Here is a 121,896-nt window from a genome sequence, read left to right on the forward strand (position 1 = left end):
GAAGAACTCACACCAAACCCCGGGTTCTTGTTGTCTTTGTGCTCCAGGTTGTGCTGCATTTCTTTGCTGTTTTCACACTGAATGGGGCCGATAACTCAGAAAGACACAGTGGGAAAATAAATACACTTCACAGGCGCGACAGTGCCTCATGTAGAAAATAGAAGGTGGGATATCAGCGTGTTTGGCAGGTAATTTAGCACTTTTATACAGCGTCAAACTTCAGCGTGACTGTTGCTCAGACATCAGTGTTGTTGGACTTTTTTTATTGCAGTTCATGTTTTATTAACTTCAACGCTGCAGCTTTGGGTCCTTTTTTTGTCTTTCAGACCAAGCCCTCATGATCAGAGCAGCTACATTCATCCATTAGACTCATAATGATCACTCTGTGCTACAAATCCTGCCGACTCAGCGAAAAGATCATTCAGAAGTCTCAGATTAATGTTTCACAGTACAAATGTAATTTCTCCTTTTCCGTGCTACATATCAGCTAAATTATCCACAAAAGCTTGTATTAATCAAAGGTCCACTGAGCGCTAATGCTAATGGGGAGTTTAATTAAGCCCCACTGTGATAAGTGGGTGGAACTGCTCGTTAATCAAAACTGACAGAGGGTCTTATACGGCCCGTGGAAATAATGGGTGGTACAAGTTGGCACGTAATGTTGAATTAATGCGAAATGTTTCCTGGTTAACTAAGATCACATGTGTCTGGAATACGCTTTAAAAGCTGCACATAGCAAAATAATAATCATTAATGGAACCTGAAACATTTTCATGAATCATAAACTTGCGGATGACTGTCATTTGTTAGATTTTCTATCTAAAGTAATTATCACAGAGTAGCTGTAGACTTATTAGCATTAATAATTAGCACAATTAGCATTAGATTGTGGTAATCTTAAATGCAAGTGGCAGTAGAATGATTAAGGAGTAGAAAATGAACAGGTCATACAGTCTAGTCTGATTTCTACAACAGTGGCACATGAACTTGAAGACTTTCTTAACTTAGGTTTGTCAAAAATAGGTAATATGTTGACACTTTTTAAATCCACAGGTTTTTAAAACTACAATTTATGGTTTTTAAGTCTTTTATAATATCAAAAGGTACCACAGATTAAAAAACTCAGATCTTCAGTCATTTTTTATGAGTGAAAGAAAGAGACAGTGTGGTTGGGTTTGGGTCTTTTCCCCCATGCCAGTGTTACATCGAGGGGTGCATATTATTATTATTATTATATTCCAATACCTTTGCCTAAACAGTGACTGAATCGATACTTTTAGGAGAAAAAAACAATAATGGTCAATGACACTATAATAATTGCAAAGGCATTCACAATATAAAATCCACTCTGAACAAATTCATACAATAAATTTTAATAAAACCTCACCCAACTATGAAAGAAATGTAGTATTTACTAACAACTTCACCATCTAATCACATAATAAAACAAGCGGTGGAGAGCTGCCACTGCCAAACTCTTTGTGATACACCAGGGGTGTTCAAACTCTGGCTTGGAGTCCAAATGCAGCCCTTGGCCAATTTCTATTTGGCCCACAGCAAATTTTATAACATAAGTGAAAAATGGCCCACATTGATCATAAAGCTCATACAGTGCTTAACAAATTTGTTAGACCAACCTAACCCTAACCAAAGTAAGGTTTATGCCACAGCTGCCCTAAATCAACAGCATTGGTAACTAGAATGGCCGTCTCAGGCAGCAGACCCACGCCCAAGCAGTGCCACCGAGGAACTGAAGCTCCCATTGATTACGATGGTGTTCAAAATTTCGAAGTCCGAGGAAAAACGAATGGGAGCACGGATCATCACCAGTATCTAATCGATTTTTCCTTGTCACTATCCCAACATTCCCTGAAAGTTTGGTGAAGATCCAACTTTCCATTCTGGAGTTATCTTGTACACATACAAACAAACAAACGAACAAAGAAAGAAAGAAAAATAGAAAGATACAGAACCCTTTACATAACGCCCTGCCGATTTCATCGGCGTGGGGAATAATAATTACCAAAATCATTTTTTATGTCACTGCAATGGTGAATACACCAATATGTAGAAGCTCTTTAACCCAAATGATATTTTTAATGCTAAAATATAGTTATTATTTTTATTCATAAATTTTCAAATTTACTGTTTTACAAAGAAACTGAAAAAATAGTAAAACACATCAATATTTACTTGCATTCCTGAACAGAAAAATGAGTTTTAGTGGTTGAATGTTATGCTTGATTCATTTCTGACTTCTCAGAGAAGCCCAGTGAGCCGGCTCAAATTTGGGTGTAAAAAGGTGAATTCAGTTTGAAATTCCTCATTCCTGTTCAAAATGGTAAAAAAAAAAATTTTTAGTTTTAGTTTTTAGTTTTAAACAAGTTTTTGAAAGATTTCTAAAATATTTATGTATTCTCATTTTTATGACAGGTGGTCTAATAAATTTGTTAAGCACTGTACTTGACTGTAGGTTATACTTTATCTATTTACTTATTGACACGAGTATAGTTCTGTGTTACCTTGGGGGCTTGTCTGTGACGGTAACACAATACTGAACTCATCTGTCAATAAGACAACACAGAAAAATTATAGTTTGTGTTCTGAGTCAAATATAGCTAAAATAATTTGCTAGTCTGCACAAATTTTGAAAGCCATGTATAATTTTCCTCCCACTTTACAATTATGTGCCACTTTATGTTGATCTATCACGCAAAATCCCAATAAGATATTTTTACGCTTGTGGTTGTAATGTAAAGACGTGGTAAAGTTAAAGAGGTATGAATACTTTTGCAAGCTACTGTAATTGTTCCTTCCATGTCCACTCTTTGGTCTCCACTTTTTCTCCTTTTAAAATTTCCATCCTTTAATATTATTTTTGTCAATGCTTCTAAATCTTGTATTATTTTTGTAGATATATGAAGTTTAGGGGACGCTCACTCAGCCACCACCTGACCCTGTGGAGGGAGCTGGCTGATATTTAGATTATTTATCAAAGCATATTTCTTTTCATCTAAGAATAATTCTATAATTAAAGCCTCTTTTTTCTATGGGAAAGGGCAGAGCCTTTGAAAAAAACAAAAAACTGAACAGTCTCAAAATGTCACAGCTTTACAGGCCAATCAGAGCAGCATGTGACATCGCCGCCAGTGAGCTGTGCCCCTACCAAAGAAGTAAAATCTATGTAGAACTGTGTAACGCGAACCATGGCGACTTTGGTCATTTTTCAAAAGAAAACAACTCAGCGCTGTTCTTTGTTCTTCTTTTAACGAAGAAATGTCGACAAGTTCTGATAAAACTGGCGCTTTAGCAGCATCCACGCTCATGTCTTCCACCATAACTGCACCGGCCTCTTGTTGCTGCTTGCTTATGTCACGACTCTGCCGCGCCTGAAAGTACTGCCCCTCGTCACTGATTGGTCCTGTCACTTTCTAACCAGGCCCAAACGGTTCAGATGGGAGCTTTGCAAAATGGATTCGCCAGTGAGAAACACGGAAACGGGCAATTCATCAGCTTTGCAAGGTTAATTTCTCCTGCTATGACAGTGAATTAATCATGTGACCATAACAATCTTATATGACAACATCGTGGAATTTTGGGAACACTGATCTCAATTTTTCAATATTTTCTGATAGAAAAAAACGACCAAATAATTTCCTGATTAATCAGGAAATATAGCCCTTTTGGTCAGACTTGCAGCCCTACATTAATGTTTTCACGGATACATGCAATCTCTCAAGGATCATGCTCTGATTTTGGGGTCCGAGCAGTAGAAAAAAATCACTTGATGCCACCAGACTGTGGGAGACATGCTTCCTGTTTTTACATGAGTTAAATTAACTCTGCAAAAAGGCAAAAGCTGGAAATCAGCTGTGCCCCTTTGAGCTAAACCAGCAAATTTCCTTTATTTCAGCAGTCATAATAAAATTGTTGCAGCTTTACAGTCTTCTTCATTTCATTGTAATAATGTTTTTTTTGTCCTAATCAGCAGTTTAATTGTTCCATGTTCTTCATTTGTGCTCATTATCCTCAGCTTCTGATTTGTCATCAGCCTCCATTTGTTCACTAGTTTAATATTCCAGCACAGATGCGTGATATTGTGTGACAAGCTGTCTCAGCTTTAGCCAGCCGTCTGAAATAACAGTTTTTATTATTGTGTTTAGATTTATCACTATCAGGTTCTGACTGTAATGTGTGTTTTCCACCTGAGGTAAAATCTATTCTATCATAGAGGAGTTAAAATGCAGACTAGCTTTATTTTTTATTCCTATTTTTCATTATCTCAGTAATAAAATGTAATAAAGTGTTGATCCAACGTGTCGGCAGCACAACAATGTAATAAAAAAGAAACACAAAGGAAATCTATACTTGTTTGTTTGATGTGACAGTATATAAGCCGAAAGGTAACACAGATTTTAGATGAGACTCAAACAAGCCGAACCTCTTAATAACCAAAAGAGAGCTGCTGAATATTCACATTTCAGCGTTTGAGCTGCAGGCTGAGCAGAAGTGGACTTCATAGAGCAGAGCAGGCACCGCCGGCACGGTTAGTACGTGTTTCATTTGACACACTTTCAACAGGGTGAAACCAGAGTCAGTGCCTCGTACACAAAATGATCAGAAATCCCACCAAATATTTGTTGTTATCTCCATTATTGTGCAAACAATCACAGCGTAGTGTTGAATTTGACATCCTCAAAGGTTGATCTGGAACAGTGTGAGTCACACGGTGTCACTGCAAACAGCACTCAGGATAAATTAGCATCTGATAATGCATGAAGGCAGATAGTGGATAACAACATCATCAACAACAGTATGTTAGAGTGGTTGAAGCCTCAGCTGCTAAACTGCTCAGCACTGTGGTTTGACATTTTTTATTGTAACTGCAGAGGTAGGAATGAGATGTTCTACTCAGAGTACGGATCATTCATCTCTTCTCTTTGAAGAACCGCTCTTCTGTGCTGTTTTAGTGCTCCCACAAAGGACATGAAGGGTCCCGGTCAACCCAGCATTTTAGGTTCTGGGATGATGGTAGGACATTGTAAGAAGCCCCTAGCACCCTGATCATCAAATGGAGGCCCAAGGGCCAAATCAGGCCCCCCAAAGCTTCCTGTCTGGCCCCCAGAAGATCATTAAATTCAGAAAAGGAGGGAAAGAAGATGTATCTTTTGGCTTTAACTGTCTGTAGCTGTTAAATTCACCCCCCAAAAAATTAGTATTGAAATAGTTTTAAAATGACTTAACATTTGCTCTGTTTTAACAGAAATTCACTTGTCAGCCATTATCAGTAAATATTAAAAAAATGTGAAAGACTGACAGAAATGATGCAAAAATGGCCAGATTTAGTGATGAAAAGGGGTTAGAGAGTGGCAAAAACAGGTGATAAGTGTCAAAATGGCTCGTGTAGTGGTACAAAGGAACACAAATTTGCAGGAGAAGTGGTAAAAAGAGGTTAGAATGTGGCAAAAATTAGTAAAATAGGAGAAAAGATGCAAAGACACAAAAAGTATCAAAAATGGGTTAAAAGTGGTGAAAAAAGGTGCAAATACAGTGATGTAAAGGGGTTAAATAATGGCAAAAATAAAAGAAAAGTGGCAAAAAGGGATACAAGAGTGACACTAAGGGGATAAAACATGCTGCAAAAGTTGTTTAACACCTATCGAGGGACTTTGAGAGGCATTGGCAAACACAGTGTGAAATAATACACTAATCATGAAAGAATATAGTGATGTTGCACATCAGAAAACAGCAGAACCTGGGCTACAAGCATATATAATCCTTTTTTACATGCCCCAAACACAACTCAAATAACAACTAAATGAATTACGCCATATCAAACTCTGTCCAGCTCCACTGTGTCAACCCACTCGCCATATTTCCGGCTCTACCACTATGACACTTCATGCAGAACACACAATCAAGACCTCAAACAAAAGCACAGACTCCACAGATTCTGATGATATATGCCAAAGCAGTCTACACCAAAGTAACAGAGAGATAGAGGCCAAAGAATCACAAAAACAGAAATCATTTTCCCAAACTATAGTTGTAAAATTTTCTAAAAAAAAATTTAAAAAAAAATTCTCCTTTACTATGACACTGACATTGGGTTTGAAGGGCAAAAAGTATCAAAAGTGGGTTAAAACTGGTAAAAGTGTAGCAAAAATAGCCTGGCAAGTAGTAAAAAGAGGTTAAAGAGTAGTTAAATGGGCAGAAATGGCTGAATGAAGTAGTTACACCGTGACTAAATCAAATCAGGATGGGCCCATTCTCTGGGATTTTCAGGGGTTCAGCCAATGCTGTAGGCATGTCTGTCTCTTTGTGGCCTACTGCATTATACATATTAGGGATAGAGCTCACTGGTAAAGCCTAAAAATTGACTGCATTTTGGAAGGAAATACAACTACTACTACAATAATGTGTTAATAGGACCAAATTATTTACTGAATTTTTGTTTATTTGAAAGTCCGGCCCCCAGAGTCTCTGTCAAGTCTAAACCTGGCCCTTGTGCAAATGTACTTGATGACCTCTGCCCTGGCAGACATCTGCCCTCCATACTCCATAGGTCCCTCCAACTCGGCTTCCTCTTCTCTACACTCATCCACTGTCCCTGCCTAGCCTGAGCCACAGCCTTCGTGCACCTTACTATTTCTTCCTGTCTAGGTACCTGCTCCACCACCAGTGTCTTTCTATCTTTAGGACCTGCGTTGTTCCACGCCAGTTTGTCTGAGCAAAACCCCGGGCCTCCCCGGCCTATCTGGATATTGCCTGATAATAATAAATAATGAAATGCACTGGTTGATTTAATGGACTAAAAGTTGAGAACTACTTTCAGCTCACAAAATAAAACCTTTTATGAAGGTACTGAATATTAAATGCATTTATTCACTTTATCAGGAATAGTTAACTTCTTGGTGAAGGACATAAGGTTAAAGTTTCCCCTTTATCAATGAAAAGACATTCTTTAATGATTCACACAGAAAAATGTAAGAATGGTGATTTCATGTGATGATATACAGAATTATGTTAATGACAGAATCAGACAGGTGTTTGTATGGCAGGTATGTGTGCCTTTGACCACAGAGTGCTGGAAGCAAATCTTAGAATAGTAAAGTAGCATTCTTTAGATAACGTTTGGTGGTTATTCTTTAAAATTTTCAGTCCAGGTAACATCTGTTGGATGGATGTGACAAAAATGCCCCATATGAAACGGCTACTGGCAGTATGACACCCCGGCTCTTCAGCCATTGAGGGTCATCTATCGTCAGTCCAGAGGGTGGAGAGTTTCATGAAGGGTGCAGACAGAAGACTGCACTGTTGGTTATTCCACATCAAACATGACCATAAATAAAAGTAGTAAAGTGCCCGTGTGTGAGAGAGTGAGTGTGTGTGTGACCTGCTGTCTGTGCACCACCAATTACCCTTTAAAAATAAAAAAACAAAGCAAAGTGATTACCTCTGAGGTCCAGCGTTTGAACTGCATTAGGGAAAGAGAGACCCTCTACAGAGGCTTTTAGAAAAGCTTTCCGCTGTGGTCTCAGCTTTGATAAGGAGCCGTAACTAAGTGCACATATTGTTAAGAGGAAATCAAATGTTAGGGAGGCTTTCTCTATGTGACAACTACCAGATGTTAGTGTACAGAAAAGTATTCACCCCCTCCTGATTTCTTATTTTTACACTTAAATGTTCCAGATCACCAAACTAATTTTAATAACACAAAGACAACAGCACCGCTGTAGTGAAGAGGGAGCTGAGGCGAAAGGCAAAGCTGGTCAATCTACACCGAGTTCCAAATTATTACACAAATGACATTTTTGTCTGATTTTCTCAAATAGTCGATGCAAATGACTCAAGTCATTAACTGTTAGAGCATGACTTAAATTTTATTGAACAAACCACCCAATGATAACCATTATTTTTCAAAATTAAAAAACTCAAAATGCCCTGTTCCAAATTATTATGCACAACAGAGTTTCAAAACATTTTATATGTTGTAAAGAATTGAAAATGGTCATTTGTTGAGTTTGCAGCATTAGGAGGACATATTTACTGAAATCAAAGATATTTCAACCAAAAAGATCGTAACAGGCCAAGTTACATGTTAACATAGGAGTCCTTCTTTGATATCACATTCACTATTCTTGCTGCTGTTTTCATGTGAACTGCCTCTCACCCTCATAGATCTTTAGCTTAAGGATGCTTGAAAGGTTCTCAACAGGGTTGAGGGCCAGGGGAGGATGGGGGCCACACCATGAGTTTCTCTCCTTTTATGCCCATAGCAGCCAATGACATAGAGGTATTCTCTGCAGCATGAGATGGTGCATTGTCATACACGAAGATCATTTTGCTACGGAAAGCACAGTTCTTCTTTTTGTACCATGGAAGAAAATGGTCGGTCAGAAACTCTATATGCTTTGCAGAGGTCATTTTCACACCTTCAGGGACCCCAAAGGGACCTACCAGCTCTTCCCTCATGAATCCGGCCCAGAACATGACACGGCCACCTCCTTGCTTACATCTCAGCCTTGTTGGGACATGGTGGCCATCCACCAATCATCCACTACTCCATGCATCTGGACTATCCAGGGTTGCATGGCCACTGTACTGCACTCTGCACACAGCACTCATCAGTAAAAAAACAGTTTGAAAATGAGTCTTCATGCATTTCTGGGCCCACTGCAACCGCTTCTGCTTGTGAGCATTGGTCAGGGGTGGCTGCATAGTAGGTTTATGCACGACTGCAATCCTCTGGAGGATCCTACACCTTGAGGTTGGTGGGATTCCAGAGGCACCAGCAGCTTCAAATACCTGTTTGCTGCTTTGTAATGGCATTTTAGCAGCTGATCTCTTAATCCAATAAACATGTCTGGCAGAACCCTTCCTCGTTATGCCTTAATCTGCATGAACCCATATGTGCTCTAAATCAGCCACAAATTTCTTCACAGTACGATGATCACGCTTAGGTTTTTCATTAAATATCTCGTGTTTTCATCCCACATCCAAGGTTGATTTAATTATTACAAAACACCATGCATATGTAGTGCAATAACTCTCAGGCCCTTTTTTTAGAACCCTTTCTTCGGAGCTGGCCCTTATTTATAACTAATTGAACAGCCCTGACGTAGTGGTTAGGTCGCTCCTCATGTGCACGTGTGTCCCAGGCTCTAGTCCGGCCTGGGTCTCCTTTCCTGCATGTCTCACCCCCAATCTCTGGTCCCTGTTTCTATCCACTGTCCTCTAATATAAAGGCATAAAAAGCCCCAAATATATCTATAAAATTATAGATTAATGGATAAAAAAATAATTAAGCACAGCCTTAAATTATACAGATGCATATCAGTTTGTTTGTTCCTCCTTTCTGATTTTAATTTAATCTCTTTTCTATGTTTATGTAACTGTGAATCTGTTAGCATTCTGAAATATTGATCTGATTGATAAGATATTTGGTGGCCTCATTCTGACTGGAGGAAATACACTAACTAATCACATAATTAATCAATGAACTGATGATCAGTTTAATCATGTTGTAGCCCCAAATAAATCCACAATAAAAGGACTAGTAGAGGATTTCTTGCCATTATTCTGGCATTCAAAAGCATTAGTTTAACCCCGCTCTACTCCTTATGTAAGTATTCAGAATATATTTAGTATAGATCCTGTAGGGGCCCCTTTGGCAAGTCATAAAACAATAGCTGTTGTGCTAAGATACCTGCATGGTGCTCCTGTGAAATCTATGAATAGTTTCAGCCGCTGAGATGTCTGCTTCACAACACTCAGCGTTGAAGAGAGAGTCACAATATTATCATTTTAAGTGTTCTATCTAAAACACTGTGGCCACATTCATGCTTCATTTAATGACGTTTTTATGTTGTGAAATCACATTGTAAGAGGCAGACAGGTAGACAGAGAGCATGTGTGCTCAGTGGAGCTCTAAGTCTCCGATTACTCAGTATGCGGCTGAACAAGACGAGACGAGATTTTTAAAGAGTGAAGTCAGGCGCTCTCAAAGTCTCATGAATTCGTCTCTCCCCCTCCTCTGCTCTTCACTCTTCCTTGATATTGTATCTGTGCTGGCAGTTGCCATAGAAACATAACTTTATTATCCAACTACACTTTACTACCTTGTGGGAAATATCTTTGTCCACTTACATTCTAATTATGTTTGTGTGAATACTAAGCTGGCTCTTCATCTATAAGCTGTCAGACAGTAATATCACAACTCCTCATAAAAACACTAAAAAGTAATATACAGTCTATGTTTAATATGTAGAGAGACACCTACACCTCTTCACATCACATCTTCCATAGTGAGTTTCCTAGAATTAAATTACAATGTTGTACATTTTTTGTGCAATGTGATAGAGCTCCTTTTTCCCCCACAGAAGAGTGTGCTTGTTATTGGTGCTGCTGTCTCGGTGTTTAATGGCAGCCCTCTGAAACCACTACACAGCTGTAGCTTTAAATAAACATTAAGATCAACCGCACAAAATGAGCAGGAGTCGTGTCTTTTCTGTCTCATTTTTATCCTCGGCACGGACAGCAGAGAGAGGTTATTATCAGGGACGTCATTGGGCCATTTTTGGGGGGCTGAAGCCTCCCTAAAATGTTCCTCAGAATAATTACAGTAAAAACAGTGATGAAATTAATGAAGGAGTGCACCACAGCATTAAGTCACTTTCTAGGGGTGTACGTGTATTCATACCATACAGATTCGGTACGGGCCTCTCAGTATGGTACAGACATGTATCAAATGAAAACATGTGGAACGAAGCTCACATAGAAAGACAGAAAACCAGAGCGCAACTTGCTGTCACACTGTCCTGGCAACCACACAACCACAGAAAACGACAACAACAGCCTGAATATTCCTAGATAGAAGTGTCCTGTTTAGGAACACTTTGTTTTCCAGTAAAATACAACGGTGGACAAAGACAACAACAGTAGCGCTGACATTATTCAGCAGCTGTGTCGCTGACAGCACGTCATCCAGCGGACCAATCGAAGCATTTGAAAAGGCTCCACTCAAGCATGAATGTCTCTGTAATGAAGAGGAACAACAAAAACTCTCACCAGATCGTTTATGATTGTTTTTATTATAACAGTGGTGCTCTGGCTCTGTCAATCACATTAATTCTACCTTCAACCGCGTGAAAAAAGTAATCCAGTGCTTAAGTCCGTGTTGAAATCAGCAGGATAGATGCTAATTTGCATACTTAACAAGCTAACGCACAGTTGTATGATGATGCATTCAGGTTGACTGGGAAATTTTAGTGTTTAAAGAATGGGTATAAATATGTCAATATATCAATGAAAATAACCTAGTTATTCAAAAATGTATTTATTTATTAATATTTTTAATCACTGAAGAACTTTTGGAAGGATGTTGCTGCATTATGAAAATTTTAAATGTAATTTAATCAGACTATTTATTTGAATACAATTTAATAAAAAAATAAAAATAAAAACTTATTCGCTTCAATTACCATACCTAAACGGTGACTTCAAAACGGAGGTATGTACCAAACTGAAATTTTTCTGTACCATTACACCCCTGTTATTTTCTGCTGAATGTACAAAGCAGAGATACTCAGCCCATGGCTCTCCAGTCGCTTGTGGCTCTTTAGTGCCCCATTTAAATGCAAACTATAATTTCCTTTTAATCTGTGTTTTATTATCGTTGGGTGCGGGCGACGGAGTAACGTGCATAAGAGAGCGAAGAGGATGTCCGCTGGTGCTGCGTCTCTTCAGAACTCATTCATTGAGGTGTGCTGCCTTGTGTTTAAACCAAGGTTATTATAGTTAAAAAAAAAAAAAAAAACTAACTTAATAACTAAAACTAAAATTCAGAAATCATTTTAGTTAACTGAAACTAAATAAAAACTAAGCTTTACAAAAAAAAAAAAAAAAAAAAAAACGAAAACTAACTAAAACTGTATGGTGCACTTACAAAACTAAGTAAAATAAAATAAAAATAGAGACAAAATATCCTTAGTTTCAGTTTTTGACACAACCATACTGACCGGCACCTTCTCCCAAGTCTGGGGAGTGCAGAATTTCCTGATCTGATTGGTTAAGACTTCACATAGTGGTAATTTATGTCTGGAGTTGTACTCAAACATAATCTTTAAATGAATAAAATGATAAGTGAAGAGAAACCTGTTTTAATATGTTTTTAAAAATGTATGAAGTTTGCTCAGCCCCGATATCTATCCATAAAAAACTAAAACTAACACTAAAAGTAATGAAAACTAAACTAAAACAAAGCATTTTTGCAAAATAAAAACTAAACTTAACTAACAAACCAGCAGTCAAAACTAATACAAACTAAACTAAAATCGAACACAGAAAGTGAAAACGAAATAAAAATAAAAACTAATGAAAAATCCAAAACTGTCATAACCCTGGTTCAAACTGAAGCTTCTTCTGCCCTCGTTTTAACAAGTTTCTTCAGCCCTTCCTGTCCATGCTCTTTCACACTCATATTTTAAGTTGATCATTGCGATACGTGTTGTCAGTCATCAGCGACCCTCACACACACGGGTCACATGTTGAGATAACATAATATCTAGTGAAACTTGTCCAAATGTGGGTGTTTTACTTGATCTTCAATGTACTGCTGATAATAAAAACTGTCAAAAGAGTTTAAACAGGAAACCAAAGCTACAGAATGAGGCTGGGTGGAAGGATGTGTCTACGAGAACTGTAGGTGTGACATCAAGAGCCCACATATTTGCCCAAATTAATCCCAGCCAGGAAAGGGGTGAAAAACTTCTAACAGTCTAAATCCAAAATTCAGTCACATGTAGAGCTCAGTGTTTTCACATGTTTACTGCAACCATATTCCAACATATCTAGGGTGTTAAGACACACATTTTGGATTTCACTTTACAGGATCTTTAAAGGTTTTAGCGAAGTCCTCTGGTGTAAGGCCGGCCTAGGTAAACCCACTTCCTCACATGTGGCCTCTGACCTGTGTACCTGCCACATGCTCCTCTAAATGCTCCTCTTCTCTGCTCTGAGTGGAGATTGATCTCAGGTGTGCTGCAGGTAGAAGAAGAGAGAGGACAGACTGTAGAGCAGGCCACACATACCAGGCCTCTGTGGACAAAACAAGTACAGTGATGAAAGCACAAACAGAAAGAAAAGTTGAATTTGGAGATCCTGTTGATACACAGAAGAGAAAAAAACAAACAGAAAAAACTGGAATCATGGCAGAGAAGTGATTGACTCCAGTCAAGTTCAGTAAACCTGAAGGATAAACATAGTTCAGCTAAGAAACACTGAGAACAAGTAAACATGACTGTATTTGTCTGGTAGAAAGCTCCTCAGAGAAGCTTTAACTTAGGATTCATGACCTGTTTTTAAAGATGGGAGCAAAAGGGCAACAAAGCGGGTGAAACATGGTTAAACTCTGCTGGTAAACGCCGCGTTTCCATTATACTGCTCACGCAAAACAGAAAGGTCAACAGCACAAGTGTGTAAATAAAATATATCACTTCTTTCTCATTTTCCAGCTAAGTTTTCTATAGTATGGTGGCCCCCGAGGACAAAACACATACAGCACTGAAAGCACAAAAAGTAACAGAAATGCAGTCAGATAGAGAGAGTTGCAAAATATCACATAGAAAACACAAGAAAACTGAAGAAAATTCTAGAAAGTTGCTTGGTGGTCCTGGTAAGAGCGAGAGCAGATAAAAACTTTTCTTGTTAAGCTTCACTGGCAGAGAGAGAAGACCAAGAGAGAGGGGCGAGAGGTGCACAGACGTCCCAAGAGGGCAGCAGAAGGCAAAACTTCAGAAAATTCGACATCTGCTGCCATGTTCTCTGCAGGCGGCTCTTCTCTCTGCTGCTCAAATATTAAACCGCTTAATCACCACAATGATGGGATTGTGATAGCAGGATAAGCGCCGTATTATGACTGGACTGACCCCTCTTTGAGCATTGCTCACTGGAATAAGAGGGAGATCTCCGGGCCACATTGAAGGCAGGTGTGCTGCAGCCCATTGGAAATTGACGGCCCAGTGAGAGACAGGCCAGCTTCTGATCAAAGTGCTGCAACTGACATCTCAACATATGCTGGATGAATTATTGAAAATACAAGTGACCCCTTGTGAAGAAATAAATTGGTGCTCCTCCTGAATCGGCATATATGCAGTATGTCAGCTCCGGAGGCAAAGTGGAGGTTATTTTTTATTAGCTTAAATCAGACTGGCAGCCTGTCACTCCAAACAGATGTGTCACGGCCGGCTGCAGCTCAGATATATGTCTGTGAAGGCGTCCAGGCTAGGGAAGCGCTCCAGCAGAGATCATTAGTGTTGGATTGAATGATCAAACACATTTATATTAAAGAGGGAACGCACTAAATTAAATCATTTACATGGAGTTAAATAAATTAGGTCGACGCTTAAATTGATCAATTTTCTTGTGAATGAAATGATGAGGCTGATGGAAATATAATTGGAAGTATAAATGTGCTCCTTAGTTTGGCTTTGTTTTAATAAAGTCACAAAAGGAGATGATTTAAGCAGGCATGAAAGGAAATCAAAAGTCTGCATTATTCCACATTCATCCAGCAGGTTTGTACTCAGAAAAAAATCCATCCATCACAATAAATCCATCAAACACACTTTTTTTTTTTTACTTAATCTCATGTCATGAACCGACCTTTAAACATTTATCATCCATTTATTACAGTAGAGGTGTTCCTATTCCGATGCCAGTTTCGGAAATCTGCCAGATTCTGCTTCAAATGCAGGTATGAGTTTATGCACCGATCCGATACTGTTTGGTTTAACTTCATATTTTGCTTCGTTTAGCCATGATAAATGTTAGCGCTCTTCTTCGCTGCATTAAAATACTGCATGCACGAGCTACCGTTTTTAGTGCAGTGAAGATGAATCAAGGACCCGCTACAGCAGCATGACAAGAAGTGAAACAGTTTATGAAAAAGTTATCCATAAATCGCCTCTTACTTGTTTTTTCCTCTTGGATGCTAGCTATTGTGCCTCCCCATTGATGCTATTGATACTTTTGAATCCCGTACGGCAGCATTGGAACTTGTGTGACTTTTCGAGGCTTTAATGGTTAAATCCACACCAGTAAACCCAATACTGAACGTCTTTTTATCAATTTTAATCCAACTACGATCACTTATTACTGCGTGAATGCTAACCACTAGAGGTGTAACGTACAGAAAAATATCTGTTCGGTACGTACCTCAGTTTTGAAGTCACGGCTCAGTACGTTTTCAGTACGGAAAAGAAGCGGATAAACAAAATTTCACTTTAATTTTTTAAATAAATTGTATTAAAATAAATTAGCTGAATAAATTATACTTAAATTATAAATAATGCTAGGACCTCCCTCCAAAAGTTCTTCAATGATTAAAGGAAAGGAAAGGAAATACATTTTTGAATAACTAGGTTATATATATATATATATATATATATATATATATATATATATATATATATAGACATTGTATACCCATTCTTTAAACACTAAAGTTTCCCAGCTAGATTGAACGCATCATCACACAACCACAAGTTTGCTTAAGTATGCAAAATAACGTCTTTTTTTTTGCCGATTTCAACACGAACTTCAGCACTGGACTACTTTTTTAACCAATGGGACTGACTACAAAGTTTGAAAGAACTTTTCACAGCCCATCTTGGAGGATAAAGAGGTTAAAGCCGTGTGAAATCTGAGGATAACTTTACCAGTGACACAGCTGCAGAGTCCCTCTCTCACTCCTCCGAGGCTGATAGTTGAAGGTAAAGTTAATCTGATTCACAGAGCCAGAGCACCATTGCTATACGGGTGATTTAAATGAAGCTGGCAGCTCTTCTCACTTCAATCCAGGTGGCGGCAATAACCCCGAATTTCCATATACAGCGTGCGCGCCATGGAACGCCGGTGAATCGAACTGCGGAGCACTTCGCTCCCTCTATAGTCTAACTAGCGCTCTAGACCGGCAGCGGCACGTGCCTGGAGCGGCACTCCACTCCGCTTTGTTTCAGATACGCTGCATGTCTATTTCAGCGCAGGCCGCTGCCAAACCTCGTAAATTCACTGTCGTTCAGAAAGCACCAACCATGAAAGTCAGAAGCATAGAACATCAGGTTCTATCAAAATAAAACACAATGCACGGACTCCCGAGCATAAATCATCACTTTATCAACATTATGTCTCATCCTGCAGCAAGAGCAAAGGGTCAGTAGGTCACAGAGCTACAACGGCACCATTGAGAAGGAAAAGTTAACTTTTGGGGATATTTAGCCAAAGAATTTAGCATAAAACCACAGATCCTTTAGGCAAACATTAACCTTTTAACTTCCTAATGTGCTCACTTAATGGTGAAAGCAATAATATCATGGACTTATACTGGACAGGATGATAAATTAACTCCAAAAGGTAAACTAATCAGTTGTTGACATACTATTCCTGCTTGAACTCGCAGTTCTCCCGTGATCTCTTCCTGCTGATCAGGGCTTGCGTACCACAGCACAGCGCTCTAAACTTGCTTCCAGTGGGCGAGGTCACTTGCCTTTCTGTCAGAGCAAACCCGTGGTGTTTCGGTGCACGGCGCGCATGCTTTATATGGAAATTCAGGGTGAGCCTAAAAGCTGCCAGCAACCGTCATTACAGAAGAAGGAGCAGATACAAAAACAAATGAAGAAGAGTGATGGCGCATGTGGAGTTAGAACCATAGGTCAGAACTCGACCTTTTTTTAATACTCACTTAGACGCATTCGTCATATTACTGAGTGCACCGAACCGTGGCGACTGTACCGTGATGGTACGGGGCGAATACAAATACTGTTACAGCCCTACTAACCACCATATTGTTTGCCCTTTATGAGGGTCTGTCAGCCAGTGGCAGGCTGTTCTGTAATCATGTGCTCCCTTAGTAGAGCATAATAGAAAGAGAGATAGAGAGAGCCTGTGATGTACCCCCCTGTATTATTCTTGTTTTAATATTTAGCAGTAAAACTCAATAATCAGCAGAAAAACAACGTTAGGGTCACAGAGATGCTGTACATTATGATTTTATTTGTTGAACCATGTTTTGAGTCAAATATAGGTCTAAAATAATTTGCTGGACTGCACAGTCAGTCCAGAAAGTCCCCCCGGTATCAGATCAGTACTCGGTATCAGCCAGTACACACCTTGATACTGTAACACCTCTATTTTATAGCAACAACTTAAGCTGAGTTTTAAGACTGTTTTAAAGCTGACGACAAGATCTGTTGTTAGCTTTATAAACTCTGTTTGACAAATTTCCGTGATGACAAAAAGTCTAAACTCACAATAAAATTCCTCCTCCAGGGGGCAAAAAAACAACACAATACAACAAGTACCAGTGCTGTTCAGCTCTGCTGTTTGCTTCTTCTTTTGGATCGAGGAATAAGGGTCAGTCCCATTTCTAACCCTTAGCCCTTTTCTCAGCTCTTCCCCTTGGTTTTGCATGTTCACGTCAGGTGGGTGTCCCAATTCTCTTTTGAATCGAGGGCTTGTACTAAGGGCCAGTGACTACATAGCCCTTAAAATGAAGATTTTTCAGGACCACACTTGAAACCAAAGGGTTTGATGAGTTTCCCACCATGCACTGCATTCTTTTGCAAAATGGCACAACGAGCAACGTAGGAGGCCTGTAAATGTAAATATTTATAAATGATTATCGAAAAACAGTTGAGGTTTTCTCAAATATTCAATCTTTAGCTACCAGGGTTGGGAGTTTATTGTGTTTTCAGTATGTACACATGTGATCCAGAACTAGTAACTGTATAAATAAATGGAGAAGATCAACAGAGATCCACAGTACAAACAAGATGGTCGAAGCTTTATTGTCACCTCTGATGACGCACCTGTTTATCGGCAATGTGTGATGATGGGGGGCTAAGGGGTAGAAATGGGATTGGCCCTTAAAACGGCACCTAATAAGTAGGGATGGGGACCTGGTTCTGTATTTTCCAAATGCCTGAAAATCACAAACATTATCAATACTGCTATCGAGTCTTACAGGTTCTGTGATGTAATGTTAGTAGTTTTATGAAATCAATGGTGTAATAATAATAATAATATGTATTTATAGAGCAAAACAGAGTTGCAAAGTGCTTCACAGCAAAAGAGATTGCAACGTGAATAAAATGCCAGTAAAATCAGGCAGCAAAGTGGGTAAAGGTAAAAATGATCCAAACATGTTAATCTGAAATAAAATCAAGTAAATAAGAGCAGTTAAAACTCAAGTCAAATCAAGAAAGTCTCGTGAGAAGAGATTTAAAAGAAGTCTCTGACTCAGCCAATCGGATTTCCTCAGGCAGGCTGCTCTTCATGTGGCCCTAATACTCCGTCATACTATCAAGCATGATTTTAAGGCGGGACATCCTTTCCTGACACTAGGGAGCACATATTGTAAGAAGAAGGTACAAACATTTCCCCTTGTAATTGTAATCATATTTAAAATTTTAAAAACAGTAAATGAAAAATACATGTGCATGTATGAAGTTGTAGAGAAGTTTCTGTCAGGTTTTCTGATTTTTTTTTAATTTTTATTTTGCATGTTCAGAAATTGAGTTTTTCTTTTCTTGTGCGATATGGGGAACTTCTCGAGCAAGACTTTGCTAAGTGTGTTGGAAGTAATCATCTATTATTTCATGTGTTTGTGCAGAAAAAACTAGCTGGAAATGCAATTGTATTTTTATTCCTAATAAATTTTACTTCTTTTAACACATTTTTACAGAAAAATGGGTATAAGATTGTTCTATGGGAGGGTAAGGGTTGGGAAAACAGCACAAAAATGAAGCTCAGCATTAGTTCATGCAGCACATAGTCATACGCCCAGCTGTGATCAGCTGATTCTAATTATCACCTCCCAGCTCCGACAGCCAACCACAGCTCTTTCTTTAAACACAGCGGCGTATTTAAGTATTATGTACTTTTCACTAATCCCTGCTTGCATTAATGCTGATGCACCATGCTGCTGCAGCTTGCAGAACTTCATTTCCTCCACCCCAGCCTCCTCCTTCATAGCATAAAGCTTGCTGTAGCCTCATATTCAAATTCACGCTACTTTGGATTAATTGCTTTTGAACTAATTTTATTGTGTTTAATATGCATTGTCATAAATGCATCTATCTATATGGGGGTTTCTAGTCCTTGGAAAGTCAAAGCATGCTGCTTGCCTAACCCATCTTGAGAGTACATTGCACCTGTACCTGCAGGGTTCAGTTGCTGGTTTTTGCTCATTTTTCTTCCTCCTCATCACTACGGCTCACATCAATCTGTCCTTCATCATCTCCAAAAGAGACTCTGGCCTCAACATCTGAATAGCAGTATTAATTATCATTGACTGAGTTGAACTGAGATGTTTAGGCTTGTTGTGATGCATGTTTTGAAAACCAGATTCTACCTCATCTTCAGGGTATCGCTACTGAAATAAAAGAATATGTTGAAACAAAACTTTAACCTTTATTTTAACCTACTTTGTATGCTTTAAAATATTAATCAAATGTTCTATAAAAATTTCAGCAGTTGTCGAGTGAGCTGTGGTTTAGAATCAGGGCAGCTTTTCACTGAGGTCTGCATACCTGCAGCGTAGAAAAAGCAGAAATTAGCTAACATTTCCTATCCTAATTATTCAGCAGTAGTGGGTAGCCACAGCTCATCAGCAGGGGAGCAGTTCCTGTTCTTAGGCCAGTGTCTTGGCAGGAGGATTCCTTATACCCAGTATGCTTGTCTTCTAGGGCGAGAGAATACACACACAACACACAGCCTGTCTCAGGATATTCTTGCTCTGAGGGGACGGTGAGCCATCACGCTGCCCAAACTGTGTCTGCTTATTTATACCCCGGCCCTGTGAGTGTGACTTCATGTGGAGTGACACTCTGCGCTGAGGCTGGAGCAGAGGGGGGTTTGGAGACGGGCCAGAGACGGAGTCAGAAAAAGAAACACAGAGGAGGAGACTGGGAGAGAGGGAGGCTTAGCAAATTTCACAGTGATCACTTAAATGATCTCACAATCAGAGCTTTAATTCTGGAGAGGAAATGTGTGCGCACTGCTGATTGCCTTTCCCTCAGAATATTCTAGCATGCCTCCCAGTTAGCTGGTGAGTCCTCACAAGTCTTTTAGAAGAAGACGAACATTTTGACAGTGCGTCTCCATAAATGACATACACGATAAGGACAAAAGTATTTGGACACCTGAGCATTACACCAAGAGACTGTATTGATATTCTATTAAAATACATGTACTCTTAATATGGAGTTGGCCCCTCCGCCACTCTTATTGGAAGACTCCAAAAGATTTTTGGAGTGTTTCTGTGGGAATTTTCGCACATCCATTCTGTAGAGCATTTATGACATTAGGCACTGATGTTGGACCAGAAGGCCTGGCTCTCAATCTCTGCTCTAGTTCATCCCAAAGGGGCTCAGTGGGGTTGAGGTCAGGGCTCTGTGCAGCCCAGTAAAGTTCTAAATCAAACCATGTCATTATAGTCCTTCTTTGTGCACTGGGGCATAGTCATGCTGGAATAGAAAAGGACCTTCCCCAAACTGCTGCCACACAGTTAGAAGCATAGCATTGCCCAAAATGTCCGTCCGTTGTGCCCTTCTAATGACGCTATCCACGCCTTTTGTAGCTCTTGCAGAATGTTTTCAAGCCAGCCTGAAATTTGGCTGACTTTCCAGAGCCATTTAAGATTAAATCCACACCAGTCACTTTGGTATTAAATGCCTTTTTATCCATTTGTAATCCATTTTAAATCATTCCTTCAGTTAGCGGCTAATGCAGTTGCCACATTGTCTGTTAGTATCCCAGAATGCTTTGTGAGGAGCTGTGACAACCAACGGCAGGCTGTTCGGTTGTCACGTCATGCTTTGCCTAACAGCACATGTGCAAACACCTAGAAACTGGAGATTTTATGTAAATACATGAACATTTTGAAGGTGTTGTCACAGAGAGACCTTTTTTTACATTTTAGTCCCAAAGAGATGGGACAAGAAATATGTGCCAAAAAAAAAAACCCTCACTGATATTTACTGTGAAATGTACATACAAAATGAGTTTTTTCCATTCCACATAGTTTTTTTATGTCCTCATGTCTTTTTAGTCCAATAACTTGTTTTTTTTTAATTCCAGTGACACTGCTGCAGCTCACATGCTCTTAAAGCCCAGGTTGTCCTGAAGAAAAGGATGTTTGAGCTTCACTGTCCACCACAGTGTTGATGTTTTACAAGTTTTTTAATACAAAAAGTCCAGGCGTGACACAATGGTTAAAAAAATAGACATGGAAAGGCTCTTCTAAGAAGAGATTTAACCACTAACTAGCCATGTGAACACACTCAGTCACTAAGAGTATCTTAACCTACTTAGACTGGAATTAACAACTTTAATATCCTCAGGGTATGGTATATGAAACTGGCCCCACCATTTCCTTATATGTCTGTATGTGGCCCTCAGTGGAAAAAGTTTGGACACCCCTGCTTTAAACCAATAGGCCACCTGTGCTCCTGCACCCCTTTTTGCCTTTAAATGTCAGAGTAAATTTTCATGATTGCGGTTGCCTCACACTGACATTTAAGAACTTGCAGATTTGGGACAAGTCTTTTTTTAATGAACTCATACTTTCTAAAATGATTAATTTAAATGATATTTGTCCATTTTAAAGATTCCAAGCTTAAAATCATGCCTCAGTATTCTGATTTGTATTTCTTTTAACTAAAATGTCATTTTTAAAGGTGTAAATAGTCGGCTGATTTGCTTGGACAGTTGCACCAACTGAAATTTGGAGAGGGACCTGGATGCAGCCAAGGACCTCCACTTCATACCGGAAATCGGATGAGCACCACCATATCTCATCTTCTAATACTGGAAGTCACTAGAACCGAACATCTTCTTCGTTGTTTTCTTTGTGCATCACCGCCATATTAGTGTAGGCAAGTCCACCACGTAAGGAAATACAAGTAGAAAAAAATACTTGAGTTTTCAGACTAACAAGCACAGCGATTACATAGCATTAATTTGAATTAAATCATTATATGATTTAAATTCCAGTATCACGTTGCACAGACATAAAATACGACGGGAGAATGGCTGACTGGATGCCGATGTCGCCGCCATGTTGCCAGAGGCAAGTCCGCTATGTCATTTAATACAGTAGACAAGGATTGTGCAAGTTTTCAGAATAAAACGCTCAATCAGATTAATATATAACTTCAAAATAAAAAATATCCATACATATCTGAAACTGTATTATACATTAAATATTTTATTTTAAATCATGGAGTACATCTTTTCTTTTAACTGAGAAAATACAAGAAAGTGGATTCGGCTTTTATGTTTCACTATCAGCTAGTATTTTAACAAATGATCCATTAAAATCCATTTAATCTCATTGTTTGAGCATTTTATTCTGAAAACTTGCACAATCCTTGTCTGCTGTATTGAATGATGTAGCGGAGATGCCTCTGGCTACATGGCGGCAACATCAATGTCCGGCCAGGAAGCCAATCTACCGTCGTATATTACGTCTGTGCTCATTGATTAGTAAATTTGGATCATAAATCAATTCGTTAAAATTAATGGAATGTTACTGCTTTGCTTGTTAACCCGAAAACTCGAGTATTTTTTTGTCTACTTGTATATCCTTAGGTGGCAGACTTGCCTCTAGTAATATGGTGGCGACACACAGAGAAAACAACAAAGAAGACGTTCAGTTCAAGTGACTTCCGGTATTAGAAGACGAGCTATGGCGATGATTTTCTGACTTCCGGTGTGAAGTGGAGGTCCTTGACTGCATCCAGGTACTCTTGGAAATTTTCAGGGCTTGAGATGCCAAAATGTGAAATTAATATTATTTCAATATTTGCTGAATCAGAGTAAGCTCTGTAGAACAAATAACTGAATGAAATCAATGGACTAATTTTTTTCAGAAGGAAATAATGGATCTGGACATGTACAGCCCTAACACAGATTCACAACCTTATATTTACATGTCCACTTCAGTTGCATAGGTTCAACATTGCTCTTCTTCAAGGCTGCAAAATAACACACTTCGAGTGCCCTCTGCTTATACATGAGAGGCTTTGACCTAGTAGTAACTCAGGCCTTGGATGGATCCTTATGTCGATCAAGGCTAAACTTTAAAATGCCACCTTTGCCTTTTTTCTGAGCTTCTGAAACCTGATGTTGAGCATTAATGCAGTGTGACAGCACATGCAGGAGACCTCCAGCACAGGCAGAGAAGTGTACTAGACTTTAATTTATGCTAAGTGAAAAAAATTACCATATGTCTACCATGAGACCAGCGGTGAATCCTGAGCTTGCTCACAGAGGGAATTGATTGGCCTTCTGTTGTTGATCAGCAGTTGTTTTAGGGGTTGTGTCAGATGGCACAGATTCTGGCTTCCTGCTGGATAAAATATGGCGGTGTGCATATAAAGATGGCCTCTTAATCCAAACCAAGTGAACCGAGCAAGTAGATCAAAGGAAGCAGCTGGTTTAGGCAATGCAGGATCACCCACTCCTTTTCTCTCTCTGGCTGCTTTCGAGGGGGGCGGACCTGCTAAAAGATGCCTGACAATACTTCAGAGAGAGCTGCCAGGAGCACACCTGTCTCGGCAGAGTCGGGCAGACAGTAGGCCAACCAAGATATGGGTGTAAGTGGGTGCAATTTGTAGCCCTGACTGCCATTAGTCTGGAATGCATCTGAAGCCTCCATCAGAAACGATCCAGCTAGGCTCATCAAATCAGCTCCCTGGGATGTGAGAACCTGGTGCGAGAATTGTTCACTTTTGCGATTCCTCTCCGGGGCCTCCGTGGGAGGGGAAGGCACTTCAACAAATAGACGTGCCATAAATTGTGAGGAGAAAAGGTCTGACAGATGAACAGATGGGTTCAGTATATTACTCTCACTGCCCGTCCACCTTCGGCTGATGAAGTGAGGTGAGGAGCAGGAGAAGAGGTGGAGGGAAATGATCTGTGTCAATGCATTAGAACCAAATTGCTCCTTCACCTGAACATACAAATGAGGCCCGGTGGCATGAGCAATGTCAGAGCAATTAGAAATACCGTGTTTAGAGGTTAGATCTCTTCCTGCATCTGATCTCTCCTGAGTGCACACTTCAAGCAGCGCTAGCGTCGACACAAGGCAATCTTTAGTGTAATTGATATTAGCAGGTCTATAAAAGCAAAGGCTGAAAATAAACAACTACCTTTCCACAGTCCGGAATACAAATTATTGTTTTAAACTCAAGTGCAAATAATTTGCCCTCTGTTTCATGAAGAGTAAATTGTTTGAGAGGAAATAGCAGCTGTTCTATTATTACCTTACTCTCCAGCCTGAGCTGTTGTGCCTTTGAATTTAAAGAACTTTAATATTAAAGCATGCAAGTTGTGTTTTAGTGAATGCAGAGTCTTTTATTCACATCACTGGGTTATTTCTTTTGTGCACAAGTTCTTCAGCACCAACACTCTGCTCCTCCACACCCTCAACACATGGTAGCTCTTTTTAAATGGTTCCTCTGTCAGACCACTGCTGTTAAGCATTTCCTAAAACCACTGACCTGCATACACACTCCCGAGGATTAAAACCAACCAGGCGATCAAATATCCATAAAAATATCCCCTGCTGGGCTGAAAATTAGAACAGTTTTCCCAGTATCCACAAGGCCAATTATTCATGACGCCCCACTCTGCTGGGGTACTATTCATACTCGCATAAAAATAGATATCCACAGTGTTAAAAATCCATCAACTCTGGGGTTCTCAATTCTTACTTTAACTATGCTGGGTTTTAACTGGTTTTAAAAAATTCGTATCCCTCATTTGGACCTATAAAAGCAAAACAAAGCTCAAATTTTCAACACACCTCGATTCTGAAAGACTGATACCCAGCAGTCTGACACAAAGCTTTTACACATAGTTCAGAGAAAGCAGATTAAAGATGTGAGACATGGTGATGCAGTGACATGATTTTTCTTTTACAGTAATCTTTTTCAACTACACCTGTGACACCAGGGGGGTCCAAACTTTTTCCACTGAGGGCCACATACAGAAATGCATAAGGGGCAACTTTATACCCACAAGACAAGGTATATGGCATTGACTGTCAGAAGAAGAATAAAAGAGGAGCTGGGGTGGAGGAGGGTTGCAAGAGCAGCTTACTGAGTGTGGCCAGGTAAGAGCAGTTTGAATAAGACCCTGTCCAAACGAAGACGAAAACGATATATTGCCGTTTCGTTTTGAAAAAGTTTTCCGTAAAGATGGGATCATTTCAGGAAATATCCAGGTAAGCATGGAACCACTGAAAATGACTGAAAACGCTGTAGTGCATATGCCAAGCCTGTACATGGCGCTGTATTGCTGCCACGGAAATGCACCAAAAGAGAAGAAGAAGATCATAGAAAACTGACACAAACTTTCTTCTAGTTGCCCTTCTGGTTATTCTTCGCGTTGGATTTAAGAATATGTAGTGTACGTGTTTCACGGTGGAGGTAAAAGAGTGTCTGATTTTGGTGTAAAAGCCATAATAAGCTCAGTAGTTTCTGCAGCATGAACACAACCCTGTAATCAGCCATTACTGTTTTGGTCAGACGGATAGCCGTCCACATGGAGATGTAACAGTAGTTGTTTACGGATTTATGCACTGTGGGACCCGTTTTCAAAAAGTATTGTTTACAGTCACCCAAAACACCATTTCTGTGTGGATTAACCGCCTATAAGGTAGCAATATACTCCTGAATTCGTCTCTGTGTGGACGGGGCCTATGGCAGCAAGAGAATGATTGGCCGACGGCATGCTTAGAGCAAATCAGCTGGCCGTCAGCTGATGAGGGCTTGTGTGGGATCAGCTGACAGGGGCAGAGCTCAACTCTAGCTGTTTCTCAAAGCCGTTTTTGAAGGATACTATATCATCGGCTGCCGTCAGAGGACGGTCCCAATCTCGAGGATCCTTGATATTTTTCCAAGGACTGAGTCCTTCAAACAGAGAATTTCCAAGGATGCATATGTGTATCCTCTGCTCACAGGAATTCCCCACAATCGAATGTGCATTGTTTTCCTTCTCTTAAAAAAAAATAAATGGCGCGCCAGTGGTCGAGTGGTTGGGACGCGCTGTGTACGCGGCGACCCGGGTTCGAATCCAGCCCATGGCACTATTTCCTGCATGTCTCTCCCCGCTCTCTTTCCTGTTTCCGACTCTATCTACTGTCCTATCTAATAAAGGCAAGAAGGCCAAAAATAAATCTTTAAATAAATAAATATCATAATATCAGGAGAAAGCCAGGTGCCATTGCGCTCAAAACACTTTTAAATGTCCTGTTTCCACTTTTAATATGTTGTCATTATTATTTCATATCATCAGAGCAAAGCTGGACGGGTAAAAGTAGCGCCATATAATATGTATATAATATGGAATTATATAATCAATATGATTATACGATCATTGATTATATAATGATGTGATAGCTTATCAGACAGCGCAGGGCAAAACTTGTGAAAGTTGTTGTTAGTAACCCTCATATTTTGATTTCTGCCGCCGCCGCGTATATTGGCGTGACCCTTCATATGACGGAATCACGCACACTCGCTAGCCTGTTCCAAACGTGTGTTCAAGAATTGCCAGGGAGGACTCTGGCCTCGCCTCCAAGGGTCCAGACTCAGGAGGATCCTTCTTACAGAGGAAGGATCCTGGACTTTGAGAAACGGCTTCTGTGGCCTGCCTGAACTAACACTTAATGCTCGGTCTAATGGCTGACAAGGCAAATAGGAAATCATTTCCAGGTTCTGGGGACACCAATCAGAATTCAGGGGGGGGCCTGTTTGGCCCTAGCAGCCACTGCCTCCGCCCCTGGAATATTATTGGTACTGCTGTTTGCAGCTGAAACTCACTGGGAGTTAGAAAACAATTATTATTTTGATTGCCAATGTTTTTACCATGTACAGTACTGTCTCAGTTTAGTAAAAAAAAACTACATTAATAAATTCTTCCTTCTGAGATGTTTGTTTAAAAAATAGCACAGTAGCACTGTTTTGTGTTGAAACTATGAAGTCAGGCACAAGCCTCATGTTCAAATCTGGGCTGCATTTCATTTAATTTCTAGATTTCTAGAATCATCAGACCATTATTTAGTGTGTGGCCAGCCTTACTGCATGTCCTCTCTCTCCTCTACCTGCAGGCAGCAGCACACCTGAGTGTGATCAGCACTCAGAGTGGAGGAGGGGCAGAGAGAGCAGCATGAGGCTGGACAATGGACAAGGTGGTATGTTCATTTTTCCCTTACCTTCTCATTTAGTTGAGTGTTTAATATTACTACTGTGCATCTTTTCCTCAAGGTTCATTGTCCATGCATGTTTGGATTGCTCAGTTTTGTTGTAGTAGTGTGGGTTTTAGTTTGCCAGTAGTCCTATTTTCTTGGGTGCATTACTTGTGTGATGGCTAGTCCTAACCCTGGTCCAGTGGCCCAGGGTTAGGACTAAGTGTTATTTTTACTTTCATAAAAGAAGAAAGAAAGAAGAAAGAAAGAAAGAAAGAAAGAAAGGGGGGGGGGGGGGGTAGAAAGAGCGCTGCTCTGCTTGGATCAATTGAAGTTTGGGTTTGGGTCAAGTCATTTTCAATTGGTTATAATCAACCTGAAGATGAGTCAATCTGGCTCCAGTTTGGATCTCAGCATGTTTCTCTTTGAGGTCTTTTAGCCCACTTCTCTTTGTCAGACGGGTTTATTTTAAAGACCCTGTAAGGTGAAATCCAAACTTTGTGTCTTAACACTAGATATGTTGGAATATGGTTAATGTAAGCATGTAAAAAAAACTGAGATCTACATGTGACTGAATTTTGGATTTAGACCAGTGATACTCATGTGGCTCTTTGAAATATGATTCCCCCAGAAAACCTTAAAAAATGGTAAACTTTGACCTCAGAAACTGTCCATTGCGAGTCATTTTAATCAGTTTGTTACCCACACATATACAGTAGGCTTTAATTGTCAAACTTTTTTGCCCCTTAATTTCCCTTTTTTTTTTTTTGCCACTTTCAATCAATGTTTGCCCTATTTTGCCACTTTTATCCTGCTTTTTGCCATTTTTTGCTTGTTTTTTGCCCCCTTTTCCCATTTTTGCCACTCCTAATCCAATTTTGCTGCTTTTGGCCCAATTATGCCACTTTTTTTTGGTCACTTTTCACCCATTTTTGCCACTTTCATTTCATTTTTGCCACTTTTTGCCACTTTTTTGTCCCCTTTTCCCATTTTTTGTGGCTTTAGAATCATTTTTAATGGCTTTAGCCCATTTTTGCCACTTCTTTTTATAATTTTTCACCAATTTTGGCCACTTTTATCTGATTTTTACCACTTATTTGCCCCTTTTTGCCCACTTTTGACACTTTAATCCTGCTTTTTGCCATTTTTTGCCACTTTTCCCCATTTAATCTGCCTTGTGCCATCAAATTTCACTTTTTTCCCACTTTGCCACATTTTTAAATTGGTTTTTGACCATTTTTTCCCACCTTTTACTCACTTTTGTCACTTCTCACCCATTTTTCCACTTTCTGCCCTTTTTTGCCAATTTCTCTCATAAGGTCAACAAAAGGTCAAGGGGTGGGTTAATAGTGTGTTTGCTTTCCTTCAGTCAGATTATAGAATTTCTTAAATCTGAGAGGATCATATTGATTCTTAGTGGGCGTGGCTTCAGCTCATTCGACAGACATGCCCACACCATCCTGGAGCAGATTTTACTGCCTCATTTTTCAGGATTTTGAAGTTTAATTTTATAAATTTAGAGGTGTTTTATTTGACTGTAATTTGACCTGGGGGTTCATAACACAGTGACCTGTCATACAGCAAAAACCTAAATGCAGATTTATTTCAACTTTACAGGGGTTTTAAGGGATTTCTGGACTCAACAGGACTGGCAGAAATCAACTTTCCAAAAACAGTGGTTAATCAGAGTTAGAGATGGGCGATACCAGTTTTTTTTAATTCGATACCTGTACTTTTCAATGTAATTTTATAGATACTGATACCGATACTTTTGACAGTGTCAGGGGGGATCTTCAGTTTTTCGGTGGGGAAGGTCTTCAGTGTTGTTTCGGGTTCGGATGATGATCCGTCAGCGGGCTCGGGTATACCAGGGAATATGAGATTGTCACGCATGGAGCGGGCTTGTAAGTCTAGGACAGTCTCTTTCAACTGTTTATTGTCTTTGGTGGCAGCGGTAAGTTCGTCCCTGAGGGTTTGGATGGAGGATTTTAACTGTTTATTTTCCGTGGTGAGTGTGAGGATCTGATCCTGTGTGAATTCTAGACTCTGTTTTAAACCTCGAAATTCTTTATGCAACAGTTCAATGAGAGCGATCCGTGCGCCCAGGGCATGTAGTTTATTGTCAGTGGAGAGGAGTGTGTCATTAACCTCTGAGTAGTTGAGCGGAGATTTGGTCTGGGTGGGTGAGTCATTGAATGAGTCCGGGGACCGAGCCTGCTTGGCGGAGGGAGAGGAGATGGTGGAGTTGTTTTTTCCTTTCTTTTCTCCCATCATGCAGTAAAGTTGATGAGTGTCATTGATATAACTTTCCAAATTATCCAGTTTGTCAGCGGTGGATGGTGTAACAGGAGTTTAAAGTAGTAGGCTTAACTTTGAAGATGAGCTATTGAGAAGTTTTCAGTAGCGGTGGCCGGACACCGTCATGTTGGTTCACACCGGGATCTCACAAGAGTCAGGAGTCACAGCGTCATCTGTCCGCTCACAGCCTCTATCCTATCAGTCTGTCATAGGATCCTCGATACCGATACTTTTAAAGAAACAAAGTATTGAACTTGCAAACTTTCAAAAGGTACAAACTTCAGGCAAATAAAAGACATGCATATCATTCAGAAATTCATTAAGGGAGAAACTTCAGTTAAAACTAAATATTTGTGCAAGCAGGTAAAAAAAAATAAATCAAGCATATCATATCACAAACGTGATATAACATTGAAATATCAACAACATAAAAATGCCCAGTTTCATTTGGGTTTACTTCAGATAGAAGACCTATACTAGCCCCCTATAGCCACTAATTTTAAGCAAAAATGTAAGAAATACAAGTCATCCATGATTTTTATAGAAATATTTATCTTTTTATGTTTCTACAACTCGGTCTTTATACATTTTATGGTATTGGCATGTGGTCTCAGTAGGGGACCACATTGAGTGAGAAAAACCGCCAGGTCCACATCACAGACTGTAAAATGAATTCATATGCAAGTGAGTGAAGTTGCTGAAATCTTCTACTCATTTATGATTGGTCCCCAAAGTCACATGGTACAGCAGGATTGGTGTCTGATTGGTCTCTGAATTCATATGACATGGACAAGCAGTAAAGCCAAAACAGTCTTGAGGAGAGAGAGACAGGGAGGCACTTGGAGGAGAAGCGGTGGCGAGACATGTTTTATAGTACTCATTTGGTATTAACACTTTGCAAGAGGGATCAATACCAAAAGAGTGTTCTTTAAATATCAACCACTAATCTGAGTTAATTCATGATTTAACAAAAGGGGCAGTTACTTTTTGCATCATTGTTTTGTATCTTCTAATATGAAAATGTTGTTTAATGATCTGAAACATTTAAGTGTGACAAATATGCAAAAAAAGAGGTCAGTAAACGCCTATTTATGCTCAACATCAAATACGAATCCTGATACGGACGGAGCCTTCTGTCCGTGCGCCGCGTTAATTTCACCCGGATACCTGCACGTTTCCATAAAGCTTATGAATACGGGCCAAACAGAGCAGTACCACCGGAAACCATGGGGGCAGTGTTGCTGTCACTACCAGACACATAGCTCTAGTGAGACACGAAGAAGAAATAATGATGGCGGAACTTTTTGAGGAAAAATTGTGCGAGTTGGTTAGAAACGTTGCCTCTGTTTTTGTCTTTTATGCAAAGGTATATTATCATTGCCTCCTCCACAGTCGCCATGTTTGTTTTTGAGTTTGTTGTTGTCATAAACTTTTGACCTTGGGCTGCCCCCCCCCGTGGATGTATTGGTTAACATCCATTCCAACGTAAAGGACGCATGGAAGTATGCGAGCAGTGACGGTAACATAGTTTGAAAAGGACGTATACATTTCCGTACGTAAAGGTAGTATAAATGGGCCTTAAGGGGAAAACGCTTTTTTTCCAGCACTGTAAGTGTTTGAACCAATAACCTTCCAATTATGGGTCCGTTTTCTGAGCTTTAGGCGACATCTGGCATGAGAAACCTCCGTGCAATTATCGGGTCATGAAGATGCGTCTCTGAATTCTTAACAGGAAAATATGCACTGTTTTCTATTTTAAGAGATCACTGGAGGAGACTATCATGCAGTGAATTTAATCTGCTTGTCACAGGAAGCAGTTGTGTTGATAGCTTTTGACGGGGAGAATGGCTTATCTGTCACCATGGAAAAGGGTCATCATGGGTTTTAATGGATCGTTACAAGCAGGAGGTGTTGAAGTGACGTCTGATCTGGAAAACATTGTTTCTGACGGGTTAAAGACAGAGACAGAGACTTTAAACATCAGCTACTAAACGTCTCAAACTTTGAGAAAACTTTCAGGCTTGTGGATGTTTTCCACCGAAACTTCTTTATAAACTCAACTCATAAAAGATATAAGTCTGTGGTTCAAGGTGCATTTTTCTTTCCTCCATCCGTTATGTAAACAAGATAAAGCCCCAGGAGTCAGCATTTCACTCACTTACAAAGCGAGGTCCCTTCTCAAACAAAACTCCATCTATTTAGCGGTGAAAGCGCGCTTGTGAGTGATGTAGGTGGTTAAGTGAAAATGAAACGGTAAGTGTAAATGTCAAGTGTAAACAAAGAAGGGTAAACAAATGAAGGTGTCCACAACAACATTGTGTGTCATCGCCCGGCGCTCGGTTATGACTGATTCCTGGCTGAGCGATAAGGGGGGAAATGGAGAGTGGCGGTGCAGGATCCCACATGCAGCTCGCTTTGTGTTTTTCCACTCTATCAGCAAGCATGTCACTTCTCCTCGCCACTTATCGCAGCACCTTGACAGTGAATTAGAAGCTGGTTTGCAGAATTTACCTTTCAATTGGAGCGGAGGAGATTTTCACAGCGTTTTGTAATTTCTACACCTCAACTAACAAGGTCAACAAGTACGATAACGTTTGGCATTGGATAAGGAGACAAAAAAATCTGTGGGCCGGTTTGTCACGGCGCCATGATACAAGCTAAAGTATTTAATTTTAATCATCTTGTATAATTATACTGTAAGATCCTTGCAAACACTAAAAACACAAATGATGTTCCTGCTGAGCCTTTGCACTCCCTGAATTATTTCTCCTTCATTACCATAGCAGATTGATACGATCACATGCTCTTGTTAATATTCCGTTTACTGCCTTATATATCTGCATGTCACTGGGTAATGTAATGAGAGTCCTTGGGATTCACTTAGCTGTGTGGATAACTCAATATTGTAGCTTAATATTGTCCCACTCACAGCAGGGTCTCATCAAAGATTCTCACACATTTACACACTTTCTGCAAGATCATGCATAATGAGCACAATATTACATTAGTTAGTTTAATGGCTGAATGAGGCGGTGACGTAGTACGTCTGAATTCACATGTGGCACACATCATGGTAATTGCTAAATTATCCCCCCATATTGCCACCACTGAACGCAAGATTTCCAGTGCCAAAGATCATCTATTGGCATTTCTTTGTGGCTTTGTTAAGTTCAGGAATCTTGCTTGATCTAACTGCTGCATGTCACTGAGCAGTAATGAATAACAGTCTTTAGTTGTGAAATCAAATCTCAGGGATTGTTTATTCCTTTGGGTGACATTTACCTAAATGCCACGTATCTGTGCTGCGTCTTCCAGGAGACGTGGAGTATGTAAATGTAATTTCCATATCACTGTACAATTGTCTGGAAAATATCACTAAACCGCTCAATTTTCCCTGGCCATTGTGGGGCTGACCCTAAGAAAGCATTGTGTTTGTAATCATAGCCATCCTTCTGACAAGAATTCATTATTTTATTAAATATTATATCAGTAGCTTCCAATGGTTTTGCCTGTGACCCTTTGTTACAGCTTTGTATTTAGTCAACTTTTGACCCACCATTGGTGGTTTCATTTCAGAGGTACTCCGTGTGGTTAAACAGCAGTGCTCTTAAATGACTAATTATCATCTTTTTTTTTTTTTTTTTTTTTTTTTTTTTTTTTTTTTTTATCAGTTAAGGCCCAAAATTCTGGTCAAATGCTTTGTCTAAACCAGGGATGTAAAACTCAAGGCCTGGGGGCCAAATCTGGCCCTGAAGAAATCTCATATTTCTGTTATAGCTGGCCAATCAGTATGAGGTCTGCAGATTTCCCCAAGTATAAAAATGTAAACTTCTCCTTGATGATTTAAGATATCCTTGTTAAGTCATAAAATCTGAAAAAATAAGGAGTAAAAATATTTAGATAAAAGTCAGGAATGTGGGAAAAGATATTAATTTCTGTTTTAATTTCACACTTTCAATTTTGCATCTCACTAGCAGGACTCAAACTTAGGATTTTGACTTTTTATATCATACTTTGAGCATTTCAACTCATAAATTTGGCTTCACATATAATATTTTGAGCTTAAAGATTCATAATTCTGATTTTATTAATTCATATTTTGACCTTTTTAGCCAATTATTTTGTATTTTATCTCATATTATCAACTCCAGACTTTGACTTCATAATCCCATAGTTTGACCTTTAAGACTTGCAATTTAAAATTCTGAATCACATTTTGACTTTTAATTTCATGATTACAAATTTTACTTCATATTTTGACCTTTTAAACTCATGATTTTTACTTTCTTTCTAATAAATTTGCCTTTAAAAACAGTATTTTCCGTTTTCATGTTTTGACCTTTTTGAACTAATAAATGTACTTTTCTTAGATTGTGATCCTTTAAACTTATCTTTTTAACTTTTAAATGTCAAAATCATTCAGCATCAGTGCTAAGTTTTTATTTCATATTTAATTACTGGTTGGTTAATTACAAGGTTGACATTTCCTGGTTAAAAAGGTGACACTGTTAGGTCCTCAGGTTAGACCTGAATCCAGAATCTGGCCCCTGCTGTCATTGAGTTTGACACCCCTGGTCTAAACTGTAACACAGCCGCCTGTCAACAGCAGCCATTGTAGTTGTTCTTAATGACTACTGCCTTGCTGCCGTGGTTCAGTTGTTAGAGTCGGTGGGTTCGAGCCCCAGCTCCAGAAGTCACATGTCAGTGTGTCCTTGGGCAAGACACTTGGATAGATGGATGGCTGTTCATCCCGCTGAAGAGGGAGTGGGCACTCGCGAGAAAGATGAACGGATAGCATAGAAGGATGAACAGACGGATGGTTTATTGTCACTGCATGGTAAAAATACGACGAAATTTAGTTTAGCTTTTGTAATTAAGTTTCATCATATGTTGTCAAATTAGTTGTGTAACACTACAATTCCAAGATATATGTCAAGAGTGCATCTGTCTTGCTACCAACCTTCACACCTGTCTTCTGGAGGTTGTTGCTGATGTCACTAACAGTAGATGGTGATACCTTCACTCCTGTCCTCTGGAGGTTGTTGATGATGTCACCAACAGTAGATGGTGATACCTTCACTCCTGTCCTCTGGAGGTTGTTGATGATGTCACCAACAGTAGATGGTGATACCTTCACTCCTGCCCTGTGGAGGTTGTTGATGATGTCACCAACAGTAGATGGTGATACCTTCACTCCTGCCCTGTGGAGGTTGTTGATGATGTCACCAACAGTAGATGGTGATACCTTCACTCCTGCCCTGTGGAGGTTGTTGATGATGTCACCAACAGTAGATGGTGATACCTTCACTCCTGTCCTCTGGAGGTTGTTGCTGATGTCACTAACAGTAGATGGTGATACCTTCACTCCTGCCCTGTGGAGGTTGTTGATGATGTCACCAACAGTAGATGGTGATACCTTCACTCCTGCCCTGTGGAGGTTGTTGATGATGTCACCAACAGTAGATGGTGATACCTTCACTCCTGTCCTCTGGAGGTTGTTGATGATGTCACTAACAGTAGATGGTGATACCTTCACTCCTGCCCTGTGGAGGTTGTTGATGATGTCACCAACAGTAGATGGTGATACCTTCACTCCTGCCCTGTGGAGGTTGTTGATGATGTCACCAACAGTAGATGGTGATACCTTCACTCCTGTCCTCTGGAGGTTGTTGCTGATGTCACTAACAGTAGATGGTGATACCTTCACTCCTGTCCTCTGGAGGTTGTTGCTGATGTCACTAACAGTAGATGGTGATACCTTCACTCCTGTCTTCTGGAGGTTGTTGCTGATGTCATTAATGGTTGTTTCAGAGTCTTTTTTAACAGCTTGTACAATGTTTTTGTCATCAACTGCTGCTGTTTTCCTCGTTCTGCTTGTTGGATGTCTGTTCCTTAGTACACCAGTGGTCTCTTTACTTGCCTCTAGACTAGTAGGCTTAAGAAAATGACATCTTACATCTAATAAGATGGGAAATAATTAGGAAAGTATTATTTTTAGGAATACCCCAGTCAGGATTAAATAAAACCAATGCATGAATCCTTTTTTGTAAGCAATACAACAAGGTGTTTTTTTTAAACAACTATGCTCCTGTCCCTGATTTCTCTATGTAAATTATAGAGACCTTAATATGCATCCACAGAATCCATTCTTATGCCGTCTCTGTGCTATTATCCTTTTTCAAACTTGTATAAACTCCTAGTTCAGAAATAAATAGATAAACAGTATAAACTAAATAGACAACCACCTGACTACTTCACCTTTCTTCGTAAAAAGAGAAAATCAACAACAAAAATCACTCAACGTACCAAAAAGATTTACCGTCTGATGTGTGTTGTAAATTTCTTTGGAATTTATGACTTTTTTTTTTTTTTTCAATTCAACTGTTTTTTAACAAAACCGTCACATTTGAAGCAATCCCACTCCACAGGCTCAGCTGTGCTCTGCTGTGCTTTACCACCCAATGGCCTAATAAATTTTTATTTTGCCCCAACCCCTAGCCAACCGAATAATGCGTGGTTAAATGAAGTAATCATTTTTACTGAGACATCACTCACAGGAAGATAGCAGGTAGGTATATCACTTCCCACCATATGGTCATGGCTGTCAAGCGCCGGCCAATCAGAGAGCAGCAATTTGCCACACAGTTCCATGTTGTGATTAAATAGTTCCAAGGACGGCTCCGGCACACAGGAAGGCTCTTTGACCAGACTGATACTCATCTCCGGCTACAGATTGGAAGTGGTGGTGGCGCAGCTATGTGGCTCTCTCTGTCTGGATTTGTTATGTTATTCTCTCCCATTTTCCCCCACAGGCTCACTCTGCAATAGCCTGTTATTTTGGTCTCATGAATATAGAAATTTTCATCTGGACTCTCAACTCTGTTCAAATCATAAAAAGTACAGAAAGAAGCGAGGTATGAATATATTTCCAAGATGGTAAATCACAGGGAAGTGGGCTGTGAATAATGAAGTCCCAGAAAATATAGGCTATTAAACAAGCACTGGATACAGCTCTTTGGTGTTATAATAATAATAATAGATCAGATATAAGTATATCATATTTCTGAAGTTCCCTGTAAAAATCAGGTTTATTCAGAATTGCATGTTTTGATCACAAACGATGCCATAAAATAAGTGGATTTTAAATCCAGCCCATGCAGATATCAGATTGGCTCTTCTTCTTCCTGTTGCATCAGAAGAAGAGAGGATGAGACACGAATCACTTCAGATCACAGTTTCTTATTCGGTTCAATCTATTGAAGGAATAAATTAAAGTTTAAAGGCAGCAATGTTTAAAAAGCTCTGTGAGTGCATCTGGACATTTAGCCTTATAACCTCATGGCGATGAAGAACACAGGTGGGCCTTATGCCTTTCAGGCAGTTCTTTTAAGTGTTTAAACTTTTTAACAGGCACAAAAACGCTCATATACGCCCTTTTTATATATATTTTTCAGAACTCTATCAAAAGATTAAACTTTCTGATGTAACTTCCCCTGTGCTCCATATACACAAGCCAGCCTTCAAGGCCATCAGTAAAGGCTTTTAAATACTCATGAATCAGTCACTATAGAACAGCTTCGATCTAAAACAAAGATGAAAGTACTGAAAGCCAAAGCAGACTCTGTTAAGGTCTTTTGGTTCATGGGTAGTTTTACCATGAGGTAGACAGAGAAGAAATAGTTACATGATAATCGTGATAAAATTCTCCCATGGTTATCATCCGTCCATCTTCTTCCACTTTTCCGGGGCCGGGTCGCTGTGGCAGCAGGCTTAGCAAGTCAACCCAGACATCTCTCTCCTCCAGCTCCTCCTGGAGGATTCCAAGGCGTTCCCAGGCCAGATGAGATATATAATCCCTCCAGCAAGTTCTGGATCTACCCCGGGGTTTCCTTCCATTTGAAAGTGCCCGGAAATATGTGGAGAGATTTGTCTCAAAATTATACACAAAGATTTATCCACGATTTACACTTTTTTTTTAGATCCACAAATATAGCCACAATTTACACGTGTTTTCATGTGTCCATAAAACACTAGCTTAACACGTCTGTTTTCTTTTTAATTAATTGCATTCATTTAAATAGACTTGAGCAAATTTACCTAAAACACTATCTAACATTAACATAACACTCTATTGCAGAACGCATCGGCTACGACTAACAGTAGCGAGACCACCAACAACAGTTACAGGACATGCAAAGAGCAGTAAGCTAGCTACACATGAACTTGAAAAATTAGTTAAACACTGTAATAATAAGCTGGGTTTTGTATCTTGCTGACAGATGAGGAAGGCGATTTCTTTTTATTTTACTTAGTAATAACGGGAGCCCGTCAGTGGCCGGTCCTCCACCTTGTTCAGCCATGGTCAGTTGAAATTTCAGCGGGGTCAGACCAGTCTATGGGTCGGACTTCCAGTGAAATGAAATGCAGTCATCAAGGGAGACAGCAACACTGGCGCCCGGCGGATGGAGGGGCAGCGCTTTCCACATGCAAATATGCGCCACTTGTGTGTGCGAATCTCTTCAAAACTGCGTGACTTTTGTCTCAAAAAAAAAAAAAATGCACGTGCCAGTTGATCCACAAACACACTTTCAACAATTCATGAACTGAATTGAAGATTTACAAATCCAAGTTATGATAAATACACACACAAAATTAAAAACACGTGTAAATCATGGATATATTTGTGAATCTGAAAAACACGTGTAAATCGTGGATATATTTGTGAATCTGAAAAACACGTGTAAATCGTGGATATATTTGTGGATCAGAAAAATGTGTAAATCATGGATATATATATTTGCATAATTGTGAGACAAATCCCTTCCCATACGGAAAACCACCACAGGGAGGCAGCCAGGAGGCTTCCTAATCAGATGCTCAACCCACCTCAACTGGCTCCTTTTGACGCGAAGAAGCAGCAGCTCTGCTTTAAAATCCTTCCGCATGTCAGAGCTCCTCACTCTATCTCTAAGGCTGAGCCCAATTATTTGGCTAAATATCCCCAAAGGTTAACTTTTCCTCGTCAGTGGCTTTGTCGTAGCTCTGTGACCCGCTGACCTCTCGGTGACCCTTTGGTCTCGCTGCAGGATGAGACCAAGCAGCAACCTCCGGTCCTGAAAAATGAAGCCAATGCGGAAGTGCAAAAAATTGTAAAACCACTTGAGGCTGGTTGCAGGAACACCAGAAGTCTCATCTGGACACCTGTTAAACAGCCAGTTTTTACAATAGAAGTAAACTGGTTTACAGAGACGTAATCTTGATATAGTGACGATTTACAAGTCCATGCATTGTGTTGTATTTTGAAAGAACCGGATATTCTACCCTTGTGACTTCCTCTTCTGGAGCTTTCTGATCGACGGGTATCGACGCGGTTTGGCACAGCCGGGGCTAAAAAATAGACTCGCAGCGTATCTTGAACGAACCGGAGTGAAGTGGCGCCCCAGGCACGCACCGCTGCTGGACTGGAGCACTGGCTGTGGAATTGCTCTGATAGACTAGAGAGATAGCAATTTGCTCCGCAGTACAATTCGCCAGTGGTTCGGGGCGCGTTGGCTGTATGTGGAAATTGGAGGTTGTAGTCTACATACGATGCAATCATGATGCAAAGTGTAAAATTTTCTAAAATGTTGCAAAATAACCCTATTTTCTTTATTTTGGTATGTTTTTCTATTAGAAATGAAAATGCCATAAAAGTGATTGTTCCCTTCAACACAACAGCTCATATGACTTTTTAATATCAAAATCATTCAGCCCCATTTTGAATGATTTTTTTTACTGCTGATTGTTGAAAATACACTAAAAATAATTGTAATTAAATCCCAATCACAATATTTATCTTGCCTAAATTGCTCAGTAGTGTGCACTCACTGGCTTCAGATGCTCCTCATTTGCTTAAAAAGTCCACGAAACTTTGGAGCAGCTCCTGATAGTGAGGAATAATAAATTTTTAAATCTACATTGAAATCACTAGAATATAAGTTAATAATTGAAATCATCTGAATTTTGTATGTTCTAAGGTTATATTTGTAAAATATTAAATTTGATGATTTGAAACATTTAAGTGTGACAAACATGCAATAAAATAAGAAATCAGGAAGGGGGAAAAGAAACTTTTTCACAGCGCTGTACATTTTAAATAAAGTTCAAAATCATTTTTATACTGAAATTAAAAAATGTGCAGCTGTGCCTTTATCCCGTTTTTGATACTGTCTATGGAGGGGAGCCGTGAATAAAAGCTCCATTCTTAGATAATGAAAGAAAAAAACGTAAATATATTTGGGTGATTAAACACTAATTTAGACAGAGCGACTTTTATTGTTTCATTTTGCTGAAGTTTGTCACTAGGCCACTAGGCTAAATGTTACACACCGCACCTTTAACGTTTTAAAATACCTGGACCTGGATGGCTCTGAATCTGAATGAGAACAAGAATATGAAAAATAAAATAATGAAGTGGGCCCTACTTGAATAAATTTCTCTATCTGCTTTTTAATACTTGACACCTTGGATCCTCAACTCCTACACCTATGTTTTATGTATTTTGTAAGGCTAATTATGATCCACATATTTTCTCTCTTTTTTTCAGTAGCAGATAATGATTGTCTATATGCAAATGTTTTCTTATTTGCAAAGCACGCTGCTCATTATTTTAAATGGCTGCACTTATTTGTTTTGTTATTTAATGGCATCAGCATGGCACTGTTGTGACATTGATTAATGTTGGACATCCAGCGACATTTTGTCAGCGCAGATAAAGAAGCTTCATGTCGACAAGTAATACGTCTCTCCCTGCTGTCTCCACGCTTTCAGCCACCCACTGTTAATAATCTTGGTTTGTATGTTTAGCATCTTTCATGGTTGCATCCAAAAATCCCAGCCATACACAACATACCTTACACTTGTGGTTTTCAACCTTTTTCTGCCCCAAGGCACACCTAAGGTTAAGCCAAAATCTCAAGGCACCATATTCATATCTAAACAAAATAGATTCTTTAAATAATGTTAGAGTCAAGGCCGCCCATAAGGGGGGATGAAGACAGAGCTTTCTGAGGCCCAGCCAACTGGCAGCTGGAGGATCATGGAGGTCAGTAAAACCATGGTCCGTTGTTGAGTTAAGCTGTGATAACCAAAATATTTAATCTGAATTATAAACACCCTTACCACAGCAACAAAAAAATAGGTTTCTTTATTCATGCGCAAGTGCAATATAGCCTTCTTAAAAATATAATCCCCTTGAAATAGAATTACCTTTTTATTGGTAATGGTAACAATATGGATGGGCACACTGACCTAAATGATTAGGAAAGTAGTGTCAACTTCATATTAAGGCCATAAAGCACAGAAACATCAGGATGCCTGAAAATTAAGAAGAAGAAGTGAGACAACAGTAATTCAGAAAAACTGACTAATTGTGGAAAGAGACAATGAATGAGTGACAAGGTGCAAAAATTAGTTTCCGTGAAAAAAATGGGTGAAAAGTGGCTAAAATGGTTAATAGCTTTTTAAAAAGTGGCAAAGTTGGACAAAAAGTAGCCAAACAATGGCAAAAATTGGTAAAAACAAAAAAAAAGAAAAGGGGGGGGGCAAAAAACAGTACAATGTGATACCAAAAAATGAGGCAAAAATGGGCAAAAAGTGGCAAAAAATGCACAAAACAAGCAATAATGGGTGAAAAGTGTAAAAAATAGTAAAAAGGGATTTTAAAGGTCGAGCAAAATAGAGCAAAAAGTCGCCGAACAATGACAAAATGGATGAAAAAGTGGCAAAAAAAAAAAGTGATACATAAAAAATGTGGCAAAATTTTGAAAAAGGCAGGAAATTGGTTTAAAAGAGGCAAATTAGGGTTTTTAAAAAAAACAAAAGAAAAGTGGGTGAAAAGTTGCACAGAAAAAAAATCAAAATGGGTGAAAATCGGTAAGAAGTGGTGAAAAGTGACAAAAAGGGTTGTTTGTTGCAAAAAAGTTCCAAAAAAAGTGTTGAAATAGGTTAAAAGTGATAAAAATATTTGGCAAACTGGGCAAAAAAGTAGCAAAACAATGGTCAAAATTGGTCAAAAAAAGGGAGGGGGGGGCAAAAATCAGTAAAATGTGATACAGAAAATGAGGCAAAACTGGGCAAAAAGTGGCAAAAATTGGACAAAAATACGTTAAACGTAGCAAAAAGAGTTAAAGTGATAAAAAAAAGTTGCAAAATTTGGCGAGGATGCGCCAAACAAAAAATAATGTTGCAATATTGGGCAAAAGTGGCCAAACAATGGCAACCATTGGTGAAAAGGTGACAACACAAATGGCAAAATGGGTTAAAAGTGATAAGTATATATATATATATATTTGGCAAACTGGGCAAAAAAAGTCAAATAATGGCAACAACTGGTAAAAAGGAGGGGGAAAAAAAGAAAAAGGGGCAAAAATCGTTAAAACATTATATCAAAAAATTAGGCAAAAATGGGCAAATGGTTGCCAAAAATGGGTGAAAAGTGGCAAAAAAGATTAAAAGTGATTTTAAAGAGTTGCAAAATTTGGCAGAGTGGCGAAACAATACCAAGACTGGGCGAAATCTGGCAAAAATAGTAAAAATGGATTTTATAAAAGGAACAAAATTGTGTAAAAAGTGGCCAAACCATTGCAAAATGGATGAAAACGTTGGAAATTGTGCAAAAAGTAGCAAATTGGTTTAAAGAGGCAAAATTGGGTTTCAATTAAAAAAAAAAACACTAGAAAAATGGGTTAAAAGTTGCAAAGGAAAGAGTCAAAAATGGGTGAGAATTGGGGGAAAAGTGTGGAAAGGTAACAACTAAGCGTTATTTGTCACAAAAAGTTACAAAAAAGTGTCAAAATGGGTTAAAAGTAGCAAAAACAAGTGGCAAATATTGAAAAAAAAGCAGTAAAAGGGTTTAAAGGTGTAAAAACTGGGTAGGAAAAGTGATAAAATTGGTTAAAAGTTGCATGAATGAATCATTTCAACATCTGAACCCAGTAACAGCCTGACACACTTTTCAGCTCCAAAATGAAGTAACTGTTAGCCAGGATGCTAGCACCAGTGCTACTAATGAAGCACACATGCTGATATCATCAATAAATCTGAACTGGAGAGGGCCCGTTCTCTGGGTTTTTCAGGGGCCAGGCCAAATCTGTGGGCAGGCCTGGTCACCACTGCCTTACACTGCAGAGGATCATGGCAGTCCCGATACTGTACTTTAAACAGTCCTCTGGCTGAATTTCTATTTGTTCTGAGTGTATTTTCCTTGAGATTATTTTCCGTGTAGGTTTTTCTTGCCTAAAGACTCTGGTGAGGCTCCACCGTGCCTTAAGAGACTGAAAAACATGAATTCATATTCTTAATGACTGAGTCACCTTAGAAAATGTGATGCTTGGATTGTGATTGTACAAGAATCCGCCTCATAGGTGCTTCGTCTTGAGTGGCAGCGCAGGTGCTTTATTTCAAATTTAAAAAATGTAAATTATGTCTGCGTTTCCCAGCAGCTGCTTTATGTGAACACGTAAATGAAGTGAGGTCAGCCACAAGAACAATTTAGTGCGATGGTATGCACAGTAAATGGTAATCATTGACTTAGTGGCAGATTTACAGTATAAGAGCACATAAAATATGACAGAATGAAAAACACTGTCTGCTGTTATTATTCTGTAAAATCCAGAGATTTTGAGAGAAAAGATAAACTGCATCCAAAATGTGTCCGCCCCCCCTCCACAATCCATCTACTGGATTTGTAGATAAAGGAGGACACCGCCTCTGACACCAAGGGAAATTATTAAAGCCTTCAATGGGCGAGTCTGTGAGAATTTAACCTTTGAAAAGACCTTGCTTAATGTTTCAGACCAGATAAGTAGCATTAGCCGAGACAGCTTAAGAGTTCAGACCCATGCATGTTATTGGAAATCAGTTTCAAGATAGGAGCTGAGAGGGAATACAGGGATACTGAATATATATCTCCTCTTTGAACTTAGCTGTTAAATAGGCTGCCTATAGGATTATCGCTAGCCTCAGCAGATGTTCAAAACACATGTCAAAGCTTAAGCCTAGTGTAAACATTACCACTGGACAGAGTTTATCAGTTTTGGAGCAGGCTTCATATTTGCAGCCCCTGAGCAGTAAAACAGAATCAGTCTGCAGCACAGGCCTCTGCAGCGACTGCCACACCACCTTGGCATGGCTGTGCATGAGCGAGGGCATGCTTCATGAGCTCTATTTCTGCATTTGAGGAAACAAACACGGTTCAAGCCGCTGATTTTTAAGCTAATTATAATGATTAAAGAATGGGAATATATATATCTTAGGGATGTTGCAGCCAGAATCATCCTTTGTGTTAATGTCTGTGTGTGTACACGCCAGAAATAAGCAACCCCTTTTTTTACACTTGAGCTAAAAATGCCGAACACAGCTGCTGCATTTCAGAGATTGCAAAGACTCCGTTTCACTTATTTTTACCCCATGAGCCACCTCTGTCTCATTAAAACTCAGTGTTGTGTCTAAAATAATCTATTTGTGATTCAGGAAAGCAGCCTTATTTTTGTTTTAGAGCACAGACATTCTGCCTCAACACAAAAAGCCAAATGTTAGAGGGAATGTACAACAAGCCCTCATGCTAGAGCTCCAAGGTCACAGTCATGTCTCAGCATTGTTTTAACGGTCTAAACCAGGGAGTCCGAACTTTTCTTACTGAGGTTAGAAAAATTATAAAAATCCCTCCCCTTTAGTGTTTGAACCTCCTGAGACTTGAGCTTTTGTTTGGAAGGCAGTTTTAGTTTCTCTCACTTATTTGGGGGTTTGATCTGAATGATTGGGAAAATAATGTCAGCTACATAGCTAGACACATCAGGATGCCAGAAAATAAAGGAGAATAAATGACACAACTTAAATTGAGATTAACTGATAAGAGACTACCAATGGGTGAAAAGTGGCAAAAAAAAATTGTGAAAAGTGATTTTAAAAAGTGGGAAATTGGGCAAAAAGTGGCCAAACAATGGTAAAAACAGCAAAAAATGATTAAAAGAGTTTTTATGGGACAAAATGGGGCAAAAAAAGTTGCAAAATTGGGTAAAAGTGATACAAAATCTTGAAATTTTAGGGAAAAAGTGGCCAAACAATGGAAGAATTGGGTGAAAAAATACAACTGGCAAGAATGGGTTAAATGTGAAACAAATAATTTGGCAAACAAGGGAAAAAAGAGAGGCCAAACAATGGCAAAAATTGGTAAAAAAAAAAAAAAAAAAAAAAGGTAGCAAAACAGGTTATTAGTAAAACAATAAAATAGGGCAAAACAGGGACAAAACTGGCCAAAGAATGGCAAAAGTGGGCGTAAAGTGGCAAAAATGGTTGAAAGTGATAAAAACAGGTAGCGAAATTGGCAAAATTATTAACAATGTCAGTAGGCATACTGAACTAAATGATTAGGAAAGTAATGTCAGCTTCATAGCTAGGCCATAATGTACAGACACATCAGGATGCCAGAAAATAAAGAAAAAATAATGAGACAGCTTTCATTAAGATTAACTGAAAACTGTGGAGACAACCAATGGGTGAAAAGTGGCAAAAAGGTGTAAAGAGTCTTTTTTAAAAAGTGGCAAAATTGGGCTAAAAGTGGCCAATGGTAAAACGAAAAAAAAGTGGCAAAAAGTGGTTAAAAGTGATTTTAAAATGGGGCAAAATTGGGCAAAAAAAAAGTGAAAAATTGGATTAAAAGTGATACAGAATAAAAGAATGTGGCAATTTTGGGCAAAAAGTGGCCAAGCAATGGCAGAAATTGGTGAAAAATACAAATGGCAAAAATCGGTTAAAAGGGATACAAATAATGTGGCAAATTGGGCAAAAAAAGAGGCCAAACAATGGCAAAATAAGGGTAAGGGAAAAAGTGGCAAAAATTGGTCAAAAGTGGCACAAAAAGTAAGGCAAAACAATGAAAAAAGTGGCCAAGCAACGGCGGAAATTGATTTTAAAAAGTGGCAAAAATAGGTTATAAGTAAAACAAAAAAAATGAGGCAAAACCGGGACAAAATTGGCCGAAGAATGGCAAAAATATGTGTAAGGTGGCAAAAACAACAACAACAACAAAAAAAACGGTTTAAAGTGATGAAAAACAAGTAGCCAAATTGTGGAAAGAGTGGCCAAACAATGGTAGAAATTGATTAAAGTTGCAAAAAAGTGGCAAAAAATGCCATTTGGCAGAAATGGGGTGAAAATGTAGCAATACAAGTGGCAAAAATGGGTTAAAAGTGATACAAAAAAATTCCCAACCTGTTCATGAAAATTTCAAATTACACCCCCTACCCCCAAATTCATGATCCAATTCCCCAAAATGTTCAAATGAATTCTGTAAATTTCCCCACGATGATGCCAAAATAGTCCAAAACAAATCCCCCCAGAACTCCAAAATGTGCAAAAATATCCCTGAAATTTCCTTGAAAATATTTGATAATTTCCAAGCAAATGTCCCAAAATATCCAAACAGAAAATTATCCCAACATTTTGAGCAAACTACGTAAACCTCATTGGACATCCTGAACATTTAATCTCATAAATCCTAATAACAGAAATTATTACCACGTTGTTGGAAAGCTAGAATGTAAAGTCTTCATATGTGCATGCCGGGTCTTAATAGGTTGAAGTTGATCAAACCAGTCTGATGTTTGAGCTTAATTGAATATGCTTGAAGAAAACAGCCACAAGCAGCGTTTCCATTATGGTTAGAAATGCGCAAAATCTAAATAACACAATTAAAAAACTGGTAATGGAAACAACTGAACATTGAAAAACCTCAAATATCGCTACAAGGTTTTACGCTCTCATGAGGAGGTTTATAAGATGTCAGAAAAGTCTTTGAGATGGCTTTGTGGCTTTCTTGATCTTCGGAGATCTCTTTTTTGTGAGGCATGGTTCACATCAGCAGATGCTTCTTGTGAGGAGAAAACTCCAAAAGTGTGAGTGTTTTTATATGTCACAGTAGTCACAGTCTACACCTGCGTCTCATCTTGTTTAACTGATTGGACTTCAGGTGAGCTAATTCCTGACTCCAGTTGGCTCTTTTTGGAGTCATTAGCCTGAGGATTTACTTACTTTTTCCAGGAGCAGTGTGAATTTCTAATGGCTTTAAAGACTTTAAATATCATAATTATTTGTGTGGTATTAAGTTAAGCACATTGTGCTCATTTATACCTATGACTGAGCTGCAGATCGGATCACATTTGATGACCAATTAATGCAGAAAACTAGATCATTTCAGAGGGTTGGCATACTTTTTCCAAAGCAGGTCGAGGATGTTCTTTGAATTCTTGTTGAACTGAATGGTTCTAATGTATACACATAATCAGTATTCTATAGTGCAGTAAAACAGCGACTACAGCTATTATATGCTCTCAGTCACATTGATTTCAGTCATTTAAAGGCCTGTGAATTCCACCAGTAAGGTAAACAAACTAGCTTTTTGCTGCATAGTCTTAGCATGTCTGCCCTTGCTCTTTCTTTGAGAGATAGATGAACCGACTGACTCAGAGATCAGTCGTCTCCTGATAAAAACATGTTGTATTGTAGGGTGATTCACCTGCAAGTGTCTCCCAGTTATTCTTTTTTTTATCACCTGTTGTGTGACAGTTATACTGAGGTATTCAATGAACCGTCTGAGTCAAGAAGCTGAAAAATGAAATTAATAATGGCACAAAAACTGTAAAACAAAGCAAAGGCATATGTTATCTTTACATGTGGAGACATTGATAAAGATTACATATGGCTTGTACATTTTCAATATATTTAATTCAAATTGGATAACAGTTACTGATTCAGCTTAGTGTGCAATTTGTTACTATAAATGCTAAAAAACAAACTGCAATTTTTGCTTCTCAGATGTTTATAGACCATGTTCCTTTCTCCTGATAGAACTGAAGGCAGAGTGGATGATGCCAATTACTGCAGACTGCCTGTTCCAGCTTAGGATGTTGATGATTGTTGGGCGTTGCGCTGCCACAGACGAGGGATGCCGAGGATGATGAAGAGTGTGAAGATGGGTCTTTCTGAAAGAGCCACATCAGCACAGTAAGTGAGCATCTTCCGCTGAAATGTCTGATCTACTTCTGTAATGTTTCTCAGGGTAATGTTGGAAATGGGAGTGGAAGGTAGCAGCTTGTTAGCTGGAGTACTGTGCTGCTGTGTCAAAGTTTCATAAGAGGAATCTGCATGTCTCATACCTGCCTCTTCAGCTGTCTCTTCTGCTCTTAGCTAAAACATTTAGTTGGTTTGACATCAGTATTGGCTGATATTGGCAGTGCTTACAAACACTGGCCTAATGATGTTGCAGGAGTAGTTACCAGAATTTATCCAGTGAATTTCACGCTGGTGTCTGGTATAGCTAGCTACTGAACCAATCAAGATTATTTTATTGGACAGAAAAGTGACCTGTTAGACAAACTCTGATCTCAGAAAAAAATCTATGAGGATGTTGCTTCTTAAAGCCCAGTATACACCAAATACTTCTCATGAGATGTTTTTAAGTTGTAACTGCTGACCAAATCACGCTGCAGCTACTAGAAAAGACCATGCATCGATTCCATGCATGTCCTCCCTTATGGGTGTCCTTGTCCACAGACAAGTTTAGCTCTTAGCTCTTCCCCCAGATCATTTTCAATGAAGTAGATGCCATTTCCTGTATTCTAGTGCATTTTAACACCATATTAGTACCAGATAATCCAAACTGGTTTTGTGAGAAATAGTTCTGGCTCAATATAGATCAAAAAAGGGAGCAACATGAAAGTCATTGCAACAGTAATGTTTCATAGTATTTCTTGGTCCTAATGGTCTTCTGGAGTTTAGTGTGTTTTTTCCAACCAAGAGGGCAGTTTAGTGTGTGTTGCCAACCAGGAGGGCACTTTAGCACATGTTTTGGCTCCTAAGAGGGCACTTTAGCGTGCATTTTCAACAATTGTGCCACGAGGGGGGGGCGACCCAACCCCACCCCCACCCCCCACCCCCTGTGCACACCACTGGCTTACTGGCTGAAGTTTCTGTGTGAAAAGTTTAAAAAAAAAAAAAAAAATGTGATCATTACCAAAACTCAACAGCATAAATATGAATATTCTACTTTGAGCAAATATTTGTTGCCATTAATAACCTATCAAAATCCATTTTTCATTTCCAATTTCACATTTATCTTCTTGTGACATCCTGTAAGCAGCTGTCTGAGACTTGATGGACTGAACACAGTAAATTTAGCTGAGTAAATTCAACTCAAATTAAATGAAATTTTACTCTAAAAAATCTAACATTTGGTCCCAGTCTATTTGATATTAAAATCACTCTGCTTGCAGAGTAGTGTTTTCAGTTATTTTTACACTAAAAACTGTTTTTGTATTACTTTGAATGATGATTATGTACTCTGATAAACTAAATAATAACCCCACAGTAACTGTACTCAGTGGAGAGTAATACAGAACATGAACCTGAGCATCATAGCGATAGCTTTGCAGCTAACAACTAACATGAAAGAAGCCTGCTGAAGCTACCGCTGATTTTTACTCATGTAACCATAATTACAGAGTCAATACTTGGTTTTTTGTACGAACAGGTGCCAATGAAGTGTCGTTAAGAATGACGGCTTCTGTAATACGATTAAAAAAACACTGGCCTGTTACGTCATGTCTTCCTCACAACACAGTCCACCAGTCCTTAGAGTCCTTAGACATGAGGATCAGTCTTCCTCCACAAGCACCTTGTCTTTAAGACACACAAGCTGATGTACCATGAAATATAAAAGATTTTAGTACATTTACTCTATATTGATTCATTTTTCCACTTTTCTTTTAAAAATCCTGAAAGCATTTTAATTCATGACAACAAATGGGAAAAATCATCATCTTCATATTTCACAAAAAAAAGTTAAAACTCTGGATGATGCAGGACCATATATTTCAGAATACACTATATATTTTATATTCATACACTATACATGTAATTTTAATGCATTTTTATTAATAACTTAATTCTGTTATGTTATATTCTAAATTAACTTATATACATAACATAACATATATACATACTATATATATATATATATATGTATATATATGTTAATTTACATCAATATTACAATATATCGATATCAGCACCCCTGTATCGGGATACGTATCGTATCGCCAGATTCTTGCCAATACACATCCCTAGTCACAACCGTATTCAATCATTGGCCCTTTACAGTATAACATTTTTATTATTGTCCATGTCGGAATTCTTTTTTTTTTTGTTTGTTTTTTTTTTCTCCAAAGCTACCGCCAGGTATATGAAAGAAATTGACAGCTAGACTGTCAGACTGATAAGTTATATAGACAGGAAATATCTTTGTAGAGTGATTCAGGCACCCATTGGGAGATATGCGTCAGGTCAATTTCACTTCATAGATCCTGAGAAAAAATTGTGAGGAACTTAAGTTGTCAAGGCTGCTGTGATATGATCCCTGTTGACATTTAGAAGATTGAAAAACTCAATAATAGCAGTATCGTCATGTAAGTGAAATACTTTCAAATAGAGTTCTCAACACCAGATTTCTGCTCTGACATAACACCCAGTGAAGAGCAGTGAGTCATTCACCCTTCATATGGCGTAACATACTGTAATCTCTTCTTTAGTCTTTATCAATGAATCTGTTTGTATAGTGCCAGTTCATATCAAGTGTTATCGCAAGACAAAAAAAGGGCAGTTCTATAACATTTTCTTCTGTTTTAATGCATAGCACCAATAAACATTTAGCAAAGCCACAGTGGTCAAGAAAATGCCTTTTACCAGGCAGAAACTTTGAGGTTGGACAGCTGAGAGAGACAGAAAGATATAAATAAACGGGGTAACAATAATGAACTAGATAAATGTATCTGGCAACAATGCCAGTTATAATGGCAACAACATGTGTACTAGGCTGGAAAACTGTCAAAACTGAACACATTTTTAACAGACATCAGATTTTTCAGCTAATCAGTCAGTATCATCTGTCAGATGATATTGAGCCTTTTGACAAACATTTGTAAATAATGTGGCATTAAACAATTTCAGTTACCAGTGTTAATTTGTGTGTCCAAGCAATTTTATGCTGGACACATTTAATGCTGAGGATCCAGTTAGAAAAACTCTGTTTTCATGGTCAAACATAAAAGAAAATGTTGGCAGGAGTCTTACACCAGAAGAAATTTTGAAAAAAAAAAAAAATTTGGCATAAGCACTGGTGAAATTTTAACATTAGACTTCAGTACTGGTGTTGGCCCCCATCACTCTATGTGTTTATGTACATATGCAGCAGTGTTAATTTCTTCAACTAAAGCTATGACTAAAAATGTTCGTCGACAGTCTTTTTTCCTTAACAAAAACTAGACTAAGATTAAAAAAAAATAGATCTGTGATGACTAAAACGGACAAAAATGAAGTTTAGTTTTCGCCAAGATGACTAAAACTAGAGTAAAATGTAGTTTAGTTTTTGTTGGACATTCAAAATCCATGATATTTCTCCACTGTGGGTAAATCTGTCAAAAACAAAGTAGCTGCAGCTATTCTGCCTCTCAGCTGTAGGAAACAGGGACCCCAGGTTTAGCAGGGTGCAGAGAACACACTACCATGATTTGGTACCAGATTTAGGCAAGAAAATAAATGTTTGGACTAAAAGTAAAAGTAGTGAACTAAAAAGGATTGAAATCACTAAAACATGGCTAAAACTAAAACTTATTTAATTTAAAGGCTAAAACTAAGACTAAAATAAAAAATAGCTGCCAAATGTAACACCAATATGCAGATGATATACTGCTTTCCCTTTGTAAATTTGTACATACCCTATACTACAGTGGTTCCCAACCTTTTTCCTTTGAGCCCTGTATCATAGAGGACCTGAGACCCCCCAGGACCCCCATGAAAAAGGAGATACACAGATACAGTTTTTATAGTTCAGATCTAAACAAAACAACTCCACACGAAGGTTTTCTTAGCTAGAGGCCTGTTGATGAGCTATTGAAAAGTGATGAGTGAACTGATGATTTTAGCTCGTATGAGCAAATCTCATTTTGACAACCTTAAAGCCGATGAAGCCTCATGCCCCCCAAGGGGCGTCCCGCACCCCCAGGTTTAGATAACATCTTAAAGAGCTACAAAGCAGGACAGAGCAATACCTCATCTCTCAACTTCTTTGTGAACTTGATGATATCCTTAGACATCAGTGAACCCATGCTGCCCTTATTTTTCAAAGATTTACTTCAATTAAACCCACTGTTATGAAGACCGCCAAAGGTTATATTAATAAAAGGCTGACTATCCTTTGGTGTCTGCAGAGGAGAGTGAAATATTTAGAGTGCGCCACCATTCTCTTTTAAAGATTTCTGTGGCCTCTTTGTTAATGGCTGCTGCTAAAGTATAAATTAAACACCAACCTAACTGCCATCCAAAAAGGTCTAAGCACAAAAACAAGTCTCAGGCTGCAGTTTAGTTTCCTCCTGCAGCAGTGTGGTTGTTTTTGATTTTCCTTGGTCTTTTTAGCCCTTATTACTGCGGATAGTAGGGATGCTTCATTATAGCAAATATCATAATCACAACTATGTGGATTGGTACTGAGACCACAGTAATGAAACATACACATCTGCTTCATGTGCATTAATACAACATGTGGCACAGTGATTGTTTTATCATGGTTGTCATGTTTTTATAATCGTAGGAAGCCAATATCATGGTTTAATTAAAAACTTGATTAATCGCCCAGCCATAGTGGATAGAATAGTAAACCTGGGGAGAGAGTGGGGAATGACATGCAGAAAAGAAGCCACAGGCTGACCACTTGGAGTCTTTTAGCTTCCGTCAGAGAGTGGGACTCCAGTCTGCAACTTGGGCTCGAGTCGCACTTAAGTCCAAGAGTACCTTGCTGCAGACAAGATGGCCGACATACATCCGATCCATACCAGAAGTCTCAACCGGAGGTCCGTACGTCTAAGGTTAGGCTTAGGCATTAAAACCCGAGAGGTTAGGTTCAGGGTAAGGCAGTGGGGAAGGTCATATATTTGACATCCAGCACCAAGGGTTAGGCTTAGGCACGAAAAAGACTGACAAACACTGGCAGCTGAGTCCAACATGAAGAAGAAACTTCCGCTTGGGACTTCCGGCATGGATTGGATGTATAGCGACGCCAATGTCGGCCGTCTTGACTGCAGTTGGGTCCCTCTCCTTAAGTCGGACAAGTCGATGACTTGAGACTTGACTCGGACTCATTATTTGGGACTTGTGCACAATCTTCAGTTTTTAATCTTTCCATCATAATCTCCTGTGCCCCTTTCCCCTGTCAGCATATGTAAGCGTACGCATATAAATGCAACAATGATGGCTGCCCCACCTGTCCCTGCGGTGCCTTTAGTGATTAAGTTTGGCTACAGAAACTACAGCCAAGAGGCAGATCATAGAGTTGCCTACTGCAGAATCAAAGATGCAGGATCAACCATGTCTAATTTTATCTGACACCTCATTGGTCAGTCACTCAGCAGTGGGAAAAATTACCATAAGCACCTGTGAACTGTTAGCAAACTTAAAGACATTAGCTTGTTAACATGTTTGCAAACAAACAGAGGCTAACTTGAAAATCTTCAGAAGGTGAATTAGTAACTATATGCTTGACACTCTTGTTCACCATTGTCATAGAGTGCTGATCCTTACCCTGAAAATAAAAACCTATGGGTAACTTAATTACCCAGCTAACGCTAAAGGAGATGAAGCCCGTGTGCATTATTAATGTCAGCTACTTAAGCTACATCATGCACATTTCTTTTTCACCAGATTTACTGTTGACAAGAAGCGTTGCAGGCTAATTGGGCAACCTGAATATTAAATAATAAGTTGGGAACCTGTACTTGTTTGTAACATGTCGCATTTAGTTCCTGCTAAGTGTGAGATATGTTAAAGGGATACTTCAACATTTTGGCAAATTTGCCCATTGGCAAAAAATACCGTCTGTCTCCATAGCGTTAGCTGTGCAGCTGGTTTATCGGTCCCCCCAGATCTAGAAACAGCTTGCACCAACAACTAAAGGAAATTAACCTTTTACTAAGACTATAGGAATTATGGCAATGGGCGAATTTGCCAAAATGTCGAAGTATCCCTTTAACATGCTATGTTAATACTGGATGTAATATGTTAAGACTGGATGGAATACCAGTGACGGAGTACTCTGGAGGTCCCTTGTCAACGGCCTATACCCCAGTAGGGGTGTGAGGTGAAAGTAAGTAAGTAGACTGGTTGATAGAAGGAGAAGAATCCCTCAATATGACAGTATCTTTTCAGTCAACATCTTGGCTGAGGGTTAGGGCTGGATGATTTGGGAAAAATCTTCTTGCTTTTTTTTTCAATATTGCGAGATAATATGTATTTATTTTTGAAGTTTCTTGTCTTATGTATTTTTCACCTGATACAAGCAATACATAATTCAATATTATAACAGCACAATATTAGATAGATTAACTAGAGCTGAACCATGTAAAAAAAAAGTTGCAATTGCCTCCAGATAGACTAATTTGATATCTTAACTCATATGTGCTTTAACTCAGATTGACAGCAATTTCTTTTAAGAACTGCTGTAATTTTTCCACTTCTACTGCTTTGCCAGAATATGAAAATTTCCATTAGAGATTCTCTCTACAGGCATGTCCATCTAATGCACAAGCCTTATAACTTGAATGGCAAATACTCACTTGATACACAAACTCTGCATGAAAATGGAAATCAAATTTAGTAATAAAGTCTTTTAGATGTGTTAATATAGATATACACAGTGAGATTGTGAAGGCTGTCCAGTTATTACCCTAATCAGGCTCTCTGAAATAGTCGGCAATCTTGTCGACCCATCCTGGGTCTGTGGCAGTTGTGACTTTCTATTACTCTTATTATTGGATTGAAGGAAGAAGAGATTCTTTTGGTGCTGAGATTATTTCAATAAATGATCCTTTCTTTTCCATTTTTCAGTTTCTGCTTGCCGGGGCAAAAAGCTGAAGTAATGTGTTCATTTACTGTTAAGTGCCTCTTACCTTGGGCAACCTCCCAGCCAAAACAGTGATACTAATGAACTTGGAGAAGCTCTGACCCATCCTGCTTTGCAATTCATTTATGGCTGTAAAGCCATCTCATTTTGAGAGCAGTCGACCTACCTTTGATGGGATTTAATATACAGTAAGCTGGGGCTGCAGATGGTGCAAAGCGTGGAAGATGTAATTTAGTGATTCATGCTATAAGCTTGACATAAATGTAAATGACTCAATTTGAATCCCCTCACATCAGAATATGTCTGTCCAGAATCATATGCTGTATGTTAATGCATGTTGATGAGGTGATTTCATTAATGGTTATAATATATTTTATTTATAACAGTTGGGAAAAGCTAAGTTTTGATTTCAACATGGACAGATTGTTACAGTCTCAGGTGTTTTATATGTAAAGGTCAGAAAGGAGGAAGGAAACTGTGAAGGGTAGGAAACATTAAAAAGTCATCATGAATTTCAGTGTAAACTAAATAAAAGGCAGGGATACAGCAAGTAAAAAGTATGAGAATAACCTAATCATGGCATCTTATCAAAAACTTTACAGACAAAACCAAAGCAACCAAGCTGCAGCTTATCCCCAGTTCTTAAACAGTTGCAATCATTTCAAATCAGGTTTACTTTAAAAATGTACAGACCGTCAGCTGTTTGCAATGAACAAATCAAACAAAAGCAATTGAAATAGCTTAACACAACAAATGCTTCAAGTAGTTTCCCCAAAATTCCACTGAAAATGTAATTTATACTGAAGAAACGTCATGCAATCTGTGAGGAAACTGAAGCTTGGGTGTCATTGGACCTTGCAACAGGACAATTATCCCAAGCATACTTCAGATTCCACCAAGGCTTGGTTGCAGAAGAAGTCCTGAAAGATTCTACCATGGCCATCACAGTCGCCTGACGTGAACCCCATAGAACAGTGTTGCTCAACCCTGCTCTACCAAAGAGCCAAATTGTTGAAAAATACCATTGCAAGAGCCGCAATCTAAGTGGTGAAAAGTGGCAAGAATGGCTTGAGGAGGCAAGAAAAATAAGACAGAGTTGGCAAAAATGGTCAAAAAGCAGCAAAAATGGATGAAAAGGAGTGAAAATAGGGAGGAAAGTGGAAAGAGTCATAAAGTAGCAGAAAATGGGTGAAAAGTTTCAAAAAAATGAGTTACAGGTGGTAAAAAATGGTCAAAAAAGGGCCAAAAAAAGGCAAAAAAAAAAGAGTGAATAGTGACTGAAATGGGCAAACAGCAGTCAAGAGTGGCAAAAACGGGCAAAAAAATAAGAAACAAGTGGTATGTAATGGCAAAAGGATGCTTAAACGGGCGAAATATGATGAAAGGGGCAAAAGTGGGATAAAAGTGGCTAAAATAAGTGGCAAAAATGGGCAAAAAAATAGGAAACCAGTAGTAATGGCAAGAGGCAGCTTATATGGGCGAAAGGTGGCAAAAAAAAATGGTGAAAAGGGCAAAAATGGCAATAAAATGGCCAAAAAAAGGGCAAAAAATTGGGAAAAAAGAAACAAGTGGTATTAAATGGCAAAAGGAAGCTTATATGGGGAAAAGGTGGCAAAAAGAAGTGGCAAAGATGGGCAAAAAGTAGGAAAAAGGTGGTATTTAATGACAAAAGTTAGCTTAAATCGGTGAAAAGTGGTTAAAAAATGGGAAAAAGGGGCAAAAAAAAGTTTCCCTTTTCAAGGATTTCTGGGGGAATAATATTTAAAATTAAGACATCAACGAGCCACAAATGGTCACAAAGAGCCACATGTGATTCTTGAGCCACATGTTGAGTATCACTGCCATAGAAAATCTCAGGTTGGATTTGAAGAAGATGGTTGCAGCATGCTGAGAAAAAATATTACTGAACTGGAGGCCATTGCACTTGAGGAATGGGTTAAGATTCTTCAGGAACGCTGCCAGAAGATGGAGTCTGGATATGCATCTTGTTTGCAGCAGGGTATCGAAGCAGAAGGGTGCTCTGCTAAGTACTAAAGATGTTCGCCATGAAGGGGTTGGATAATTCTGAGACTGGAGAAGTCATGACAAACTGCATTTTCAGTTGAAGCATTCATTTTGTTGAGCTATTCCAATTACTTTTGTTTGATTTGATCATTGCAAAAAGCAGAAAGTCTGTAAAATTTCATAATAAACCTGATTTGCAATTGGAGTTGAATAATCTTGATTGCAACTGTTTTTACAGTTATCAAAAGAGCTTTTCCTCTCTGCTAGGACAACAGTAGGTTATGGATTATACTTCCACACATCAGTAACACAGAGTGGCATTCAGCTTAGAGTTTAGGCAACAATATACAACATTTTCACTTTGAAATTGTTATATGTCTAATAGAAAATTGACTTTCAAAATAATGCCCCTGTTGCATGCTTTCAGCAGTGTGTAACTTTGGAGGCCATGTGTTTTCTTGCAAGTGTACTTCCTAATCTTGCCCATGACAAATGAAGCTAAGTAGAGAAAACAAATGTAACCATGCAAGAAGCAAGATCAGAGTAAATGTTTCAGGGGCTTTAGCACACCAGTGAGAGCTTTGGAGCTGACTATGTTGCTGTTGAACAGGCTGGTTTATCATGTGATCCAGGAAGTCTGCTGGTGGCCAGACAGTGGGGGACAGCCATTAGGAATAAATGACAATGGAGGAAAGTTTGTACTAACTGCTCTAAATGGACTTCTCTGCACTCATCAACTGAAAAATTTTACATACATTGAACAGACTTTACAAAAAATGTGTTTTACTACAGTTTAACAGATTTACCTGACATGGAGGTGATCAGCATCACAAATACTCAGTCCTGCAGACCTCCTAGCTAGCACCATCTAATCAGAGGAAGGATGACAAGAGTCTAGAGGAGTCTTGTACTGAGCTAAGAGGCTAGCTGAGCCCCTTTAAAATATGAAAATCCACATTTTATCACCAACATGCTTTTAATCCGTGCTTTAAATGTAAATTAGCTGTATGACTCCGCCCCTCTCCGGAAATGGATGTGGCTCTCCTGATCCTCCTCTATCAGGAGAGGAGGGCAGAACTGTCTTCCAAGCGGGGAGGGCCCAACCGAACCTGGGGGTATTGTGGACACATATTTTTGTCAGAAAAGCCTGAAAAAGTGTATTTGCTTATATGTGACCCTTAATAATTGCAAAGGCATTTGCAATTTTAAATCCACTTTGAACAAATTCCTAACTACTTAATAAAACCTTACCCAGTCTGATAAACTTACATAGGATCATGTTTTAAGATGCATCATTCATGATCATGTTGGGCATTTTCTATCATTTCACTTTGCTTTTCTTGAGGTAATAGTCTCTGAAGTGAAGAGGACTTTTCTCAAAGTGAAGGAATGATAAAGGCAGGCTTTTCTTTTTAATATCAACACCTACTCAAAGCCAATCAGCCAGTATAGCTGGATGATTACTCAGGTCTACACAAGTGTGGAAAAGGAAAAGTTGGAGTGACTTTTTATTTGTGTCAGTGCATCTTATAGCGTCACACTTGAATTGAACTACTCTAGGCTAATTGTGTAACAACCTTAGAGTGCCTGCACCCAAGAGTTAAGCAGAGAATTGAATGTTATATGGACAAAGACACATAATGACAGCAAATTCCAAAGTGAAAAAGAAACCCCGAGCTGCTTTCAGATTCAAATCAAAGTGAGCTCTTGAGAAAGGCTGAGAACAGAACTGCATTAGTAAATGAAAACTCCTTCATCAAGACCTATTGTTTGTAAAATATGACCTTGCATTTTCAAACTAATTCCACCTTAAGTTCCCTAGGAACAGAGGGAGAAAGACACAGCATTGGATCTATAATAACATATATTACCTTTCACATTGATGTAACAATGACTTACAAAAGACCTCAGTGCTAAGTTTTCAAGAGAAATCTCCCTGAAGTAAAAAGAAAAGGGAATGACTGATGTATGTTCCGAAGTAGAGGTAATTTTAAGAAGAACCTAAGTACATGAAAGAAAAGTTAATTTACTGTATAACTGTGAAACTTAACCTGCCACTCAAGTCTCATAATATTAGAATATTTTGGAAAAATCCAGTTTCTTGCCAGTGATTTCTGTCCTGAAAAGAGCTCTTATAAGTAGGGCTGTCAATAGATAAAAATTTTTAATCCTGATCAATCTCACAAATTCCATAATTAACTCACGATTAATCACAAATTAATCTCACTTTTTTGTCTGTTCTAAATAAACCTTACACTACTATTTCTCAAGATTTAAATACCCTTATTAACACAAGTGAACAAAAATGCTTTCTTTATGCAAATGTTTGTTCATGTCAACAACCCAAAACAACAGATAAAGTCCAGAAAATTCTCTAGTCTGAGCTCAAAGATACTGAACGCTGCAAAAATATGCTGAGAGCATAACATGGTAAACTCAAGCCCAACAAGCCACAACAGATGGAGATACTGACCTTAATGTGACATTACTGAATAATACCACAATGTAGAGTCAAACTTTAGACTTCTAGAAGTTAACTCCTCTGTTCTCAGCAGCTGAACACCAAACAACAGATCTCATCATCACACATGGACATAAAGAAGTCAAGTCTCCTCTGAGAGCTCAGCAGTAAGGCACAGACACATCTAATGGTGTTTCACTGTTCTGATGTGAGTAAGGTGGACACATCTGCCCTGCTCAAGAGAAAAAGCAAGACATTACTTAAAAAATGTCTGCTATTGTTTATCATATTTTTACTTTCAAAGTAAAAAATGTAGTCCAAATGTAAAATAAATGCTGACAGTAAGAAATGACTGTCATCAGTCCAGTAGATTTACTGGAATGATGTCAATAAACACACATGTGAAGCCTCTTTTCAAAACTCATGAACACACAAAGTAAAAGAAGTCTCAGTGGAGACCTTTTAAGGTGTACTAAGAGGACTTAACTATCTCTTCATTCTTCAGATCATAGAAGAGCTACAGATGTAGAGCTCATTCACTAACCTCTGCTCTCCTGTCACACACCAGCCTCTGCTGCTCTGTCTCCTCCTCCTCCTCAAGCAGGAGCTGCGTGGGGATGGGAGCGGGGGGTAAACAGACCTTCAGGAGACGTGATCGGACCAGTCAACAGTCAATATAAATAGTCAGCGCAGCTGTGGTGCCGGTTCATGGCAGATATAATAGCCTAAATAAATGAATAAATCATACTGGCCCAAAAGTGCGTCGGCACACTGGGAAATGCCCGGTATGCCGGATAGCGAGTCCATCCCTGCAGAGTTGCCTGAGTGTCTCCATTGTAAACAAATCCAGCATGGCGAGGGGGGCGGCTTTTTGCATTAGTGTGCATGGCCAGCGAGTGGTGCGGGTTCGTATAAGTCTATAAACTCCTTGTAACTCAGTTCATGTCAACAGTAGGAGAAAATAATTTCAGTCTTATCTGACATGATCTGAAAGCTGAACCTGTCATTCAAAAGTCTCTGTCCTTTATCCATTTCTGCTTGCTCGTACAGCATCACGATGGCGCCACTTCCTGGTCTGGCAAACTACGGGATGGGTCGAGGGTCATACAGAGCATGCATGCATTAATCGTGAGCCAAAAAAATTAGCGGCGTTAAAAGTAATTTGAGTTAACGCGATATTAATGCGTCATGATCTCAAAACACCTGCAAAGGTTTCCTGAGCCTTACTGTCCCGCTCTAACTCAGTACACACAACCACTATCATGGGGAAGACTGCTCACTTGACTGTCGTCCAGAGCAGGGGTTCTCAACCTTTTCAGTCTGTGACCCCCCCCCAAAAAAAAGGTGCCAGAAACCAGGGACCCCCACTGAACCTGAAGGTGGTCGAACACAGCCATGAGCAATCAAGATCCCAAAAGGAGGATTAAAGGGGAGAACTTTCCTGGACTGCAAACCGGAGGCCCATGGAGTCAATGTGAAGTTAAGCTGTGATATCCATATTTTATATTTAACCTTAATAATAAGCACTCTAAATAAAATAACAAAGATCTTTTTTTAGTCATTTGTTAGCCATCTTAAAATTATGAATAGATTTTCTTAAATGGGGTAAAATGTAAAAAAGGTCGTGAAATGGGAGTTCTAAAGTAGCAGAAATAGGGCAAAAGTGGCAAAAAAAAAAGACAAAAATGTGGTAAAAGAGGATTAAAAAGTGGCAGAAATAGGGTAAAAGTGGTAAAAATGTGGGGAAAGTTCTGGGAAATTGTATTTAAAAGTTTGAAAAAGTGGTTTAAACAGGCAAAAAGGGTTACCTCAGGCAGAAAAAAGGGAGGAATTGATAGAAATAGGTATAACTGGCAAAAATGGGCATAAAAACTAGTGAATTGTGGTTAAAATGGGCAAAAATGTGTATAAAAAGTGGTAAAAGGGGTTCATAGTCCCAAGAATGGCTCAACAGAGGCAGAAAGTGGCAAGAATTGGTTTAGAAGTGGCATAAACAGGCAGAAAGAAAGGGGTGGAAAGAGTTTAATATTGTGGGTTAATAAAACAATTAAAATGTGTTAAATTTGGCAAAAATTGGTGGTAAAAGGTAATAAAAATGGGCTAAAATTTTGCAAAATTGGTGTAAAGTGACAAAAAGTGGGTAATAAAAGGTAAAATGGGTCCAAATTGTGCAGAAATTGATGAAAAGTGGCAAATAATCGGAACAAAATTGGGTGGGGAAAAATCCTTTTGTTAGTTTCCTTTGTTTTTTACAACGGCATCTGGCAACCCCCTCTAAGTGTCTCGCGACTCCCACATTGAGAACCACTGGTCCAGAGGACAACCATTGACATCCTTCACCAGCGGGGTAAGCCACAGAAGGTCTCTGGTGAAAGGGCAGGCTGTGTCTAAGCATATTCATGGAGAGTTGACTGGAGGGGACGACGTGGTAGAAAAGGAGCACAAGTAACAGGGATGAGCTCAGCCTTCAAAGGATTGTCAAACAAAGCAGACTTAAGAAATTCACGAGGAGTGGGCTGAGACTGGAGTCAGAGGATCAAGAGCCACGACGCAGACGGGTCAGGATATGGGCTACAGGTGCTCCCAGTATCGAGCCACTCATGAAAGACGACAGAAGTTTTACCTGAGACTGAGACTGTGGCTCAGTGGTCCAAAGTCCTGTTTTTAGATGAAAGCAAACTGAGCATTTCATTTGGAAATCAAGGTCCCAGAGTCTGGAGGAAGTTCAGAGAGGCACAGAATCCAAGATGTTTGAAGTTTAGTGTTTCCAGTCTCCACAGTTGGTGATGGTTTGGGGTGCCATGTCCTCTGCTGCTGTTTGTCCACGGTGCTTTATCAAGTCCAGAGTCAACGCCGTCAGCCCTCTTCCGGGAGATTTTAGAGCCCTTCATGCTTCCTTCTGCTGAGGAGTTTTATGGAGATACTGATTTCCTTTTCACCTGCCCAAAGCAGAGCCAGAACTTCTAGAAACTGGTTTACTGATCATGGTGTTACTGTCTCTGATTGGTCATCCACCTGGTCTGACCTGAACCCCATAGAGAGTCTCGAAGGTGTTGTCAAGAGGAAGATGAGACACTCCAGACTGAACAATACAGACCAGCTAGAGCAGTGCTACTCAATCAGGGGCTCTCGAGCCACATGTGCCTCTTTTATGTCTAAATTTGAAATATGATTCCCCCAGAAAACCTTACAAACAGGGAACTTTGACCCTAGAAATGATCCATTACAAGTAATTTTAATCAGTTTGTTTTCAGCACTTATACAGTAGGATTTAATTGTAAACCTTTATTTTTTTGTCTGTATATTTCCATTGCCCTTCTTTGCAGTTTTATTTTGCATAATTTATCAATTTTTACTGCTTTTAGCACATTTTTTTCACTTATTTTTTGTCACTTTTATCCTGCTTTTGCCGTTTTTTGCCACTCTCTGCCCATTTAAGCTACTTTTGCCATTACATTTCATTTTGTCCTATTTTGCCAATCTTTGCTGGGTTTTTATAGCCAATATTTCCACCTTTTGGCTGATTTTTACCCGTTTCAATCATCGGTGACTCATTTTTTTGTCACATCTCACCCATTTTTGCCACTTGTCGCCATTTTTTCTCCCCTCTTTTGCAACTTTTCACCGAGGTTTTGCCATATTATGCCCATATTGCCCCTTTTCACCTATTTTTGCCACTTTTTTGCTGTCTTGGGATCAATTTTGCCACTATAAACTTATTAACACATATTTTCCACTTCCCACTACTTAGATTATGGCTCTTGCAGATGTATTTTTCAGAAATGTGTCTCTTTGGTTGAGTAGGGTTGGGTAACACTGAGCTAGAGGCTGCTATCAGATCAACCTGGGCTCCATAACACCTCAGATGTAATACAGACTTAATGGCTCCATGCCACATTGCATTATTTAGTAATTCGTGCAAAAGGAGCTCTGACCAAGTACTGAGAACTTGTGCAGAATTAATTTAATTTCCCAGAGGATCAACATTTCTGTATTCAGTGTTTTGTGATATTCTAGTGGATTTTTTGTGAGCTGTTAGCTGTAATCATCAAGATTAAGACAAATTTTTCGTTTTTTGAATAAAATTACAGGTGAAAATGAACTTTTGTCATAATATTCTGATTTTTAAAATGCACCTGCTCTTCGGTTTGCCATGCAGCTCCAATTCATTGTCCTGCATTTCTACAGTGATGAAAAAGGACTTTATGCTAATTTCTGCTTTTTATTTATAATGTTTCCACAGATTGGTTGTACTATATAATTGCATCTTCCTAAAGTTAATGCGGTACAGGTACTATGACTTCACCTGTGGGTATTTTTCTTGCACACAAGTCAATTCTAGCAGCATATGTGCCTGTCAAAGGGAGCGCAGTCATATCTAATCATTGACTGGCATTTCTATAGAGTGATATTATATTTGCCTTCTGTTCTCAGCCAGTATATTATTAAGGCACATCTCCCAGAAGACCACTCCAGCCACAAGGTTTCTATGGTTACCACCATTGTACCAATACGTTCTTATTAGCTCTGTGGATATCGCCTTTTAATTACTTTGAACAGACAAATCCTTACATCATATATATCCACGCCTATTTCTATTTATTATGGGGGATGAGAAGTGTAAGACCTGTCAGCTGTGGGCTGTAAGTACCACCAAGAACAGAGATCAGGAGTGATGTAACTATTAAGAAACTTTCCAGGGTAACAAGTGTTTGACTTTAAAGTTGGTACTCCATATTGCATGAAGGGGCACAGCAGTGATGCAGCAGAGATGATGTGTGTCCAGTAACCTCATGAAGCAGAGGCCAGAGTCTGCTCCGCATCAGTTTATAGAGCTTCTCCTGTAAAAGCTCAGCTGCACTTGGAGGGAGGGAAAATATTTCCTCATCCCAGTCACACCCAGCATGACCCAGAAAACCAAATGGAAGGCCAAGATTGATTTCACCTGCACCTGTTCCACATTTAAATCCATAGCTTATATACAAGCCGCTGTATTATGACACCTGAGCTGATAATTGGGGCATTTATGGCTTCCATTTTTCATAGTAATAAAACCTCATTTATTAAGAACTTCTGCCCAGGTCCTGGTGGTAAATGAGAAGTCTGGATGCCCTCTGCATAACTGTGTAAACTGATTACATAAAAAGATGTAAATGCTCTCTCATCTTCCCATAATGTCTGCAAATCTAGTGTCTAATCTGTGGCAAAACATTAACGCACAGTTAATTGAAATTTAATTGCGATCGCATTCTTGGCCGACCCACAATCAAAGAAACCTCGTTAAGAGTTATTTCTTATGTTTCCACCTTTAGAAAACTCTCTGTCCATCTGTTGAAAATACTGAAACAAAGACACAATACCCTGTTAAAAATGATTTGATTATATGTCATGACCTCAGCATACAGCATATTCTCTTATCTTTATGTTTGTTCTCAAACACTGGGCGGAATGACACAGTGCAGCAGCCATGTCTGGAGTGTAGTTCCAGCTTTGCATTTAGCTTTAAAACATCTCCATCTCGTTATGTTCCATGATTATTTCATAGCGTGGTGAATGTACAGGTCACATCTTGTCCACGAGAGTGTTTTGGAGTTGTTGGATTGTGTATTGGATGAGTTTAATAAGGGAAAGCCAAAATACTGTAGGACTTCATAGAGATGGCACAGCAGCTCCCAACCTGGCAGCACCAATCTAAGAACAGCTTGCACAGACAACTAAAGGTAACGAACCCATTACTAAGACTATAGGAATTATGGCAATGGGTGAATTTGCCAAAATGTTAAAGTATCCCTTTAAGCTGTTCTGCTACAGTTCTTCTCTCTGCACACACGCATGCTGCACCCCTTGCAGCTGTTCTTGCTTCTTCCATCCCGTCACCTGTCAAAAAAGCTGTATTGAACTGGTATTTTTGCACCTAATTGCTGTGATTGAATCTAACTTTTGATCAATTACTCAGCCTTAGTTTTGAGATTGAAAACTGTTCTAGCATGTTAAGCAAGGTTTGTTTTATTTTGCTCATATGTAACCTGCAGAGAGTGAGAGAGAGAGAGAGAGTGTGATGTTGGTGTTAAAAGTGGAATCTGGTGTAGGCGTTATAGCTGTATGACTGCGTGTGAAACGGGAGCTGATAGCGCATCTGGTTATGTTACATTTTCCCTGAGAGCAGTGATATACCACCCAACCCCATCCCTTAAGAAGCACATGTATATTGGAGGTGGTGTCTCTTATTTGGCCTCCTCAAAAACGTTCCCCATGCCTCACTAGAGCTGCTGGATCATGGCAACAATCATATCACAAATTTTGAGACTGATGTTGGATCCATGACTAGGTGAATTAAGAAGTTGCTACAGTTTTGTGACAAAATGTTAAAATTTCTTTGTACACTGTTTATCAAAAATATGAGCATTTAGCACATTCACACACAACCCTGCGAGCAAAAACTGTGCTTTGGACGGAGGCTGCTGCACTCCTTATACATAAACCACATGCATTATGGCATGTGGTACAGTAGCTGTTTACCTTAGGTTATCTTGTTTTTTATGATAGTGGACAGCTAAAATCATAATTAAAATTGAAACTCAGTTAATCTGCCAGGATTTAGGATTGTTTTGTGTCACAGTGGGTGTGATGGGGGCTACTGCTGTCATTTTTTATTGATCATTACCCCCATATTCCATATACTCCACCTGCATTGTGATCTGGGTGCAGACGGCTTTGCTTCAACCAATGGGGAGCGAGCTTACACACTGGACATGTTTCTGGAGCTCTGCAGAACGCCACAGCCATGAGCAGCTGCAGACGTCAGATCACAGGAAACATACAACTTTAAGCAGGAGGAGTATGTAAACAACAGATTATTTTTCTTTCTAGGGTTGAATTGTTATTCATTTACACATTATTTCTTGATTTTTTTTGCTTCTGTCATGGGTGAGTACATAACGAAGTTGAACCGTTTATGCTGTCCACTAAGGATGTATGGTTTAATGTAAACATTTTTGGCTTTCCTCCTCACAAGTTAACTATTCTTCATCAGTGGTGCTGTAGCAGCTCTGTGACTTACTGAGAGACCCCTGATGTAGCTTGTGCCACAGGATGAGATGCAACTTTGGCAGTGATGATTTACTACCAGGTGTCCATGCCTTGTGTTATATTTCAAAGATGACCGGATGCTTTGCAGGATTTTGTGGCTGTTTGGATCAATCCTCTCTACGTAGATTGATGCGTTTTTGCAGGAAATCATGCTGAAAATAAACCTGTTGCTTATCTCAAGTGAAGTGATAAGCGCCTCAAGGAGACAGACCAGAGCTTGTGCAGTGGAAAGATTGACTCAAGGCAGGGCGAGGGAGCGATGCTCTTTGCACTTGGATTGCGGAGTATGTGGAAATTGGAGGTCAGGGAATGTTGTGGCTCAAAATGCCACTACTAGCAATAGATGAGTAGCAGAATATGTTTTGAATATTAACTATAAACAAAAAAAGTCCCTTTAATTAGAAATAACCACGAATATTTACTTGATTGGTTGATTGATTTACAGGATTTTGGTGAAAACCATGCAACCCTAGTAAACCATTGACTTTAGTATGCAAAACTAAAAAGAGAGTTGAACAAAATCCAATATCAAATCAAGTCATATGATCATGCCAGCTGTATTCTTCCAGAGCCTAGAGGCTCAAATGGATGAAATTTTAACCTCAGATCTTCTAGGTCCAGACTATCCGGCTTATATTTTCACTTATAAAGTGTTGTAAGTTGCATGCAGGTCAGCAGGGTCACAACTTTCTACATTTTAATGTCAGCATGGGAAGCAAATGGTTAACCTCTGAGTACGAGGCTGTCAGCAGACACTGAGCTACAAAGTTCTGCAGAAATCTGCTGACTGTGCTGAACTATAATGACTATTTTGTAGGGCTTCTGAGTGTGAGGGCTGTACGGCGGCTCGTCCCATCAGTGGAAGTCTGGATTTCAACTGTGCACAAAAAATAAAAAATAAGCTTCATGGACCGAGAGTCTGCTCTGCCTTAATGCAGGTTTCAGGCCACATACACGGAGCTGTCAATCTCCCCATCAAAGCAAATTTTCAATTAGGAATCTCATAACAGTGCAGCAGTTGTTCTGGGTGGTGTTAAACCATGCTTTCCTTTAGTCATCAGTTCCTCCAGAATGTGAGGAAATCAGCAAACAGCATCTTTTAATTAACAGCTCCAAATTGGTGTGAACTGTTGACATGTGCAGGTGTTTACATGTTTATTTACTGTGACACTCATAAGTTATCAACGTAAAGTTTGAAATTAAACTTAGACGGAGGCTGACGATGGAGTGATATATTCCCATCCCTCCTCCAGCAGGTGTTGACGTACGCTGCAGCTGTCTGTGCAGCTGGGCCCTGGTGGTTGTAATGAGCGATGACAACACTCTCACAGCATCTCCCAATGTTCCTATCATGCAGGAAGTCAATCACAAACCATCATAGCCACTTAGACTTTCTAAATACAACACGGGGAGAATTAGAAAGAAGGCATGAATATATGGCTGCAGAGCACGGCATGATAACTCAAGTATATAGGAGACAGGTGGATTATTTGGCAGGAATTATCTGATAAATTAGGATAATGTTTCTTTCTCCTCATCTGTCAGCGCTCAGATTTCAGATGTCGTCTTAACCTCTACAACGCTGATCATCAACTGGCAGCCCGGGGGCCATATCAGGCCCTTCAAAGCTTCCTGTCCGGCCCCTGAAAGATTATTCAATTTAGAGAAGGAGGGAAAGAAGATATTGTGGTTTTAAGAGTATCCTTTGGCTCTAAATGTCTGCAGCTGTTAAATAAATCCCACGAACAATTAATATTGAAATAGTTGTAGAATGACTTAACATTTGTTCTGTTTTTACATAAATTGACCGTCATAATTAGATATTTTAAAAAAGGGTTAAGGATGGCAGAAGTGCTGCAAATATGACCAGATAAAGTATTGAAAAGGGGTTAGACAGTAGCAAAAATGGGTGATAAGTGGAAAAATGGGTTGTGGAGTGGCACAAAGGGACAAAAAAATGGCAGAAATAGCAGTGAAAAGAGTTTAAAATGTGGCAGAAATTGGTAATAGAGGAAAAAAAGGGCAAAAAGTATCACAAATTTGTTAAAAACGACAAAAAATAGTGCAAAAAAGTAATGAAAAGAGGTAAAATGTGGCAAAAATTGATAAGAGTTGCAGAGAAAGGTTAGGAAGAAGCAAAAATGGGGGAGAAGTGACAAAAAAAAGAGTTACAGGTGGCAAAAAAATGAGTGAAAAGTGACTAAAATAGGCAAAAAGAAGTCAAGAATGGCAGAAATGGGCAAAAAATAGGAAACAAGTGCTATTTAGTGGCAATAGGTAGCTTAAATGGGTTAAGGTGATGAAAAAACACAAAAATGGGCAAAAAAGCGGAAACGAGTGGTACCTAATGGCAAAAGGTTTCTTAAATCTAGGTATTTAGTGGCAATAGGTAGCTAAAATGGGCAAAAAATGGTAAACAAGGGCAAAAATGGGATAAAAGTGGCGAAAAGAAGTGGCTAAAAAGGGAAAAACAAGGGGAAAAAGTGTTTTTTAATAACAAAATGTATCTTAACTTGGTGAAAATGAAGGGGAAAATGGTGAAAAAGGGCAAAAAATGGGCAAAAAGTGGTATTTAATTGCAAAAGGTAGCTTAAATGGGAAAAATGGGATAAAGGTGGCAAAACAGTAGGAAAAAGGGGTATTTAATGGCAAAAAAGTGTCCCTTTTCTAAGGTTTCTGGGGGAATAATATTTAAAATTAAGACATAAAAGAGCCACAAATAAAAACAAAAGTCACATGCAGCTCCAGAGCCACACACGAGTATCACGGCTTTAAATGATCCATAGACCACTGTGGCTGATAGATTTGGCAAATTTACCTCACAATGAACAGAAAAACAACATTTAACTGACTGTTAACGTTCAGTGAAGGCAGTGACATCAGCTAACAACAGACTGGACTGAGATGAACTGCTCTGTGATTTTATATTGTAGTGTTAGAGGGGCGGGGTCATTTCCCACTGTGGACATCATGAGCCCACATATCGGCCCTGCCCACATGAAACCAAACCAGGGAAGAGGTAAAAACTTTCTAACAGTCTAAATCCAAAATTCAGTCACATGTAGATCTCAGTGTTTCACATGTTCACAGCAACCATATTCCAACATATCAAGAGTGTTTAGACACATGTTTTGAATTTCCCTTACAGGGCCTTTAAAGATAAATGTGTGTTTGTTTAGCCTGATCAGACAATAGCAGCTCTTATTTCAGTCCCTGAGTACCTGCCAGCAGTAACGTAATCACATGTTGTATTCAATACAAATGAAAACTGTCACTTCAGAGGAAGCAGGCAATAATGAGCCACAATCAGATGCAATCAAACAAATTGTTCAAGTGTCATTTATTTTGAATTTTGATAATTTAATGAAATGATTGGCTGAGTTTTTGATTGCAGATGCTAAACAATGTAAAATCCAGTCTCAAGTATAACTCTGTGCACAGCTGATTAAAACAACTAGTTAGAAAAGCCACAGTTATTTGTTTTTCTCTTTATAAATTAAATGTCAAGCAGAAAAACATGTTCCTCATCCCTTTCTGTTATAATCTGACTTTATCTTTTAATGTAGGGCTGCCAGCATAAAAAACCCTTACAAAAAGAGATAATAGGATTATTTAATGCAGAATTGACAACAAAGAAGAACATGAAAAATGAATATAAAAGTTGTCATTATTTAACTCTCTGGTGTTGGAGGAGCGTGGGTGTATGTGTGCAAGCTGCTGAGAACAAAAGTAATGAGAAATATTTCAAATTATTTTTATGATGTGAGGGCTCCCCCCTTAGGGAATGATAAATAGTCCATGTAGACAGGTTCGACCGGCTACCTGGATTTTTTAAGAGCCTGGTCCATCTGCATGCGCAAGTGGACACTTATAACTGGCATATAATTATGGACCAAGGATATGGCAACCTTGCCTGGGAGTGTGTGTGCGCGGATGATGCGAGACTTGTGAAAGTCAAACAGCTACTTATGAGTTGAAGGTGCATGCCAGCTGACATGAAAAATCTGGTTTGTTGGCCTAAGGGCAGCGAAGAAATGTTGATGGGGGAAGCTGGAGGCTCGTGATTACTCCCTGAAGCATGCAGCGCTCTGCATGACGGGCCTCCTCCACATGACTCGGACATCCGCAGTGACCTCCAGACAATGGTCATACATTAGGACGGCTCCTGTGAAGCTAGGAGACGGAGAGGAGGAGGGAGAAGTGTTGTAACAAGGAGATCAGTCAGAAATGTAGATGTGCTCCATCCACCCCTGTGCAGCCAATCAATTACCTTAATTCGTTCCTGCTGTACCCAAGAGAGTAAACACAGAGGGAGGAGTATAGCAGCTAATGATGGAACCTCCAGGAATATGAATGATTTTCCACTACTCAATACTTCTCTAAATTTTCATCATTATTTTTTTGGCCAGGGCATTAACACATGACCCGAGCCAAAACGATGCATTTCTTGAGAGAAAAACATGTAGGCTTGTGTAAAGTTATCGACTGCAACTCAAATTCAAATTTCTGTTGACTCTCCACCCTGCCTAAATGTCAAATGCTAAGTGAAGCCTATCTACATGCAGTGTTTATTCTTTCCTCCCTTAACTATGTATTTCAGATTCCTTAAACCAAACCAGCATCTCTGCAGATCTCAGTCAATCAGCATCATCATCAGATGGTGAATTTGTGCCTTTTGGCTCAGAAATTCTGATCAGTGTTTTATATCAAAAACACCCTCTGGATTCTTTGTTTCGCGCCTGTGTGGGCGGTTCATGATTGGGAGAACTTTTCGTCTTCAGTGTTGTCCAGCGTGATGGCTTACTCGTGCTCACAGAGGAAATAACTCAGACCAGTAGTGCAGGGATACAGGTTGGAAATTGGGTCTCAGGAGAGTGTTTTAGATGTATTGTGGAAGCATCGAGGGTCACGGGATAAGTCGGTCTAGATCTAGACTTTCTGACAAGGTGATGCATGAAAGTGGTGTTTCCAGCAGGCACTGAAAGCTTATGAAGTTAGTGCTAGACAGGTAAAACAGTTTTGTCAACATGTATTCTTTAAGGCTGAAGCTCCCATGGCATTAAGGTAGATGGCCTAAAATTGATATCCTGATATATTTTTGCTTTATCCTGATACACGATATATAGCGTGGTATATTGACATGTCCTCCCAGCAGCTGTGTAATGTTAAATTCAGCCCTAAATGACAACTGTTTAGTGATTAAAATAGACTTTTCTATTGGATTTTTAATGAAATTGTTTGCAGAAAGGGTAAAAATCAATATAAAGTCAAATTTAGCAGTTTTGTTTTGAAAAGGACTTCATTCAATCTTTTACTAATAAATCAAAAATGCATAAATCATGAAATACTCGGTCTTTTACAGTGTATGGAAAATCCTGAAATGTTTTCTGTTATGTTTACTATTGTTGATTATAAAATAATTATTTTCCTCATTAAGGGTGAAGCAAACCTGCACAGAACTCATCAATCCTGCATGCAGCCAGAGGCCAAAACCCTGCAGTCTAGTCTACATCTAATAATTGTGGTACAATTTCAGTAAAATTTTCTTCAATGTAAATTTGCAAAGACTTTGATTATCCCACCATCTACCGTCCATAATATCATCAAACAATTCGGAGAATCTGGAGAATTCTCTGTGAGCAAGGGACAAGGCTGATAGTCAGTACTGGATGCTAGTGATCTTTGGGCCCTCGGGGGCCACTGCATTAAAAACAGGCATATTCTGGGCTGGAAACCACTGCATGGGCTCAGGAATACTTATCGTCATATGTGAACACGATCCAGAAATGCTGCCGTCTTCTCTGGACTGAAGCTGATTTAAAACAGCCTGAGGCAAAATGGAAAACTGTTCTGTGGTCAGATGAACTAAAATGTGAAATTCTTTTTTGGCAACAAGGGATGCACTTTTCACCCATTTTTGCCTCTCTAACCCAACTTTTTGCCATTCTTTAGCCCCTTTAAACCACTTTTCTTGCCTGTCTTATCCCTCCTTTTTCCATTTTTGCCCCTTTTTGTCTATTTTTGCCAGTTTTCATTACTTTTGTCACCATTTCTGCCACTTTTCACCCATTTTTGATGTACTGACGAAAAAACGGGACTGTTGAGCTGCTAGAAAGCAGAAGCTTGTCTGCATCAGAAAAGAATGGGACAAAATTCCTCTCCCAAAACTCCAGCTACTGGTCTCCCTCACTTCCAGACGTTTACAGACTGTTGCTAAAAGAAGAGGGAATGCTACACCGTAAATGCAATTTTAGAAATTTCGAAAATGTGACAAAAATGGGATATTTTTCACTGCTCACCACAGAAATTCTGAGATCAGAATTTGAATTGTTTGACAGCACTAAAATGAATACATTAAACCTTTTTGGGGCATTATATTTGGTTGCCGTTAGCTGTTGTGATTCAAGTTAATTTTTTCGACTAAAAGTAAGTAAAAATGTTTGTTGACTACCTTTTGTCCATGAGGAAGAGGAGAATAAAACTAGCAAAGAATAGATATTTTAGAATAAGAAATCTGAAAATATGTCAAGGAGATTGAAACAAGACTGAAATATTGGTACTGGACTGTCTGATGTTCAAATGTCATGATATTTCTGCACTGAGTGCATAAAAACTCAAGCAGAGATGAGCTGAGAGAGCTTTTGAGTGTGACAGTTTATCCTTCAGTATACTTTACAGAAATTAAAGCACTGCCAGTGCCTTAGTATGAGTGTTTTACATTTTGAGATAAGGTTTTGTACTCAGTTTTGCCCTTGAAACGTCTTTTAGAAGCAAACAAAAAAAGTCAGACTGAAAAGTGTGCCAGCACAAAAACAGAAAGCATTCTGACCTTTCAGTTTACTTCAGATCAGGTGTTTCTGGTCTGCTTGAACAAACTGCTGTGTTTTCTTTATGCAGCGATAAAATATCAGAGAAAATTATGAAAAAATCAGAGCTCCATACTGACAATGTCTTCCTAATCATGGTCTAATTACATCACACAGTAATTATAGCTCCTATTATTTCTGAATGAGCACATTTAAAAGCGAGGATATGTGTGAGTTGATTAAAATTACACATTAGGTGATTCAGTGAGGAGATGCCACAAAGTGAATGACTTTTTCCCTTTGCATAAAAACAGTTTAATCAGTTTAGTTCCATTTGATTCAATTCTCTGATAAATTAGTAGCATGTTCTTTCCTCCATGTTCCCACTCTGTCTTTTATATCCCTGCAGCACGCCTGAAAGGAATTAAGCACTTGAGCAGCGAGTAGCGGCACAAGCAGAACCCGCAAGGTTTTTCAGACGCCTGCCATACATTTTCATTCAGTTTCTGTAAGCAGAAATGCCTCGGGTTGGAAATGTGATGTGTACGGGTTTTTACTAAGGCTGTCAGCATTAATGCATCAATCTGAAATAATGAAGTCACTGCATTCATTTTTTAAAATCCCATTTATCTCCTGCTTTATTGTCCTTTTGGTTCATCGAGGTCTCTCTGCAGCCATGGTGTCAAACAAGTCCACCACTGCTCCTTAATGTCTCAGTTCAGATTAAAAAACCTGCAGACAGCTCAGTGGACAAGTCAGAAGTCATCTGCACCTTGTGACCTTTTTTACCTTCAATTTTTTTCTTTGTTCAATCCACAACAAGTTCCTTTTCCTGTGACTTTAACTGCAATTCACCACAAAACTTTGATGGAAATTTGTATTGTTTGACGGCCCTATTCTTCTCATTTCCTTTGAACAGTCAGCGGGCCATCAGGTGATATAGTTATAGGAGGGGACGTATGCGTCAGATACCTTGTTAAAGATCAAAGAACACAGTAGGAGCATTTTTGCAGTTGGAAAATTAGTCGTCAATGACGGAGAAAGGTGAGTCTCACAGTAACTACGCTTTCTTTATGTCAGAACCTGCTGATTATAGAAAGAAACCGACTGATTCATTTCCTCATTTCAGTACAGCCAGAACCTTAATGTAGCTGTCATACATGTTAAATAAATGTCGAATAGCAAAAACAGATATAGCATGATACATTTCACCTTTAATCTGCATATCATCACTTATATGTAAATCTTATACAAGAAGCAAAACTTATTAAGCAGAAAAAAATGTCGAACATGGTTTCTCAGCTTCACCGTATTAAATAACCTTTACCATCATGCCAACCAAACCAAGTGACAAAGACTTTATTACTCATTTTTTAACACTGAGTTTGAGTTCCAATCATAATTTAATTTGTTCATTCATTCATGTAAACCAGGAGTGTCAAACTCAATCACAGCAGGGGGCAGATTCTGGATTCAGGTCTAACCTGAGGGCCTAACAGGGTCACCTTTTTAACCATAAACTGTCAACCTCATTTCACTAGTAATAATTTGGACCGATGAGAAATGATTTTGAGGTAAAAAAAAAAAAAAAAAGAAAAGTTTAAAGGTTCATAATCTGAGAAAAGTAAATGTATTAGTTCAAAAAGGTCAAAACATGAAATTGAAAGTGAAAAATAATGTTTTTAAGGCAAATATATTCAAAAGAAATTCAAAATTATGAGGTTAAAAGATCAAAATATGAAATAATATTTGTAATCATGAAATAAATAGTCAAAATATGATCCAAAATTTTAAATTGTGAGTCTAAAAGGTAATACTATGGGATTATGAAGTCAAAGTAAGGAGTTGAAATATAAGACAAATATAAAATAATTAGTTGAAAAGGTCAAAACATGACTTAAAATTTTAAATGATGAATCTATAAGCTCAAAATTAAAATTATGAGTTGAAATGCTCCAAGCACAAAATAGAAAGTCAAAATCCCAATTTTGAGTCCTTATTGTGAAATGAAAATTTGAAAATATGAAAATAAACACAAATCAATTTATTTTCCCACATTCCTGACTTTTTATCTAATTTTTACTCCATACTTCCCTAACCCTAACAAGGGTATCTTAAATCATCAAGGATACGTTTACGTTTTTTATACTTGAGGAAATCTGCATACTGATGGGCCAGTTATAACAGAAATATCATATGATCTTGGGGGCCAGATTTAACTGTTCCACGGGCCGAATTAGGCCCCCAGGCCTTGAGTTTGACACCCCTGATGTAAACCATTATTCAATCTCGGAACTACACTAAAGTGTCTCTCATTTCCATTGCCGTCAAGATTACGAGCACATTAAACCAGCTACATGCATACCATCACCTGCTGTACCAGACTGAGCACAGATGGAAGTGAGCCCAGGCACGGATCGATGTTGCTAGTGCGAAAGTACGCCAGCAGGGGGAAGAGGGAGGAATCGCACCGCGGTGTGGTTCGAAACAATCAGGCCTGATGTGAAAGCACCCTTACTTACATTTAAGAGATGTTTACGATTAAGGTGGCTTTCACAATAGAGGCTTAGTCCCAGATCCGAGTGCACTTGAACCCAGAGTCCAGTTTGGTTTGGTCAGTGTGAATGCAAACAAAATGCGCTCAGGCACCGGGCCTACTTGGGAGGTAGTCTTGGGCATGCTTCGAATGGACAAAGGTACGAAGAGCAGCATAGCTGCATTATCATCTGTTCATTTTATGCTTCTTATTTGAAAAAATACCACCTAATCTATTTGCTATAATATCAATTTAAAAATACTTGACTAATATGGTTTACATTAAAGATAAAGTTAGGAAATGATTGAACTCAGAGATCAGGTACTTCAGATGAGGGGAAAAAAACAAAATAAGATAAAGTATGCGTTTTATTTCTTAATATCATCATCAGTTTTAGATAATATGTTCTGAGTGTTTAAAGGTGACATGCTATGCAAAATACACTTTTTCAGGCTTTTCTAATAAAAATATGTGCTCCTGGCCTGTCCACAAACTCCCCAAGAAACCCCCCCTCCCCACAACAAACTTCGCAGACATGTTTTGGGGAGCTCTGAGACCAATATAAACTTGTCTTAAAGGGGAAAAATATGTGACCTTTAATTTCCACAAATGCATGTCTGCAGAAGCTGTAAAATCAGTGAGTAATTGTGTTAATAATCATGAGTAATTGTATCAGTTGAAATAGTTGTGATTATGATTTTTGTCATAATCCAGCAGCACTACTGCCATTATGATATTAAATGAAAGCAACAATGGGGATCTCACTACCTCCACAGTTTTGCCTGGAGGCTTCCATAACAGCACAGCAGCAGCCTATCTATGGCAGAGCAGATATTTTTGGGCAGCTTCAAGTTTAATTCAGAAATGAGCTTTTTATTTTATGAACCTGATGTAAAACCATCACAGTATGCACCAGTACAGTTTCAGAGTGAAGCAGAGTGTCGGATGTCTTTCTAATGTCCACTAAACTGTAAAACTAGTCCATCAAAATCCACGCCTTTAATAGAAAATGAGCTTTCCAATGGATGACCAATGTGTGAAGAGGGTGAACATGAAAAAATGACAATTATTACATTTAATAGGATGAAATATGAAGAACATTTGGCGCTCGTGTGAGGAACATTTGGTGTTGTGCTTGAAATTGCTAAGATGATTTGTCAGTTATCAAAATGGAGAATCTGCCAAAATAAAGTATTTTTTAAAATACATTATTGAACATATTTCCCCTGCAATTAAAGTTTTCATAACTCTCTGTAATAACTGTCATTCTGACACATTTAAGTCTTGTTATTCCTTTATTTCTATGAAGATTGAAGTCAACTGTAACCCGAATGTGAAATATCTATCAGTCTTTATTCATTTCCACATCAATACAGTAAGAATTTGTTTGTTTATAGACATTAAATCACTTTGCATTGTTAAGATAAGCTAAGTCATACTTTATTAATCCCTGAAGGGAAATTCACAGTTTACACTCTATTATTATACATGCTGCACAAACATAGGCTGAATTACATGCAAATACACACGCACAAACAGGATTACCATGGACATACACTAATGGAGAGATGTCAGAGTGATGGCCTTGCTGCCCTCGATGGAGCGCTGCTGTGAGCTGTTGAGGGTTCAGTGCCTTGCTCAAGGGCACTTCGGCAGTGCTCAGGAAGTGACCTGGCACCTCTCCAGCTACCAGGCCAAAGTCCAGATGTGGTCTGACCGGGACTTGAACCGGTGACCCTCTGATTCCCTGTGTATCCTTTGCTGATATTCAACATGCAAATGTTTACATATTCATTTCAGTAAAAAGTGATAGAAATACCAAGATCTAAATGTACTCAAGATCTAAAACTTATGTCCTTTAAATATTCTTTAAAGTTTAATGAAGGAGGGTAAACAAAGAAAAACACCTAAGTTGAACATAGTACATAAGGCCATTTTTTTTTACAGCCAATATATGTACAGTGCTTAACAAATTTATTAGACCACCTGTCATATTTGTCTCAGAGACCATCCAGCATCATGAAGTGCTTTAATGCGGACTCTTTTATTTTCAGTCAGCTCTCCACGTTTTACCATTTTGATCAGGAATGAGGAATTTCAAACTGAATTCACCCAAATTTGAGCCGGCTCACTGGGCTTCTCTGAGAAGTCAGAAATGAATCAAGCATAACATTCAACCACTAAAACTAATTTTTCTCTTCAGGAATGCAAGTAAATAACTATAATTTGACATATTCATCAAGAAATATTAACGTGCCTTTCTATTTTTTCAGTATTTTTGTAAATCAGTAAATTTGATAATTCATGGATAACAATAATAATTATATTTGAGCATTAAAAATACCATTTTGGTTAAAGAGCTTCTACATATTGATGTATTAACCATTGCAGAAACATAAAAAATGATTTTGGTAATTACCAATGCTGTTAATTTAGGGCAGCTGTGGCATAAACCTTACTTTGGTTAGCAAAAGCCAGAGTAAAGCATTAAAAAATACAACTTACAATCTAGGTACCTTTTCATACTACTTTTTATTGAGCTCTAGTTTGATACTACAGGTTCAAATGAAAAACCTGCAGCTAAGACCTTTAGTAAGCTGTTAGATCAGATTTCTTCCTTTACTCCTTTTATTAGTGTCAACCTCAAGAGCAATCCCAAACCTTGTGAAAGTAGCAGAGCATAAATACAAGAAGAGCCATTATTTAATTCCAAGTGATGAATTTAAAGAGATGAGGTGAATTATTCCTCTCCAGCAAATTAAAATATAGCCGTGTGCCGTCCATGGCTTCTTCTGGTGAAAGGACGAGAAAAATGACTGCATTAAAATAATTTAGAGCCCTTCTTTGAATTAGGGTTCTTAGAAAATAGAGGTCCACTGAATAGACTGTGGCCGCTGAAATGCCTCGTCTGTAGCGGCAAATCATGATAATTAATACGTGATAAATAGGTGCTGCTCATCAGCACAGAGATAATGAAGGTCCATCGTCTACTTCTCCTGTTTCCTTCATGGGTTTCAAAGCTGCATGGCCTGTATTAGAATAATAATATAACAAGTTTATGAATGTTTTTCATAATGTAGCTTTAATAAGAGTGAACATAGCCATTACACTGTAAGGTCCAGTGTTGTCAAACATTTCCATTTCTATTCGGTCATAATTCACATAAAATAGTGTCCTTTTATTTTATTTGGCTGAAAATGTGAAGATGAATTTTAAGCTCTTTGACCACACAAGGTACTGAAGAAAGAAGTGTACCTATAAAACACCAACTGAGCTTACCTAGGCCATACATTTGTGTTGAAAGTCAGGCATACAAAACTCTGAATGGTGTTAAGAGCTGCAGCAGAGGCTGTTATCAAAAGGAAAGACTTCTGCCACAAGGATTCATACAGCAAAATATCAAAGGTACAAAAGTGCAGGCCACTCGTGAGGCCAAAGCAGGAAGGTAAAAAGAAGGAATGTATTAACAAATGTCGAGGCAAATGAAAAAGTTTTTTTTTTTCCAGTAAATTTAATGTGAAGTTGAATTTGCTGATTTTTTTATCCCAGTTTCTTGAACTGGCTGTGTAGAATATGTGGGACTGTGCAGAGTCAGTTATCACTCAGCCAGAAGGTTGAGGGTTTGTTCCTGAAGTCCCGGGTGTCCTTGGGCAAAACACTTCATCACAAATTGCTCAAACTGCCGCTTCAGTGGCGTGTGAATGCGTATGAATGCATACCAGTGGAATTAGTTGGTACTGAGCACTCATCAGTAGCTGCGTTTTCATCATGGTTTTTGCAAAATCAAAGCCATATTTCTTAAATTTTGCCTAATTGGGATTTGAATGCGTTTCCATTGAAGGGAGTTTTGGGTATTACCTTGCATTTCTCGTAAAATCTCATCTCCCTGGACTCCACTGCAAAGAAGCTGGATGCTCAAAACCCTGTTGCATGTTGGTACGGTTGTGATTACATCTGCAGTGATTGCCGTGACACTTTTGAACAAAAAGACGAAGGCAACGGGTGACAGGTCAGAGGCAAAGTCTGTATGTAAGGCAAAGGCCAAGGAGAAGCTTATAAGTGTGATGTTAAGAAAAGTCTCGTCCCCTCTTATGTCTTATGTTGTCTCAGAGTGAACTGGTCATGTGACACCGTACTTCATGTCCTGTGGCGTGTAAATGCAGAAAAATTGTTTCTGATATATTTTTGCAATATTTTTCTATATCGAAACGTCTGAAAAACCTCCTCATGAGAGCGTAAGAAGTTTTTAGTGATATTTGAGAGGTTTTTGGAAATTCAGGTATTTCCATAACCAGTTTTCTATTGCACTATTTGGATTTTGCACATTTCTAAGGCCGGACACACATTACAGGATTTTAAGCCCCATTTGGGGCAAGATTTGCCTCCCCGACGATCGTGGGGGCGTATCCCGAGAGGAGCCTTGTCGCAAATGACTGTTTGTCTGAGTAGTCTGCATGTGTGTGGTGTCAGCACGATTGTCTTACTGCTCCAAATCGCGTCGCGGCCTCCAAAATCCCGAATCGTAAATATCAAACAGATTTGATATTTACGATATCAAATATCAAACAGATTTGATATTTACGATTCTAGGTCGTAGTGCCGCTGACGGAGTACCCACAACTACCAATGAGAGCGAGCAGACTGGGTAGCGTCACAGCTAGATCATACGTACTTTCACCACTCACAACCAAGAACACAACTTTGACTCAATTTCAGCCATGATTTCATCCTGAGTCTTTCCCTTGTTTTATGATTGCCTGTTGTGGAGAGACAGCAAGACGGTATCGATAGACATCCGTGTTTTGTATTTTTTGCTGAAGTCACGTGATCACGCAAGGTCATAGGCAGGTCAGCAGGTGTGTGGTCTCCAGTGATCTGACAGTCTGGCTGAATCGTCTAGTGTGTGCGTTCAGAGGATTAAAGATGAAAAATCTTTGGAAATTGTCCTGAAGTCTGTGGTCTCCCACAGTTTAAAAATCGTTCCAGATTAAAAGAATCGTCTAGTGTGTTGCCGGCCTAAGGGTAATGAAAACACAGCTAGAGCGTGAATGTGGAGTGAATTGGTGTGAATGAGTAAATCGAACCCAAAACAGATTAGAAGAAGACACAGGAGACTCAGAGGAGACCAGTCTCAAGACCAAGACCATTCTTGAGTACTACAACAACACTGAACACCATTTGATTTAGACTTTAGGAGTTAAATCAACTTCACACTGAGAAATCAACACTCCAGTTTTGACTGTGTACCATGTTTTTTAATTTAAACAAAAACAGCTTTGTATACATTAGCAGTTTCTCACTCTAACATGTTGCATGTTTCAAAGGCTGACAAACGTGTTAAAGGTATTTTCTTAAGCATCTGTTGATGAATGTTTGGAGACTTTTCTCTCTGCTTTCTTCCCCTTTGTTGGATCTTTCTTGGCATAAAGCTGCTACCATCTATAGACTAATCAAGCAGTGTGAAACAGTGATTAAAGCCAAGTTTATGCTTGCTCTAGTGAACATTTGTTCATGTGTGTTTTGGTTGATGTGCATTTGGAACTAAAATACCCGACTCTGGCTGCTGTGTGTCACAGTATACATCATTGATTTCTCTATAGCACAGGTGTCAAACTCAAGGCCCGGGGGCCAAATCCAGCCCGTGGAACAATTAAATCTGGCCCGCAAGATGATCTCATATTTCTGTTATAGCTGGCCCATCAGTCTGAGGTCTGTATAAAAATGTGAACTTATCCTTGATGATTTAGAGATATCCTTGTTAAGCCACAAAATCTGAAGAAGTAAGGAGTAAAAATAATTATATGACATGTCAGGAATGTGGGAAAAGAAATCAGTGTTTTAATTTCACATTTTCAATTTAGCATGTCACAATTAGGACTTAAACTTGGAATTTTGACTTTTTATTTCATACTTTAGGCATTTCAACTCATAATTTTGACTTCTAATATAATATTTTGAGCTTTAAAATTCATAATTCTATTTTTTAAGTGATATTTTGACATTTTTAACCAATTATTTTGTATTTTACCTCATATTTTCAACCCCGAACTCTGACTTCATAATCCCATAGTTTGAACTTTTAGACTCACAATTTACCATTTGAAACATATTTTGACTTTTAATTTCATAATTACAAATTTTATTTCATATTTTCACCTTTTAAACTCATGATTTTGACTTTCTTTACAATATATTTGCCATTTTATTTTTTTTATTTTTTTTCGATTTCATGTTCTGACCTTTTATAAACTAATAAATGTACTTTTCTCAGACTGTAAGCCTTTACACTTATCTTTTCATTTTTTAAAATGTCAAAATCATTTATTATCAATGCAAAGTTTTTTTTGTTTGTTTGTTTGTTTGTTTGTTTTTTTCACATTTTATTACGGGTGAAACAAGCTTGACAGTTTATGGTTTAAAAGGTGACCCTGTTAGGCCCTCAGGTTAGTCCTGAATCCAGAATCCGGCCCCTGCTGTGATTGAGTTTGCCCCCCCTGCTCTACAGATTTGAAAATTCAGTTTTCAATGGCATACTTTAATGATAACAGTTTTGAAGATGAGGAATGTGAAAACTACATTACATTTTAGTTTAGTTTGATTCATCTTGGTGAAAATTTTACTTACTTTTTTGTCAGTTTTAGTCATCACAGATCTATTTTTGTTAGTGTTAGTCAAGTTTTTGTCATGGAAAAAAGGCTACAGACATTATTATTATTCATTATTAGTCATAGTTTTAGTGGACGAAATTAACACTGCTCAATAAGGACTCTGATTTATGAGGAGTATCAATATCTGTATCAATACCAACTAACAGTCTCCATCCCTCGCCAGCCTGTTTTTTCACACAGTAGAAATAGCCTTCTCTGTCGACCCACAGACTGCATGCACAGTGGTCGTCTCTCTGGCAGCTGATGGTAATATCAGAAAGATTTTTTAGTCACAAAATGAAGAAAACTTCGAGTTTTGGTTTCCATTCGCCAAGACAGAAGTGGGAGCATGATGATCTTCAGGTCATGTGACTAACATGGCGCATTTTGCATCGTGACTAGTACACATGTTAAGCCCTACTGTAGTTAATTTACTGATCTGGTCTGTCAAACTCTGACACAGCTCTGACCATCGGGTTAATGTGCATGTGAGTGTGTAGTCTTTCTCTCTGTAGCAGAGACAGAGGACAGATCAGGCAGAAGGTCAAATAAGGTATGCTCTAAGTGTAGTTGTTTGTCCCCCCGTTTACCCTTGAATTCTGCAGTAGAAGAAGACACAGCTTCATCAACAGAACCAACATTGTTAATCCATCTCTGCCACGGCTGTTTACTTTTCTGCTTTGTCTTGCTTACATCACTCTACCTTAAGAGACCCTGATGCAACACTAAACTTAAAGCTTACTTGAAAAAGACGGACCCATTTACAAGATTCAGCCATACGTTGTTTTGCTTTTGAAGGCTGTCGTTTTCCAGCAAGTAGTTTCTATCCTTCTAGCCTGGGAAATTATTCTTCACCTGCAGAATGACAGATGCAGTCATGGACAAAAGTATTGGCACCCCTGGAATTTTTCTAGAAAATAGAACATTTCTCCCAGAAATTGTTGCAATGACAAATGTTTTTGGTATACACATGTTTATTTCCTGTATGTGCATTGGAACAACACAAAAAGCAGAAGAAAAAAGCAAGTTTACATAGTTTTACACAAAAATCAAAACTACTGGCACTCTTTTAAAACTGTGGGTAAATCATTTTATATCAAGCATGTGACGCTCATTTAAACTCAGCTGTGGCATTAACAGGTGCTGGCAATCTAAAAATCACACCTGAAGCCAGTTAGAAAGGATGAAAGTTGACTCAGCCTTTGTGTTGTGTGCCTGTGTGTGTCACACCAAGAATGGAGAAGAGAAAGAAGAGCCCAGAATTGTCTGAGGACTTAACAAGCAAAATTGTGGAAAAATATGAACAATCTCAAGGTTACAAGACCATCTCCAGAGATCTTGAAATTCCTTTGTCCACTGTGTGTAATATAATCAAGAAGTTTATAACCCATGGAGCTGTGGCTAATCTCCCTGGACGTGGACAGAAGAGAAAAAATGACAAAAGAATGCAACACAGGATAGTTAGAATGGTGGATAAACACCCTCAGTCAACTTCCACACAAATTCAGGCTGTCCTGCAGACTCAGGGTGCAAAAGTGTCAGCATGGACCATACGTCGTCGTCTGAATGAGATGAAGCGCTATGGCAGGAGACCGAGGAGAACCCCACTGCTGACAAAGAGACATAAAAAAGCCAGACTGGAGTTTACAAAAATGTACCTCAGTAAGCCTCAATCCTTCTGGGAGAACATTTTGTGGACAGATGAGACTAAGGTAGAGCTTTTTGGAAAAGCACGTCATTCTACTGTTTACAGAAAACAGAATGAGGCCTACAAAGAAAAGAACACAGTACCTACAGTCAAACATGGTGGAGGTTCAAAGATGTTTTGGGGTTATTTTGCTGCCTCTGGCACTGGGTGCCTTGACTGTGTGCAAGGAATCATGAAATCTGGAGACTATCAAAAGATTTTGGGCCGCAATGTAGGGCCTAGTGTCAGAAAGCTGGGTCTGCGACAGAGGTCATGGGTGCTCCAGCAGGACAGTGACCCCAAACATACCTCAAAAAGCACCAAGAAATAGTTGGAGACAAAGCGCTGGAGAGTTCTGAAGTGGCCACCAATGAGTCCAGATCTAAATCCCATTGAACACCTATGAAGAGACCTCAAAACTGCTGTTGCAAGAAGCCCCCCTTCAAATCTGAGAGACCTGCAGTTTGCAAAAGAAGAGTGGTCCAGAATTCCAGTTGAGAGGTGTAAGAAGCTTGTTGATGGTTATAGGAAGAGATTGGTTTCAGTTATTTTTTTCCAAGGGTGTGCAACCAAATATTAAATTGAGGGTGCTAACAATTTTGTCCAGCCCATTTTTTGAGTTTTGTGTAAAATTATGTCAATTTTGTTTTTTTTCTTTGGATTTTTTGTGTTGTTAAATTGCACTTAAAGGAAATAAACGTGTATACCAAAAACATTTGTAATTGCAACAATTTCTGGGAGAAAGGGTGTATTTTCTGGAAAAATTCTAGGGGTGCCAATACTTTTGTCCATGACTGTATTAGAGCCATTGTACAGGAAGTTTGAGGAGGAATTGAGCTGAAGATGTCCTTGTGTCATCAGCCTTCTTCCTTCTACCATCATACTTTTAAACAGTCATTCTTTCTAATGGGATGACAAACCTGTTGTCATTCTGCAAAGCCCCATTTATTTGATGATCAGCATTGTTTTCCTCACTTGAGATCCAGATGTGTCTTCTGAAAGGGATTAAGATTACAGACAGAGATAGCTCTATGTTATAATCCAATTAATGCATGTTGTAGGATCATCTCTGTACCCCTTGCTGCCTGCATGATTGCACCATGGGCCCTTTTGTTCTACCCATTGATGACAGATTGGCTACAGATTGCTTACATAGCCTTTTTATCACGTTAGAGTTCAGATAAATCACATTATCCAGATATTTCTGCACTGCCTGAATACTAGATGGGAGATTTTGCATGCTTGTTGTCCTAGCCTAACAGGTGTAATGGTGATATCACAGCAAAAGATGTTTTCACACATTGTTGAATCCCAATTTACTGTAGTAGCTCAGTGTTCACTTTCTCACAGTGTGCCAGCTGTGTCACATTGGTTTATGCTTCAAGAAGATCCCACTGACTGAGTCTCACACATCATTACAGGTGAGAATTTAAACGGATAAAAATGATGCAACGAGTCTTTGTAGCTTCTAAAGTTGACGTGTTTGAGGCTCGACTGTTACTTGTTAAAATGAGAACAGTATATTCCAACTTCTTAGTGAGAGATAAGAGGGACTGCACTGTGTGCTTAATGAGAAAAATACTACTCAGGGTTAATTACGGCTGAAATGATTGCTCTTTTGTGATCTTTTTGACTGCTAAATTGAAGAGGGAACAAACTGTAAAGACAACAATGGCTTGTTTTGACAGGTTTTGTACACCCAGTACTAGACTAGAAAGAAAATTAGGCCCAGGCATTTTTTTTGGCTCAAACCAGCCTCTAATTACAGGTCAGACAGCATTTCTACATTTTCCCCCCTCAGTAGTTCTACCAGATTATTCCCTCAAACCAGGCATCACCTAACCTGACACGCCAGATGGATGTGTTTCACACATCCATCTGGGAAACTGCTCATAGACAGCATTTGAGAAATGGCAGAGCCTTTGAAAAAAACTCAGAGGGTGATTGGATGAATGTTCTGTCTCTCACATCTTTACGGGCCAATCAGTGCAACAAAACATGTGACGCTGAAGCCACTACCGAGGAGTAAACTCCAAAAAAAGCTGCATAACACGAACCATGGCGACTATACACGTACACGTCTTTTGTCGTTTTTTTTTTGAAAGAAAACAGCTCTGCTGTTCTTTGTTCCTCTTTTAACGAAGAAATGCGGTCAGTTTCTTACAAAAATGGCGCTTTACAGCATCCACGATAATCTCTTCTGCCATAATTGCACCAGCCTCTTGTTGCTGCTGTACATCACGACTCTGCCGCACCCGAAAGTTCTGCCCCTCGCCGCCGATTGGTTCTGGGCCCAAAGGGTTCAGACAAGAGCTTTGCAAGATGGATTCGCCAGTGAGAAACACAGCAACAGGCGTATCCATTTAATTTGCAAGGTTAGGCATCACCATGCTAGGGTTCGAATCCAGGCCCAGTTGCCGTCTTGTCAGGACCCAGGTTGATTTCCATGTGTTGTCTTAAAATCAACAGTACTGTTTTTATCTGATTTTCAGTGGTCTATTCTTAAGAGTGCAACTTTTTCTGCCTATATAATAGCCAGACGTGATGCTACTCAGCCAGTCAGACCATCCAGGCACTGTAAGTGAAGGCCTGTCATCAAAACATCAGTGCGGCAGTTTGGGATGCAATGAATAGTCAGTGTTGACAACATTTTTTGGATTTCACTGTTGCTGATTCATTGGATGTTTTTTCCATGCTGACTGGGTTTATTGCATTTTTTTCCATCAGGGAGATTGATCAAGAGTGAGCCATCTCACCTCCGTACACTCTTTGTTTGGAATTGCGTGCAATGCTGCAAACAGATGTGTTTAACTTCTGCTGCAGAGTTCTGATAAAAGCCAAAAACCACAGCAGAGACTTTTGTTGCAGTACCTAAGCTAACCTCAGGGCTAACCCCCCTGTTTTTACTCATTAACGACTAGCCAGCAGATATGGCAGCCCGGTTCGAGTCTCCCATGCTGCATTTGTAAAGAACTTAGCTCTAAGACATAGTTAGAAATAAAGGCTTCATGTGGCCTCTTAAAGAGTCTGGGTTGTGCTGTTTAATCTCCGCTCATCAGTGCATTTCAGGAACTGCAAGGCCAGATGTAAAGCAAAAGAAATTCATGCAAATGGAGGTGGGCTGAAAGAAATTTGAGACCAGCATTTTATTGTTGAATCAAAAACAACAGCAGGAGACTTCAGAGAGTTAAAGAGTTGAACATTATTGCATATGCATGCATTGATAGCTCAGCGAATACAAATGTAATATTTCAGTTTACTTTTTTGATCACTGAGGACATAAAATCGAGTTTTCAAAGAGTAAAACTTTTGCTGTTAATCAGCTGCATGAAAGAACAGCTGCTGTAGTGAACTGACTATCTTATAGGATACACACTTGTACATTTTGAATGTTTCTCTCATGTATCTATGGATTAAATCCTGAATGCATCCCATCATGCTTAGCTGATCAGTGCTGAGCTTCAAAACAGACAGACAGGAGACGTATGTCACCTAGGCCGGCATTGGACCCCTGTAAGAAGGCTGCTTTTAGGACACATATGACCTGCCGACCTTTTGATGTCCACTAGAAGTTTTTAGGACCCAAGCTGATGATGTAACACATGCTTTATAGTCTTTGCTGAACTCTGATGAGAGAGGACTTTTATTTCAGGTTTTCGTTTATGTCAGTGTATCTCAGCATCCACCTTGGGATAAGATAGACAATTTATAGTTGGACTATGATGAGAGAATTTATCAAGTTCATATAAAACATTATCCTATCACTGTTCATACTTATCTTGTATTGTATAATGTTATCATATCATGGCGTCTGTATCAAGGTACATGGTGTATCATGAGCCTGTTTTAACAGCCAGCCCTAAAAGACGGTGGATGTGATAATACAGAAACACACAGAGGAGAATGGCAGATAGGAAAGTTTCAGAAACATGAGCTGGAGAAAGGAAGAGATGACTGGCCTCTGAATTAGAAAAGATGACCGTGACACTGAGTGACACGTGAGAAAAGAGCTTTTAATCAAGAAAGGAAGGACTCGTTTGTGTTCATTTCCCCCCACAGGCAGTTCAACACCAGAGTGTCTTGTATGTTTCAATGCCATCGCCATCATTAGAGGCTTTAATGTCAAACAAGACTATAAGATAACGTACACATCTTTGAGCAGTCGTACTGACCCTGGCCCACATTTGTTCTGCAGACACAGAAAACTAATGTAGAGAGAGCCCAATATGATCAATACACTAGGCTTAGCATTACAGCACACAAACAATGTTCCTTTAACATGTGTTTGGTTTTAGTCAACTGAGAATTCTTTTAACTGACACAGAAGTCGCCTGTCTCAGTTTCAGCTCAGATATCAAATCTGGAAGGTTGAGCTGAAGTTTGTAAAAAGCGACAGTGTTGGAGCTGTTCAGTTTAAAATCACTTATTTATCATAAGTTTTTTGAAAAATAATACCTTAAAAACAAAAAAAGGGGAGACTCAGAAACCCCACCATAGTCTAGGTCAGCCTTTCTCAACCAGGGTGCCGTGGCACCCTGGGGTGCCTTCTGGCATCATCAGGGGTGCCTTCAAAATGTTTTCAATTCATCCAAGAATTACCTTGAACCCTGGATATGCAGATTATCAGCCTTCCTGGCATAAACAACAAAACTGTTTCATATGCCCTTTCCTTGAAATCAGCTGTGGAGTCAGTGAGTGATGTGTCAGTACGCTGGGAGAGCGGCAGGTGTGAGGCAGGTCCGGTTTTTGGGCAAGACCAGTATGAGGCCCCTCCCCCTTGAGCTAAAAGCATCAATAATGGGGAAAAAATAGAAAGCATGTCTTTTAAGTTAAACAGAGCCACAGATCTGCTGTAAAAGTCCAAATGTCAGATATACATTCACAAACAGCCAACCATAATTAATACGCTCTTTTAGAAGCAAATCATATCAAACTAATATTTTAACAATTCTTTAGACCAGGTGAAACTTACATAAATAAAAGATATATGTTCATTACCAGTGACAAATTCTTTCTTCTGACACTATATATTCTATTTTATGTGGCCTATTTCATTCAATCTGACCACAAAATAATCCAACAATTCATGATTTCAATTCATTTCAACTATGGATCAATTGATCTATTTATCTACCTTCGTCTGGATTATGGTTTTATTATTTTTTAAGACAATATGGCTCCTGGGTAGAATAAGGTTGAGTACCACTGGTAAAGACATTCTTCAGACACAGAGAAATATCAGTGACAGGCAGAAATAAACCAGTTTTATTTGGAAAGCATGGACAGTCTGAAAGAAGAAGTAGAGGAGTTATGAAACTATATGTTTTTAGATATTATACACCACATTTACAGTGCTTAACAAATTTATCAGACCACCACCCAAACTAAGGTTTATGCCACAGCTGCCCTAAATTAACAGCATTGGTAATTACCAAAACCATTTTTTATGTTTCTGCAATGGTTAATACACCAATATGTAGAAGCTCTTCAACCCAAATAAAATTTTTAAGGCTAAAATATAATTATTACTGTTATCCATGAATTTTCAAATTCACTGATTTACAAAAAACCCTGAAAAAATAGTAAAGCACATTGTTATTTCTTGATTAATATGTCAAATTATAGTTATTTACTTGCATTCCTGAAGAGAAAAATGAGTTTTAGTGGTTGAATGTTATGCTTGATTCATTTCTGACTTCTCAGAGAAGCCCAGTGAGCCGGCTCAAATTTGGGTGAATTCAGTTTGAAATTCCTCATTCCTGTTCAAAATGGTAAAACGTGGAGAGCTGACTGAAAATAAAAGAGTCCGCATTAAAGCACTTCATGATGCTGGATGGTCTCTGAGACAACTATGACAGGTGGTCTAATAAATTTGTTAAGCACTGTATATCTTTCTAAATGCATTAATGGATGTTTTCCAAAATCTTTTCCGTGAGCTCACCCTTACATATAGACTTTTAAATACCAACTCATAAGCTCAGACTTCATTTAATAAATAAATAAATAAAGGAAATCCTACTGAAGGCTAAGGAAAGGATAGGCTTAGGGTCTCCTAAAGAAAAGATAGTGAGCCAGATAATAGGTCCTGATAAATGCTGTACAACAGTGCTACTCAACCAAAGAGCCAAATTGTTGAAAAATACCTTTGCAAGAGCCACAATGTAAGTGGTGAAACGTGGCAAAAAGGGATGGAGTGGCAATACAAAAAAGTTAAAGGTGGCAAAAAAAATGGCTAAAAAGCAGCAGAAAAATGGCAAAACTGGGTGAAAAGTGACAAAAATGTGCAAAAGTGTCAAAAACGTAGCAATAAATCCATTAGTGAAAAGTGACTAAAATGAGAGTGGTAAAAATTGGAAGAAATTGACATTTAATGGCAAATAGCAAAAGCAGGATAAAACTGGCAAAATGAGCTTATAGTGGCAAAAATTTGCAAAAACTGGCAAAAATGAGCAAAAAAATGGCAAAAACGGAGCAGAAAAAATCACCAAATTGGCTAAAATGGGCAAAAGCAACAATAAAAGAGGGGAAAATGGGCTAAAAGTGTGAGAAACAAACTTATTAATGTGACTTGCAATGGATATTTTCTGAGGTCAAAGTTTCCCTTTTCAAAGGTTTCCTGGAAGGAATATTATTTCAAATTAAGACATAAAAGAGCCACAAACCATCACAAAAGAGCCACATGTGGCTCAAGAGCCAAACGTTGAGTATCACTGCTCTACAACTAATATTAAACTTTTTTGTTGCGTTTATTCTATGCATTACCTAAAACTCTTGTGTTACTGTTTAGCTACCAAAATATTGAATGAAGATCAGTGAAGATGAGCTGAAGTCTCCTTTCCCTTTTTTTATAACATAACATTGTATCTGTTAGATTAAATATTAGTGTAGAAATGTTGGCTGATGTTCTCTTAAACTCGTACATCCTGTACCTGAAGGCAGCACTGCCACACGTCATCCCAGCGTTCACCACATATATTATAAATATACCCTTTCAATGGATTCTGTGACGCATTTCACAAAGATATTCTGGGTGTTGAACACAGTAATGAATAGTTCAGTTGTAATAATTCCATATTGATGGTGGCTGAAGGGGTTCATTCTGTTTCTTTTTTTTCTGCATTTGAATCAGCATGATTCATATTTAATGGATCTGTGCAATGAATTAATCATTATACCTCTATTGATAGTAATTAATTTTATTAATGTTTAATGACTGCCAAAAAAAAGCTCTCTCACGGCCTAGACCAAGCAAAAGGAGGGAAAATGTCAAAACAGCTTTAAGATAATAACTCCAGAAAGCAAAGGAGGTAAAATGTCTGACTGTTTAGATGAATTAGCCCTTTGTTTCCACAACACATCAGGTGCAAACAATTAACTTTCTGATTTATTATTGAAAATATGATCAATATTTCCAAATGTAATTACTTTAGGTAGGATTTCATTACATGGGCGCGGAGCGTTTGTACAACATTTCATCATTCTGGACGATTTTTTATCAGCCAGGTGTTTGTAATTAGGCTCCTGCCTCTCAATAGTTGAACACCCTGTTGTAAATGAATGTTTGTTTTTTTAAACAGAGTTTTAAAGGTCAGTTTGAGTTAGTGAACAAGGAAAATGAGAGTTTGGGTTTGATACTTTCTTTATTTTATGGCTTACTGAGGCACAGGTTGCCATTTCTTCTTTAACATTACCAAGAAAACCTTGTTCTGTTTACAGAGGAGCCATATATATAAACTGGTTACTGGTTTTAATGATCGCAGTGATAAAATTACCCCATGGTTAGTAAAACCACTGAAATTTTAAAGGTCATTAAAATAAATTCACAACAGTCGTGCTACAGTATCACGGTGAAGCAGCTACGTAGGTTTGTTTACAGAAATGTATTCAAAAAAGCATCCAAAGGTAGACCTGAACGTCTCAGGAAACCTCGCTATTTCACAGACAGACCAGGCCTAAGGAGCAATTTAGTAGTACAGTGATGAATTTATAAGCTCAAAGCACATCAGAACTACAAATCAGACCAAAATGCAGGATCTTAGGCCAGCCACACACCAGATGATTTTTTTAAAATCTGGAACGATCTTTAAACTGTGGGAGACCACAGACTTCAGGACAATTTCCAAAGATTTTCATCTTTAATCCTCTGAACGCACACACTAGACGACTCAGCCAGACTGACAGATCACTGGAGACCACACACCTGCAGACCTGCCTGTGACCTCGCGTGATCACGTGACTTCAATAAAAAAGAAAAAAACACGAATGTCAGTCGATATCATCTTGTTGTCTCTCCACAACAGGCTGTCCTGGCATGCACTACAGGTGAAGCTAAAATCATAATACAAGGGAAAGACTCAGGATGAAATCCTGGCTGAAATTAAATTAAACTTGTGTTCATGGTTGTGAGTGGGGAAAGTATGTATGATCTGGCTGTGACGCTACCCGGTCTGCTCGCTCTCATTGGTTGTTGTGGGTACTCTGTCAGCGGCACGACCTAGAATCATAAATATCAAATGTGTTTGATGTTTACGATTGGGGATTTTGGAGGCCACGACGCAAATTGGAGCAGTAAAACAATCGTGTCGACACCACACACATGCAGACTACTCAGACAAACAGTCGTTTGCGACGAGGCTCCTCTCGGGATACGCCCCCACGATCGTCGGGGGAGGCAAATCTTGCCCCAAATCGGGCTTAAAATCCTGTAGTGTGTGGCCGGCTGAAACTGTGGGAGCAGCATGCACTCACTGGCTTCGGCAGCTCCTCCTCTACTCAGATCAACGTGAAACGCATTCACAATCTTTGGAGCAAGCACCTTTAGTTAAAAATTTTAATTGGCAAAAGAAATGTTAAATAGCAGACTTGCTAACAGACGGGTTCGTTATGATGTGAGAACTATCAGACGATTGTAAATAGAATGTCATGATGTGTTTCCATTAGAGATGCAACAATATTAAAACATTATATCATGATTATCATGACCTAAAATATCAGTGTTATCATATTGGTATAATTAGCTAAAATGTACTGATTTATCATTTCACTATATGAGTTTGTTTATTTAAAGCCGTCCCGGGTTTTGGGAGTTCTTTTCGCAGACTTTCTGAGCAGATAAGGAGCAGCTAAAGCCAATGAAGGCCAACAGTCAAAGGTAGGGCACTGCGTTTTGGTTTGATTACCCTGATGTGTTTGAGCTTATGAACTGCATAGACATGGTTAATAAACCCATGTCCTTAGCATGAACATTTCCTCTTAATTCCTCTGCGGACCAACTAAACAGTCTCTGTTTGAATCTTCAGTCTCTCAGTCTGCTCTCTCATGCTTCCCCCTCTTCTTCTGATACATACTTGGCATGCACAGAGGAGAGTTTACTGGATGGGGGGGGGGTGTTGTCTGCTGAGGCCGTGGGAGAGGAAAAACTCCTGAGAAAATTGCATGCAGATGCCTTAAAGCTTCCACATAATTTATACTTGACTGTCGCGATACATCGAGAATACTCAAATATTGCCCACCCCTAGCTGCCATTTCTACTGGTTTCATCTCTAGCTCAATGCCAGCTCTATAAATGATTATTAGGAGATGTAAATAAAATGTCATGCTGTGTTCACATTTAAAATCAGGAAAACAAAGATTCTGTTTTTGATAAAACATTTAAATAATCACAGCTGTGAAGATGAGGAATGTTTTTTTAATCTTAGCAATATAAAACAGATATAACAGATGGAATCACAACCTTTTAAACTCGAGCTCTACTCAGCTTTTACCACTTCTGTTAAACATTTAATGTTTTCTTGTCTTTCCACCAAACAACAGAAAAGTATCAGAGACTTTTAGATTAGATGACTGATGTAAGCACTCAGATCCATAAGGAGCTTTGGATTGAAAATATGAATGTTTCTCTGTTTCTCTTTGGAAACTTTGGTTCTTTTCTGTCCCATCAAATATAATAAAATATTGTGTTGTTTAAAGTACACCGTACCATAATATTTTACAAGTACAGAAACATTTGACAACCATATTAACAAAGTACCTTTGTGATGCACATTTGTTGAGACTCATGTTCATGTTCATCTTCATGTTTTCTTTTTATATTTGAATATTTTAATTTTTAATCAATCTGTAAGTGTGCTAAGTTGATTCAAGTTTTTATTTAAGATATATTTTTTGGCTTTTTATGCCTTTATTCAGAGAAAAGGACGGTGGATAGAGTTGGAAACAGGGATGAGAGAGAGGGAGAGAGACATGCAGAGACGTAGCCACATTGTATGATTTTATACCATTGTATCATTACGGGGGCGGGGCAACTCCCCACTGTGGGCCGGTGACATCACGAGCCCACATATTTGCCCCGCCCAAATTAAACCCAACCAGGAAAGAGGTGAAAAACTTTCTAACGGTCTCAATCCAAAATTCAGTCACATGTAGATCTCAGTGTTTTCATGTTTACGGCAACCATATTCCAACATATCAAACTTGTTAAGACACAATTTTTGTCACTTTGCAGGGTCTTTAATAATATTTTTAACTTGAATAATAACCACTCAAATCAAAGCAACAGATATTTTGTTAGGTTTATTTATCCCATAGTGTAAAGCCTTCTTTAAAATGCAAATGTTTTTCTTAAAACAGAATAAAAATGAGTTGAAAGTGGCAGAAATGTGTTAACAGAGTAAAAATAAAAATAGGCAGAAAGTGCCAAAAAAGGGTTGAAAGTGGCATTAGTAGGCAAAAAATTGGTGAAAAGGGGCTATAAATGGGCTTTAAGTTGGGAAAAATGGGCATTACAAACAGTGAGGTGCTGTTAAAATTGGCGAAAAATTGGGTATACATATCTGGAAATAAGGGTTGCTAGTGGCAAAAATTGCTTAACAGAGGCAACAGTACATAACCTGACACGCCACGTCATCTGGAAAACCTTCATCTTTATGGGCCAATCAGAGCAACAAAACGTGACAGAGCCACGACCGAGGCACGCTTGCACTGCTACCGAGGAATAACACGAACCATGGCGTCTGTAGACATGTCAGTACTAGAGGTGTAACGATTCATCGATCTGGATCGATATATCGATTGTTTAAGCAATGATTCAGTCAAATCAATTGAAAGTATAAACATCGATATTAATCACCATTTTTACCTTGCGCTTTTATTTTGAAAGTCCCCCCACGTGCTTGGTTATGACAGTTTCCGCCTATCTACGAGTCAACACCGCAGATAGCAGGTAATGGCTAGCAGCCAATAGAGTATCAATATTGTGTTTTTTTCCTTTATGTGAAAAGTAACAGATTGTGGTAAATTCATTCACAATATCATCTGATATTGATGGTAGGCCTCTAAATCAAATCGAATCAAAATTGAATCGTGGCAGACTTTGTGATATTGGCGAATATCGAGTCGTTTTTCTGAGAATCAATATTGTATCGTATTGTGATAAAACTGGTGATTTACACCCCTAGTCAGTACACGACTTGTCATTTTTGAAAAGAAAACAACTCACTGCTGTTCTTTATTCTTTTAATGTAGAAATGTCGTCAAGTTCTGATAAAACTGGCGCTTTAGCAGCATCCACGCTATTGTCCTCCTCCATAACTACACCAACCTCTTGTCGCTTGCTTACGTCACAACTCCGCCGCGCCTGAAAGTTCTTCCCCTCTTCACTGATTGGTCCTGTCACTTTCTAACCGGGCCTAAACAATTCAGATGGGAGCTTTGATGGATGGATTCGCCAGTGAGAAACAAGGAAATGGGCGTATCCATCTGCTTTGCAAGGTTAAACAGTAGGCAGAATGAGGCAAAAATGGGTTAAAGTGGCAAAAACAGGCATATAAAGTCTTGGACAGAGTTTAAAAAAGTAGCAAAATGGTAAAATGGGTAGAAAGGATGGTGAAATAGATTTTAAAAGCAGCAAAAATTGGTTGAATGGGGCAAAAGTGGGCAGAAGAAATGGTGAAAGGTTTTTGAATAGAGGAAAAGTGGGTTAAAAGTGGCAAAAATTTACAAAAAGTGTGCAAAAATTGATGAACAATGGCAAAAAAAAAAATATGAACGTTGGGTGGGAAAGAGGTTAAAGGGGTTTAAAAAGCTACACAAAAAAACAATTTCAACATCCGAACCCATCAATGGTTTGACATAAGTTTCAGCTCCAAAGTGAAGTAATCGCTAGAAGAAACACGCTTACACTGATAATAACAATAAATCAAACAAATAAGGGCCCGGCCCGGTCACTACAGTCATGTGACTTCTCTAGTAGATGGTAATGAACACGATAAAGTCCAATTAGGAAAAACATTGCTCTTGAATTCAAACATTACAGAGTTTATCCCACATGTAACAAGTTATTAGCACGTGATCCAGTTATATTTAACATGAATCTGATGGTTGCACATGATGCTGAACATAAGTTGACCCAGTTCTGAAAAGCTGTCCTCTACATTGTGTGAAATAATGAAAACTCTGTGATGTGAAAGTTATTCTCCAGACACTACAGCCTATCTCGTATTTGTATGTGTTAGACTGCATGTGCTCTGCCAGCCAACCATGACAGCAAAGTTTTCAGAACAGAACTGAATTGCCTCCATAATAATTCCACACAATAATAAGAGCGTAATAAGTGAAGCATATCTTCTGCCCTGTACAGAGAATTTCTTCCCCTGTGCACCAAACAAAGCTTCAGAGGCCTGCGGCTAATCGCTGCCCTTTACCTGTTGTCATTCATCTCCAGGAGTCAATTGGTCTGCTTCTGCAGGCTGCAGAGGTAATTACGATTTGGCTACAACTTGCGTTCGGCTCTATTGTCTGGCTGGTGGCACACAAGCTGGGATATCGAGGACACGAAGCTCAAAGCTCATTCTGGAGAGTTCCACTTTGAGTGCACCGCTCGATGTTCCCCCCGAGAGCTCTGCTGCTAACTAAACAGAGCTCTGCCGTGATGAGTCAGGATCACAACAGTCATAAAAAAAAACACCTGCACCTATTTTTATACCCTACTCACAGGGCTTTATTTGTAATAATACCATTTTAAAGCATCCTAGGATGAAAAATATTTTCTCTTTCACAGCTTCTGCTCCATTCACAGTTGATTGAAAAAGTTTCAAAGCAAGAAGAGCAATTTCACAATACTGCTGTCTAGATATTTCTCACTGATCTGCCTCTCCTCAAACCTGGGATTGTATTAATATTTAATCGCATTAGAAATTGGATGAGGAATACAATTATGTAGGTAAATACACCTGTCCCATCAAGCAAGAAATTGAGAAAATCCCTCAGCAAGTAGCTGAAGGTGAGATTTGGGAAATGAATGTATGAACTAGGGGGAGATTTGCAGCGCTGCAAGCTGCGTTTCTTTTCATGTAGTTTCTTTGTATGTGAAGAAACCATTTAGAGGAGTACAGTTAACTATCCCACTACTGCTGATAGTTTTCAACTTGAACAATCATGGACAAATGGAATGGAGATTTAAGAGATAATAACCCCGTATGAATAAATAAAATATCACATTTTCTTAAATTATTTCATATTAAAATTAAAAGTCTGGATTTGTTCATGGGTCAATGAGTGCAGCTCCCTAATCAGAGTAATATCACACCTGGGCCCAGTGTTTACAGGTTATTTAAGCTCCTCCAGTCACACTCATTCTCTCTCTGACCTGGCCTCTACACAGGTAGACTACGTTTTTGTTTAGCTATGTTAGTGTTAGGAATCAGACTCAGGAACAGCAAAGTTAAAGAGGCCTGGTTTTGTAGTTTTGGAGGGAATTGTTCAGACAAAGAGTCATCCCAGGATCCTTTGCAGCACCTGCTCTCATTGTAAGGCTAATTTGTGATGCCACAAAACTTTTCACTTGCTGGAACTGTGGAAGGAACATTATTGGACTTACCGCTGGTTATGTCCATTTATCCAGTGCAGTGCTTTCCCCTTCACTAAGATTAGTGTTACTGATGTTTAGTCATAATCCTGCCACTGAGATTCTGTGTGGGGAAGTCCTCACACTGTAGACTCGTTAGCCGGAGCTTTATTTAAAATTTAACGTTCAACATCGTTAAAGTCGTATGTGGGAAACCACATGTGACTCAGCTATTTTAAAACCATCAGCCATCTTGTTTCTCTCTCTCTCTGAAACATATTCCACACTTTGCTTTGCTTGTAAATAATTTAGTTAATTTTGTTTTAGTTGAGTGGTTATAATAGTTATTTGTTGAATTAAGCGTCATTGATAGCAGTTGATGCTGCTTTGTTTGAAAAAATTACATTATAGATTTAAAGAGTTGTCTGTGATTATTGTGCAAAAATAGTGTAACATCTGCTGGATGAGAGGGTCAGTCACAATTTCCACTTTCTGTTTATTTAGATACCAATATTTATTAAATAACAATATTATATAAATATCAATTCTGAGATGGATTTTTGCTCCTTTTTGGTTATTGTTCCCTGTTTCCAGGGTGGTGGTAAATCATTTATCTTGTTCAATAATTTTATTAACCATAATTCTTAATAATAAATAATAACCAAGTCATGGCATGAAAACCCCAAAATTAGATTAGGCCAGTGGTTCCCAAAGTGGCCCATGGGACCCCCCAGGGGGGTGCGGGGTCGTAACAGGGGGGTGCAACAAGGCCAGGCTAAGCAGCATCAGCTGATGACTTCGGCCCTGTAGAGGAGAGAACTTTATGGAAGTCTCCTTAGATTCAACAACATTATTGTAGTTCAAGTCCCACAGATTGAAAGCATTTTAGATTGGAGTTGAAAAAGAGTGGTAGTAGCCAGGCACAAGAGCCTTTGCCACACTTTTCCTTTTGCATCATCCTACCTGCACGAGGATGCTGCAACAGACTGTTGCATCTACAATACAAAATCAGATCATTATCATCAGATCAGCTGGATATTGAAAATGAACTGAGAGTCTCACAGCTGCACCCAAGATGCAAAAAGATCTGTAGCACTAAAGAAGCCCAAAGATTTAGTGAATTTATTTGCAGAATTGGGTGTATAAATCTTAAAGATGTTCATTAAGTTTGAACTGTTCATCTTTATAGAGTCAGATTTTTGAAACCCGAACTTTTTAGGTTTATGTTGTGGTAAATTCTAAAAAAAATAAATCTGTGTGCAAAAGTTGCACATATTGGTGTGTTTGTCATACATTTACATGCTTTTCCATGTGGGTATATACGGTGAGGGGTAGCAGGGCCTGAAAATATTTTCATCTACCTAAGGGGGACCCGATAGAAAAAGTTTGATAACCACTGGATTAGGCTTAGCTTTAGTTATGTTTACATCTCACAACATTTACACACACATTGTCTCCACTCATGCACACCTTACACTACAGACTTTCCTGACCTACTTCATGGTGCAAATATTCAATTTGATGTGATCTGATTCTTGATTTGGATTTGATTTTTGACCACCTGAAGCAGGTGTAGATGTATGACAAGCAGCTGGTTTTTGGACGTCCTAAGCAGAAAAAAGTGAAATGGAAAATAGAACTCTCTCTCTATAAACACCAGCTAATATTTATTTAAAGTAGAATATTTCAAAAGACTAAAATCATGCTGCGAATTCTGGAAATGGCTTAATCCTGTTTTAATTTTCCACATAGAAGCTATAGCTTGATAAAAACTCCTGTCCCCTCCATCACCTGTGCATGTCAGCACAGCACTGTTGGTGCCAGCTCATTAGAAATTAACAGCTGTAGGAGCTAAAATTTTCCATGGATGATAAATTATTCTTAGCAGATATATATAGTTTTAACATGACTAAGTCAGCAAAGCATTTCCATGTTCATACATGCTGTGAAATTATGCTGACATGCTATGATGGTGATGAAAAAGCCTAATGTTACATGTTATCAAGATGATAAAGATACAGAAAAGCGTAGGCATGTGCAGTGTTGTCCTTCTGTAGTAACTTGACTGTGAGACTGCTGTTGAAATGTTGCGTTGTTTCCTCTCGTTGCAGCGGTTCGAACTCTCAGGCTTTTAAAATGTTGCAGTGTCCCATCACAAGCAGCTGTAAATCTTTGGACTGAACTGGACTCAAGGAATTACAAGTTTTATCGTCCAAGAGAGGCTTAAATGATGGGCCAGACTGGTAGTATTTTAAATCAAGCCACCTTTTTGCTGGCACGCTGAGTGAGATGACATTTTTTTCAATAAACAATCAGAATTACTGAGTTAAACTAAAAAAAAGTGTTAATCCATCCATTACCTGAACTGCTTGTCAGGGTCCCAGAGGGCTGGAGCCCATCTCAGGTATTATATAGGGCAAGAGGTGGGGTACACACCTACTGACACTTAAGTCCTCAGTTAACCTAAAGAGCATGTCTTTGCTAAGTAAGAGAATAGCTAGAGTACATTTGCACAAGGGCCAGATTTAGTCTTGACAGAGGGGGCCAGACTTTTATGCCCCATCCACACAGAGACGAATTCAGGTGTATACGCAAAAGTTTTTTGTCGTATCGGCGTTTCACCCACAGAGAAACGGCATTTTGGGTGACTGTAAATGGTACTTTTTGAAAACGGGTCCCAGAGTGCATAAATCCGTAAACGACTATCATTTCGTCTCCGTGTGGAGACGTGTGGGCCACTCTTTAACCCCTTTTTTGCTACTTTCCTACCAATTATTTCCCCCTACTTTGCCAGGCTATTTTTTCTATATTTTTACCACTTTTAACAAATTTTTAATACTTTTTGCCCCTTTTTGTCTCTCTAACCCAGTTCTTGTCATTATTTTACCCCTATTTACCCCTTTCCTTTAGTGCTTCATCACCTTTTGCCACTCTTCTATCAATTTTTCCTACTTTTTAATTCATTTTTTATTACTTTTTGTCCACTACTTTTGCTATTTTACCATTTTAACCTCTTTTCACAACATTTCCTGCCAATTTGTGTCCCTATGTGCCACTCTCTAACCTTTTTTCCCCACTTTATCTGGACATTTTTGCAACATTTCCGCCGGTCTTAACCCATTTTTTAAAAGTATATCTAATAATATAATATAATATAATATAGTATATTTTCTAATAATGGCTGACAAATGAATTTTTGGTAAAACAGATCAAATATTCTTAACTGTTTCAATATTAATAGTTTTTGGTAGATTTGAAAGCAAAAGATACTCTTAAAACCACAACATCTTCTTTTCCTCTTTTTCTGAATTCAGTGATCTTAAGCGGGAGAATAGGAAGCCCTGGGGGGCCTGATGTGGCCCTCGGGCCACCAGTTGATGATCAGTGCTATAGAGAATGCATGCATGCAGGGGGGAGCATGCAAACTCCACACAGAAAGGCCCTGTCTGACCAGGATTTGAACTTTTTGCTGTCAGGCGTCAGTGCAAACCACCAGGCCAGGGCTCAAAAATGTATGTGGCAGAATATCATCACATGCTCCTTCCTACATCCGTTATGCTGCAGTTATTAATAAAAATGCCGACAGGTTGCATCAGACACTAACCTGCATGATCAGAAAAAACAAATATGGCAGAGAAAGTCTATCCGCTGCCAGCTGGACTGATAGCAAAGATACCGGAGCATTCCGGGTTTCTTCAAACACCTAGAAGGCTGGAAATAAGAAACAAGCTGAGAAAAAACAAGGTAATAAGACAGCAAACCTCCATCTACACAGGACAAGACACCACTCTAATGAGCAGTTAGCAGCGACAGCTAGCCTCGCTAAGCCTGTCCAGTGTGTGCTGTGACGCCCCAGAATGACGGTGTAAAGCCAAAATTTCCCTCAACCTCTGAACAGGATCAGAGGATCACAAGCAGCACTTTATGCTTGATTTGTAAAGACTTGAGTCATACAGGGTAGCTGATAGCGAAGGCATCAGGCAGCTGCATAAGGACTGTGAGTCACACTGTTTAATCACAGCTCATTAGTTCATCACAGAAGCTGTGCTTCCTATGTGAAATGTAGATGAAAAATAAAAAGACTTACGTCAGATAAAAGTGGACTAGAAAGTAGAACTAGAATATTATTGTTGTATAAAAAAATAAAAGCAAGAGAGAGACAACAAGGTCTAAATATTATTATATTTGCATGTATTATTAGATCAGGGATAAACAGAATATTTTAAGATAATCCTTGGATCTCTAAGGGCCTGAATTTATTTTTTTAAGTTCTTAAAACTTTGTTTGCTGCTATTCTCTATATTCTCTATAAAGAACAGCTGCTGTGTGGATTTCTGTGTCGAGTTTGTTTACTGTTTTCAAAACCAAAAATAAAAAAGTGTGTCCTGACAGGTATTATATCGTAGACTCTGTATCCCAATACATGTCCTGCCATGAAGCTTTAGGAGATACCCAGCATAAAACGGCGAATAGATTACAAATGTGTCAATTTCAGTCAGCAGTGCCATGGTAACAGACTGACATTTAGAAAACAAACAGCAGTGAACAGTCCTGTAATAGTCAAGTAGTCCAGTGCCCCCCCCCCCCCCCGTACTTAAGAAAAGCGTACCCCCCCAGGGACACATGCCATCACAAACTAACATGGATTTTAATTGTTTCAATGATAAAACCCTAAAAATGGCCTATGCATGCATTTTTATCAGAAGACGTGAATAAACAACTTACTAACTGCTTTATCATGGTTTTAATCAATATTGAAATCAAATTTTAAACGATAGCTTCAGAGCAGAGAAAGCCTTGCACCCCTCCTAATATCTAGATAATAAGTTTGGTGTTATTTAAAAGTATTCAGAATGACAGTTGACAGCAGTATGGCAAGTAAGAAATGTTATTATTTTTCCTGCTGGATATTCTACAGTCGACCGTAAGTGATATTGTTGGAATGTGGAAGCGTTTAGGAACATCAGCAACTCAGCCATGAAGCTGAAGACCATGTAAAATCACAGGGTGGGGTCAACGACTGCTAAGGTGCATGGTGGGTAAAAGTGGGCAACACTCTACAGATTCCATAGCTGAGGAGTTCTGATCTTCCTCTGGCATTAATGTAAGCACTGTGCAAAAACTGTGCAGCGGGAGCTTGGGTTGGGAATGGGTTTCCATGGCAGAGCAGCTGCATGCAAGCCTCACATCAAGTCCAATGCCAAGTGTTGGATGGAGTGATGTAAAGACACTGGACTGTGGAGCTGTGGAAATGTGTTTTGTGGAACGTTAAATCTTGCTTCCCTGTTTTTGATGACACTAGGAGAGTGTCACCTGCCTAACTACACTGTGCCAACTGTGACATTTGATGGAGGAGGGATAAATGTATGTGGCTGTTGTATATCAGGACATTTTGGACAATGCTATGCTTCCAACTTTGTTGCAAAAGTTTGGGAAAGGACCTTTTCTATGCCAACATGAGTGTGCACAAAGGTGAGTTTGGTGTGTGAGAGCTTGACTGGGCTGCAGAGCCCTGACCTCAATGCCATTGAGTACCTATGGAGCAGAGATTGTGAGCCAGCCCTTCTTGTCCAACATGTGCCTGACCTCATAAATGCTCTACTGAATGAATGGGCACCAATTCCCCCCAGAAACCCTCCAAAAATTTGTGGAAAGCTGTCCAAGAAAAGTGGAGGCTGTTACAGCTGCAAAAGGGGGCCAACTCCATATTAAAGCACATATATTTGAAAAGAATGTCATTGCAGTCCCCTGGGGTTTAATGTAATTTAATACATGTTTTAAAATCATCTTGTCTGACTTAAACAACCAGTCAGGATAGGCCTTTCTTAACAACTTTGTTCAAACCTGTATTATTGAGCTTCTCTATCAGCAGTTCTCTCTCAGGTGGCACACACCTGTCTCTACTTTGTAACTTTTTTTTGGATGTATATTGATCGGCTGTCAGCGTGTCTGTCCTCTGGGTCTGACATAACCAGCAGAGTGGAACAGACAGAATGCAGTGGCGACGGTTGGTGTGCATGTTTGTGTCTTATTTGTTGTGTCGGGTTTAGCGGGGTGATACGAGGTGGCAGAAGAGGCTGAAGGTGTTATCCACTGAAAGTCTTATGTTGCTTGGTAGTTTGTAGTATCTATTGTGATTTATTAGTCACATGACTGATAAACTCACAGTCAAATGGAAACGTTAAGGTATCAATAGAAAGCCTTCTGTTTCATGTTAACTAATGCAGTGGTTCTCAATATGGGAGTCACGAGACACTGATACAGGGTCTCCAGATACCTTAGAAAAGTAGGATTTTTTTTAAATATACATTTACCACTTCACACCAATTTTGCCAAATTTTAAAACATTTTGCCATTCAAACCCCATTTTCTAAAATTTTAATACACCACTTTTTCAGTTATTGCCACTATTAACCGCTTTTTACCACTTTTTAATTCCCATTTTTGCCAGTTTAACCCATATCTGCCCATTTTTGCCTGTTTTTCTGCCTGAGTTGTCCCATTTTTGCCAGTTTAAACTAATTTTTCATCCCATTTCACCAAATTTTCCATGCATTTTTGCCACTTTTAACACTAGAACTGCTGTGGCTCTCTTTATATCTAAAACAGCCAACAGGTCAAATTTACCTGTCATTAAAGTGCCTTGATTTTCATAAATAGCACTGATCATGGACTGTTAATTAACCACTGACATTGGACAGCTTATTAACCACAGAGCATGAACTAGATCACTGTTGAAAGATGATCCATCACACAGAAAATTGGGCTGATTGCTAATCCCAGAACTTCCTCATCACTTTTCATTAAAAGCACTGAGATTATTTTTTGACATTTAACAATGGTAAATGTCTTTTTTTCCCTGTTGTATCCATGTTGAAGGTTGATCTATCAACTTATGATCAGGCATTGCTGCAATAGAGAGAAGTTATTTCTATTATGCCATATATTTATTGCTGGTGTGAGATAAAACAGTGAGAAAATCAAGGCTTTCTTATGGGGTAAATCTGACCTGCATGGTGGATCAAGATATAAAGATTAGGCAACGATTTTTTTTTCTATGACACCAGGGGCCACAAAACAAAGTTTTAGGAAAAATCTAAGACTGACAGTGTATAAGATTGTATACATCTCAAGTAAGGTACATTTAAGGAACAGCCTAGTTCTAGTTTTCCCCTTTTACCACTTTGGTGCCAGTTTTTGCCACTTTAACCCATTTTTACCATTTTTTTGCTTACTTTAAGCCACTTTTAACCCATTTCAGCTACCTGCAACATCACATTTTTTAAAACTTTTTTTTTGTTTTTAACCCATTTTACTTCTGTTTTTAAGAAAAGGGATTTCCGTTTTTTAGGAGGCTATTTACTACGGCACAAAAGAATTTAAAAAAAAATGTTTGTTTGATAAAAGTTGTTATTAATCAGGTTAAATATAAAAGATTGGATATCACAGCTTAACTTTACAGTTGATAATGGTTTTGGTGACCTCAGTTCGTCTGGGCCCTAGAAAGCCCTCCCATTAATCCCCCCTGGGCAGCCTTGTCTGCACATGACTATTGTTGATTGTGCGCGGCTGTGTTCAGTTTTCAAAGGCAGGGGCGAAAAGAAAAAAAAAAAGGGCACATACAGCACGTTCTCGCCACTCAAGAGGGCACTAAGTTTCGCGTGTTTTCGAGGGCACTTCAGACATGTTTATATGTTATACAAATGGCACATTATATCGCCTTAAACTAGACAGACTACTCAAGTTAGTTTGTAGTTAAGATCAGCATCCACAAGAACTGTGTAGATTCAACACTGGACTGTGAAGAACACACAAAAATAAATAAATGAGTCCCTAGGGGGTCTGGGGTCTTCCCCCAGGACATTTTCAATGAAGTAGATGCCATTTCCTGTATTCTAATGCATTTTAACACCATATTAGCACCAGATAATCCAAACTGGTTCTGTGAGATATAGTTCTGGCTCAATATAGATCAAAAAAGGGCCCAACCTAAAAGTCATTGCAACAGTAATGTTTCGTAGTATCTCTTGGTCCTAATGGTCTTCTGGAGTTCAGTGTGTTTTCTTCACCCAAGAGGGCAGTTTAGTGTGTTTTGCCAACAAGGAGGGTACTTAAACATGCCTTTTTGCCACCCAAGTGGGCAATTTATCATATTTTAACCAGCCAAGGGGGCAGCTTAGTGCATTTATTTCCACTCAAGAGGGCAGTTTAATGTGCTTTGCCAACCGGGAGGGCACTTTAGCACGTGTTTTGGCTCCCAAGAGGGCACTTTAACACACATTTTGGCTCCCAAGAGGGCACTTTAGCACGTGTTTTGGCTCCCAAGAGGGCACTTTAATGTGTGTTTTGGCTCCCAAGAGGGCACTTTAACACACATTTTGGCTCCCAAGAGGGCACTTTAACACACATTTTGGCTCCCAAGAGGGCACTTAAGTGCGAATTTTTTAACAATTGGGCCACGAGGGGGAACGACCGCCCCTCTGCCACTGCCTTGTGCACACCACTGGACCCCGGATCTGGCACCTTTATTTTTGGGGTCACAGGCTGGAAAGGTTGAGATCCCCTGAACTAATGAAGCATTGCATGCAGTAAAGGAGCTGTAAATGTGTTTGGGAGCAGATTAAAAGGATTTCATGTGGAGATGCTTGCAGACATTTCTGACAGGCAGCGTGGAAACTTCAGCTGTGAATGTTGTTGTTTTTCGAGGCTCCACTGTGTGCCTGGCACTTAGGAATTTGCAGCGGTATATATCACTGAATGTGTCAGGCCTTTACTTAACTCTGCTGAATAGCCGTACGACTCCTCAGAGACAGAGCGCTGTGTTAACTTCCTGTGCAGAGGTACGCTTCCTTCCTGCCGTCAGTGAAGCGTGAGGAGGATCCTGAGAGATGACGGATGGAGGCTCTCAGATCTATGGTCTAGACCAAGTCGGGATGCGTGACTGCCTCTTCATGATGAGACCCGATTCTCCTCCCCTCTGTAATGAAAGACTGAGGTGGTGAAGCTGTGTCGAGCCAGGAGGCGTATAATCAAATCACACAGGATTATGTGTCACATTTGACCTGTGTGGACCCTTTTACTGTAGTCAAAGGAGATTCAATCCACAAAGGAGATTCCTGTGTGAGAGAGAAATAGAGCAACAAAGGGATAAACCCTCTGCTCCTCTCTTGAACATACTCTTTCTGTATCTTTTTCTTTCATTTTAGCGCTGAGCGTCTCTCTTTATGTGGGAAGGGACTGTTAATGAATGCAGTGGGGCACGTGGGAAACGTGTGGGTTTCCACCACAGCTTTTATTGTGACTGACAGAAGCTCGACGAGGCTTTAGAGGCCGTCTTTAGTTTAAAAAAACAGCAAACGGGGAACAGCTTTTTTCCAGATGGCCACTGCAGAACAGAGCAGAATATACTCAGAGTTCGTGGAGGCAGAGTCATTTCGAGGAGAACTACTGTTGTCTGATGGGAGATTTATATTAATATGTTAAAGGAGGGGTTTGTAATGGGCTCCGCTGTTGGTCACAGAGCTCAATCTGTGTTTGTGACGACAAATTCCTGTCAAGCTGTCAGAGCTGAAGCATGAAGAGGAGAGAGCAAATGTTTATTCTGTGATTCTCCTGGTTTGCTCCCATCAACCTCTGCTCTAATCTCTGAGTATCTCGTATGCACTCCAAACTAAATTGGTGTTTATTCTTTTCTGCATGTGTCAAAGCCCCAGTCTGCCGCTGAATGCTATCAGGGGAATGAGGGTCCCAGGAGGCTGAACTCTGCTGCTGACACGACACTTTTCCTGAAAGAGCCGCCACTTGATTTAGCCAAAGCAAAATGTCACGGTAATTGTGAAGATTTATATCAATAGGAAAGAGCTGACGAGGTCCCACACCACAGCTATCAGATCTGACAGACTTAATGTGTGCTCAAATGTTGCCCCCGCCACACTAAAGGCTTGCACGTTCACCAATTTCTACCCGGAATGTTCCACCTCAGACGGTATTGACCGGGCCGCTGGGTTTTCAACGCCGCAAATCGAGTGTGAAGTGGAACTTTGAGGTGGTGAAATTGTATTTCAAATAAACTGGAATCACTTCAAAACATTTTACTGCGCTGGTTTCTGGCTTTTCGCTTTGTGTGGCATCTCAGGTGATATGAAAACAAACTGACAGGTGGTTTCTATAAAGAGTCTCAACACAGCTGTGCAGAGATACTGTACCTTCACTCCCTGTCACCAGACATGTTAAGATCAAATTAGATGTGCATTGTGTGTGTTTCCCCCTGTGGAACAGGTGGTAGGATGTTCATAAAGCTGGCAGCTTTGCAGAGCGGTCTGTCAGGTGCGATATGACAATAAAGCAGGCACGATAGGAAATGCTTAAGATAAGGCGCAAGAAACATGGAGTAGGTTCTAAGAATAAGAACGGATCAGACAGAAGCGAGTCAGTAATGAGCAGACCTGAATGACTTTATCAGACATTATAGATTATTAATATCACTGATTGAAGTGACTGAGAGCAAGTTTGAGTGAGGAATGCACTTATGCATGACTAGGAATGGGAATCTCAGTGTAACCAGGGGTAGAAAGTAGCATATTACATTTACTCTAATTACTGTAATTGTGTGGTGTACTTTTTTGAGTATATCTAACATCAGTTCTACTTAAATTAAATTTAACCAGAGTAACTGTACTTTTACCTGAGTACTATACTCTTTCATTTTTTACACCTCTGTTGACTAGAGAGGTTCTGATACCATTTTCTCCATCCCGGTAAAATTCCAATGCCAAGGTGTTGGGTATCGGCAGATAAAGAGTACTGATTCGATACCAGCATGAACTTTCTGGACTGACTGTGCAGACTAGCAAATTATTTTAGACCTATATTTGACTCAGAACATGGCTCAACCAATACAATCATAATGTACAGCAAGGGTGTCAAACTCAAACACAGCAGGGGCCAGATTCTGGATTCAGGTCTAACCTGAGGGCCTAACAGGGTCAACATTTTAACCATAAACTGTCAACCTCATTTCACCAGTAATAAAATATGAAAAAAAATGCATTGATGATGAATGATTTTGAGGTTAAAAAGTAAAAAAGGTAAGTTTAAAGGCTCATAATCTGAGAGAAGTAAATGTATTAGTTCAAAAAGGTCAAAACATGAAATTGAAATTGAAAAATGTTTTTTAAAGGCAAATATATTAGAAAGAAATTCTAAATTACAAGCTTTAAAGGTCAAAATATGAAATAAAATTTGTAATCATGAAATTAAAAGTCAAAATATGATTCAAAATTTCAAATTGTTAGTCTTAAAGGTCAAACTATGGGATAATGAAGTCAAAGTAAGAAGTTGAAAATATGAGATAAAATGCAAAATATTTAGTTAAAAAGGTCAAAACATGACTTAAAATTTTAAATTATGAATCTTTAAGTATAAAATATTATAGAAGAAGTCAAAGTTATGAGTTGAATTGCTGAAAGTACAAAATAAAGAGTCAAAATCTCAATTTTGAGTCATAATTGTGAGATGCAAAATTGAAAATGTGAAATTAAAACACAAATCAATTTATTTCCCTCATTTCTGACTTTATATCAAATCATTTTTACTCCTTACTTTTTCAGATTTTATAACTCAACAAGGATATCTTATATCATCAAGGATACGTTTACATTTTTAAACTTGAGGAAATCTGCATACTGACGGGCCAGTTATAACAGAAATATCATATGATCTTGTGGGCCGGCTGTAACTGTTCCATGGGCCGGATTTGGCCCCCAGGCCTTGAGTTTGACACCCCTGATGTACAGCATCTCTGTGACCCTAAAGTTGTTTGAGTTTTACTCTTAAATATTAAAATAGGAATAACACAGGTGGCTGCATCACAGACTCTCTGTCTTTCTTCATTGTGCTCTATTCAGCATGACGGGATTATGGAACAGCCTGCCATTGGCTGACAGACCCTCACGAAGGTAAACAATATGGCGGTTAGCATTCGCGTTAGCATTCCAGCTGGCAGTAATATATGATCATAATTTGGTTTTATTCTTATCTTTTAGAGCGAACCTTTGTGGTCACCATGGGTAATCACTCCTCCTCTACCCTGTTCTTACCTGTGGTGTACCACAAGGTTTGGTTTTAGGTCCGATTTTATTCTCTATTTATACGTTACCCCCTCTCCTTTCACTGCTATGCAGACGACACACAGTTAAACCTGCCCCTGAGACCTGAGAACCCTAGAAGCCTAGCTGCTGTAAAAAACTGTCTAAATGATAAAACCTGCTGGATGGCTCAGAATTTTCTTCAGCTCAATAACTCAAAATCAGAAATAATACTTTTTAACATTCAAAACTCCACCCAGCCATACAGTCCAATCTCAGTACCCTCTCAGAAAACATCAGACCCACAGCCAGAAATCTAGGAGTTATATTTGATTCAGATCTCACCTTCGCCACCCATACCAATAAAGTTGTCCTGTCATGTTTTTTTCCACATCAGAACTATCACCAACATAAAATCAATACTCAGCCAGTCAGACCTTGAAAAAATCATCCATGCCTTCATCTTCTCCAGACTCGATTATTGTAACTCCCTCCTCCCTGGTATCACTCAAAAATCCCTCTCTCGCCTACAGTTAGTTCAGAATGCAGCAGCTAGGTTTCTAACTGGTTTTAACATTACCCCCATTATAACATCCCTAAAGTTTTAGAAATGATTTTAATACTTTACTTATCACTTTTAAAGCACTGAAGGGCCTGGCTCCAAACTACCTAACAGAGCTTTTAACCCCCTACAAGCCAGGCCGCAGCCTTAGATCCTCCAGGGGCCTCCTGGTCGTTCCAAGGTCGAGGCTCAAAATTAAAGGTAGGGCACCTCGACTTTGGAACGACCTGCCTGAGGAGATAAGGCATGCTGAATCAGTGACATCTTTTAAATCACTTTTCAAAACTCTTTTTTATTAATTTTTATCTCTTAGTTCTTCTACTTCTACTTCTACTAACCTTAAAGCCTCTATGTCTGCTCTTCTCGGCTTTGTATTTTATGGTTATTGATTCTTATGTGATATCTCCACTTCTCTTACTTGTTTTTTTAGAGCCTCCCCCCATTTTTATTGTGTCCCCCTCTATTTACAACTATTATCATTGTTATGATTATGAAAAATATCTTTTACTGTCTAGAATTTTAATTTTCGTATGACGACTTATTAATCTCTACACATTTTAACTGTTTCTATTCTCCTCCTTACCATTTTGATTGATATTCCTTTCCATCTCTTCCTAATATTTTAAATGCTTTTACATTTCTGGTCCTTTGTTCATTTGTTAGTAACATAACTCTAAAAGTTGTGGACAGATTTTGATGAAATTTTCAGGAAATGGCAGAAATGGCATAAGGAAGAACTAATTAGATTTTGGGACTGATCCGGATCACCGTCTGGATCCAGGAATTTTTTTAATGATTTTTTACAACTGGGAGCAAGGGCTAATGCGGAGGTCTGTGCTGTTACCACTTTACACCAGGAGATGGCGGACATGAGTAACTTCAATCCCAGCAGCATTTGTGGCTGTGTTTCTATTCAAATTTTTGGAGTTTATAGAGTTTGAAAGACGCACGCCCGGTCAAGGAGACGAGTCGGAGCGTAACAGAGAGAAAGACAGCGAATTGTAGCGAGAACACTCACAACGCTGGGAGGAATAGAGGAATATTCACCCTCTGTCATGACTTCCAGTCATCCGGTGAGACTGTGGGTGCTTCTGCCATGACAGTCCACCTGTAGCAAAGCCAGTGCTTTGCCTCACCCTGTTTCCACCCCACCAGGGAGGGAGTAATCGGCAAATGCCGTGGTCAGGGGCACATGGGAATGGATCCAGGAATTTTTTAAAGGATTCTTCACCATTGAGAGATAGGGCTAATGGCTGAAGTCTGTGGTCTCCGAGTGCTTTTCTAGTTATTAATATTGTTATTATCATTATTATCATAAAATGGATCTTAAGACGTTCAGTATCGGCTTTACTAGTGTGGATTTAAACAAAGTCCTCAAAAAGAATTTCACCCTCAATTTAGCAAACACAACTGTCATTTTAAAATCAAATATCCCCTTAAATTATATTTTAAGTAACAGGTTTTACAGTCTGAAAATCCTTGCATAGCTCTGGTACCTAATAGAACCGTTTGTTTTTGTACCAATAAATTTGTGCCTTTGACAGCAATGGTTTAAACATCCTGTTCCTGGTTGTACGAATAACCAGAAAAAGCTAAACGTATGTTTTTAGCCGCAGTGTTAATCATGCTTCACTCCGTCTTCCAACATTAATCAAGATGACCAGTTTTACAACTTGAAGAGATGATCATTAATCATTGATTGTAGTGAAAACACATTTTAAAAGGGACTCATTCATGCAGTAAGAGAATTTCAGAACATCCACAGACTAAAATGTTTGATTAAAAATTCCTCCATGCTAATATTCATCTTGAGCTCTGACTGAGGTTGTTCTGGACTGGTTCTGGTGGTGAGCCTTGTTTGAAGAAAAGCAGATGACTACAAAAACAAAAAAACTCCCAGTCATGGTCCTGATTAAAATTACATTGAAGCAAATGAGCCAAACTAAAGCTGCAAGTATGTTAAACTTTTCTAACATAGTTGGGAAAAGTGGAGGTAGGTGTGATCGCGCTGAGTCATCATGACATTTAAGAACTATTTACAGTTCACAGTATTGATGAGAGGAGTAGCTGAGGTGCTGTTGGACAGCCGTATAGACTTCTCAGGTTCATCAGAAAGATCTGCCAGTAAATGAGGGATGTCAGTAAATGAGGCCTTGCTTGCTTTTCCACAGCCAATATCTGTCCAGCCTCACTTTTAGTGATGGCAATTCTGGCTCTTTATTAGATCCACGTCATTTAGATTGGCTCAGTAATAAGAGCTGTTTTTCCACCTCCCAAACAGCTCTTCTCTTTGTAACATTTAAAAGAAACAGTCTAATAAACAAAACTGGCTCTCAAATACAAGCCTGCTCCTATCGCTCACATAAAAGAACTGACTCATAGAACTTGGGTGTGTCTGATTCCAATACCAGTATTGGAAATACGTCTGACACTGCTTCAAATGCAGGTATTGATATTGGCAAGTACATGAGTTTATGCACTGATCTGATACTGTTTGGTTAAGCTTTTACTTCATTTAGCCATGCAAAATGTTAGTGTTATAAACCAGCAATCAATTCTTCTTTACTGCTGGAAAACACTGCACCCACAAGCTGCTTTAGAGCAGTGAAGAAGAACCAAAGGACCCACTGCAGCAGCGAAGAATAGTGGCTGCGTGACACTTTTTCTCTGAATGTGAAACTCAAAATACCTTCCAGTAGTGATGGGAAGTTTGGCTCTTTTCAGAAAGCTGGCTCTTTTGGCTCGGCTCTCAAAGAAGAGCCAGCTTTTTCGACTACCGAACAGCTCTTTTGTAGCCCTATATTTTACCTTAACTTTGCAAAAAATAATGGTTAGTGTGTTGAAAACCCTGTTGCATTCAGTGTTTTTATGAGAAGCCTTATAATTGCCTAATTTTGTGCGCCGGTAACCTCCAGTCCTGAAAAATAAAGCCAATGCGGAAGTGCAAAAAATTGCAATACCGCGAGTGTCCACTTGAGGCTGACTGCAGGAACACCGGAAGTCCCATCTGCATACATGTTAAACAGTTGTTTTTCACACTAGAAATAAACTGGTTTACAGCCTGGTTTAAAAAACAAATGTGTCTCATTAGCTAGTGTCTTATTGTGCTCTCACGGTACTGGGGTTGAATTTTTTTTGTACCATGATCGTTTGGTTTATGTTTAGGATAAACCTCACTTCATGTTGATTGGCGCGTCTCATTCGATTGAGAGATAGCTCGTCAGGCAGAGGCTACGTTTTTGTTTACCAGAATGCTAGCTAGCTAGCTGACAGGAAGTCGCACTTAGTGGGAGGGCCATTAGGTTGATCCAAAGTTCGGTTGAGACCACAATTTCAATATGGAAGCCTCCATGGATTAGCTTCAAGAGCCGTTTGAGTCCGCCTATTGTAAGCAGACGGCTGACGTCACACTGGGTTTGTCCAATTCTTTCTACAGTTTATGGGCTGACCACTGAGAGCTAAGCAGCGAAAGGAAAAAAAAAAACTGGGAGCCGGCTCTCACTCTATGCGAGCCGGCTCTTCTGATTCACTACAAAGCATTGGTTCTCAGAGCCGCAGCTTTTGCACATGACCCATCACTGCCTTCCAGGTCAGCGCTGTCATACATGACAAGAAGTGACATTGTTTATCGAAAGTTAAACAACTTTGGAACCAAAAATCGTTGTCTCTTACTTATTTTTCTCTCAAAGCTAGCTGTTGTACCTCCCCATCGAGGCTATTGATGCCTTTGAATCCCTTGCAGCAGCATTTTCAGAGAGCCTGAAACTCGTATGACTTTTGGGGACTTCCAAGATTAAAGCCACACCATTAAACCCAATGGAACATCTCTTTATCCATTTAAATAAAATAACAATAAGTTATTACCGCTAGCTTGAATGCTAACTTGAATGCTAACCGCTATATTGTTAACCCTTTGTGAGGGTCTGTCAGCCAATTGCAGGGTGTTCAATAATCATGTGATGCAGCCCCTGTGTTATTCTTATTTTAATGTTTAGGACTAAAACTCAATAATCAGCAGGAAAACAACTTTAGGGTCACAGAGATGCTGTACATTATGATTCTGTTTATTGAGTCAAATATTAAATTATTTTGGCTTTCACAGTCAGTCCAGAAAGTTTACACTGGTATTAGATCAGTACTTGGTTTCGGCCCATACTCAACACCTTGGTATCAGAATCATATTGGATGGATAAAGTATGGTAACATCCCCAGTTAGAACTTGTTTATGCACAAGACATCACTTTGACTCTTTACCTTTAAGTTTCGAATTGGGTGGTCACTGTGATCTAACCAGAACCTTACAAGGTTTACTAGTATTTGCTAAGTAATAGTTTTATGTTAAAATTATATTTTTGACAAAATGTGGGAGAAAAGCTGTTAAACAGGTGCTGCTAGCCTTTTGCTCAGTGGAAAACATTGCCCTTCTTGTGTTTGTACACTGGTTCCTCTGTCCATGGGAAGTGAAAATTCTTTCAACCAATCAGGTGACTGCAGCATGGCAAGCTCCGCCTTTTGGGGTTGGGTGCTAAAAAAGTTGGACGTATACAGTGCAGATTGGTAGTTTCGTTACTTTTCCCAAACAAATAATTGTGCTCCATACCAAACCAGACCACGTGGTGGAAATGCAGCTTTACTGCATATTATTTAAACTCCACCATTGTAAGTCTTTTTAATCACAATCAGGGTTTTGCTCTTTTTTTGGCTGGTAAGCCAGAAATTTCACCAACCAAAATACTTTCAACCAGCATACATGTTGTTAAAGATAGATGTTGAGATTCTCTAAATGCATTGACTTAAGTACACTTCCGCCATGGCTCCACATAGCACACTGAAGTGAGTGTCATCTGTGTTGAATTATAAGAGAATTAAATCAGTTCTCTGAGTTATGGCACAAAACTGGTTTGTAATCAAAAAGAGATCAGGCTTTTGTAGACTGTAAATGCTGAACTGTTTCTGATCTACTCTTTGATTGTAAATCATATATACAAATAGCATCAAATGGAGATTTTTTCCATTAAAATTAGCTGGGGAGGGTGGATTTATGTCCTGTCTTTTCACATTGTAGTCAGCTCAAATCAGTTTGTCGGGTCTCTATTGAATTTCCTTTCTTGCATGTCAAAGTGCGTTACATTGAAATAGTTTTTGTAGAAAACATGTCAGTAATTTTTTTTTTTCCCAGGTTATTTTGAGTTGCTGGTGGGTGGGGGCGCCAAAAACACGAGAGCCAGCCCTGTGTTCATCAGCACACCCACCACGGTGCCAGCCTTTAATTATTAGCTTTCTATCCACATTTGGCAAGAGGTAAGCGCTCATTTTGGACCCTGATCATAATTAAAGAAAAAATGTCAGAGTACCTCACTGGCCTGCATGATTAAACATAAAGAAAAAAACATGTCCAGGTTAGAACATTTATTGCACACAGTGGTATCGTCATGTTATAAAGATATTTTCTGTCAGCCGAAGCGTCGTTACAGCGAAGAAAGTTAAGAGACAGAAAAAACAGAGCAGTAAATGGTGTAAGCTCGGAGCCACAGAGAAGATTTAGATATTTTATTCTATATAAGACAAAATTATAATGCTAAGTTTCTCTTAGATGGAGTCATTACTGCATTACATTACTGCCTGTCTGCTGTTCACTCTGTAATGGTAAATGGTATAAGAAGCCATAGCTTCATTGCATTTCAATTTGCATCTAAGTCTCTAAAATGTGTGCATTTAATGGTTTGACTTGCACTGAAAGGAAGGAGCATAATCATCACATTTACTGTAATGCATATAGAGGCAAATCTTAACCCAAGCATAAAGTCAAAGCTGTCATTATTACAGCTTTTTGAAATAAAGTTTCCATCCTGATAAACAGTAATCTAATGAGGGAACACTGCCTTAAAATGACATCATAAACTTCATGTTGTATCCAACGCTGAAACAGTATGATAATACATGATTAAACGGTTTTACTTTGTTTATTTGAAGCAATGACATAGCCAGTCAAGTTACCTAGGGTCATGTTTTACTTTTGTTCATGTTCATGATTTGTATTTTATTAAATGCTATTTGCACGGGATTCGTATCACCTGTGGACCTCTGTGTGTGCTGAGATAAAGGAGGTAATTTGCCCTGGAATATTTTACTCCGCAAATTACAGACATGGTTGATTTGTACAGGATTGACAACACAGACATCCTACACAATTACTCTGAAATTACAAGAGGCCCCTGAATGATGCTTGTAGGGCATTACATAGCCTCGTCTCTGTTTTTCTATTACATCATCAGAGGACTTTTCCAGTGTCTCAAAATTCTTCAAAGGACTGAGTCCTTCAAACAGAAAATTTTTAAGGATGTACATTTGTATCTGCAGGAATTCCTCACAATCCAATGCACCGTTTTCTTGTCTTCAAAAATACACAAAAACAGTACAACAGTGCTATCTCCACATTGATTTCTGCTGCCAATGGCGTAATCATGCACACTCACTAGTCTGTTCCAAATGTGTTGCCAGGGCGAACTCTTGCCTCGCCTTTCAAGAGTGTTCTTGGTTTTGAATACATGGGTTGGATGTGGCCATCAAACAGGCCAGGTGTAGCTTCTAGACCACCTCCTCTCTTTGCATTCTTCGTGCAGGATGGAAATAAGGCTGCTTCAGCACGTCGACTGAAGGTTCGTAGGTGCTTCGACCAGCTCTGCTGCACTGCACCTCTGCTCTGTCACATCCCCGGCTGTCCGGAGTCCTCCGCAGCAGATACGCTGGACATTTATTTCTGCTGGATGCCAGAGACCTGCCCATAAATTCAGCATGGAGCCAATCAAATGGGGCAGGAAGTGCTGCTGAAACCGCATTAAAATATCTGGTTAGGATTCAGAATAAAATATTCTGTGTTGATGCTAGACTGTATTTCCTTTTGCTACATTAACAAAATGTCATAAAGAGGCATAGCAGAGCCAGTTCAGAGGAGCAGGTGGAAGCGCATTTATTGGTAATCGGGTGGGTTTGTTCGTCTGTTAGTTTGTTCGTTTGTTAGCAACATAACTCAAAAAGTTGTGGACAGATTTTGATGAAATTTTCAGGAAATGGCAGAAATGGCATAAGGAAGAACTAATTAGATTTTGGGACTGATCCGGATCACCGTCTGGTTCTAGGAATTTTTTTTAAGGATTCTGTACTACTGGGAGATAGGGCTAATGGCAGAGGTCTGTGCTGTTACCACTTTACACCAGGAGATGGCAGACATGAGTAACTTCAATCCCAGCCGCATTTGGGTGTCTTTCTATCCAAAGTTTTGGAGTTTATAGAGTTTGAAAGACGCACGCCCGGTCGAGGAGACAAGTCGGAGCATAACAGAGAGAAAGACAGCGATTTGTAGCGAGAATACTCACAATGCTGGGAGGAATAGAGGAATATTCACCCTCTGCCTTGACTTCCATTCGTCCAGTGAGACCATGGGTGAGACTATCAGTGCATCTCTTGGCACCAGTAGGCAATGTTTCCACCATGACAGTCCACCCGTAGCGAAGCCAATGCTTTGCCTCATCATGTTTCCACTCTACCGGGGAGGGAGTGATCAGCGAATGCCGTGGTCGGGGGCACATGGAGATGGATCAAGGAATTTTTTAAAGGATTCTTCACTATTGGGAGATAGGGCTAATGGCGGGGGTCTGTTCTCTCTGAGTACTTTTCTAGTTTTTAAAGGGTTACTGACCCTTGGTAGAAGCACAAAAATCCACATGAATGGACAAAACTGAGACAAATCCAAGCAAGTTCATCCTACTCCTGCAGTTTAGAACAATAGCTTCTCGTGTGTTTGTATGTTTTAAAGCACTTAAGTAGTTTCTACTCACACGGTCAGGTGGGAGGTGTAACTACCGCAAAACTCCTCAGTCTTGCGAGTCTAGCAGTCCAGCAGTGCTGCACTGCAGCCATGCTGGAGCAGAGACGGACCTGGTGGAAGTCAGGGGTTAGAGTCAGACTCTGGGATGATCTCAGTGTCCGGGGTGTTATTACTGCCATGAGATTTCTCAAGACTCACCAGGTTATCCTACCAAGGACCAGACTCTGAAGGAATTGTCTATGTAATCCCTGTGCGTGCTCCCTCATGTTTTCAGTTTGTTGCATTCTCCTTGTGTGATCTCGTTCCAGTCTTTCTCTCTTGTTAGACTCCAGAGCATGATTTTTTTCTGACTCTGCTTTCTGCTTACTCCTCTGGTTTTGGTTGCTGATTCTTTTCTGCCTTTTTGAACCCTGCACATTGTGCTTAAATCCTTATTTCTTGTCCCGTTCTTTCAGAACATTTGATGTCGGCACACCTCAGCCTCCTCATGCTGAAAGGATTTTTTCATCTTCCGCCCATTTTCATAGATGAAAGAAAACCAGCCCAGAAACTGACCTGAACTGTGGTCTGACAATCCCTCCATTCTGTACAGGGTAAATCTCTCTCCCTCCTGTTGAATGAAGGCTGCTCCATTTAGCTCCCCCTAGAGGTGCTGAGCACTATTGTAATGATAGAAAACTCTCTCTTTGCATTATATTTATGTATGAGCAGCATGTTTGCTGTTTATAGTAATATTTCAGCTCCCTGCAACAAGTTTTTCCTTTTCCCATAATCTGGTGTTGCTCAGTTTGTTTGGGACTTTATTTAAAATGTCTGTTCTGAATTTGCAGCCCTTTCTTTTCTTTTTTATCTCTTTGTTGTGTTTCCTCTTTTGTTCTGTGTTCTTAAATAATTAAAAACAGCAGAGAAAACATTAAGATCTCCTTTTCGATACAAAATATAAATAGATACATGAACTGGTTTAAAATCATACCCTCTTTTTGAATGCTCCTGGCTGTAAACACATTCAGCTTGGCATTCAACCACACGAATCAAAAGAGATTCTGAGATTTCAGCGAGCCTGAAGTGGCCATTCAAGGAGATGAACAGCTAGCTTACTATTTTTTTTTTAGCACCAGAGGTTGCCGTTTGGTTTCCTTTGAAATAAGTTTTTTATTGAAGATCCCACTGCATTTTCTTACACCAGTTTGGGTTGGGCGAAGACTCCACACATGACCTTTAGAAGACCTTCAAGTCCCTATTCTCCTCAGAATGTGTTTTCTTTATTGCTGTTTCACTTGAATGTTTGACCCTCTCTGTGCAGAATGATGTTTGCAAACAGTTTGGCACAGCAGTGCTTCATTTTAACATTTATCTTCCAATGGGAGTGTTTCTCTTTTATCAAATCTCAGCCCAATATGTGAATGTAAGAGCATGATCAAGACTAGTTTGGAACCAATAATAGTCAAAAATGTCAAAAACTCACACAAGTGTAATGTGAGAACTTTTCAGTAAACTTGGAGACATGTTTGAATTCAGAAGCTCAACTTTATAAATGGATCAAATTTGTATTTTTGTTTAGAAAATAATATTAAACAGTCTTTTAATGGCACAAAGAAACTTTTGTATTATTATTTTAAGGGAAATGTTTCTGTTAGTTTTAAAATATGTCTGGAGCAGATCTTCAAACTAGGGCTCTAACTATTCTTTGAGTAAAGTGAGTCACTCTAACAGAGGACAATTATCCGCCTTGAGCAGGGGTGTCAAATTCATTTGATCCAGTGAGATGTCCTGCAGGCCAGATTTTTTTTTTTTTTTTTGTGACATCAGCTTCGACCAAATGCTCATGTATAGACTTAAATATTCATACGTTTAAATTATATAATATTAGATGCATATACACTATATTGCCAAAAGTATTAGCTCACCTGCCTTGACTCTCATATGAACTTAAGTGGCATTCCATTCTTAACCCATAGGGTTTAATATGATGCCGGTCCAGCCTTTGCAGCTATAACAGCTTCAACTCTTCTGGGAAGTCTTTCCACAAGGTTTAGGAGTGTGTTTATGGGAATTTTTGACCACTCTTCCAGAAGCGCATTTGTGACAAGAAGACCTGGCTCTCAGTCTCGGTCTAATTCATCCCAAAGGTGCTCTATCAGGTTGAGGTCAGGACTCTGTGCAGGCCAGTCAAGTTCATCCACACCAAACTCTCTCATCCATGTCTTTATGGACCTTGCTTTGTGCACTGGTGCACAGTCATGTTGGAACAGGAAGGGGCCATCCCCAAACTGTTCCCACAAAGTTGGGAGCATGGAATTGTCCAAAATCTCTTGGTATGCTGAAGCATTCAGAGTTCCTTTCACTGGAACTAAGGGGCCAAGCCCAGCTCCTGAGAAACAAGCCCACACCATAATCCCCCCTCCACCAAACTTTACACTTGGCACAATGCAGTCAGACAAGTACCGTTCTCCTGGCAACCGCCAAACCCAGACTTGTCCATCAGATTTCCAGATGGAGAAGCGCGACTTGTCACTCCAAAGAACGCGTCTCCACTGCTCTATAGTCCAGTGGCAGCGTGCTTTACACCACTGCATCCCACGCTTTGCATTACACTTGGTGATGTATGACTTGGATGCAGCTGCTCGGCCATGGAAACCCATTCCATGAAGCTCTCTATGCACTGTTCTTGAGCTAATCTGAAGGCCACATGAAGTTTGGAGGTCTGTAGCGATTGACTCTGCAGAAAGTTGGCAACCTCTGCGCACTATGCACCTCAGCATCCGCTGACCCCACTCCATCATTTTACGTGGCCTACCACTTCGTGGCTGAGTTGCTGTCATTCCCAATCACTTCCACTTTGTTATAATACCACTGACAGTTTACTGTGGAATATTTAGGAGCCAGGAAATTTCACCACTGGACTTGTTGCACAGGTGGCATCCTTTCATAGTACCACACTGGAATTCACTGAGCTCCTGAGAGAGACCCATTCTTTCACAAACATTTGTAGAAACAGTCTGATTTTATACACCTGTGGCCATGGAAGTGATTGGAACACCTGATTTCAATTATTTGGATGGGTGAATGAATACTTTTGGCAGTATAGTGTATTATTTAATGAGTGCTGCATGCTTACACACAAAAATGTAAATTATGTTAATTAGACAGGAGATTTACCTTCAAGAACTCTAAATAAAAGTTAGACAATATCATGCTGCCCTTGTATCATGTCTTGTTTTTATGATTTTGACATTTTTAGTTTTGACTACAAGAATGGAATATTCATTATTAATACACCATCAGTATGACCGTTTACAGCTGTAAAACAGCAACCTGTTGTCCACAATATCTGATCTGACACTGATATCATTTCACCTGACCTGGGATCAGTTCACAGAGGCAGAGTGAAAGGAGGATCCTACAGAGATTTATTTCTCACTGGTGTGTTACCGTGCAGCTCATAAAGCTCCAAACCTTCTCCTGCTGAGTGAAAATTCTACTTTGAAGCACATGTATGAGCCTCTACAGCCATTCTTCTGCATGCCTATATTACTGGAATCCCCCTGACATCCCTGCACGCCTCATGAACTGAAACATCTCTGTGCATAATTTCTGAGCCTTTAAGCGCTGCTCCTCGATCTAACAAGCAGACCTCTCATGACACTGGACCGCCTGTGTCCAGATTGGGAGTCAGTGTGAAGTTATGAAAACAATTTTTATTGTTATGAGAGGAATTTTTACCATTTGATGAGACCTGGAGAACAGTGTCCTGTTTGGCATGACATAAAATTAAATAACATACAGATAAATTCAATTTATTTTAGTTCAG

At 39.1% G+C, this 121,896-nt stretch overlaps 1 long non-coding RNA gene across 1 annotated transcript; it reads left to right on the forward strand.

The window, feature by feature from the left end:
* Window positions 1–27,214: 27,214 nt before the first annotated feature.
* Window positions 27,215–119,612, forward strand: LOC121516045. The gene is made up of 3 exons (XR_005992439.1): window positions 27,215–27,259; window positions 47,438–47,593; window positions 118,541–119,612. It is a non-coding gene; the product is annotated as an uncharacterized LOC121516045 (long non-coding RNA).
* The last annotated feature ends 2,284 nt before the right edge of the window (window positions 119,613–121,896 follow it).

The sequence above is a fragment of the Cheilinus undulatus genome, linkage group 10, assembly GCF_018320785.1.
Source record: "Cheilinus undulatus linkage group 10, ASM1832078v1, whole genome shotgun sequence".
In the NCBI taxonomy this organism is placed as follows: Eukaryota; Metazoa; Chordata; class Actinopteri; order Labriformes; family Labridae; genus Cheilinus; species Cheilinus undulatus.